This window comes from Aphidius gifuensis, linkage group LG5 (assembly GCF_014905175.1).
Source record: "Aphidius gifuensis isolate YNYX2018 linkage group LG5, ASM1490517v1, whole genome shotgun sequence".
Lineage (NCBI taxonomy): Eukaryota > Metazoa > Arthropoda > Insecta > Hymenoptera > Braconidae > Aphidius > Aphidius gifuensis.
Window position 1 is genome coordinate 7,278,877 of NC_057792.1, and position 144,179 is coordinate 7,423,055.

The window sequence follows — 144,179 nt, forward strand, 5'->3', positions numbered from 1 at the left end:
TTAAAGTTCATCAAAAGATGGCGACACATTTGCACAACTGAAATAAAATTTTAATAGTATATTTTAAAAGGTTTTAACATACTTTTTTTTTTTTAAATACAATAAAAGTTTTTTAAAATCTAATAAAGTTTTAATATGTAATGGTTTTTTTATCGTATTTACAACGTTATATCTTTTTTTTGTTATATTATAAAACAATAAATTAATAAAATGATGCAACAAAAAACGATCGAGAACGATAAGTGAACAAGCTATTAGAATTCTAATGTATTTAATTGAAATGAAAAATTTATATATTTTTTAAATATTCTTCTCATTGACCTGATTGAATAAAACATATTAAGTAATATGTAAAAATTTACTCTATACTTGTAAAAAAAAAAATATCGAATATTAAACGAACATAGCACAGTACACAGATTAAAAATCTTTTGAATAAATTTTTCTTCTAGCCTTTTTAGAATGTAAAAATATCGATAAAAAAAAAGTTTTTTAACTATAGTAAAATAGCTTGACTACAACCACACAAAAACAAAATTATATAATTATATAATATTATTACATATGTCTTTCGTATATATAAATTTGGGTGAGACAGAGTTTCCAGGTGTCTTTTATCTCGAGTATAATATTCTTTTTATAATATTTCTCAGAAGGGCCGAACATTCTAGAGAGTTACGATCAATAGAAAATAAACTCCTCTTATTCAAACTCCTGATACCCGTAAAAATGGCGTTGAACTCTGTTTGTTACGTAAAAATTCTATGTTTTAATATTTATATTAAAAATAAAAAAATCTGTAGCTGAGCAAACAATTATCTCTGTGAATAGTAAATACAAATTTCTCGGCAATTAGATAATGTTATGAATTTTTGTCATCAATATAATTACAGAATAAGAATTCTTTGTGATATCTAAATTGATCAATAATTGCGGAAAAAACTGGAATTCTATAAAGGACACATATAAAAAAAGTGCCAAGATTTCACAGTTTATAAATATAAATGTTCTCTTTGTTTGAAATCATAACGTTGAAAAAGTTTCCTATCAAAAAATAACTGAAACTAAATGAACGCCACGAAACCGACGCTCAAAAGAGGTATTTTTAACTCCTGATAATCATCAAGGAGGTCGTAGACGTCCCCGCCCTTGTGTCTCCTAATAATCGATCCCTTTATAAAAATACAGGGAATGAAAGAATTCCCCTTGAGCCGTGTCTGGCCAATCTTCCCCCAAGGCTTGAAAGGCGTCGTTGGGCAAAAATAAAACGACTCAACAAATGATGATGACATGGCAGTAAGAAGGTCTTTTACATTTCCTGATATTTTCGTTTATACAACGAATTTCTGTGAAATGCTTACCAATGTATTTAGCTTGAGAATTAAAAAAAATCAATTGTCATGAATTCCTTTGATTTAAAAAAATGATATAGGTAGTCTATCTTTTATATAGTTAAACAAAGGCTAATCTGATTCAATTGTTAGCTTTTATTGATAAATATTGAAAAAAGTCATTTAGTTTTAAGCGAATTTTGTAAAACATATTCGTATAAATGTATAAAAAAAGAAATTAAATCCTTAGGTTTTGTATTTTATTGATTATTGTCATTTCATTATTTTAAGTTGTTAAAAATATTTAAAATTTTAACGTTTCAATTTTTTTATTGCAAAATTGTACACACAAATATTAAACTCAAACTGCAACATAAATGCAGCTGTTAAATTACCATAATTAATATTTTTAAAAACTAAATAATCATTTAGTTATTATAATATCAGAGATTTATCGATAGAATAATTTACATTCTGAATTAGAAAACTGGATGAAAATAAATAATGATATGATAAAAGAGAGAACAGAAAAAGTTGTATCACAACAATTTTAATAGTTTGTATAAAAGTTCATAGAAATATAAGTCTTGAAAGAATACAACCTCTTTATAACTCATGCATCTCCTTGTGTTTTATAACAAGCGTACTTCTTTTTTTTTATCTCCTAATACTTTCCAATGGTACACATACTACTTGCTTTTGTAACCAGCCAAAAGCAACGCCACCTTTCCACAATTCATCTCCTGTTACCAACCGAAAAAAAAAACAATTCCACCCGTAACCTTCAGTCTGTCGAAGAAGTGGCACGTTTAAAATATCAGGATCGACATATATGTTTCTCTTGAAAAACAAGCTGAAATAAAAAAATTTCTCTTTACTAAATTGGAAGACCACCAGTTACACAAACCTATTCTATGAAGAGAAAAAAAAAATATGCGTTCCTGGTATTGAAGAGCTAGCCAACATAAACAAGCGCGTCTGCGTCGGTTTTCAGAATAAAATATTCCTGTCCATGCGCCATCTTGCACGTCTGCGTCTCGCCGCCCATACGATCAGGATATCATCATAAAATAAAGTGATAAATTCCAATTCAATTCTGAGACGTACTGAGAAAACGCGCAGGTGGTGGCGCAACTGGATATTCTTTTACAATGATAAATTTACACGCGGCTTTTGAGATCATCTTGCCGGATGTGAAATGCTTTTTTTTTTCCTTCCTACTTTTAGTATAAATATAAAATATATTTTATTTTTTTACCTAAATTATTTATAACATTTGTAAAATATTTATTTTAAAATATACTCATGATATTAATATATTAATATATAAATTATAAAATAAACTTAATTATTATTTATAAATATTATAAACAAAAATCGATTAAAAAAATTGTTGACTATAAACTAAAAACACGTACAACTGAAATTGCCATTTAAGGAAGAAACGAGGAGAAGATTTAATTCTCATCGAGACAACATAAAGAAGAGAAAGTAACCCAGATGAATCAACCATGTGATGTGGTTTGTAATTCAAGTCTTACCACAAAACTTATTTCAACTTTTTAAATAAAATAAATTTAAAAAAAATTAATGTTTTTTTTTCTTTAATTATGACAGAATATTATTTTTACAGTTTAATACAACTGATGTATCCACAAGATATCACTGATTAAATACAATTTTTTAATAAATATTTTAGCAAATATAAAAAAAATACAGTCTGAGGAATTTATATATTTATAAAATATTATTTATGTATTTTATTATAATAACAAAAAAGTTAAATATTGAATTGAATTGAATAACATTAAAAAAATATTATTATACAACGCAGTTGTATGAGTTTATTTATATTTTTTGTTCATATTCATGAATAACAAAATAACAGATATTGTAAATTTGTGTGTTGTAAATGTATATATATATATAAGAAATATACACAAGCGTTGTTTTGAAAGTAGGTATAGAGATAATCGTGAGAGTTCTTGTGTTCGCGGTCGACGAGGCACGCCGCGGGCTTCTTTCTCTAGCGGATGTCAGTGACCCCCTCTCTCTCTTGTCCTCCGTCCGCGCGCGCCTATTCTTTATATACTTTGGAGGAAAACGCGATGAGAGAAACGAGAGAGGGCCGACTTGCTGGCTGCGGACAGAGTATCGATTCGTCTATTCGGTATAGATATTTAATATAAAAAATAAAAAAACATATAAAATACAACAATATGTAACTCTGTTGAGTCTCGATATTTTTTACTGGTTATAATTTTTTTTTTTCAATTGGATTTGAGTTTATATTTATATATGATGATTTGATTATAATTTTAATTTTGATTATAAATAATTTTAGATATTGGAGATATATAACTGCACTATTATATATTTATTTACAATATATTTTTTAGGATATATCCGAAATATAAAAATTAAATAAATTATTTCCGTGGGGGATTATACAGTTATTATACAATATAATTGATGACGTTTCAGTCATTGCTCTATAAATTTTAGATGTATATATATACCGATAAATTTATGGATATTTTGAACGTAAAGTCGAGTTTTTAAAATATATAAAAATTTATAAAAATATTTCGCATAATCAAAAATAAACAATGATTTTTGCATGGAATCACGCCTAAAAGTTTTCAAACCTTTCTTTAAACGGAGAAATTTTTTTTTCAGTAATGGAAATTTTTTTTCTTTCAGTTTTTTAACATTGGAAATTTAAAGACCACGCAAGATCAAAGGTAACATTGTCCTAAATTGACATCAATTTTTTACCAACAATATTGATTATACTATAGTATAATATATATATTATTGTATATAGAAATAAACATTCAGAGTAATGTATATAAAAAAATATAAATTTGTATACAAATATATTGTAAATATATGAAATATAAAAATAGTATTGAAAATTCAATAATTTGTTTTCCTTGTTTTGTTATTTTTTTTAGATTTGCATTCACGACGTGAATTTGGACTGGTCGAAATATTGATTCGCAGGTGGCTACACTATATGTATAAATATATATACATCCCCGGGTTAAACTGCTTACAATACGATTTATTACACCGAACCACCTGCTCAAATCGAAAAATCTCAATCGACGCCGACTTTGTGTTTCAATTGATACCCATGGTTTTTTATATGCATACATGTACAGTATTAGCTTGGAGCAAAAAAATAAATAAATAAAACAAAACGTAGAACGTGAATAAATTCAAGTTTAACCGGACGAAGCTCTTCCTGTTTTCATTAACATCTAATTTTTGATATCTATATATATTTTATACTTGCAGTTTTTTATGCATGTAACAATATACTAAAATAAAAAATTTAGTCAAATTTTACATGAATCTAACGATACGGTCTACACTTAATTTTTGGTGTTAATTTATTTATTGAATCAACCCTATAAAGTGTGAAAATATGTATAGTTGAAAAACTATATACATTTATAGTAAAATTTACAAGAGGATTTTTTTTTAACAGCTACTCAATTGAATCAATAATCTAGTGATTGTTATTATGGTTTATATCAAAATCAATATCAAAGAGTTATTTCTTGGATTTATACGAAAGTGAGTCAGTCATAGTATCCCGAGTGGAAATTTAGTTAAGGTCCTGATCAGAACCGGATCAGGGAACCTGATTTCAAATCAGAACCGGATCAGGAATCCTGTTCAGGAACGGATCGGAATGTAACGCTCTTTTTCAGGATTCTGATCAGAACCGGATCAGGAAACCTGGCCAGATTGTAGGGTTAGAGCCAGGATACCTGAACAGGAATGGATCAGGATTCCTGACTAGAGTATAACCAGGAATCCTGTTCCGGAACGGATCAGAATGTAACGCTTTTTCTTAGGATTCTGATCAGAATCGGATCAGGAAACCTGACCAGGATACCTGATCAGGAATGGAACAGAATTCCTGATCTGAAACGGATCAAGTAATTCTAAAAAAAAATTAATTTTTATTATTTGATGTTGTGTAAATCGGCTAACTAATTTACTATAGCAATGTTAATGATGAAACAGGTTGAATAATAAGATTTTATATACCTAACATAACTGCGGGACGCGAACTCGGATCGTTCAGATTACAACTACGGGCCTTAACACGCGCGGCCATGTCGTCTATCGATGATCGGATGTGATTTTTTGCTTTCATAAATTACATCAGCTAAAAAAAACTTAAATTAGAATTTGCGACGTAAATTTGACGTAAAAATAAAATATAACAATTTGTTAAATTATCCCTTGTCATTTTGTTTTAGAATTCAAATTAAAATTAAATCCAAAAAATATTTTTCCTGATAATATTCTGGTCAGAATCTGTTCAGGAAACCTTATTCAGGATACGTTCAGGTTTCCTGTTCCTTTCCTGAACAGGAAAACTGAATAAAAAAAATTAATTTATTTGATAAATTTTTCCTAATAATATCCTGGTCAGAATCTGTTCAGGAAACCTTATTCAGGATACGTCAAGGTTTCCTGTTCTTTTCCTGAATAGGAAAACTGAATAAAAAAAATTGATTTATTTGATAAATTTTTCCTGATAGTATCCTGGTCAGAATCTGTTCAGAAAACCTTATTCAGGATACGTCAAGGTTTCCTGTTCTTTTCCTGAACAGGATTGGATGAGGTTATCTGACTTAAAGAAATCGTATAAGGTGTCCTGACCAGGTTCGGGTCAGGAATGAGTCAGGTTCCCTGAATAAGGAATCCTGATCCGTTTCTGATCAGGGTTTGGGGTCAAATAGGGCATCCTGAAAATTTTTCCTCACCCCCGTATTACGTAATTACTCTAAATCAGAATCTAATCAGAACTACTCTAAATTAATTTAGAGTAATTTTTTTCGAAAGTTCGTATGACAATTTTCTAAGACATATATCTTACTGAAGTCAATGAAAGTCATAGATTCCAAAACCAAGTCAGCAAAGTATATATACCCTGCGAATTAAAGTTTCTAGGTCACTTTCAGTTCTATAAACAGTAATTTTTAGTCATAAAAAGGTCGTGAACAGTCGCACGAAGTAATAGCAATAGCAACTTGAGTCATTTCAGATTATTTTTTTAAATGATTATTTGGCTTTTTTTGGATACAAGTCACCTCGGATAAAAATTTTAGGTACGAAAAAAGTCTTAAAAAATAAAACTCAGAGATTCAAAATAAGACCAATCCTGATGGTAGCCAAAATCACTACTTCTTCAGGACTGTTTTAAAGTCCTGAAAAAGTATGGAAAAATAAGACTTTTGGATATTATACTGGGAAAAAGTACGGAATTTCAAGACTTTTTCGGTACTTTTCAATGTTCACAACGTATCCAAGACAAAAGTCTTAAATTTTTTCCAGACCAAAGTTAAATGCCTTGAAAAAAAAATACCCTGTCCTGAATATCAGGATTTTTTCCAGATCGAAATTAAGAGCTTCAATCAAAATAATACTTTTGTCTCTGAATTCATAGGTTTTCAGGCCTTTTTCCATATACGCTATCAATACTTTTTCCATACTTTTATAGGTCTCAAGACTTTTTCTGTACTTAAAATTTTTATCCCGGGTATATATACAATGTATAATGTATGATGATACTCCCCGAGACAAAATGAATTCGGCGTTTGAAAAACTGTTTTTAGTCTTTCGGCTAATACTCGGCTGCCTAACGTCTGCTGGATGGCGGTCGAGACTTTTTCCGATAACGCGTATCGTATACGGAGCTGCCAAACAGATTTCAAACATCTGATTTAAAAGCCACTATGTTAAACTACTTTTTATAGTCCTTCAATCGGCGTTCATGACTTTTTTTTTTTTTCTATACGGTATACTGAATAACGTCTTTTTTATGACTTCTAAGTGTAGTTTATAAAAGACAAAAACTTAGAAAAATTTTACTTTTAACTTTATAGCACCCAATGGACTTAGTTTTTTTTTCATTTCTCAATTTAATTTTATAGTAATAAATTTTTATCATTGGCTAAATTACTTAATTTATCTATCTACTTTAAAGAAAAAAATTCTAGGGGTTATGTAAATGAATAAAAATAAATATAAGAAAAATTATTTTGATTATTTTGATAATTATTCGTATGTTGAATAGTTATCATTAGATTTAATTATTATTTAAATACAACACAATATTACACAAAATATTTAGTCATTCTCTAAACAATCAACTGGCCCAATAATGTATTGGCATTTTTCTGTCACACATGGCTTTATTTTTATATTAAAACATACAGTTATTAAATTTTCAATTCTAATAATATCATACTCTTCATCTAATGAAGTTAATTCATAAATATAAGAAAATTGATTTCCTGGAGCATTGAACCGACAATTAACATTACATTTTTGGATAACTGCAAAATATTGTGCTCTGCATTCTGGTAGACAGAAAAACGCGCACTCACAAGCTGATGTTTGTGTAAAGCAATACACTAAACCATATCTATTGTTTGATTACCAAGTTGATATTTTACCCAAGAAGAATTAGTTTTTGTGATTCTCTCATAGGTAGCAGATGTATAAATTATTTCTGATTTTAATAATCTGTGAAAAAGTTTAATATTGGGAACACCATTAAAAGTAGATCTTAGCTTGTTAGCGACAACTCTTGATATTACTACTCTTTTATTGATTGAACCAACAATATAAGTGTCTTTGGAAATTTTATGTGTTTCATATTTTTTCATTTTTGTCCTTTGTGTTATATGTTGACAAAAATTTAATATTATACTATCAGGACCAAGATTTTTCAAGAGGCCAGGTATAGACATAAAATATGATAAGCCTGTTGATATTTGTAAGCCTGAAAACCTTGTTCCTGAGACAAGAGCATTTAATTGACCATTGATATTTTCGAAACTAAAACAAGATGTAATATATGGTTGAGCAAAATCCCGTGTATTATCTGCCATATGCAGTAATAAATGTAAATTAGCTGACAAAGAATTTCTACTATATAAACCTTCAAAATCTTTTACAAACTTGTTAAGAAGTGTATCAGCAAAATTAATCGTTTCATCAGAGATACTCGGTTGATTCAGCATACATATGGCATTAACTAATAACTGATAGTGTGATAAATAATTATCTGGCATATTTATTTGTTTTAATATTGGAAGGGAGTAATAAAAAAACCATGTTTTATACTCATGAGCTTTCCACTGTGCTAACGATTGTGATATTGTTCTGGGTAGTCGAGGAGTAATTGCTGCCCCGGGATAAAAAATATCGAGTCGTTTTAAGGCGTTTTGAGTCGTTTTTTTTACGACTCAGTCGTTTTTTGATCCGTTCTCCGTGACAAAACTACGACTAAAAACGGATCGTTAAAAAAAATTTAGTCGTCAAAATAACGCCTCAAAACGACTCGATAGCAGATTGAGTCTTCCAAATAACGCCTCAAAACGACTCCACAGCAAATTCAGTCGTAAAAATAACGCCTCAAAACAACTACAGTGAAAATTATCACTGCAGTCGTTTTGAGGCGTTATTTTAACGACTCATTGATCAAATCAAAATTATTTAATAAAAAAACATTATTGATTAAAATTATAAATTTATTTCAAATATTAATAAACAAAAGCGCAGCCAATGTTTTATATTACATCCATTACAATGTCAAAGATTAAATTCTATAGTTTATCAGCTTATACTATTAAAAATATTGATTGATAAAAAAAAGTTTTAATATTATTATTGCAAAAAAATTATTGCAATTTGTAAATAACATTACAAATATTAATAAAAAAATACGAATAAAAATCAATAAAAAGAAATTAATTTTATTATGACGTCATAATATCACGATGACTGAAATCGGTGAAATAAAAAAAAATTTATTGCAATTTGTAAAAAAATTTACAAATATTAATAAAAAAAAAAAAAACTCACGTTTTATCATCACGTCAAACTATTTTAGCAATGACTAAAAAACAAGAAAAGAAAAAAAAAACTATTGCAATTTATAAAAAATATTACAAACAATAATAAAAAATCATAGATATTTTTAAAAAGAAAAAAATTAATATTACTCTGATCTCATAATCTAGGAATTAATAAAATGATTACTGGAATAAACATTTGTTATCGAAAATGTTATGACATATTAAATGGAAAATTATATTATTGATAATTAGCAATTACCCTTTTTATACAGTGTCTTCATTGTTTTAAATATTTGTGGATTGTAATTCATCAGTTTTAGAATCTGCAGGTGCAAGTGAGGAAACCATAGGTGTTTGTTGTTGTTTGGAATCATACTCGTGAATGTTATGTGTGTTATATGCTTGGTTAATATTGAGATAATGCCCAGGATAAAATAGTTGTGAGGATGATTGGGTCTGTGGGTATTGATGATAACGTGGATATAAATCGTTTTCATGAAAATAATTCCAAGCATTATAATTGTATAGCTCAGCAGATTGTTGTGCTTGAAAATTCGAATGATAAGGTAATTGAGCAGTTGCAGGTGCTGTTGTTGGTCTATTTCTTGGTGAATACAAATCATGATTTTGATAAGAATTATTTAGCTGAATAGGTCGTTCAGTGACAGGTGGTGTTGTTGATACATTTTCTAGTGATTGTTGATTTTGGTCAGGTGTTGAATTAGCTGCCAATGCTGCACTAATTGTTGCTTCTGTTGAATTGGTCAGCTCAGTTAGTTGTTGTGCTTGAAAACCTGAATGATGAGGTGATTGAGCAGTTGCAGGTGCTGTTGTTGGTCTATTTCTTGGTGAATACAAATCATGATTTTGATAAGAATTATTTAGCTGAGTAGGTCGTTCAGTAACAGGTGGTGTTGTTGATACATTTTCTAGTGATTGTTGATTTTGGTCAGGTGTTGAATTAGCTGCCAATGCTGCACTAATTGTTGCTTCTGTTGAATTGGTCAGCTCAGTTAGTTGTTGTGCTTGAAAACCTGAATGATGAGGTGATTGAGCAGTTGCAGGTGCTGTTGTTGGTTTATTTCTTGGTGAATACAAATCATGATTTTGATAAGAATTATTCAGCTGAGTAGGTCGTTCAGTAACAGGTGGTGTTGTTGATACATTTTCTAGTGATTGTTGATTTTGGTCAGGTGTTGAATTAGCTGCCAATGCTGCACTAATTGTTGCTTCTGTTGAATTGGTCAGCTCAGTTAGTTGTTGTGCTTGAAAACCTGAATGATGAGGTGATTGAGCAGTTGCAGGTGCTGTTGTTGGTTTATTTCTTGGTGAATACAAATCATGATTTTGATAAGAATTATTCAGCTGAGTAGGTCGTTCAGTAACAGGTGGTGTTGTTGATACATTTTCTAGTGATTGTTGATTTTGGTCAGGTGTTGAATTAGCTGCCAATGCTGCACTAATTGTTGCTTCTGTTGAATTGGTCAGCTCAGTTAGTTGTTGTGCTTGAAAACCTGAATGATGAGGTGATTGAGCAGTTGCAGGTGCTGTTGTTGGTTTATTTCTTGGTGAATACAAATCATGATTTTGATAAGAATTATTTAGCTGAGTAGGTCGTTCAGTAACAGGTGGTGTTGTTGATACATTTTCTAGTGATTGTTGATTTTGGTCAGGTGTTGAATTAGTTGTCAATGTTCCGTTATTTATTTTTCGTTTTTTTCTATTGATTGAAGAACTTCGTGCCTCTGTAGTATCATCATTGGGATTTATTTTTTTACTTGTCAGTGATATACCATTTGCTGAAGAACTTGGTACCATTTTATCATCATCATCATTATCATCATAATCATCAGCATCATAATCATCATCATCTAGAACCAGTTTTTCAGCTGTGGGTGATTTTACATTCTTTTCTTTTACCATTTGCTCTTCTTCAATATTTTTCAATGTTTTCCTTGCATTTGAACACAAATCATTCACTATACGATTGTAACAAAAGGGCCTCTTTGTAGTAGCCTTTCTCTCAATAAATATTTTATACTTTTCCTCTGATGCAATATACTCTAAAAAGTAAAATAAAAACGTATTAAATAAAGGATATAAAAATTGTTACATTGTTTAATTTCTTACTTTCAACTGCATTGTAAAGCACCCAATCAATACATGGTCTATCATCTGACTTTCCTTGTGCACATGATTCTGCTAGCTCTTGAATAGACAAAAAATGTTTCAACAGGAAAGAAATCATTTGACTCGCATTATCTTTGGCTTTTAATTGAAAATATTTCAATTCTGCTTTGTCGATATAAACTTTTTCTCCAGGGATGAGCTCTGTCTGCACGGAAAAAAATTTATAGTTTTTATTACTATACTTATAGTAAATTCGGACAGCGACAAAAGTATGGTTGAATTTACTATACCGTATAGTAATAAAAACTATAAATACAATTTTGGTTACTATACCAGTATAGTAAGTATTACTATACTGGTATAGTATATACATGAAAAAATGTTAAAAAGTACAGTTACTATTACTATACTGTATCGTAAATATTACCATACTGTATGGTAAATATTATTGTACTGTATTGTACAGTTCTTTATTTATATGAATAAATTTATTTAATAAAAAAGAAAATTTTTACCAAATAAATCATTTGAATAAGTTGCTTAAAGAAAACAAAAAATAAATTTAAGGCAAGACATTCAAAAATATTTAATAAAATTTAAATTTATTTATAATAAAAAATAAAAAAAAACTATAACGAATAATTACTCGAATTTGTAGTTTTTTTTTTTACTTTCTTTAATTTTCTTAGTTTTATTTATAATTTATCTCAATTTATTATTTGATTACGTAAAAAATTACAAGTGAATTTAGAATTCCGTGTCTCAAAAATTCAACAATATTATTTCATATAAAAACACTTTGTAAATAGGAGAAATTGTTCAAGTGGGCTGAATTAAATTGCAATAAAATATATTAGTCACATCGTAGTTTTGAAAGACATCGACTGAGTGATCATGACACTGATCAACATATTGAAAATATAAATAGCCACATATAAAATCTGTTTCAGTAAAAAATTCATCAATATAGATACTGATAAATTAGAAGAGGATAGCTCTGATGAAAGATGTGCTGAATCATTAAAAAATTTTCTATTTAGATTTAGATAAACAAGCAACCTTATTCGTTTCTAAATTATATAATCTTTATGAATTACCACGAGTCAAAATTACTGACATTATTATTGAAGTGAAAAAATTATTAAAACTGGAAGCTACTAATATTTGAAATCAGTTAACTAATGAAATATCAAAAACTAATTCTCTATGGAAAAAAAAATTTAAAATATATTCTTTGACGTATATCTGAATTACTCAATTACAAAAAATAAAATAAATCATTTCCGTGCTGGGGGCAATAACTTCTTAATTTATTAACAATATTCATGACAATTGGTTTATTCACCACTAGACAAATTTGAATCTAAACAACGTGCTTTTAAATTTCGTAAACAATATATATTTTCCTCGTAATGATTCCGTTTAAATTATTCCATCAGAAAAAGGACCATGTTTTTATTTGGTATACATTGTATATCATATTGAAAATTGAAAATAAAATTTGTATTGTAGTAAAAAAAATCAATTGATATTGAATGAGATGAAATTAAATGAGATTTTGTCAGGTAATGCAGTTATTACGTACGTAATAACTTTAAACAATCAGAAAAATTTTATACCTAAGCTGTAGTTATACATGTATAAAATGTATAGTTTTTTAATGAATATTTTTTATTTTAAAAAGTAAATAAAAAATATATATTTTTTATATTTGATTTAAAAATTTATCGAATCCCATATATTATTAACATTGTTTTTTCTGAATATTAATATTTATTGAATTTTATCTTCATTATTATTTAACTAATAGAAAACATTTCAAATATATTGAATATAAATTTTTTTTTTTTCAATAAACTATAATGTTTTACTTTGTTAAAATATTTTTTTATTTTTGAATTAATTTTTTTTTAAAAAAAGCATAAATTTACTATACTGTATGGCAAAAGATACTATAAGTACAGTTAAATTTACTATACCAGTATAGTAAATCTTTATAAAATTTTTTGTTTGTTTTACTATACCGGTATAGTTTTAATTACCATACCAGTATAGTAACCTTAACTGTACTTTCTAGTAAATCTAATTATACTTTTGCCGCTGTCCAACTTTACTATAAGTATAGTAAATTTAATCATAAAACATAGTAATAAAGACTATAAATTTTTTTCCGTGTGTACATACGAGTTAATGATTATTATTTTATTGTATTTACTTATGTTTTTTTTGTCATATGACAAATAAACAAATGTAATTTTATATGATTTAGAATATTTACCTTTTCCCAGCTAAATAGTTTCCATTTAGGTACGTTCATATTTATTTTCTACGATAAAAATTTCAAAAGATTAAGTGAAAATATCATTTTAAAACAAATATACATATTTTAGATGAATTATTAACATATTTACCGATTGATTTTTTTCTATTGTTGTCAATTTTGACTTCAAGTAACTTACAGTATGTTCTAACACATGTGAGATAATGGTAATACATTCTCGATTCACTGTCAATATAAAAAAAGAAAAAAAATTAATAAACAACAAATTTTGTGGACAAAAAAAATTTAGAATACCTGGTACGTTTTCACATATATCACATAAATTAATAATACAGTTTTTTGATGAATTTTCATAGTTTCGAGTGATTGGAGCATCACTGTCATATTCATTGCTACTACAAGCGTTCTCATTATCAGTATCTTGCTTTGATTTAGTTGGTGAAACTATGCTTGCAGTTCGTCGAGTCAACCTTTTTGGCTTGGTAACACTTGATTCCATTATGCCAGAGTCAGAATCTTCTGATTCAGTCATGTCGAACCATTGTTGAGATGCTTTTCTTTTTCTTCCTTGCAAAACAGTATCAACATTCTTTCTGTTTGATGGCTGGAAATCTTCAGATCGAGATTTACTCATCAATAATTGGCGATTCATTTTTGATTCAGTTTGTCCTCGTGCTTTGCCTTCTTCATATTTCTTTACTTTAGTTTTTGGTTTTTGTATTTTTGACCCTTGTATAATATCGATAGAGGGAGTTAAAATTTCACCATCCGTTGATGCATTTAAAAATGTAAGAGCAGATTTTTTTACTAAAATTTAAAAAATATTATTATTGTCAAAAACCCTACAAAATTATGTTATAAAAATTTTATCAAGTTTCTTTAAAAATTGGGCAAACTTGTTAAGCCCAATTTACTAAAATTTTAATTAAAATAAGAAAATAAAACAATTTTTTATGAATAAAATAAATTCGATAACAACCAACCGAGAAAAAATTCTATATCGTTCTCTCTCAAAAAAATAATTAAAAGCTTGTAGGTGTTCCAGCATCCCTCACTGCACTGCATTTGTCTCATGTATACTAGTAACTAACCGGTTTTTCTAAGGTTGTGCAAATACTCAACGCATTTAGCTTTACACTGAATACATACACACCCTATATGTATGAGAGACGCTAACTTTTTCCCGCCAAGTAATCTATGCAAAAAAATTCTTGTGACATGATAATTTATTTTAATATACCTATCATTCAGGCCTGGAAATTCATTATTATATATTGAAGATTTTTGTTACGCAAATGTAAAGTGACGTTAATTATTGTAATTGAACGAATTAATACATAATTAAATGACGTGCCACAAACTCAAATATTTGATTTAGTGTTTTTAATATAATAAATGACATTATTATTAAATTTTTTATTATAAAATAAAATAAATAGTGACAAAAAATTTAAGGTTACATAAGAAAACTTACTTGATTTTCGCTTGACAACAGCTTCATGAACACCGTCAGGATATATCACATGTACATTCGTATCAACTTCGGGATTTTTTTCAACAATCATTTTATCATTCACCACAGCGATTTGAGAAGTATTTTGGAAAAACACGCAGTAGAACATGATAATTAATCAAGATTTAATTCACTTTTAAAAGATGCACAGGCGTCTACAGCACCATCAACAAAGGACGAAAATAATAAGATTTAAGACAGGGGGTGCGCTACGTGCTTGAACGGCAACAAGTTTAGGAAAAAGCCGTTATTCGAGAAAGAAAATCGATAACCAATAGAGAAAACCAATAATCGATAGAGAAAACCGATAATCGATTATACTTATAAGTGACGTGGGATTTTTTAAAACATTTTATTTTTTAACTTTACGAATTTCAACTTAAAGTAATAAACGTTAAAATATTTTATAAAAAATTTAATAATGGCTAATAGACCGCGCGGTGCTGTTATTACACAAATCATTTCATCTACTTGGTTTAACTTTGAGTGTAATGACCATGCACTGTTTTGATGTTCTCTCAAAAACCAAAGGTGAACGAGTTGCTTAATCACTCCTAAATACAATGAATGCATTATGTCGATAGCAGTACATCTGATAAAATCAGGCACAAATCTTCCAATAGGGCATGGGCCTTTGACACCATATACGTCATCTACTCTGTTTACAAGTGCTTGCCTTCCATGTTCAATCGTGTCACGTGTACCACGAAGTTGTAACTCTTCTTTATATTCATAAATTGGTACATTATAGATGCATTATCTCGTAACACATGTATTAAACATTTTTGGCACCCATATGTTGCGTTCCACCGCTTCATGTTCATGAACAATGCCTTTGCTGGTAAGTCACAAGTTCCCCAAATCACATGACATTGCACACGAATTATTCGATTGATACTTGGTACTTGAAAGTCTACTCCAGTTGCTAGTAATTTTAATTCCCGAGAAATAGAATTTAAAAAATACAAAGGTATAGGTTTGTGATTACCAAACCATAATCCACCAAGAATTGAATTATCTTTTTTTATTTAGATCTAAATGGATATGTCATTATATATATATATATATACATATATATAATATTATAATTATGGTTTTTACCAAAAAAGTTTAGAAACAACTCTCTAAAACGATGTTGGAAAAATTAGCTGAGAAAGGTATATATACTATATTGACGTCCTAATAGAAAATTCCAACAATTGAGACTTGAAACTCCCCACAAAAAAAAAAATTATTTCAATTTTTTCTTTAATGAAAGGTCAGGTCAAATAATTTAATCAAAAAAGACTATCTCAAGTTGACAATTAGAAGAAGAGTATACATATATAACTCAAGAAAAAAATAATAATTTTTCTATATGTATATACAGCTCGATATTACAATACAAAATATGAGACTATACAGGGCCATCGTATGGAAAAATCTTGGAAAGTTACCAACATTTTCAACAGTGTAGATCTATCGCGAGTACTTATGTATACCTTACACTGCAGCTTGAATTTGGATTATGATGCAGATGTAAAAAAACATTGATGATTCATGAAACATTCAAACATTGGAGATTTTTAACAGAGGTCCATGCATACCTGAATTAACGTACACCTATATATATATATACGTATTACCTATAATGTAGTCTATAATCTATACGTCTGAGAAATGACATCATCGACGTTTTATCTTACTCAAAATTATCTCCATGTGTCTTATGTTATCCCGGTATAAAAATTTAGAAAAATTGTATAAAGTCGTTCGAAGGCGTTATTTCAACGACTGAGTCGTTCTAAAGTCGTTCTCTGCGGGACAAAATAACGCCTTAGAACTACTTTACAAAAAGGCTAAAAAGTCGTTTTGAAAACGACGTCAAACGACTTTAAGAAAACAGGATATATAAAAAAAAGAAAATTAGTAAATAAAAATATGAATTTATAATAAAGGTATAGGCCATGAAGAATACTTCTGTCAACTTTTTAGTGCAACCAACAATAGCATTATACTACTTGCAAAATGACAAGCCGCAATTATAATATAGCCAAACGTATTGGCCAATCGTGGCAACACAAGAATATAGACCAGTTGTTTGCCAAGTTTAACCGATGCTTGGCGATTCCTACACTAGCTGGGCTGAAAACCACATGACAATCTCTGACGCTTTCAAAAAGCAAAATAAAATTTTCCATATATGGTATAACCTTGAGACAACCTGGGATAAAATTTTTGAGCCTTTATGACTCTTTATGAGTCTTTATTCATCGATTTAGAATATTTTACAGTATTTCAGAGTCTTTTTTTAGGGCTCCATACTTTTAGTTTCAAAACTTATAATTTTTTCGGCTTCAACGAGGACTTAGATTATTTTCGAGTTTGGGGACTTAGAATAATTTTCAATTTGTCTGCAAACTTATAGGTGTTTTCTATCTGTGACTACTGAAAATCAATTAAATAATACGGAAGTTGAATAAATAAATTTATTATTTAACTACATAAATTTAAGTGGCACATATATGTAGAACGAGTCAAATAAAGACTCATCTTTATTTTAAATATTCATAAAGACTCTGAAATTTTATCCCGGGAAATGGCGGTGGAGCTATATATATCAAACAGTCCAACGATGAATTGAGTTGTACTGCTTAAATATATATATATATATATATATATATATATATATATATCTCTATATATGATTTTATGAGTTGTACTCTTTATATATATACAAGAGTATATCCAGACAAGAACAAAACCTTGAACAATAATTTTCCAATAATCATTTAAAAATGCATTGAATTGACTACTGTACATACATAACACGTGTTATGAATGAAGTCTGGTTGAATTTGTGACATACATTTTTGTGTACAAACATGTGAACCGTTTACTTCGAATATTAAAATCAGCAAATTCAGTCTCAACTGCTTTTTTTGCATGTTGTGCAGAATTTCTTCTGAATTTATTATGTTTAGATAACTATGATTTTGTTACATTCACTAGGGTACTGTTGTGACTGAATTTCTCTGTATGTTTTAATGAAAAAATCAATTTGTCTGTCCTATTTTACATATATATACATGTATACATTGAATTTCTCCACGTGATCCTAACTTTTGATGAAAGCTTTCATACGGTATACTCACATGTTTGTAAATAGGATTTAAGAGCTTACGGATTTACGAAGGGCTAATGCACCTCAACCGCGTATTATGTGAATTCTCTGTACATGATCACCACAAAATTCCTTCATAATTATTAGTATTATCATTATTTGTTTTATTTTTTCCATGTATAAAAACAAAATATATTAGTAATAATTCAGTTTTTTACAAAATATATATGCTATGTCATATGACTAAATAAATCTGGATAAATATAGTTGAAAAAATGATTAATATTTATATATAGAAACACGTCTGAGAAATGACATCATCGACGTTTTGTTCTACTCAAAATTTTCTCCATGTATATATAATCTGTTTTTCTAACACCAAATTTATGTTATCCGGGTAGAAAAATTTTGGAAAATTGTATAAAGTCGTTCGAAGGCGTTATTTCAACGACTGAGTCGTTCTAAAGTCGTTCTCTGTGGGACAAAATAACGCCTTAGAACGACTTTACAAAAAGACCAAAAAGTCGTTTTGAAAACGACGTCAAACGACTTTAGGAAAAAAGGATATAAATAAAAGAAAACTAATAAATAAAAATATGAATTTATTATAAATATTAGTACTCTTTAAATAAATAAATTTTATTATATTTTTTTAACTTATTTATATTAAAAATTTCTATTTTTTTTCCAAATTTGATTTAATATTTAAAAAAAGAAAAAATGGTTATTTATAATATAATCGATTTGTATATTATACTGAAAAAACCGCTCGGAAATGAGCAAAGGTAGATATTATTGATGTGGAAAGAATTAAAACCTGATAGCGTCCAGTGGCATAAAAGACAAAGTATAGATTAACTATATACATAAAATACAGTATACATATACAGTCCATAAACACACGGCAGGGCGTCCCTTTTTTTTTTTTTTTTTTCTTTTACATTTCACCAACACCAGGCGGCTAATGCAAGCTTACATATATATATATCTGATGGAATGAGTTCTTTTTCCACCCCTATGTGAGTTTACACAATGTACAGCCAACTTTATACATACACACCCTCATCATTTAACAAGACCACATATTACTTTTGTATATTTATATATATATTACTTTAAAAATAAAAAAAAATTGTATATATTTTTATAATGATTATTTTTCAAACTAAAAATAGATAGATAAATAAACAGACGTAGCAAGATGCTTGTGGTCATATAATTGACCTACAGAAAATGTGGAAAATTTAATTATCTAGTAAGGTACCATACTAAAGATCCGAAGATAAAATTTTTCGGGACATTTTCAGTCTAAAATATATACATCTTTAGTCATTGTACACTGAGAAAAAAAGTTGCTAAAATATAGAAAAATTTTGTGACATAGTCAGTGAGGTGTTAGCTATGTATCTATGTGTGGGTACGAGAACCCTCACTCGGTCTTGTTGCGTGAGACTCTGCTCTCTTCGCTTCTAGTCCGGCCACCAAGCCAAACGGTGGGTCGGAACTATACTTATAAATTTGTATTGGTGATGTGGCTATGCCACCTCACAACCAGTAATATATATATTGTGTCTCGTTAAATTATTATAGTCTAATTATTAAATAAATTGTTTCATTATTATTAGTATTAAATATAAATCTCGTGTCTATCTTTTAAATTACTGTTTGAAATTAAATTAAATTATAAAATAAATAAAGTGAGGAATCAACACCTCACAAGGCTTTGATTTAAAAAAAAAATGTATTAATTTGAACAAAATATTTTTTAATTAAAGCAATTTATTTGCTTTAATTTAAGACAGTTTTTTTTTTATTTAAGAGAAAAGAGAATTAATTTAAGAGAAACTTTGCTAAAAAGGAAGCAAAAATATCCTTTAAATCAAGCGAATAAGCGGTCTAGTTAAGACAAAAGTTGCTAAAATTAAATGACATTTGATTTTATTTAATGGGTAAATCGTTTAATTTAAGGATAATATTGATTGAATTAATAGAAAATTGTTTTTATACAAATGATAAATGAATTAATTTAAAAAAATTATGAATCAATTCAAGACAAAAAGCGATCTAATCAAGACGAAAGTTGCTAAAATTGAGCGACATTTCTTTTAATTTAATGGTTAAGTCGTTTAAGTTGAGGATAATATTGATTAAGTTAATAGAAAATTGTTTTTATACAAAAGAAAAATGAATTAATTTAAAAAAATTATGAATCAATTTAAAACAAAAAGCGATCTAGTTAAGACACAAGTTGCTAAAATTAAGCAACATTTGATTTAATTCAATGGCCAAGTCGTTTAACTAGAGGAAATTATCGATTAATTTAAAAAAATTCTGAATCAATTTAAAGCAGAAAAGCGATCTAATCAAGACAGAAGTTGCTAAAATTGAGCGACATTTCATTTAATTTAATGGTTAAGTCGTTTAAATAAATTGCTTTAATTAAAAAATATTTTGTTCATATTAATACATTTTTTTTTTAAATCAAAGCCTAAAACTTTCAAGCAAAATTTTGCTATATTTAAGCAATTTTTCTTTTAAATGCAGACATTTTTTTTCTCAGTGTAGGGTCGTAATTATTCTCAAGGAATAATGGCAAGTCATTTTAGGTTCTTTTTTTTTTGGATACGAGTCAATTAGAGTCATTTTTTTCAAGACTTAGAATGTCTTGAAAAATTTGAATCATTTTTTGAAGTCATTATGGGTATACTAACATTGTCATATGAGCAGGACTAAGTCATTTTGTTTAAGACGGTTCAGGACTATAGTCTTATAAGAAATTATAATATTCTGTATTAACTTGAAAGTCAATATAAAATTAACCACTGCTTATATTATAATAACTTCTTTTATGTTTACAGATATATAAATTTTTTAAATTTCAATTGTCGATTAATTATTGTTATAACCCAGGTAGAAATTAGAGTCAATTTGAGGTCACTTTTTGACTTTACATGTTAATTTGATATGAGAAGTCAAAAAATTGACTCTTATTTCTACCTGGGAATGTCGGGAATTATTTTTTTAATCTTTTTTAGTTTGAAAAAAAGTGTAATAGTGAAACGAAATAAAAGAAAATAGAGCATGCTGTGACTGTTTGTATAATGATTTGCATTAGCATTGACACAATCAACTTATACTTCCAGCTTTGTTCTTTGATTAAAAGAAAAAAAATAATAAATAAACACTATGGGTGTTAATCTGACTTTAATTGAAAACCCTCTCACTCATCTCGAACATTAATTGGAGCAAATGTAAATATTAATAATATTGCTTAAAATAACCAGTTATAATTTGAAAAATTCTACTAATATTTATGACACAAATATACGTCAGCATGTCAACTGACCCATAGCAAAAAAAAGCCAATTCAATATAATGTTCATTTGTAAACGTAAGACGCAATTATCAATTTAAGAATTTTTATGTGCGAGTCATATCAATTCGTAGGTCGTTGAAATTCCATTAAAGTCATGGAAAGTCATTAAAAGTCACAGTGTGAGTCAGCTTGTCACCAAATCGGTCAGTGCCTCGTATCCATTGCTAGAAAAAAAAATATAAACATATATTTGTTCATACACATAAGAAATGAGAACTCTGTACATGTTATACTTTCCGCAATAAAAAGAATAAAAATATATATAGTTTTGATACAATACAAACCTCTATAACCAGAAATCTTCAATAATATTGAATCAACCTCTACTCATACTATAATTTCCCGTACATCAAGCGCCAGGATTTATCAGAAACGCAGAAAATTGTAGAGCTATATTAAGGCAAGGACACACACGGCGTTTAATCTACCAAATGGTTATTTCTCGATGTATATACAACTATACATCGTGCATACAATCGTACAAACATAATCATAAATACATGCATACATAAAAACATATACTAATACCAAGAGATAAAAAAAAATAAAAGTTGGTAGACGGCAAGTTTCTATAGAACTGAGTTGCCGTTGAGGAAAAGAAAAAAAAAAAAGGTAATTCAAGGATCGAGACTGAGTTGAAATCGTTGAGACTGTGAAAAAGGGGTTGAGGTCAATGGGAGGGGAGAAATGAATTTCGAGGGCTTTGGGGAGATTAAAAAGGAGGTTGAATAAGGAGTAATATTTGCAGGACTAAAGGACGGTATCAATGGATCAACCGTGTAGGACAATGGAGTCCTCGGGCATGGAGCAGAGCAGCAGAAAAACGAGGGTAGTGTTTTTGCGATTGCGAATGTTCGTGATTATATATTTGCCTTTCTTGCTTCCCTTGCCCCTTCTTAACCCTCTTATGGCCCCTTCTCTTTATTCTACCTGGTCCCCCTAAGAAAGAATGTATGTGAATGTGTACTCACCGTACCTGGCTACGTGGGTGATTCAACACGCAACCGAAATCATGCATACATGTATATACATATATATGTACCACCAGAGGAAATTTTGCAAAGATCAAATATACGAATACAACTTTGAATAATATATATTTATATACATCATTAATTTTGATTTTTTTTTCTCTTAAATTTAATTGAATTTACTCAAATGACAGAAGAGATTGTTATATTACTGGAAAATATAAAGTTACCAATGTTTTTCTTTGTTATAATTTTGTTGAAACTATATATGAGGAAGCATATCTTTCATTATTTTAAGCACTTTTTTATGTTTGTTTTAATGATTTTTCATAATTTTAAAAGTTAGAAAGACATAAGTGTAACTTATAAATAACGTGAAAGAGTTGAATCTCCATGAACTTTGTCCTTTTTACATATTGTTCGATTTTGATAATCAAAAGCTTATTTTCAAGTATATTATCTTGCAAAGTGATCAATAAGTTATATACTCAGAAGTATATACTTGAAAAAATACAAAGATGAACCTCTTACTTCTGAAAAAAAAGATAGACTTTGGAGTCCTTTAGTAAGATGCTAAAAATTTTAGGCACAGTACAGGAAAAATTATTTCAACTACTGTACAGTAATTTTCTGCAAGCAAAATTACTTGAATATTACAGGAAAGTACACGATTTAAAATTACAGTACCAAAACTTGAAATTTAATGTTCAATACTGGAATTTTAGTGCATAACGTACTAGAAATGTGCATGAAATTTTTATGTTTTTTAAAAAAATGTACAGTAAAACTTATGAATATCGATATTAACAGATCTCAATTAACGTAACGTATCTACGTTTAAGAAATGACATCATCGACGTTTTATCTTACTCAAAATTTTCTCCATGTATATAGTCTGTTCTTCTAACACCACACTTATGTTATCCGGGTAGAAAAATTTTGAAAAATGGTATAAAGTCGTTCGAAGGCGTTATTTCAACGACTGAGTCGTTCTAAAGTCGTTCTCTGCGGGACAAAATGACACCTTAGAACGACTTTAAAAAAAGACCAAAAAGTCGTTTTGAAAACGACGTCAAACGACTTTAGGAAAAAAGGATATAAATAAAAGAAAATTAATAAATATATTTATAAAAATAAGAATTAATTATAAATATTAGTACTCTTTAAATAAAGAAATTTCATAGTACAAGAAAAATCATTTCAACTACTGTACTGTACGATTTTAAAATCAGTGGATAACGTACTAGAAACGTGCATGAAATTTCATGTTTTTTTTTAAATGTACAGTAAATTCAAATATAACGCATGATACTTTAAATTTCCAGTATGGTATATACCAAAAATAATATATTATACAAATAGTGTATCTACTACATAGTTGACTTTTAATGGAAATTTACGTTAAACTTCAAGATTTTGTACTGTAAATTTACAGGACAGTGCGTGAATATTAGTATACAGCACAAACAATAGAATTTTACATCGAAAAATTTGAAATTTAATGCATGATTTCATGGAATTTTAGTTAATGTTTAAAAGTGTAGTCAATAACATTCCTGATAGTGCAATTACTGCAGATTACTATAGAGTCAAATATTTCCAATCTAGCCCAGAAAAATACTATAGATAAAAATAATTTTCACTTATTATTAAAATTAAGGAATTAATTTTAGTCTTAAAGTAAATGATGGAGTCACTTTCAACCATTTTATCTAAAACTCAAAATGAGTAGCCGATAAGTTTTCTGTTTAATGCAATCATTCTTAAAGTGTAAACAATTTTACGAGGTATCACAAAGAGTACTAAATTTAACACAGAGCAAGACTCGTAAAATAACTGAGTCATTTATTGCTTAGGAGTCTTTTAAAAATGTATACTGTTCAGGACTAAAAAAGTTTTTCATAAATTATTCAACTGAAATAATTTTACCAGAGTCATACAATGAAATATATATATTGTGAAATGATTCGTCAAACTTATATATATTGTTGAGCTGAATAAAATATTATCATATACTGTGAAAATACAATACTCATGTTGATACAATTACTCAATACTGTCTCTTTAAATTTTAATTGTTTACATCGAAGTAAATAAGCACATTGTTAATTCAACAATATACATATATTGTCTTAAACATAAGTAGTCGATCAATAACATTAATATTCTATACAAGTAGATGCGGTTTTCTTGATGTCTGCGCGACACTATTGCATGTGGTAAATGATGTATATATGATAAATAATTAAATGAGGAATAATAAATGAATAAAAATACATTGACTGGAATATTTTTAGATTTGACAGAGTGTCGATTATTGATAGACAGCCATTAAATAATATAAAAAAAAACAACCCAATTCCCTAATTAGTTGTGAAATTTTTGTCGCAAAAAAACATCATTGGTTCACAATATTATTAAGTGCAATATATTTTTAAATCTTAATAAAGTCAATAACACTTTTTGACTTTACATGTTAATTTGATATAAGAAGTCAAAAAATTGACTTTCATTTCTACCTGGGATTGTCAAAATTTTTTATGATAATTTAACTTTTTAAATCACTAATAATGTAACATGCGCCAGCTTTATGACTTGACGTCGTTTTTTGATCCTTGAACTGGTATTAACAAAAACTCTCGTAAATACTAATTTCAATTTTCAAATGCAAAGACAGAGCTACAAGATTATATTTTTGCTTTTCTTAAAAATTAAGGTTTTTATCTAAATGATGCTTGAAAATTGGTGTATAATGTAACAATTCTTTTAAATTATACAAAAGATTTTTTTGAAATTTTACTTTGCATTATTTAAAAGTAAATCACTCTGATGAAAGTTGTGATAATTTTGACAAGAATACAGTCGGCATCTTTTTGAAAATAGCCTCATATAATACAGATGTTTATGTTATTTGCCAAATTTAAAAAAAAAAAAAATGTATACAGGTCATCCTCAACATGGTTACATATATTTTACAAAAGTTTGATCCCAAGAAATAATGCAGGATTCTATTGTCCTTGAATTTTCAGGTAAAAAGAAAAAGTGACCTTTTTTTTTTTTTCTTTAAAACTCGCAAATGATGAAAGACTAAAAAGAGTGTGTTGCAAACCTAACGGTTTTCAAGAATATAAAGAAAAAAAATAAATAAATAAGTGTGAAAGCAAGGTATCAAAGTACGTATGGTTAAAGAAAATGTGATGTTTTTTTTTTTTTCTTTATTTTATAGTTAATACCCGTTGAAGGTCATCGTCGTTGGCGGGCAACATGCCAAAATCACTCTAGGAAGACACCCGTTGTGTAGCACTATACGAGGTCGCACTTTATTTTGAGAACGTACTTCTAATTTTTATTCATATGTCGTGTTTAAACTACGTCAAATAAAATGCTATGATGAATAAAATTATTATAAATTCAAACAAACTTTCTATAAATTTGATATAATTATAAAATATTGATTTAAAAAATGGAAAAAACTAATATTACTTTACAATCAAATACGTACTTCTTTTTCGGTTATTATTTAAAATAAGCCAAGAAAAACCTCAAAGTTGTTTTTGATGTCAGAAAAATATCAAAAAAATAAAAATGTTCGAAAAAAATTGTAATAAGTTTGATATAAATCTGGTATTTTGATAATTAATTTTTGTGTTGTATTAAAATAATGTAAAGCGTATAACTATCAATTCAACACAACCATAAAGTGTCAAATTAATACCTCAAAATTCATCAACATAAACACAAAAATTTTACATTTCTTATTGTGTTTTATTTGAAACTCTTAATTGTTATAGACAAACAAACAGTAAAATAGTACAAAAATTAATTCTATTTGATTATTTATTAATTATTATTTACGTATTGATGATAAAAAGATTAAAAAAAAAAAATTTCTATAGTACAAAATAGCACGCTAGTCATTTAACCTATGTGACCTTCGTAGTTGGCTTATTAACGTTACTTTGAGGCTGCTGGCCTCCACATCGCGTCCACGAGGCAATATCAACAGCATATCTGTATTTGTTGACTATAAAATATATATAACGGGCGTTAATTCGATGCTAAAAAAAAGATAAGTAGTATACCATTTTTTTACATGTGTGTTTCATCATATATACACCTACTACGTTTCACATCTTTTATTACCACATTCAAATATTTTACTTGGAATTTATTTTCAATAATCACACTTATTTTAACGATAATAAAATTTTTTTTTCTATTTAATTTTGCTAATTATTTGATAAAATACAAGTCAATTATCCATATATTTTAATCAATAGGTTATTTTGTATTTTAAAAATATATTTCAAACAGCTTAAAGAATTCATCTATATATATATATAGATGAAAAATTTTGAGCTTCTTTATTTGTGGTAAGTAGTTGAGTCAACTCAATAAGATGTTAAAAATATGTGGGTATAAAATTGCTTGGTCGGTGCACTGAAAGCTATCTTAACTGATATACATATATCTTCGTAATAAAACTCAAGAAAAATAAATATGTCTGAGGTTCCGGTGGGGTAAAAAAAATTAAGTCTTTTTTGGATCTCATTAAGATCTCTCCTAAATCTCGTTTGTGAGACGAATAGAGATTTTTCAGAGACAAATTAAAAAAGAAGTGAAGAAAGATTATATACATATAGACGATAAAAAAAGTTCCCAGTGACAGAACAGATAAAAAAAAACGTATAGAGTTGGACTTAAGGTCGGAGTTAGAGCTGGTGCAAGTATAGATATTGTTAAATTTTAAAATTTGAGTGTTTACTTATTTAATTGTGTTATTATTGAATTAAAAGAATTTATTCACACATATTTAGGTTAAATTTAGAATCCATATTTCAAAAAAAAGGTAGAGTCGGATTAAAGGTCAGAGTCGGACTTATAAGGTCAGAGTTCTTGGCTCTAGCCAGTGCAAGTAGGTAAACTGTTGAATTTTAAATTTAGATGTTTATGCACTTAATTATGTTAACATTATTATTAAATTAAAAGAACTTATTGACACATATGTAGGTCAATCTCAGAATCCTTTTTTTAGAAAAAACGTAGAGTCGGATTTAAGGTTGCCGGTTGGAGTCGGACTTAAGGTTAGAGTTAAAGCTGGTGCAAGTAGATATTGTTGAATTTTAAAATTTGAATGTTTACTTATTTAATTGTGTTATTATTGAATTAAAAAAATTTATTTACACTTATTTATAAATATATAGGTCAATCGTAGGATCCATATTCAAATAAAAACGTAGAGTCGGAGTCAGTGCAAGTAGATATTTATTGAAAATAAAAAGTTCAAAAAGTTATTCGCTGTTAACTTGTTCAATTTGTCTCTAATTCGTCTCTAATTTTTTTTCAATTCTTCTTCAATTTGTCTCTGAAAATCTATCCGTCTCACAAATGAGATTTAGAAGAAAAGACTTAATTTTTTTACTCGGGGGATTTCTATTTGTTAGAATTTATTAATTCAGACCACACAATGATTGATCTACAGAATGTCACATGACAAAATAAAATTCAAATAAAGATCTTATGAGATCTATGTAAAATAAAATAGTTCAACGATAATAATTTAATATTAATTAATATTGAATTAATTCATAATATATTATATGTTCACTAGATTTATCCAATGAAACAACGTATTTACTCCCATTTCATTTTATTTTTTTTTATAGACATCATTATAGTAATGGTTTACCTTATCTATAAATTAATTACCTTGATCCTCACTGGACGATAGATTATCTGTATATATATTCAATGCTTTCTGCATCTTTAATTGCGGGTTATCCTCAATCATAATCATCAAATTCTTGTATAGATAATTCATTATATTTAATAGTACTATAATTTTTAAATTTATTTGTTAATCTTTTTTTTAATTTATTTATTTTTTGACATGTTTAGTGTTTAAACAAATGATGTATTGTTTCCTTAGAAACAGCAGTTAATGAATATTCGCTTATAAATAAAAGTCAGTCATTTATTTTCAATCAAACTTTTTTTTTGTTAAAAGACGTAGTTGATAGTTACAAAGATAAAGATACTGTACTTACTCGAAAATATATAAAAATATTTGTGAAAATAAATAAATTAATGAAGTAAAATGAAAGTGGAAGTGTAAATTATTATTTTTTTAAAATTGTGATGTTAGGAGTTCCAAATATACTTTTTTTATGTTTTTTTGGATATATCCAAAGGAAAAAAAATCATCAAGATCATCAAGATCGTTAGAAAGTCATAAGGGAAATAAGTGTAAAGTAATTGATATTTAAAAATTTAGTATATAGAAGCAACCGAAAAACATAAAAAAAATATTATAGAAAAAGAAAAATGAAGAAACGCCCATTTATTTTCGAAACGAGCTTTCTCAAAAATTACTTTACTTTTTTTTATAATTGAACAATATTTTAATTACTTACAAAGGTCTATACAAATGTTTTCAAACTATTAATAACAGATTTTAACATTTAACAACTGTAAAATCTGCTAGAGATTATCATCCAGAAACTAACAATATTAACAAATATTTTTACAGAAAATGTTTTTATAGAATAACCAAAGAAACGATATATTGTTGTTTATAAAATGAAACAAAGAAATTCTTTTTACTAAATCACAATAACGGATAAAAAATTATCACCATTTATGGTTGTAATTATTAATTAATGCAGCCTCTGTACCCTCTTTTTATTATCATAGACAAAACTAGTCTCCTAGAAATTGATGGGACCAATAAAAGAATCAGTCTAGCAGTATAACATAGCACATTTTAATTTGCTTAATTTTTAATTTATTTTTTTTTTTCACTTTTTTTGCAAAATAGCCTCGCTGGCTTGACGCCAATTTATATACGAGACTTCAATTCAATTTTCCGTGAACCTATGAGAGCAATAAAATGATCAATTTAGCAGTTATAATTAGCACTCAAAAAGAGCAAACTTGATATGCTCCACTAGGTCTACGGGGATATGTAAAAGTTACATCTTAAAATAAAAGTTACTGATGCACCCTGGTATAAAAAAGTATATAAATATCAAAAAAGTATATTGTAAAATGATATATATATATATATATATACTTTTTATATTGATCATATATATACCCCCACGGAAATCAGTGATAGTTATACAAATAACAAATAATTTATATATCTGAGCTATAAAAAATATCAATTAAATATCGTATTTTTGGCCAAATTTCCACCTTTTTTTTATATGAAAGATATATTTTCGATGTATTCCGAATATATACAGATGATAATTGTAACATTAAATTTTTTTTTCTACGAATATCCTGTCCTTAGTTTATATACAGAAGCTGCATCTAGGATATACTCTATAGTTACTTTTTCAATATATACATTTTATGAATAAAAACTATATATTGTATATATGTACTCAATTTCACAGGATAAAAATGAGTATTGCTAGTTGCCAAACCCCATTGTCTTTCAATACTTTGATAAGTATTTTATTCTCATTCTTCTTTAATAAAAACCGACGACAATGCTGTTAAACAACTATATATATATAACTAAAAGTAACATCAAAAAGATCAATCAATCAAGTGACTGATCATTATCAGTTTATTTATAAATGAACTAACAATATTATAATAATATATCGCGTGTTCGAAAATTGACTACTCGTCATTTATTTTGGTATCACATGATTCGTGTCAAATCATTATTTGTTTGTCATTATATATTATCTATATGGTGATTGACATACAAAAAAATGAACACAGGTGTGGTTAAATTATTACTTAATACAATGAAATTCAATACTGGTAAAAAGTATCAGGAAATTCGTAAAATTTTTTGCTTCTTCAGCCTCTTGGGATATTTGTATAGTAGGTTTAAAACATGATTTCCAGTTAAATCGAAATAGTAGTGATCGTTAGGAATAGAGGCAAAAGGGATTGTGACGGGGTTAAAGAGGGTATAAAGAGTGTAGAGTAAAAGCAGATAGCAAATATCAAAAGGGGGTTGATGAAGGGGAAAAATAGGGAGAAGGAGCTTGAAGCAATTCGTGATCTTGTTCATTAGCCAGGCGCTATGTGTTTCTGAGTTTCCCGGGTCGTTGTTAAATAAGAAATATAAGAGCCAATATGGCGATTGTATTGGAACTGCGCACGCAATGACGCTAACGTTTTTTTTTTTTTTCATCGTTTTTACCTCTCCGCCAACACTGGCGCATGATGAAATAGAGCCGGTTGCTTGTGTTGAGCCACAACGATCAGCTGCTTGATCCGTGGACTCTTTGTCTACTTCAAGAATTAGGTTTGCTGCTGCTGCCCTCTATCGTTTGTCTCTGTTTCATACAGGTATATCTCACTTTGGTTATTTTTATTTTATTTTTTTTCTTCTCTTTTCGATCAGGAATGTATTCCAACATTTCTTGTTTTTCATCAACAAAGCCGATTATCTCGAATACCAGATTGATGATGATGATGATTTTTTTTTTAACTTGAAAAATTAAAATTTCATAATATTTATAAAACAATATATTTGTTACTATTATTATTTGGAGAAGTTATTGATATTTAAGGCTTAAATAGTAGATAAATTTTAGTAAAACCTGAATAAGTTTTAAATTTTTTTTATTGGATTTTTTATTTAGGTATTTATTTATTTATTTTTTGCTGACAAATTGACATGCAATGCATCAAGTTATATAAATGTGTGAGTGTCGATTGAAACTAGAATTTTTATCTTTTTAATAATTACATGTACTCTGCAGAGTTAGAAATTTTTTTTTTACAATTCGATTCAAAACAGGTAAATTTCAATTACTATGTGTTTTTAAGTTTTTTTTTATTTGAATATACATTTGAATAGTCGTTTATAATAACATGTGTTTTTTACTATTAATCTTTGATTATATATTCATGTTTTTTTTTTACAACTCTTATGATAGATTCTGTATAATTTTTTTGTGATTTCTAATTAAACGATATTGACTACTGAATCACATTCTTTTCATCGTATCAAAAATATAATAATTCAACAGTTTTCGAATGCTAAAATAGTTTTAACATAAACACATTATAAATGCTAATTTTCTATTGAAGTTCAAACAACACACGGAGAAAATTATCCTGTAGATATTAATTTTTTTTTCTGTATAAATATATGTGTAAAAGTATATTTTTAGACACAAGAATAATGCTTTTCTGTTAGAAACTTTAAAATTTACATACTATATTATGTTTGAAGACCAATTTCTTAAAATAAAATTTGTTTTTACATAAAAAAATTATAAATATGCACAGCCGAAAACCTATAAATTAACTTAATATAATTTAAAAATTATATATTGTTACAGTTATAATGTTTATTTTTTCTATTTTTTTACTGTAAAAGTGATGAGTTTTTTTACGAACTGTTTACATTTTCGTCATGAAAATTGCCTATATACTTTTTCTGTATATTATTCTCCTTGAATCGTTTTTCTAACATTTTTTTTTAATCATAGTGTCATGGCAAAATTAATTTAAATATCTCAGTTTCACATTTAGAACAGTAACGTTAATTTAAAATTCGAGTAGAATCGAGTCACAATATTTTCTTTCGTGAGAAAACTAGTTCCATCGGTATTTTTTCGTCAGTAGCATTTTTTTTTTTAATTTTTTTTTACAGGATAATATAGAGGGTTGTATAGGATTCAGGTCGCGTATGTGAGTGACGTGTGTCAGATGTCTCATGAGATTCACCACGAGGGTTTGAAAAAAAAAAAGGAAACAAAACTGTAACGAAGGGTCGAAAGGAAATGGACATATTGTCCTGGAATTTGAAATTTGCAACAGCTAATAAAAAATGAATAAAATAAAATCAAAAAGAATGAGGATAAGGATTTTAAAGTAAAAGACCACTTTGTCATAAATAATATTATATGAATCTAAAATCTTACTCAAATAGTTTGAACAATTTATTTGCATTTATGAAAAAAATTACGACACTTTTTTATTGTTACAAATAAAAGAAAAAACTATAAAGTTAAATGTTTCATAAAAAGAAAAGTATTATAACCTTTACGTTGAGTTTTCAAAGGGGCAAAATACTTTGTTCCGGGGCGTCCATAAATCTTGCATAATAGCTTCTTCAAGTATAAACACTTCTTCGATAAACACTTGAGAAGGGCAAAAAGACATACGACTAAAGTCTTTAATGATATACAAGTCTAATTAATACATCAAAATTATTTATCATTAGACGCTGTATAAGATCTAATAATATAAATGTAACAGATAACAGAGAAATTTAAAGCAACTATACATGGAATAGAGACATGATACCATTAATATTAAAATCAATAATTTAAGCAAATTATAGAGGGATAATATTCTTATTTTAAGTTTTAAAGTTGTTTTATTTATTTAACTTTAGAACTAAAATATGTTACTGAGAAGAAGAAGATAACTAACATTCAAAATTTATCAGTTAAAATTGTTAAAAAATGTTGAATCAGGTTTTTTTTTAAAATAATATTAATAATAAATTTAACATTTTTTCATAGCTGTATTAAAAAAAAAAATCTGTTTTTATATACCGAAACCAATGGTGATTTTATACGTCTATCTATATGTTGTGATATTTCATTGAATCTATACATATATGGATTAAAAACAAGTTGGACTTGCCTCTTGTCCCCCTATTTTTTCGCCTGTCGTACGCAATTACGAATTCCCACAGTGCTTCTCACATTTTATATATTTCTCTTTCTAATTTTATATATATTTTATTATTTCTTTCTCTCTCCAGCTAACTTTCTAAAAGAAAAAAAAATTCTAGTAGCAAGGGTGGGAGTGCACAGTACTCGATGAAGCACTGAAACGAATGAAATTTTTAACAGTGTATATAAGGGAGAAACTAACGTACTTGTACATATATAAACATTATATATATATATATATATTTGTATATGTAATGAAAGAGCAGCCCTTTTTTTTAGTTGACGAACCGAACAATCCGAAACTTGGGACCTGCTGATATGGTGCAACAGCTCTAGGGACAATGTCACGTTCCTGTTCCTGTCAATAAAACTGTTTTAATGCTATGGTTTATATACACGAGCCAAGCAGGTGTCAACCATCAACTAATTAAAATACAATTAAACTTCAACATTTTTTTTTTCTCTGACTTTAAAATATACCAACAAATAAAATTTGATTAGTTGTTTACAAATTATTTTACGATAAATTACATCGATACTCAAAAAAAAAAAAAAAATTCTAATTTTGAAATAATAAAAAATTTAATTCCACTATTATTTTTTTTACGTTAAAGATTATTTAAATTAGATAGGTATATATTTTTACGTGTGAGAAATTGGGATGAAAACATGTTGAATATATATGGCTTTTTTGTTTAATTAATTTTGTCCATTTTATTATAGTTTTTACAAACTTAAAACTAAGTAAAAAGTTGAATTAATATTCGGAAAATAAGTTGTAATTTTTTTACAAGAAAAAAAAAAGATGGATAAGAGTGGGGATGGGGACCCCTACGGAGGTTCGACTTATATTTTTATCCTTTCTGTATAATGTTCCAGGTAAAAAGGACTTTAAAGGGGTGGGAACTCTCAGCAATCCGGATTCCCAACCCTGATTGCGACCTTCATTCTCGTACATCTCACTTCTTACTATTATTAGTATTATTGGCATTATGTTTTATTTTTATAATAAACGTAAGACAAATGTACTCTGTATACTGTTAAAACAAAAATGTAAAATCTGCTGTTAAACATGGTTTACACTCAATTTTTATGGTAATATGAAAACTGTGAGCCATGTCTTAAATTGGCAGGAGAAAAAGGTAAAGAAAGAAAATGTTGGAAAAGTTATTAACAAAAATTATGTAGTATACAATACTGTAAAATATTGAAATATATGTTAGAGACATGTATTTTTTTATCAACTCAAAATTAAATTGTAAAAAAACTGATTGCAGTTTTTTCTCAATGGAAATTTAAAAAATTGAGTAACTTTAATACAATTACTAAAATTAAATTAAATTTCGTGTTCAATTATCAATTTAAAATATTTTATAGCTAAAAAGTGTTAAATTAACATCTTATACATTTTTTATATTTTTAACTATAAAATTCAAGGCTGTGTATATAAATTATGAAAATTTGAACTACCCCAAGTGAAAAAAATATATTTATTGGAAATATAAAATAAATTTAATTTATATTTAAAATATATATGAATTAAATTTGATTAATGTTTTAAAAAATATAAATTAAATTTATTTTATATTTCCAATAAATATATTTTTTTCACTTGGGACATATTTTTATAATGTTGTAAAAACTATTATTAAAATTATTATTTTTACTGTATTTTAATTGAATATAAAAAACTACATCAAAAATATTATTGACGTAAACTTCATTCAATTTTTTCGTTGTGTCATTTAGTTTAAAAAGATATACTCAAGGTATGTGATGTGAAACAAACATTTTATTGGTTATTGAACCACAAGCTATTTTATCGGTTTTCAACTCAACACGACAGCACTGTTATCTAGGTCATGCACACATTATATTCATATACATATTTACTTGTGTGTATATTACCCTTGATGGACAAGATAGACAAGATTTATAATATACATATGTACCTCTTAAATATAAAAGGTTCAATAAATAAAAACATTATTTGAAATTAACAATTTTTTTTTCGAATTAAAAAATATTTATGATTAAAAAAAAAGCAGATAAAAAATTTACAGATATAAATGAATTTAAATCGTGCACATTATTAGAAGGAAAAATATTAAATATTATTGTAAAAATAAGGATCTTGAGCAATAAGTCTTTTCTGATTAATAAATTAATTAATTATACCAAATTTTATTTTTACAGAAGTAATTATTTTTTGTCAAGGAATGAGAAGACTTGTTATCTAGAGTTTGAACAGAGCTTGACCCGGTTGTTGACACCAAGCTTTGCCTAAATCTGTATTCCATGGAATACGAGATTGTATTAAGGCTAGGGGTACTGTAAGCATGATACACTTTAACTTATCTTGAATATATAATCGAAATTCTGTAAGAGCCTGTATCAATACTGTCAATTCTTTAAACACTTTACTTTTCTAAATTTTTCATTTCATTTTCTTTTTCTGTCATTCTTTATAAAAAAAACTTTACAATTTTTTTTTTTGTAAATTTATTTTTCTTTTTGTATTTCATCAAAGGATTTGAGCAATTGGCAATAATAAGTATTCATCTTTGAAAAACATTCAGTATTTGGAAGATAAACAAAGTTTTTATGTAGAATTATGTTTTTATTATTGATACAACTAAATATAATTATTCAAAAAATTTTATACATTATCTTCGAGTACTTTTATTTTTTTTTTTTCAATTTTATATTTTTCCGAAATTCTGTATTTTTTTCCAGAAGTCATTGTTTTAAAAAAATATTTCTAAGCATAATTGTCGTGAAATTATCATTTGAATATTTAAACAACAGCTAAATATAACTATCCTAAAAATTTTATAAATTTTCTTCGAGCACTTCTATTTTGTTTTTAAATTTATGTTTTTTATGACTTGCAGACAAAATTCAGTAATTTTCGCTCCAAATCATATTCGTTGAAAAAAATTTTTCTAAACAAAACTTTCATAAAACTATACTTTTATTATTTGAACAAAACTCCAATATAATTATCCTGAAAATTTTTAAATTTTCTTCGAAAACTTTTTTTTTTTTTTTCATTTTATATTTTTTGTGGCCTGCACACTAAACTCAGCTTTTTTGACTGCAGGTCATATCCGTTAAAAAATAATATTTCTAAGCATAACTTTCGTGAAATTATCATTGTAATATTTAAACAACACTTTAATATTAATATAATTATTCTGAAGTTTTTATAAATTATCTTCGAGTACTTTTTTTTTTGTTCAATTTTATATTTTACTTAAATCCATACTTATTGTCAAAAATCATCCAAAAAAATAATTCTTCTCTTTTATTTTTTAACAAAAATTATAATGTTTACGATAAGCAAATAATGAAATAACAATGGGTAAACATAACAATGGGTAAGCAACATAAATAAATAAATAAAGAAAAATAACAACGGGTACACATAACATAACATAATTTATAAGCTAATTTTCCATATCAACGATATGACATCAATTTTTCCATAATATTAATAACAAATATTATTAAAAAATATCAATTGAAATTATAAAACGAAATAAATTCAAAAAATTAAGTTAACATAAACAGAAATTCTGTTCATTTAAATCATTTTGTTGATACCAAGAGATCTTGACTGTACGACTATTCAATAACTTAACATATATATAGAACGAGAGACTAAAGAGACGGAGATCTATAAGATGCATTAGACATTTATTAGTTATGACAACTTGCAAGTGGTGGTATGTGGTAGCTGTATCTTTATGACGATACGATCCGAGACGATAGCTCTTGAAAATTACGATACGATTAACTCTCATATCGCATCGTATCGTATTGTGACATCACTACCGATATCGGGTTGGAAAATAGCGTTTTATAACAACCCATACGCTATGAAGTAGAATTTACTTGGAAGTTTTTCCCGTGTATATATACAAATGATAGATATTTAAAAAATTATTTAGTTGTTTTACGAAGTGGTTTTTCGTGGAAAAATTGAATACCACAGTGACCTTGTGGGTCTCTTTATACATAAAACTGATGAAAAATAAATGCTCATAACGATAAAGACCATGCATAGTCCGTAGACATAAACTCATTTTCCGTTGAAAAAAAAATGGATAAATGAACTTTCTGAGCTCACAGAAAAATGTATATTCAGGATATATGTATATCTGAGCCAAACATATCTCGAGAAATGCAGTAAGAAAAGAATAGCACTTCTTGGGAAATTAATTTTGGAAAGTCTTAAAAAATAATACTTGAATATTTAAGAAATAAGCCAAGCACTGGCCAAAATCACTAATTATTCATCGGTTGATTTGAAAGCATGACATAATGACAATATTTATTGGAAATATATAGTATTTTTATTTCAACAACATAAAAAATATACAATACATAGAACTATATATATAAATACTAATATACTATAGGGAAGCTGTGCAATAATAAACATTTTTTATATATTTTAATATCAGAGACATAAGCTCTTCGTTCGATTTCTTTTTTTTTTTTTTTTTTTTGAAAAAACACTGGATTTATTTGAAGCATCGAAAAATTAGAAAAAAAATAAATAAGGTCCTTCTTCAGACTAAATGCAAATTTTTTGTCTAAGTCTTTTTGTTATAGCTACATAGCTAATGTATTGCATACAAATATATAATTATACATATATTAAGACTTATTTTACATCCAAAAATTTTATTTTAATTTACTAGCAGTTACATTTTATCAATTACGAAAAATACAAAAATAGATTTTATCTTTTGACAGTACAACAAATAAATGATAAAATTAACAGCAAACGTAAACTCCTATAGTTCTCTATTATTTTTCTAACTGTACAGTTAGTTAATTGTCTGCATTGTTTAATAACTCAATTTGTATAGTACAGAATATTTGCGAGAATCAAATATCTCTTTAAAGAGATATTTGATTTTCGCAAATTTGAAAACATTTTTCAATTGAAAACATTGGAAAATCGGATGAAAATCAAAGTAAGAGTAAGTGATGAAAGTTATAGGGCGGATCGCTGTAAGAACGGACGTCACTCCCACCCTCTTTTGGCACGCTTCGACGCTCAGCTAATTCAATTACACCGATGCCTATATATAGGAATGAATTAACAAGGGGGAAACTTTGAAATCCGCATTTATTCAACGTCATGTATAAAGCCCGCGAAATTGCTCTTTTTTTCCAAAATAAAAAAGATAAAACCGCAAAAAAAAAAAGTGTAAGTATACTCATATGCAAAAATTTTCGTGTTAAAGTTGCTAAATTTTAAGAATTTATTTAGTTTAAAAATTTGACAGCTGTAAATCTACATAATTATAATATTGAATTCACATTATTTGCAGATTCAATTTTAATAATGTCTTTTGAATATATTTTAACATTTTATAATGTCGATTGAACCTACAATTTTTAACATTTACTTTTGTATATTAATACACATTAATCTAAAATTAAATTAACGAAAAAAATTCTGTATAAATCATCTAACAAATTTAGTTTAATAAATTTGTTTTTTTTTGTAATTTTATAAATAACTTTTTTCTTTTATTACATAAGATTAAAAAACATGCGAGTATACACTATTGTAAAAAAATATATAAATATGTATAAATGTGTATTGTATTGTAAAAAAAAAAATATTTATATACACATTCAAACACGCTCGTTTGCGTCAGCGTATATATAGCAGATCCGTAATTGGCAGCAAGTGGCCTTTTTTCTTATCCGTAAATGAAGTTTAATTCCATTTGCTCAATCAATGGACCATGGAGGTCAATGCTTGATGCATCGATAAACGATCCTTTATGAACGTTGTACCACAAATAGGGTCGATTTCATCAAATTCAAGAGGACACTGAAAAAAAGAAATAAAAGAAATAAATATATATACCACATATAAAATCAAAATTCAACAAACAAAAATTCCAAATATATTTTTATGATTATTATTATTTTGTTTGAACATGTACAAAGCGAAATGTGCATGATTATTGTTGTTTTTAAAAATCACGATAATATATATTTATAAATTTAAAAAAACAATTTAATATTTATATACAATTCAATTTTGATATTAAAATTTGGATAACATCGATGATGGATAATATCAAACATAAAATATATTGAGAAACGTGGGCGGGGGCAGTCGACCTTCAAGGTGAATTTGAATGGTGGGAAAAGCGTTGGTTGGTGATTGTGTATGGATACGATCAAAGAGAGTAAAGAAGACAAGATGAAAAAAAAAGCAATGAGAAAAAAAAGAAAAAAAAATGTGAGCCTACAAGGGAAGAAAATAAAGATGCAAAAAAAAAAATCTAAAAAGAAATACTTGAAAAGAAGTAAAAAAAAAAAAAAAAAAGTGGAAACGATCAGCGGCGCGGAGGTAAAATTATACTTTCATGAGGCAAACCGCCCTACGGCCTGAATCGCAATTAAACTGATGTGCCTTGTGACTCTTTATTTTTCATTCAATGCTGAAACTTGTACAGTGAAAAATATAATCAATTGTCAAATAACTTATACAAGAAAACAGATTTACAGATGCAAGGAGAATAAATATAAATAAAAAAACGAAAAATAAGATAATTAAATAATATTTTATTTCGTTTATTACAATTGCAACTACCGATTGAATGATTTAGCAAGGTTTCAAGACTGTTTCATTGTAATTTTTTTTAAAAAGATGACCAAACTTGATCATTTAGAGGAAGTAAAAGTCGTAACAACTTTTAATAGTCTATCATTGAACTTTTTGCTTCGATAATCAAGTCCGAAGATATTATCTACGCTAGAAATAAAGAAAAAACTAATATACAATATTTCAGCTTGGATAATTTTCTATGAATACGTAAAATTTTTGTATCATTTTAATGATAACAGCCTTTAAAATAATGATGAATATTTAAAACAAGTTTTAAAAATATAATTCTACAAATAAAATAATTTGTTTTTTTTTTCAAATTAAAAAAATAATAATAAAATACATTTATTTGTTTTATTTTTGTGAGAAAATTGACGACTGTTTGTGGCATGTTTCCGTGGCATTGAGAGAGAGGTTCTGTTTGGTGCGGTTGGCGTACGTGCTAACCACGGTGATCCTATGAACCGATAAGAGGCCCCTTCTCAAATGCGAATCACCCCCCACTTTGATGACTGGTTAGAAAACGAGCACAAACGAGCCACACAGAAAGACCAATATATATATATATATATATAAAATGAAACGATGGATAAAATACTTGAGAGGCAAAGTATATATAAATAAAATTCTAGTGAGTTGAAAATACCTATTGCAATAAGAGTGAAAGAGAAAAAAAGGAAGTGATAAAAAGAAAAAAAATATATATATATATATATATATATATATATATTATACTCGGCTTTCGTACAAGTTCGCGTCTTTTCGCCGACGGCGACTCTCACATATAATATAATATTATGTTACTCAGCTACACTGCATTTATACAGTCAAAAACATACATAAGCATATATAGCATCAACACAAGCACACATCTATATACACATATACATATTTATACGTCAACGACACTTGCGCTCTTTCAGTCCGGTTCCCTCTTTGCGGTCCACCAAGAGAAGAACACAGCTCTTATTGCCTTTTTGTTTTCTCTGTTTCTCTTATTATATTTTCTTCGTTTTATTTTATTTTTTTTTTATTTTTCTTTTCTTTTTATCTTACGTTACACAGACCCTTCGTTTTTTTTTTTTATTCGATTTTTTTTTTTTTTTTTCTTATTATTTTGTGCATCGTAGTCTTTATCTTTCCCCCGCGCGAATATGGAGGCAAGAAGGAAGGCCGACCGACCACAAATGCCAGAAGAAAAATCACACGCTACCCTATGTTTTATGTTATTTGCGTGATGTTTGATATGTACGATTTGTCGAGTGTACATAGTTATTTAAATATAATTTTATATTTAAAAAAAATTCATTTCTCAATTTTGAATATAATTATTGTTTTTTTTTTTTTTTTTACTTTGAAATATTATAATAGAAAAAAAAAATAATTTTACACTTCAATGAATCCATAAAATTTATAAAATAAAAATGAGTATTACTAGAAATAATTATTATTTAATAATAAAGTTGTTTTTTTTTAGAATTCCAGTAGTTTACCTGCATGGAAAAAATATAACTGGGAAATATATCTATTTGGACTTTAAAATATATCTTGTGAGAATATATCCAGAAACTATATAATATGGATACATTTTTTTATTTACAAATACCTTTTGATTATATCCTATACTAATATATATTAATTAAATAATAAATTATATGATAGATAAGGTATAAACAATACATTTTAATAATTAATAATTTATAAATTGTAGTATATATTATCCATAAGGTGATTAGTTTTATAAAGTAGTTATTAAGAAATTAATCCTGTATAATTAGTCATTCTGTACTGTTGGGTTAATATAAAAATAAATAAATAAATAAATATTGAATATAATAGATATAGATTCTATAAATATATCCTGAATATATTTTAAATATTTTTGAAACTCAATATAAACACAAAATATAAAACTGCGCAGCTACATCTAAAAAATATATTATGAGATATTTTTGAAAATATATTATCTGGATATAATTTACAGATATAAATTTAGGCCATAAATAACTATAACTTTTATATATTCGGATATAATTTCAATATATTTTTGGATATATTTAGTGGATATATATTTTTCCATGGATATTTTTTTAGAGAGATATACATGGTGTTTTATACTGTAATTGTTTTATCCGGTGTTTTTTATGTCATGAAACTTGAGATACGGTAATTCAAATAATAAAACGAAGTAATTTTTTTTATAAATGATTTTTTGAGTTACAGTAATTTTAATGCAGAAAGTTAAGATACCATATAACTTAACCCTCAACACTGAGGTGTTCTTGTGAGGGAACGGTAATATATTTTGTTAAATCGTTTTTTTTCTTTTTTTGTTTCGACAATTCGATTTTTAATTTCACGCTAAGAATTTATTAATCAAAATTTTTTATCTTTATGATTATACTCTAATAACATAGTTAATTATTATTTTGGATAATAGATTATTAAAACTGTTTGATAATTTTATACATGATTGAATTTTCCTTCAATTTCAATAACATAATATATATATTTTTAATTCTTGCACCAAGTTAGAAATTCATAATGATCATAAGTCATGAAGTCAAGGTAACCGTTATTCATTTCAGTAAAAAAAATAGACAAAGGTTAGTTGTACTGAGAAAAAAAATAAATATATATATTCCGCAAAATAAAAAAAAAATGGAAAAAAATTATATATGGTATACAAAAGTTGAATTCTACTAAAAGAAAGTGTATAAAATTTACAAAAGAAAAAAAAAATTATAGAAGAGAAAAAAAAAATAATGAATAAAAAAAATTCAACAATGGCGAAAAGAAGATATAGGTTTTTGAGGCGCCTCTCTTATTTGTTCCTAGAGCCCGTAACGATCCTTTACCGGATCTTGTTCGTGTGTTTTTGTGCTTAACTGAATTTACAATGAGATGAGGGCCCCAAGAGTCAACCCCCGGGTGGTAGTCTCGGTCCTCAAGACCGGAATGACGAGACAAGCAGAGCAATGAGACCGATATGTATTGAATCCACATGCCATAACTAAATAAAATATGTTCTTACAAATAATATAGCTTACCTTGGCAATAGTATATTCTTGCCTTGGCATATTTTTATGGGAATAAAAAAAATAAAAACAAACACAGTTAACATATGAGTGATAATTGTCCTTAATATTAAATTTGTTTAAACATTGCTATTTTTTTTCTTTTAGTTAATGCAATCAGTTTAAACTGTTTTGTAAAAAACAATATTGATGTTAAACTGTTAAATTTTAATATTTACAAATTTTTTTTTTTATAACAAGACTTATTAAATGGTCATAGTAATATCTTTTTATTAACCCAGCTGGTTAAAATAACCAATTATTGAGTCTGCCATGAAAATAATAATTACAACGATTTGTTTAATTTACATTATTTAACACTTGTTTAGACAAATTATTTATTTTTATTTATAACAAAAAAATTTATTGAACATGACAATGTCGCTGAGTGTGTTAATGCAAAGCAATTAATCATTTCACCATAATTTTCAACCATTTTATTAATTGAATATTTCTTAAAGTAATACGTTGTCTTCGCTCTTAACTTTTGTGTCAAGTTAACAATTGAGGCAAGTTGTGAAATTAACACAAAGATAATGTGTTAAAACTTTTTAAAAATATATTCGAGAAATATTTTTATATCAACTCAAAATTAAATTTAAAAAATTGATAACTTAAAGTTGAATGTAAGTCCCATCGTCGAATAACTTTTTTGTGCCAAAGGGGCTCGCCCCAGCCCATGCTTTTTTAAAATAAATTGGTGCCCTCTATGCCTAAAATCTGTGTCCGTTACTATCACATCTGTAGTAGTATGAGTGTACCCGGCCTACACGAACACACACAACTACGACTGCAGCAGTAAAGTGAAGTAAATTTTGGAGTTTATTAATCGTTTGCGATCTTCTAAAAAACACGGTCGAAATTGATGATTTTTTTTTTTTAATTTTCGTAATTAAAAAAACTACAATCTAAATCAAATTTAGTAATTTCGAGTAGAGGGGTTTTTAGATACAGATCAAAACGTGGGTTTTTCCGTTTACGGCCGTCTTAAATCGGTCAAGTTTATTTGACGGTCGAAAAATTTGAAAAAATTCTATAAAATAGAGAAATGTTCTAGCTAGCGATTAAAAAAAAAATTAGCAAAATCGAGTAGAGGGAATTCGTATTTACATTCAACCTTAAGCGTATTTTAACATCAAAATTGTATAAGATGTACCTGTTAAATTATAAATTTAATAAAACATTAAAGTGTTAAACAAATATATCAGAGTTTAGAAACTTTAACTCGAAAAATTTTTAAACGCAGACTATTTTATTTTTAATACTAAATTTTTAACTGTGTAATCAAAACTCTATATATATACAAATACATCAAGTCAAATACATCCCACATTATATGCAAGGTCATCTGAAAAATTTAAATCGTATACTATCTCGTAATTATTATTCCATAGATATATATATATATATGAATATGTATAAAACTTCAACTGAGATATAATTTTAAACTATACTCAGCAAACTCCATATAAACTTTTATCTTTCAACACTCAACCTTCAACTCTCAACTTCAATATCCATTGTTTGCACGACTTATAAATCTAAGTCTCAACAACTATTTTCAGCTGTTTGAAAAAAAGAATTCCCAAATATCCAAATCATATGGTTAGTAATTACCTATACAATTTTTTTGTAAATTGATTTAAATAATTTATTTAAAAAAAAAGAAAGTAATGATAATATATCCCTGGTAGAAATTTCCCTTCGCTTTGCGAGATTAACTATCGCAGCAAGATAGAAGCAAGTCAGAGAATGCAAGAATTGCGGTCCCATTTAGCTGCAAGGCAGCTGCGAGACTGTAAATATTTTTTGATTCATGCGCGCGCATTATTTAGATTTAGACATAATAAATTTAACCTGTATTTTATAAACAAAAACTTGAGATAACTTGTTTACTTTTTTTTTGTTTATTTGCGTAAATTAAAAATTCAAAAGTTTTTAATTTGCGTGCTAAAAATATAAAATATGGATTCTGAAGTGATAAGAATAAGAAATTTATTGAAAATGAGGAAGCATAGAGCTATTCTCAAACACAGACTCGAAAACACCATATCTACTATTAATATTAATAATTTAATTAATAATCGTGCAGCTATGAATGATCATGAAGTGAGATTTAATAATGAAAACGTAGGATATCATCATATGCACCAACATAATCAAGATGATCAAGAAAATGACGGGCATCAATATAATCAAGATGACCTTAATAATCAAGAAAATGATCCCAATCAGCATAATCAAGATGATCAAGATAGTCATGATGGTGATACTGATCATGATGACCACAGTGATGAAGAATATGAAAATGAACACATTGATCAGGGTAGTAGTAGTGAAACTGATAATGAAGATTTGAATGTAAATAATCCTGATCAAAACAGAGAACAGGCACCAGAAGTTGAGCTACTTAGAAAATGGGCTGTTCAATGTAAAATTCCACATGTACACCTTACTTCACTTCTTATTATTATGCGACAGAGGTTGCTCCCAGAGCTACCACACTCATCAAAAACATTTTTAGGAACAACAAGAGCAACATATCATATTGTAGATATGCAAGATGCTGATAGAAAAACTATTGGGAAATTCACGTACTTAGGGGTCGAACAAGGGTTAAAGAAGTGCATCAACACTGCTGCTCATGAAACTGGTACAGTCGAACTTCAATTTAACTGCGATGGCTTACCATTGTCACACTCAAGCTGTAAAACTGCATGGCCAATTTTATGCAAAGTACACAATCATTTAGCTTTCTATGAACCATTTGTTGTTGCTATTTATGTAGGAAGGTCCAAGCCTTTTGACTTGCAAAGTTACTTACGGCAATTTATTGAAGAAATGAATAAATTACTAGACAATGGCTTTATTTTAACAGAGAATCATTACGAAATTAAAATTCATAGTTTTATTTGTGACACACCAGCTCGTGCTTTGTTGAAAGGAATTGCTGGGCACACTGGATTCTATTCTTGTGAAAGATGTGATACGTCTGGAACAAGAGTTGACAACACAACAGTGTTCCCTGATATTGGAAATCCAAGAACCAATGAGTTATTTAGAAAATATGATGATGTTAATCATCATATCAGGCCTTCACCATTACTGATGATTCGACCCACGATTGACATGGTCCAGTTATTTGTACTTGACTTTATGCATTCGGGATTTTTAGGAGTCATGTCTAAGTTGCTAGAGTACTGGTTTTCAGATCAAAGCAGTAGAGCATTTAGAACAAGTCAAAGATGTAAAGAAGAAGTGTCTCGAAGACTCCAGTTAATTCAAAAACAAATACCTTTTGAGTTCTCAAGAAAAATACGTACACTGTTAGAGTTTTCGAGGTATAAAGCAACAGAATTAAAATTTTTTGTTTTTTATGTTGGGCCTATAATATTGAAAAATATGATATCAGATGATCAATACAAACATTTTTTATTATTTCACTTTGCTTCAAAGCTATTATGGTGTAGAAAAACAGCTCTTGTACGTGCAAACATAAATAAAGCCAGTAATTTATTACAAACATTTTTTAACAATTGTAAAGAGTGTTATACTGACAAATCTACTGTCATGAATATGCATAATATGTATCATGTTGCTGAAGATGTTATTAATTTGCGTTGCAGCTTAAGTGAAATGACTGCTTTTCCATTTGAAAATGCATTGGGGAAAATCAAAAGGATGCTTCGATCGCCAACACACACGGTTGCTCAGTTATGTCGTCGGATTCATGAACATGGTATGTTGAACGATCAAGCTAAATTAATACACGAGATAGAAATTATCAAAGAAAATAATTATGAAATAAAAAAATTGAAATATAGAGGATCTTTGCTTACTTCAAAAGCACCTGATAATATGGCACTACTTGAGAACACTCATATTTTTGAAATAAAAAAAATTTACCATCAAGATGGTAATATTCTCATAGAAGGACTCCGATGGTCTATTAAAAATCACGTATATGAATATCCTGAAATGAAATCAGGACAATTAAATTTGTGGGAGATACAAAAGCCAACCCTGAACAATATGATTACAATTTCGTTGCAAGATATAAAAATTAAAATGATCATGTTGACTTTAAATTTTGATGTTCATATTCAGAATAGATTTTTCGCGATGCCAATGCTCCATGGTTAATAGCTTGATTCCAGTGTGTTAGACTTTCAGCAAATATAAATAATAAAAACAGTTTATTCATATCCATTTAGCCATTTTATTTGTACTTGTTTTATTGCATACATTTTTAATAAAAAATCTATTTGATTTTTATTTTATATTGCCATAAATATTGCTTGCTGATTTATTTATTCTGACTCTTCTCCAGAATTGTATGGAGAATCTTCAGTCATCATGACTGGAGATTCCACTGGATTGTCTATTTTTTTTTTTTTTATTGAAACAGTTTCACTTTCTGACAGAATAGTTTGTAATTTTTTTTTTGAAATTCTCAATGGCCTGCCACCACACCAGTCTTTAGACTGAGTGAAACTATTTCCAATAGCTCTGATGACTGATGACAGTTCTGCACCTCCACATTGGAGAATGGCATCTGCAATAGATAAATATCAAGGTCAATATATTTAAAAAAAGAAAATAAAAAAAAAATAAAAAATCCAAACTCAGTTTTAGTATAAGGTCAATTATCTATTTAGTTTTGTACCTTTGAAGCATCTATATAAAAGTGGAAAACAAAGACTGAATATTTTTTTTCCTTCAGACAATTTAACTGCTGTATAGCCCATTACCAACGTTTTTGTTAAAAAATTACTAATTATATTTTTAGCACTTGAATTTACGCTGTTTGTGCTATTCAATTTTACCATGTAGTTGACCTGTGAATTAGAAATTTAATTTTTAAAATATTCGTTTAAAACTTGTTCATGAGTAAAAATATAATTATCATTCATACGTACAATATCATTGTTAAACTCAGAATTATTTAGAAGTTTTTCAAATTCATCTAATTCTGCTTCAGAATTCATTGGCAGAGATATTTTGTATTGGTTTTTTAAAAATGAAAGTGTCAACCCTGCTGTACCAGGTGAATGACTGGACATGTCTTTTCTCAAGTTTGTTATTTCATCGACGAGAGTTTTCACAGTTGTTTCAAGTGCTACATGTTTCTCAGTCAAATCATTGATTGATTGTATGAGTAAATTATTTTTATCCACGACTGATAGGATGATTTCCTGGAGTTGATGTAAGTTGTTGATCTTGACAGCTTGAATAAAAAAGTAGCTTTTTAAGTGAAAAGTTTTGATATTTATTTACAAAAAAAATGATACTTACAATCTTCACCAATACCACTAGTATCAACATTATCAATCGAATTCTCTGTTACTATTTCTATGTTAATTAAATCTTCATTATTTAGGCTTTCAAGATTGATGGGATGGTCTTCATAATGCTCTTCTTGATTTTCGTTTTTATAATCTGCTAAAAAATTAAATTTTATATAGCTCATGTACACAATTTTTTTTCTAGATCATACTTTACAATTTTAAAAAATTATCATATACCTTTGTCAGCAAGATCCAAAACGTTCTTGAAGCTGCATGTTTGTTTTTTACTTTTTATTGAGTTTTTTTTTTTGGTTGATGTCAATAATGTAGTGGGTGCTTTATTTTCCATTTTTTTTTGGTCTTTTACAAATACAAATTTCTTCATAGAATCGTTCAAACGCTGAAATTTACCCTCAATATCTGATTCCTCGTCAGTGAAAGCATGTTTTTTTGTTTCTAACTCTTTTGCTTTCTGTTCAGCTGATGAGTAAGTATCTAATAAAAATACAAAAAAAATTAATGGTTAAAAATACAATGAATAAATAAAAATAAATAATTGAATATCTCAACTATTTAATTTCTTTTAAGCAAACATTAAAATAAAGAATAGAAAATAAAGTTAGACATTAAGCCAAAATTGTACTTACTTGCTTCAGCAATAATGTTTATATTGTATGTTTTCCAACTGTGGTCTGGTATTTGTTTTTGTTTTACCATCATTTGAAAATTGGCTTTTTCTTCATTAGTTTTCAATATTGGATAATAACATTTTAGTTTTCTACTACCATCTTTTTCTTTTCCATCTAATAAAAACCACTCTCGGGGAATAATGTCTATGCTGTCTTTGAGAGACGAGCCTTGAGTTCGGAATCGAACAATTTGATAACGTTTGATTTGTAAACTTGACATATTCGATTAAATATATATTTGTTTTGAATATTTTAATTAGTAAGAAAACGTGTTATTTAATTAACAAGGCACTGTATTAGTAATGAAGGTTATGTTTACCAATGTTTACTATAAGCGGCATGTGAAATTTAAGGCTGCTTTGCTGCCAGAGCGGAATCCATGCAAATCAGCCTCAATTTATTGCAAACAAGATGCACAGGATTCAACCGGAAATGGCTGACGTTTTTGCTGCAAGTGCATAGTAAAAAAAAAACGTGTCTGACTTTTCTTACAAAATAAATTTAATAATATAATAAAAAAAAATAACAAAATAATAATTAATTATTCTATTTGAAGAAGTAAGTAATATTTTAATTTTTATATTGTAGAATTGAGATAACTTTAGAAAATTAGTATTAAATGTATAAGTTTAAGGTTATGGTGACAACATTAATTATACTTGGATTTTAATAATTAATTTTTTTGTATCATGGACAATAGGAAAAAATGGACTCGATGAATAACATTGTCAATGCAAAGTTAAATTTTCTACACTCTGCTTTGCAAGTGAAAAAAAAATTGAATGATTCTAAAAAAGAATGCCAACTAATATGGCAGAGCTTCGAAAACATGAAACAATTGCAGAAAGACATTATGGATTCTGTTGAAGGTAAATATAATTATTAACTATTTTATTTTAAATGACATAAACTAATCAATTTTGTAATATTAATTTAATCTGTTTTATTTAGGTTTAGAAGAAACGTGTTTACTGCTTTTATTGAATAATGAAGTGACAAGTTCTCTAAAAAAAATAAACAATGACAGTGATAATAATGAAGAGGTCGATAATGAAGTAGTGCCACCGAGCCCAATAAAAAAGAAAACGAACTTTATTAAGTCACCAATTATCAGAAATAAAACAAAAAATGATGATGGGGAAGAAAATCAACAAGTTGCTAAGAGTCAGTGTTTACGAGATTACCCTGAAAGACCTGATGATGAGGATAATACATATTGTACTTGGGCTGAAGAAAAAGAGAATAAAGTTCCTGGCAAAATTGTCATGGGTCCATGTAAAAAGCAAGTAACAACTTGATTCATGTAACAACTCTATCGACTTGTAAAAAAATTAATTATGTATTTATTTTTTAGTGCTCCAGAGATGAACAGAAAAAAAGTAACAGAAGATGTTCCTGCATCAGACTATGATTAGTAAGTAAAAAACTTCACTAATAATTTTTTAGAATTATTTTTTATTTGTTCATATGTTTATATTCGTATTATATTTTTTTACATTTATTTTTTAGTGCTCCAGAGATGAACAAAAAAAAAGTAACAGAAGATGTTCCTGCATCAGACTATGATTGGTAAGTAAAAAACTTCACTAATAATTTTTTAGAATTATTTTTTTTTGTGCATATGTTTATATTCGTATTACATTTTTTTCCATTTATTTTTTAGTGCTCCAGAGATGAACAGAAAAAAAGTAACAGAAGATGTTCCTGCATCAGACTATGATTAGTAAGTAAAAAACTTCACTAATAATTTTTTAGAATTATTTTTTATTTGTTCATATGTTTATATTCGTATTATATTTTTTTACATTTATTTTTTAGTGCTCCAGAGATAAACAGAAAAAAAGTAACAGAAGATGTTCCTGCATCAGACTATGATTAGTAAGTAAAAAACTTCACTAATAATTTTTTAGAATTATATTTTATTTGTTCATATGTTTATATTCGTATTATATTTTTTAGTATTCCAAAAAATAAAAAAAATAAAATTGAATATGCCTACAAAGGTCGAGTAGTGCGTAAAAAAGCTGAACGTAGAAAGTTAACTGGTTGGGATTGTAAGGACTGTGAGAAATGGTACCAAAATCTGAATTTATCTGCTGAAGAAGTGCAAAAACGTAAGAATGCATGCTCTCGGCACCGCTCCAAGTATAACGAACGTTATGACACTCCTCCTGGATTTTGGAATCCAGTATTTTCTGATTCATTATCATCATCTGACGACAATTGAAATAAGTTTAAAACAAAATTCCTTATCTATAACAGTGGAAAAAATGTGTAAATTCTATTCACTATTTCTTCGGTATTTATTGAATATATTTATAAAAATATTCATGAAAATATTTTATTAGATATGAATTATTTTCAAAATATATACAAACTTTATATTTAAATGTTGGCTTTGCCTTTTGAATATTTGTTTGTGGCTTGAATATAATTTTATTTAATTTGAACATGATTTTTGTATACTTTTCATTTTTTTTAGTAAGAATTTTTATCTATGCCTGTTCTTGATACAGTCCATGTATAGATGTCCCAAGTGGAAAAAATATATTTATTTGAAATATGAAATAAATTTATTTTATATTTAGAAAAAATTTAGAAAAAATATGAATTAAATTTAAAATATATACAGTTTTGGACATACTAAAATTAAATTCAGAAAAAATTTAGAAAAGATTTAGAAAAAATATAAACTAAATTTAAAATATATACAGTTTTGAACATACGAAAATTAATTGTAAAAAAAATTTACAAAAAATAAAAAGAAAATTAAGAAAAAATTTAGAAAAAGTTTAATTTTAGTATGTCCAAACTTAAACATATTCTAAATTTATTTATATTTGTTCAAAATCTTTTCTAAATTTTTTATAAATTTACTTTTAGTATGTCCAAAACTGTATATCCATTAAATTTAATTTATATTTCTATTAAATATAAATTAAATATATTTTTTCCACTTGTGGTGAAGTAGAATCAAAATTTATTTTTTTTTCCACTGTGTAGGTATATTAATTTGTTATGAATTAAAAAAAAATCGACTAACATTATTATATTAAGTGATTTTACAATAAAAAAAAATATATATAAAAAATAAAAGCAAACTATTATTATTATTATTATTTTTATTATTATTATTATTATTATTATTATTATTATTACCCCCTCTTTTAAAATTTACCTAACCCAACCTCAGATTTGTTGGTTGCACAAACTCGCAGTGCATTGTAGCTGCAAGTCAACTGCGCGTAACATATATGCTCGTAGTTAGAACGCTGCACGCTTAATTCCTATCTTGCTGCAAGTTTGTGATGCCTCGCAATTGGCTCGCACTAAGGGCAAATTTCTACCAGGGATATATAATAATTATTGAGTATCAATAATTAATACATATATACTCTATTTCGCTTAAGTCATTGTCTGTTTTTTAATTCAAATAAATATATTCGAATAAAAATTCAACGTTTAGAAAAATCTAACTCTGGTCTTGGTCTCGTCAAGTTAGCTTTTCAGCTGAGAGCTACTTGAGAGGCTAACACTCGGATGGACTCTCACTTTGGAATTGTCTTGGAGTTGGTTCATCAGCTTTTCAGCTGAGAGCTGTTAACTGTGGTTACAAGTTTTTAATTGTTTTTCTTGATTTTGTAAAGTACCCTAGCGAAAGAGTCGTTAATGAAATGGGTGCTTACTCAATAGCAGATTATTAGCAGGTTAAGGCGTTACCAGTGCTGGTAGAAAATATACAACTATTGTTGAAATTTTTGCTGTAACTTCTTGAGATAACAATACACTATCTTGAATTTTTTGTTAATTTTGTCCTATTTTGTTATTTTTTAATTAATTGGTAAAGCCGACTACTTTTTTAGAAGTTAAACATAGGGTCTTATGAAGAACCAAGTTTAGTTTTCCATTACCTGGTTAGCCATTTCAAGAAAAATATACACAGGTTTACCAAAAACTAGAGATTTATAGAAGAAAAAAAAAAGGAAATTTTTGATATAAAAATTAATAGGGCTTCGAGCTATTTTTTTAGGTTATGTTTAAGCTGTCATTCATTGTAATCTCAGTTTTGGTAATTTATGAAAAGTTACCGGGAGAATAATATAAAATAAAACATCTACTCAATAGCAAGTCAACAACAAATCAATATCAAATTCTCAGCAACTCAATAGCTAGTCAAAAGTTTGTTAATAGCAAAAAAATAGTTTGAAATACATTATTTAACATTGTTATTGTTTATTGTTGTTGTTTAATTGTTTATTATATTGTTTTTTAAAGGGTTTTTGCGAATATTACATAGATTTTAAAATATTCCTCTCAGTGTAGAACCCTATACGTGCTTTGACAGTAAAATGTTGTTTTGGTTGTATGAAAAAAATGCATTCAAACTTTTTGAAATTCCAGGTTCAACATTGTATAGGTCGTAAAAAAATTTATTTCAAAATTATAATTGTGTGAAACGTATAGGTTTGTGTGTTGAGTTATCAATTTAACACAAACAAAAAGTGTTATACTTTATTATCTCGGAATGAAGCAACTTGGTCTCTTACATTCAATCGTTAATTCAGCACTTTTTTTTTTATTATAGTTTATACTAAAAAAATGTCTATTTCGTTTTTATATTTATGTCATGATATATTCCATAATAAGAGAGTTAAAATCTGCTCTATAATTTGACAATTTAAGGCTTTTATATTCTTAGGTTTTAAATTGTCCTTCTTGAGGGACTATTTTCTTGCCTATAAATATATTTATATGTTTATTTCTTTTCATATGCTCAGGACACAATGGTTACAGCTTGCCAGCTGCTATGATGTGCCACGTGTCGTCGACTTTCTTGAACTCCATGTAAACTCATATATATATATATATTATATAATAATATAATCGTTATACATATATATCGTTATGGGTTTATTTATATATTCATAAACATATATATATTTATATAAAGTGTAGTCTCAAAGTTTTTTACGAAAACTATGTATACAACAAACATCATTTTAATTCGTGGGTTTTTATTTTTTGCAGTATTCAAACGATTACGAGTTTTACATTTTACATATGGTAGAGGTGATTATAATTTTATAGTAGCAATATAAAATATGCCACCCATTTGTAGTATACTTAACAACGGTCTCAATCGTAAAATCTTAGGCAAAATGGCGCAACTAACCAATTAGCATGCGTGTACTACTCTTAAAAAACAATAAAAAAAAATTTCAATTTCTTTTACTTATGCGTGTATTACTTGTATTTAATTGACTTCTTTGGCTTATAAGCTGTAGCTATTATAAACAACGACGAATCAATTATAATATACAAAAAAAAGACCAGAAATAAATTTTGATACTTTCATTGTAAATTTTACATAAAAAGTTGTAAAAACAAATAAACAATCCTGAGATAAAAAGATGAAGTACAGAAAAAGTCTTGAGCTCCAAAAAAGTATAGAAAAAGTGTATTGAGAGTATGGAAAAAGTCCATTTTTCAAGACTTTTTCATCTCGGGAAAGAAAATAAAAAATTCGTGATTACTATATCGTCGCATTGAAGGATAAAGGGCGTAAGTGCCAAAAACGTCAATTTTAAAGGAAGAAGGGCGTAAGTGCAAATTTATTAATTTTTGGGTTTTTCATCTAATTTTAAGGCTTTAAAAAAAAAAAGGAAAAAGGGCGTAACAACCTTTTATAAAGGATGAAAGGCGTATGTCCAGGGACTTACGCCTTTTTTCCATTATCAAAATCATTTTTGATAGAAGATGAAGGGTAAATCCAAGGATTTACGCCTTTTTTCCGTTTTCAAAATAATTTATTCAATTTATTCAAAGGTAGTGTTTTTAAATTATTGATTATTTATTTATAATTATCAATAAATAAATGATCAGTCTAAGTACACTGCCTTTGAATAAATTGAAAATAAAATTGGAAATACGCCCTTCATCTTTTATCAAAAATTATTTTGATAACGGAAAAAAGACATAAATCCTTGGACATACGCCTTTCATCTTTTATCGAAATGATTTTGATAATGGAAAAAAGGCGTAAGTCCCTGGACATACGCCTTTTATCCTTTATCAAAGGTTGTTACGCCCTTTTTCCTTTTTTTTTTTTTAAGCTTTGAAATTACATGAAAAACCCAAAAATAAATAAATTTGTATTTACGCCCTTTTTCCTTTAATAAAAAAAAAATTTTCAAAAATGGCACTTACGCTCTTCATCCTTTGATGCGACGATATGACATTGAAATGAATTGTTTTGCTGAATGAAAAGGTTATCAAAAATTTTTTTTCATCTTGCAAAACTATTTATTAAATATGTCATACATCTAGGTTATGTTATACGTTGAGTGTGAAGTGATTGGATATTCATATGTGTAGATAAACAGGGCTGCCAACGTTGTGAGCGTTGTCTGTCCAAACCGATTTTACATGCAACTGTAACTGTTCAAATAAATTTCGAGAGTTATTGAATTTTATTTTTGACTTTTTGATCCAAAATTCGGTAAGCACCAGATAGCAGGTCGATTGACACAACATGGCCGACAGTACCCGAGTGGAAATTGAATCCGGCTCGGCCGGATCCGGATCCTAATCGGATCCAGTATGGCTAAGGTAATCCGGATCCGAGTTTCCCGACCCTTTTCGGATCCGTTATGGCTAAGGCTAACCGGATCCGGCTGTCTTTACTCTTTGTTGATCTGAATCGGATCCAGATTGCCAGACTTTAATCGGACTTTATTTTTTTTTTCAAAGTTATCTCCGGGTTCAGTCAGGTTTGGCTAAGGCTGACCGGATCCGGTTTCCCTGATTTAAAACAGATCCAACTTAGAAGTTTTTGAAAAAAAAAAAAAAAAAAATTGATATCAGAATGTCATTTTATTTTTTGATAATATTAAATACATTGTTCCATATATATAGTATTAATCATATCAAACAAAAAATCCGTTTACATAAAAAGGTGTATCATTTCAATTATCTAGTCTATAAAATTCTTCAAATCGATATTATTTTGAATTTTTCTTGGTTGTACCTTAACTTTTGATTTGCATGCTTAATAAATGATTAAATATTGGTACTGTGTAGTCATCTAGCAACAGAATAGCGGTTATTTATTTCAAAATTTGAAAAATAAAATAAAATAAAATAAAAAGGTTACATTTGCCTTTCTCGAGATAAAATTTTTCAGTCATTTTCAATATAAAATGAGTCATTCTCCACGCCAAATTTATGTCTACTTATATGACTGTCACAAAAATCATCCAGGATCGAGGTAGAAATAAGAGTCAATTTTTCGACTTCTCATATCAAATTAACATGTAAAGTCAAAAAAGTGACCTCAAATCGACTCTAATTTCTACCTGGGTTGAGCATTATTTTCAAGAGAATCTATAATTTTTATTAAAACATGTTCCTCAACATATTTGTCAAAAATAGCTATTTTTGATGAATATTATATTCAAGAAAAAGACATAAAAAGTATATTTTATGAAATGTGAAGCCATCAACACAACCCAACAAATTAATAAACAAGACTATGCAATAAAATTCTCTAACATAATTAAAAACAAAGCACATGCCATTGACCAAGAAATATTAAACTTAAAAAATAACAACTCAACATATACAACCTTCAGCATCAACAATCCAGCATCAAACCCAAAAGAAGCAAACAACACAAACAGATATTTAACAAACATCAACAAAATCAACACTATATTTTGCAAGTTACCAAATAAAACATCATCAGGCACTGACAACATTCCATCCATAGTTCTAAAACATCTATCAGATAAAATTATAACAGCATACACAGTTATTTTTAACAATGCTCTGAACCATTACTACTTTCCAACCTCTTGGAAAACAGCACAAGTAATTCCACTGCCAAAAAAAGGTAAAGAACCTGATGATCCAGCTGGTACAAGACCAATAAGTCTTACCCCATCAATAAGCAAGGTATTTGAAGCAGCAATAAATAATAGCATAAGCCATTTCTGCAACAACAATAAAACGACACCTGAAGTGCAATTTGGATTTAAACATAAGCATAGCACAATTCATGCTGTTCACAAATTGTTCTCAGACACTAACAAGTACCTTTGTGATAATAAAATGGTGGGTGCTATTTTAATCGACCTTGAAAAGGCATTCGATACAGTGTGGCACGATGGATTAATTTATCAATTGGAAAATAAGAATTTTCCAAAATGTCTTATTTATATAATAAAAAACATGATTAACAACAAAAAATTCATAACAACAGATGGCAAATACACTTCTTCCATCACATTCAACATAGAAGCTGGCCTTCAACAAGGCACAATCAACTCTCCAATTCTTTTCAACATTTATACTGCCAACATATTAAATTCTTTTGGTTTAAATCAACACACTCAATTGGTTTTGCTGATGATCTTATCATATACACAGCTGACAAATCACCAGAAACAATTCAAGCCACACTAAATAAACTAATAAATAATATCAACACTTTTTATACTACTTGGAGACTAAAACTAAACCCAGAAAAATGTAACTCAATCTTACTTAGAAGATCATACAGAACTCTAAGTAAAATAAGCAAGAAAAATGACCACACAATACAAATAACAACTTTCAAACCAACAACAGGGGAACAAATTGTAATACCACACTGTAAAAACGTGAAATACCTTGGCATACATATTGATGAAATGTTAAGACTTGATGAACACTTAACAACACAATTAAAAAAAGCAAATAAAGCTTTCATGGCAAATGCAAATTTATTTTATAATAAAAATTTATCAACCAGAGCCAAAATTATATGTTACGAACTAATGATTCGTCTAATATTAATTTATGCTTGTCCTCTGTGGTGGAATGTTGGGGCCACACAGATGGAAGAATTAAGGCTATTTGAAAGAAAATGTATCAGGCAATGCCTACAATTATACAGATCAAGAAAGGGATACTATACAAAATATATAAACAACAAAATAATCTATGACAGAGCTAACATCTCTAGGATAGATTGTTTTATATTAAAAATTGCAAGAGACTACTTCAAAACTCTACCTGATCATGAAAATACTATAATACAAACTCTGAGTACAACAGATGGTTCCAACTTTACAAAACGAAAAACCCTTGGCTACCCAACACCACAAGACTTTACCATATGTGACAAACAAGGTCTTCTCCAAGATGACAACAACATACCACTGTTGTACCATTGGAGAAGACACAGAAGAAATAAAAAATTAACAATAAACCTGGATGAATACACCAATAAAAATAAAAATACATTTGGCTACTCAACATCAATACCTACCAGAGACTACCTGGATGCACACAGGTTAAACACAAAAAAATACTGGTGGATTGACATCAACGACAAATGGATAAAAAAATTAAACTCAAGATTGAAAAAATAAAATAATAAAAGAAATAAAAATAAAAATTCAAGATACTCATCTTCACAGATTCAAGAAACAAAAAGATAATCAGCATCTTACAAAAAATAAGCCCCTGTAAATAATCCCCCAAATCATATCAGCATATTCATTAAAATTCTTTCTCTACCTCTTTATTTTCCCAACTTCACCCTCATACAAAAAAACTTTTGTACAAGGATATCGACATTGTGTGTCTCTCTTATCCAGAGCGCATGCTCTGTAAGAGAAAGAATAAGAAGACTCAAGCGTTGAAAAGAACTCGGTAACTATACTTACACATTTGAACTTTATCGACAACTTAATGTAGAAAAATATAAATGTTTTGTAGTTTCCGAGTTTTTTTTTCATGTGTGTGAACATACAAAATAAATCAGCGATATCTCTTCCCCCATTGAAAAAATAAGATACCCTGGATATACCAATACCTATCATTTTTCAAGAGCTTTTCCCAATTTTTTTTAAATACATATAGTGAATATTCCCGGCCTCACCAAGGCTTGACACAAGTCTGAAAGCGGGGTGAGCAGGCTTGTCTTAGTCCTGTAACCATCGTCAATTCTTACCTGGGATATAAACGCAAGGAGAACTCATATTTATGTATGAATGTTGCCGTTACTACATCATTGTCGTGCGTGCAATGATTTCTAAATAAAATTAAAACATTTAAAAAATCAGATTGATTCAGACTGAAAAACTATAAAAGAGAGATATCAGCTCTTTTCGATCATCGGAGAAAGCCAAAGTTGTAATAGCACACTGCAGATATATGAATGTACGCTTACGGATGCTTTTTCTATTTTCGAGTGGATTCATTTCAAAATTTCTTTCCTTAATATATCAACTGGTGGAGGAAGCCTTCTTCATTTTCTTATCAGAAACTCTCGATACATGGAAAAAATTTATAGCCTTTATTACTATGTTTTATAGTTGGATCTACTAAACTTATGGTAAAGTTGGACAGTGGCAAAAGTATAGTGAGATATACTAGAAAGTACAGTTAAGGTTACTATATACTAGTATATGGTAATTGAAACAATACCAGTTTAGTAAAACAAAAAAAAAAATTTATACAGATTTACTATACTGGTGTAGTAAATTTAACTGTACTTCTAGTAATTTTTACCATACAGTATAGTAATAATCTCTTCTAAATCTCGTTTGTCAGACGGATAAAGATTTTTCAATTTTCAGAAACAAATTAAAAAAGAATTGAAGAAAAATTAGAGACGAATTAGAAATAAATTGGACAAAGTAACAATGAATAACTTTTTTTTAAATATATATCTCCTTGCACCGACTTCGACCCTAACTCCGACTCTACGTTTTTTTTGAAAAATGAATTCCAAATTTGACCTAAATATCTATAAATGAACTGTTTCGATTAATAACAACACAATTGAATGAGTAAACACTCATATTTTGAAATTTAACAATATCTGCTTGCACCAGCTTGAACAGCTAGCTCTGACCTTAAGTCCAACTCTGACCTTAAATTTGACTTTACGTTTTTTTTGAAATATGAATTCCAAGTTCGACCTAAATATGTGTAAATGAACTCTTTGAATTAATAATAACACAGTTAAATAAGTAAACACTCAAATTTTAAGACTCAACAGTATCCACTTCCACTGGCTCTAACTCTGACTTTAACTCCGACTACGACCTTAAATCCGACTCTACGTTTTTTTAAAAAATATAGATTTTAAGATTGACTTAAATATGTGTGAATAAATTTTTTTAATTCAATAATAACAATTAAATAAGTAAACACTCAAATTTTGAAATTCAACAATATCTACTTGCACCAGCTCTAACTCCGACCTTAAGTCCGACTCTGACCTTAAATCCGACTCTACGTTTTTTTAAAAAAAAGAATTCTGAGATTGGCCTAAATATGTGTAAATAAATTTTTTTAATTCAATTATAACACAATCAAATAGATAAACACCTAAATTTCAAAATTCAACAGTATTTACTTGTACTAGCTCTAATTCTGACCTTATAAGTCCGACTCCGACCATAAATCCGACTCTACGTTTTTTTTAAAAAAGACTTCTAAGATTGACCTATACATATGTGTATATAAATAAATTTTTTTAATTCAATAGCAACACAATTAAATAGATAAACACTCAAATTTTAAAAATTCAACAGTTTCTACTTGCACCAGCTCTAACTCCGATCTTAAGTCCGATTTCAACTCCGACTCCGACCTTAAATCCGACTCTACGTTTTTATTTGAATATGGATTCTAAAATTGGCCTAAATATGTGTAAATAAATTGTTTTAATTCAATAATGAGTAAAGATTCAAATTTTGAAATTTAACAGTATCTACTTGTACTAGCTCTAATTTCGGCCTTAAGTCTGACTCCGACCATAAATCTGACTCTATACGTTTTTTTAAAAAAAAAAATTCTGAGATTGGCCTAAATATGTGTAAATAAATTTGTTTAATTTAATCATAACACAATCAAATCGATAAACACTTAAATTCTAAAATTCAACAGTATCTATACTTGCACCAGCTCTAACTCTGACCTTAAGTCCGACTTTGATTCTGACTCCGACCTTAAATCCGATTCTACGTTTTTATTTGAATATGGATTCTAAAATTGGCCTAAATATGTGTAAATAAATTGTTTTAATTCAATAATAACACAATTGAATTAGTAAACATACAAATTTTAAAATTCAACAATATCTACTTGCACCAGCTCTAACTTTGACCCTAAGTCTGAATCCGACTCAATGGTTTTTTTCAAATAAGAATTCTAAGATTGACCTAATTATGTGTAAATAAATTTTTTTAATTTAATAATAACACAATTAAATAAATAAACACTTAAATTTTGAAATTCAACAATATATCTACTTCTTTTCTAAGGAAAATACATTACATTCACCGGAGAAATTAGTGCAATTGTCAAAGGTAACGAGAACTGCAGGCCTTATTGGCCATGACCAATTCTTTTTTTTACATTTCTGTTATTTTTGTTTCTCTACAGTATGAAAATATGGAATAAAGTGTAACAAAGGGTTGCTAATAAATGTAAGACACAAGACACCAATCTTGAAGAGGTCGTATTGTCGTGATTAAACTTCTCTTATCTAGACTTGAAAAGACTTAATGGACAGTGCCGTAACAAAGAATTTTTGCGCCCTGGGCAAAATTATATTTTGCGCCCTATTTTTATCGATATAATATATGAAAAAAAAATCATTTGTTAGGTGTACCCTGGTAGAAATAATCTCTCCTGATTTTCTCCGGATTTTCTACGTAATTGAGACTTCCGGAGATATTTACGGATATCAAGAACTTCATCGTGAATCCACCATCATTCGCGATTTGAGTGAACGATCCCGGTTTCATGATAAATCCAGGAAGAATTTAATAAAAATAATAAAAATTTTTAAACACCATCGAAAATAACATTTTATTTACGGAGTAACCTCCAGACTATTTCTATAATATCTCCGGATTTTTTCCGGAATTTTGACTTAAAAAAACAAACACAAAAAAATGGAAAAATTAATAAGAAAAAGTAGAAATAAGAGTTTGCATACGAAAAATAAAAAAGAAATTTTTTCTGAAAAAATCCGGAGAAAACCCGAAAAAACTCCGGAATAATACCGGAAGTCTCAATTGCGTAGAAAATCTGGAGAAATCCGGAGATAATCTGGAGAAAATCCGGAGAGATTATTTCTACCAGGGGTGATATAGATGAAGAATGAATCATTACGAAATCAAAACAATTTTTGTCTTCTAGCATTGTCACTGGAAAATTTATCTATGGTGCCTCCTGTGAGGTGTTTCAATTGTTTTGTGTTTCATTTGTATTCATCTATCATGATGTCATCGAAGTCTATTGAAGATACAATCAATTTGGCACAATGATTCTATTTTATTATAGAAAAAATTGCAGAGAAATTAATCTAGATTATGAAATAATTTATTTGGTTACATCTAATCCTTAGCAAAAGTTGCCAATAGCTCTTTTTGATTAATTAATTATGGCAAATGTATCTAGGGAAAGAATGTAACCAAATATATTAATTCCTAGTCTAAATTGATTTTTAAGCAATATCTCCTATCATAAATTGAAATTTTAAAGTAAAAAAAGTGATTGAATAATACCATGTATATCAAATTCGTGTAAAATAAAAACAATTAATATTGTATTACCTAATTTTTTTAAAATTATAAAATATAAAATAATGCAATAAATATTGAATTATTTTAATTAATAAATTGATTATTAATTTTAATATTAATAAAATTGATTAATCATACAAAATTATGACAGGTTATTTTTATATACGACGTTTCTGTTAAGGGATTTGGACGATTTTTTTCGGAATATGAGAAAGAAATGAAATTTATACAGTAGATTTTTGAAATACTAATACATTTTATGTGATTTTTTGGTAATTGTTTGGAAGCTCGTTTTTTTTTATTAATTTTTAAAGTTGACAACTTTTAACATTGGCTCTTATTAGGGCTTCATGCGGTACGAGACGAGACGAGATTCGACGAGTCTCGGTATCGGTCTCGCTCGTTCGCACCAGGTCTCGGTCTCGGTCTCGGTCTCGCAATTTTAAGATTTTAGGTCTCGGTCTCGTCTCGCAAGTATCGCCGGGTCTCGCTTTTATACTAATATTTATTCGTCCAAGTAAAGTAAAAAAAGTGATTGAATAATACCATGTATATCAAATTCGTGTAAAATAAAAACAATTAATATTGTATTACCTAATTTTTTTAAAATTATAAAATATAAAATAATGCAATAAATATTGAATTATTTTAATTAATAAATTGATTATTAATTTTAATATTAATAAAATTGATTAATCATACAAAATTATGACGAGAATTTTATATACGACGTTTGTTTTTTATCGAGTATCCTATTTTTTCCATCTCATTTTCTAGTTCTTCAACAAATGTCATATTTGAAGAGGCGTTATCAGTTGTAATACCTTGAACTTCCGATTCTAAACCAAAGTTTTTTAAATTAGTCTGAGAAAAGTCTTTAGAAATGCCATAAACAAATAGTATATTTTCTTGTTTTTTTTTCTTTTACTTCATCGATATGTATTTTTTTTCCAAGAAGTAAATCATTGCTTTTGAAACATCAAATACAAAAAATATCAGTTGAGGAAAATATAATTGGCGTAACTTAAGTCTTTACAATTTTCATTGATACATAAGGCTTGTAAATATCTTGTGACTCTGGCGTCAGTGCCCTACTGTGCAGTGTCTTACTGTGCAGGAATATAACAGTTCTTTTTCTTCAATATGATTCGATACGGTAAGAGGGAAAAAAAAAAATATTATTTAAAATTTTCAGAGTCTCGCGAGACTAGCGAGACTAGTCTCGGTACCGCATGAAGCCCTAGCTCTTATGGAGAATGCGATTTTTGTCAAAAAAAAATACATTAAAATACCAATATCTCCAATCGACAATATGACATCATGAAAAAAAATAAAAGAGGTTTGGAGCTTAGTTTTTTTACAATTAATAATTGAAGTATAAAAAAATTTATTTTTATGAGGAATTATTGAAAAATTACTAGAGACCTCTTGCGGATGACTTCTAGAAACACAATATTTCTATGAGTGCGAAAAAGACAAAAAACAGAGAAAAAATGTTGTCTCACTCTTCGTTTTAAAAAAATCGTCCAAATCCCTTAAAATACGATGTTAGTGATAGGTAGAATTAGGTAGAATTTTAAAGTATAGAGGATCGTGTCTTGGCCGTTGTCAGAAGAAACAAAAAAAAAATTTCAATCGAAATTATTAAGTATTTTTTATTTTACGTCGTATTTTACATTTTTAATATTGTTTTTGGACGATTGTCTCTAAACGAACAATGGCAATAATAAGGACGATTACCTTCAAATTTAGAAAGACAATCATGTTTATGTAATACCCGAATGATCATAAATGACAGTAGTCAATTTATTTCCTGAAAATAAATTTTTTTTTCAATTGTTTTAAAAAGAATATTTTTTTTCTTGTCACGCGCTTCTAAGTGCGCCCCTCTTTACACTGCGCCCTGGGCAGTTGCCCCTCTTGCCCACCCCTTGTTACGGCACTGTTAATGGATAGCTCGCAGCAAGAAGGCAAATGAAGGATAGACAATCTGGCAGCACCAGAGATCACATATTTACCTTGAATACTTGCATTGGCAACAATTGTTAAAATAATAACAAAAAGAGGTAAACTGTAAGGCGTAAGCAGATTTTGTAAACTTCGAAGCAGCATTTGAAACAGTTATAGCAGAAACATTTATACAAAAACTGAATGCTAAAATATGATTGTTAAAAAAGTTACGAGAACAACCTATCTGAGTGATTAATTCCTTAGGTGGTTTAAGGGATTTCGTCGATTTTTTAAAACGAAGAGTGAGACAACATTTTTCCTCTGTTTTTTGTCTTTTTTGCACTCATGGAAATATTGTGTTTCTCAAAGTCATCCGCAAGAGGTCTCTAGTGATTTTTCAATAATTCCTCATAAAAATGAATTTTTTCATACTTTAATTATTAATTGTAAAAAAACTAAGCTCCAAACCCTTTTTATTTTTTTTCTATACATTTTGTTTTGTCTCATTTTATAACCCGATAGTTTTTTTTTCACGATGTCATATTATCGATTAGAGATATTGGTATTTTAATGGACTTTTTTTTGACAGAAATCGCATTCTCCATAAAAGCCCATGTTAAAAGTTGTCAACTTTGAAAATTAATAAAAAAATAACGAGCTTCCAAACAATTACCAAAAAATTACATAAAATGTATTAGTATTTCAAGAATCTACTGTATGAATTTCAAAGCATTCTCATATTCGGAAAAAAATCGACGAAATACCTTAAAAAACAAATCATTCACGGCATTTTGAAGTCTGACTCTACAGTGATTTTTTTATATCATTTATAAAATAATAATCTACCATTATACGATAAAAATACTGGTACTCTGCTCAAAATATATGCTGGTAGTCATTCTAAAAGTACAACGGCAATCTATACCAATAGTCTACCAGTATAATCTATAAACTATAACGGTAGTGTAATTCCTTCAGAAATATTAATGTTATATCAATTATCAAACTACACTACTGGTAGTTTACATGTATGGTCAGCCTTGTCAGCAGGACTACCGGTATTTTTCTTGTAGCTGGTTATCTGCGTAGTTTCAAAACGAAACTTTGACGGAAAAAAATAATTGAAAACTACAAATTAACAGGAAAATTTTGTTTATTGATGAAATTTTCTTGTTAACTGCAAGTAAGGTTATTTTCTTTCTTTTCTTTTTGCCGTTCGTTAATATATATATATAATCAAATGTACTTTGTTAGATTTAAATTTTTATATATATGATGATGATTATAGTCCTGACTGATTTTCAACTTGTTAGTTTTTACTTCTGTTCGAACTTAAATTTAACTTTTTACCAACATGTTTTTTATTTTAATTAATACCGAAAAATTACGAGAATTTTATGAACATAAAAACGTTAATTTATTTATGGTTCTTTTAAAATAATTTTAAAAAAAATCGTCACTGCAGTTTTGTACAGAAAATATCTTGAAAGATATATAATTTTTTATTTATTTTCTAATGATAAATTACATGGTACACATGACGAATTACATGTATAAACTTTTGAGCAGCCAGCAGGTTTGAAATGGTTTTTAAGAGGATAAGTGGCGAGAAGAAAGTAAAAAAAATTAAAAATAAAAGAAATAAACAACCTGAGAGGCAGTTGTAACGAGGTAAGCCCCAAGGACATTTCAGCATTTAGCTAAGCACGCGACTAGTTTTTTGCGACACAAGTCTCAGAAAGGAAGAGATTAAAAGGTACAAGTCATGTGTGCCAAGTACCATCCTATACCCTTTGACGACGCAATTTTAATCGAAGAATGTCTTGCCAAAATAACAAGAAATTTATATATGGAATTAAAAAATATATAAACATATATCCATGTACCTAAAGAAAAATTTTTTTATTGTTGTTTTATTCAACATTTAAAATATTAATTTATATTTTATTCTAATAATATTTATTAATTTCTTAAAAATTGAAAATATAAACCATATTATAAATGAAGAATTTTTACTGACTTTATGCGGAAACCTCTCTTTGAAATAAAATAAATTTTAATGAACAGGTATAATAAAAATTTTTTTAAGCTCAAATTAACATTTTTATTTCATTAATTTTCTGTGTTAATTTAACACGTGCATGAGCCTATATTCTTTATAAAAAATTATCACCAGACTTGAGTGTAAACCATCAGATATTACATTTTTTTTTCTATCGTTTGTATCAATAATTTTTTTAAACTTTTTATTATTTTTTTTTTTTAACTGCAGATGCATAAGCGGAGTCTTTTGATTAACACAAAAATTAATTGTGGATAATTTTTAACATCGAATTTATGTTGAATTTCACATTTCTATTTTTTACACCGAAAAAAAAAATGTTTCAGGGTAATATAATTACAGGTTATCTACAATAAATTCCAACTATATTTTTAAAAATATTTACTGGATTCAAAAAAACATAATAAATGTGAATTTTTAAAGTCTTTTTATATAAAGTTAGTTAAATATGTCGATGTCGTATGACCACGTGAGAATCACGTGATACTTGTGTAATCAAGCACTTGTCCTCGAAATACGAAAAAATAAAAAATACGTATATAAATATATTCAGATATACATGTATCTATATGAGGAAAAAAATAGTTTGTTTATGCCACAAAGAAATACCCAATGATAATCTGAATAAAATTTTATCGCATTAGTGATTCAGATTTCGATTTAGGGTCTAGTAAAATGTTTCAGGCACGTGCCATGGATTTCACTGTCTCAAATTGTATTTTATACATATATACCTACAATATACATACAGTGTTGTTTTGTGTCAAGTATCGCAGTTAGCCCCTCTTTGAACGCCGTTAATACCACCACCAACGCACGACCTGGAGTGTAATACACTTGAGCAAGGTCGGTCGCGTTTTGACGAGACTATATACACTGATTACAATCGACCAGCTAAACTGCCTCCAACTCCACATACAGATACAATTATATATTTTACTATTTTATACATATATATTTATTTCAGTAATTTTAAATCTCAATAATCACCTAGATTCAAATTTTATTATTTTAATTTTTTATTCATCAAAATAATCCATATAAAATATTAATTTGTTAACAAATATTTTTTTTTTTTTAAATAAACTTTCTTATATATTTTAGAAAAAAAAAAACAGAATTTTGATATTTTAAAAGTAAATAATGTCTTGACTATTATTAGAAATTTATATGAAAATTTGTCATCAATTTATTAAAGTCTTATCATGGAGGTGATCTGTTTACTTTTTTATAAATTTTTTAATAACAATAAACAAGCCTCCAATGACAATTTAAATAATACATAAAATATATTGTATATTACGTATATTAAATATAAAAATAGTTTTATCATTTGTAGACGAATATTTTGTCGTATCGCGGTAGTCGTGCAAAACAGTGTCAGAAGCCGAGAGCCCGACGTCCTTGATTTGCTTGCGATAAGCCCAGCTCAAAGTGTATAAACACGCACACATATGCATATTAACATATAGCATATTTGGATTTTATATATATATATATATATATATATTGACTCGATCGAATGAATAAATGAAAAATATATATAGACATATATTTTTAAAAGTATATATACATAAAAATCAGAAAGAATGAGAAAAAAAAAATCATTTGAGCTTGTTATCAAGGTGGAATATATATATATTATATACGCGTCAACTTTGATATTAAAACCTGTCATTTTGATAACTCGTTGCCTTTCAAAATGGTTGCGACGTTAATATTCATATATTTTTATTTTTTTTTATTATTGTTTCATTTATCAATTCATGGTACTCCTCTGTGACGATATATATATACGCATAGATTTTATCTGTATCGAAAAATTACTGACATTTATGTTAAATAAATATACTTATATACAAGCAAGTTTAAGTATAAGTTTGTTTATTTTTTCTGCTTTTATTACCTGGGATAAAAATTTTAAGTACGGAAAAAGTCTTGAGGCCTAAAAAAGTATAGAAAAAGTATTGAAAGTATGGAAAAAGGCCTTAAAACGTACAAATTTGACGATAATTGTATTATTTTGATTGAAGCTTTTAATTTCGGTCTAGAAAAAGTCCTGATATTCAGGACAGGCTATTTTTTTTCTCAAGATATTCAAATTTGGTCTGAAAAAAGTATTTAATTTCAAGACTTTTGTCTGGATACGTTGTGAACATTAAAAAAGTCCTCGAATTCAAGACCAAAGTACTATTTAACAAAAAAACTTGAAAACTTTTTTTTATCGGCTAAAAAAAACTAAGTTCTTTTTTTTTATGGACTTAAAAAATTTAAATTTTGGTTAAATAAAACTAAGTCCTTTATTTTATATACTTAAAAAAATTTTTCGTGGAGTAAAAAAAAAAACTAATTTATAAAATAATTGCTTTTTTTATATACAGAGCTTTTTTTAAATGTATAGAGTCGATTTTATTCTAGAAAATTACAACTAATTAATTAATTAATACGTTTGTGTAATGTAATATTGAATTGAGTATATGATCTCATAAATTATTTCATTAGGTTAATAAAAAATAAATAAACGAATATAAATTATATTATAAATAAATTTTATAATAAATTAATATAAAACAAATAATTTATAATAAATTTTTTAATTATTCTCAGCATAATTATGATTATTTAATCAGGACCACAGAAAAAAGTACTGGAAATTTAAACTTTAAACTTAAACTTTAAAGTCTTGATTTCCAATACTTTTATAGTATGGAAAAGATCTTGAAATTCCGTACCTTTTAGAAGTAACTTCCAAAAGTCTTATTTTTCCATACTTTTTCAGGATTTCTGAACAGTCCTGAAAAAGTAGTGACTTTGGCAACCATCAGGATTGGTTTTATTTCAAAACTCTGAGTCTTATTTTTCAAGACTTTTAAAAGTCTTTCCGTACCTAAAATTTTTATCCCGGGTACTATCATAACAAGTGTACAATGTACATACTTTTGACTCTTGGGTTTCGAATTTTGAATTTACCATTAAACTTAGTACTCAGTCATTATTTTGACAACTCTAAATTTATTATTTTATTACAAAAACTGACGAAAAAAAAAACCAATTTTTGAATGATAATATAGGTATTTTTATGTTCAATTGTTCAGTATACTTCTTTTTTATTTTGAATTGATTTGTTAAAAAACATTTTGTTTTGTAAACTACTTTCGAAAATTTTAAACAAGATGATGATGTTTTGTGAATCTACAGTAAATTGTGCCACAAACTATACCAAGTTTTCGTGACCTTTATCGGAATAATTTACAGAAAACATTGGTCAATTTTACCGTTAAGTATAAAGAATATATTATGAACGATTGAGATTTTACCGAAGTAAAAAAATCCAACTGTTAAATATATAGTTAAAATTATTAGCATATAGAAATCGGTCCAAGAAATGACATCAACAATACGCTCTTACTATAACTTCGGTTCAGACTTCCCGGGATAAAAATTTCAGGTACGGAAAAAGTCTTGAAAAGTAAGACTCATAGTTTCGAAATAAGATCAATCCTGATGTTAAAAAGTCCTGAAAAAGTATGGAAAATAAGACTTTTGGATATTACTTGGAAAAGGTACGGCATTTCAAGACTTTTTCGATACTTTTCAATGTTCACAACGTATTCAGACAAAAGTCTTAAATTAAAATACTTTTTCCGGACCAAATCTAAATGCCTATTGTCAAAAAAAAAATACTGTGTTCTGAATATCAGGACTTTTTCCAGACCGAAATTAAGAGCTTCAACCAAAATAATACTTTAGTCTTTAAATTCGTATATATACGTTATCAATACTACTTTACTTTTACTATTACTTTTTCCATACTTTTTTAGGCATCAAGACTTTCCGTACTTAAAATTTTTATCCCGGGTGATTATTAATCATAGGGCTACGATATTTGCTTTATTTAATAAAAAGTGCTGAAATTTTTATTTTAAAAAATGCTGAAGTTTTTTATTATTTAAAATACACATGTGTACCAAAAGTGCTTGAATTTTCTAGCATTCTTGGAAGGTCTTGATTTTAGGAATTCATAGTGTGGTGCTTGATTTAAATTTGCATGTTAAACTTAGTTATATACAAACTTGTACTATTCATATACCAACCAATTCATAAATTCAAATATAGGAAAATAAAATTTTAGTGCAAGATGAACTTGAAATCTTTGTTTTATATTTTATTCATGTAAAACTTCAAAAATATCACAGCTTGTGTAAAATCGTACATACAAAATTAATTTTTTTTTGGCAAACTAATATATATTAATTCAAAAAAAAATTATTAAATTATAGAAAAGCAAATTAATTTGTCAATTGGACAAGAACTTTAAACTAATTTGTATGTATTTTCCCTAGTAAAAAAAACCAAGAGTATAATTTTATATATATTCCATCTAAATATATGTATATAATATATTAGGCCATTGAAAAAATGATTTTAATCCTAAGACGAGTTTTTGCCTGTTTCTTTTGGAGTTTGAAGGGTCTTGGATAGTACGAAAGGCGTAGGTATAGAATGATCGGACACCATGAGCAGCTGCTTCTTTTAAAAAAGGGCCCGTGCTAACACACGTATACACCAGACCAGATGGCTCTTCAAATTTAAAAAAACAAGAATAATAAAAAGAAGTAGAAGAAGAAGAAAAAAAGTAAGCCAAGTGTATAAAAATATAGGGTTTGCCGTTGTATGGCAATGTTGCCATCTAAACTAAACGTTGCGCGACGATAACCGCACGACCGAAACGAAAGGTATACATAAGAATATATATATAAAATGAACTCATTCGAACAGAACGCGAAAATTGAACAGTACAGAAAAGAAACAAATGAGATATACCACAATGGCCTTAATAAAGGCTTATAAAAATAAAAAAAAAAGAAAAACTACTGAAAGGAAATAAAGGAAATTGAAATGAAAAAAAAACAAAACACAAAAAATAAAGATAAACTATTACTGAAAATAAAAAAATTAAATTAGAAACAAATTTTCCAAGGAGTTTTTATTTTATTTTTATTTATTTATTTTTTTTTTCTGGTAAATAGGGGTCGGTGATGACTTGGCATCTGTACTATAAAGGTGCTTGTCCCTAATCTGAGTCAACCATATAGAGTTTTACCATCAGTCAACGAATAAAATAGAAAGATCCACTTTCCAAAACCAAATATATATAATTTACAACAAAACACCCTTGTCTATTTATCGATTGAATTGAAAGAATAATCATTATACATTTTTATTTGAACATAAATATTTAATTTTATACTTGACAAAATTAGTTAATCATAAATATCATTATTAGAATAATTTAATGGTTGCATTAATCAATTTTCTTTGAATATTTTAAAAACTATATTAATTATTAATGAATTTTAAGATCAAAAATACATATATTTGTGAATTCATTTTTTTTTATTATCAATCTTTCTTTTGTAAATAATAAATTATATTAAAGTTGCGAATTTTTGGAGATTAAACAGTGGCGTTTATGAAGGTTCGATTTTTATTTTAGTTCAATGTAAATTTGAGGAGAGAAGCTCAAAAATTAACAGAATGTATTATAGTTAAAACAAAAAAAAAAGTTTTTAGTTTAAAAATTATTGAACGGTGGAATGCTCAAGTTTTAATACAAGAAAAAAAAAACCACCGGGTATTTTTTTCGTAGGTTATGTAGCTGGTTAAGGCGCGTTAATTCAAACACACTTGCTTGGCACTCACTCCCCTTGTTACTTCCGTTGTGCGCAGGATAAGCTCTCCCTGCTTATTCAATATTCAGGAATATATACAGCCTGATAAATATTCTGCTGCTGACTGCTGTCGAGACTTACAGATTTTAAGTTTCGAAAAATAACAAATTAAGAACAAAAATATGGTTACTATTATGTACTTTTTGTAATTATTTTAAAAGTTTACTAATTGAAAATGAATTTCTACTAATTTTTGGAAATGATACATATTTAAGCATTTGTATTTAGTTTTTTAAAGCTCAATGAGCTGTATACACTGAGAAAAAAAAACCACAAAAATTGTTGTGAGAGCACAACAAACTAGAGGCGGAATCCTATCCTGTCACTTTTTGTTGTGCTGCAACAAAAATTGTTCTATTGTTAAACAAAATTTGTTGTGCTACAACAAATTTTATTGTATCGTTGAACAAATTTTATTTAGCTGCACAACAATTTTTACCATTCAATATTATTTGTTGTGTTGCTCAATAATATTTGTTCGGCTGCTCAATAAATATTGTCCAGTTTCAAGGCAAATATAGCCGTGTTGCACAACAATTTGATTTTCGGGTGTTATCGGTAAGACTCGGTCTTGTTCGTGTGCTTCGGAGTTCGGTATATCTACATGGCATTGTGTGGAATTTTCTAAGTTAGCCTAATAAGTTGAGATCAGCTTCTGTGTGACTGATGTTTTGAAAATAAATTAATTAATCCCAAGATGTCACATGTCAGGTTGCAATAACATTTTAATAATTGAATTATAGACTAAAAATTTTGTGAGCAACTAGATAAATAACATTATTGTTTCAAATCACATCAATAACAATAAAGTATAAATTTATGAAAATGACAAACATAACCTGCATCTGTCATTTTAATGCATTTTTTTTTTAATAATTATAAATATGAAAAATAAATCTTTGTCATTTGTTAATTTTGTTGATCCTCAATTACTTTCCTTCTTATTTTTCCAATTATCATAATAGAAGTTACATTTAGTAAATTTTTGGAATATAGTTTTAACATTTTTTGTTATGTGGAATAATAAAATAACCTGAATACAAAAAATTTCAGGATTTTGGTTACGTTTAATAAGTGTATTTGTATGTCTAATATTGAAAAGCATTTTTTGTTTGGAGCAGCAAACCATTTAAAACAGCATAGCAATTATTACTTTGCCAGATAGACAAAACTTCATACTATAAAACAAGAACAAATATTATAGAAGTTCGGCTGGCCTCCTACTTTATGTGTGGCATTGTTTTGGTTACATCGTTATCTATTGCAGATGGACATAGGTTGAGTGAATTTATTACCAGTTCAATTCTAAACAATTTAAAAAATTACTTGATTAATCTCTTAGATAACGAGTTATGAGTTAATTAAAATAAAGACATACATGTTTTGTGAAAACAATAAAAATTATTATATGGTTGAATTAAAAATACTGCAGAATTTAATAAATAGTCTTATATATATAATAAAAATTATCATGTAGACATATAAAAGTTAGCATAGACTTAAATATTTTTTACTATATAGCTTTGTAAAAATTCTGTTTGTGGGACGAAATAACACAAAAATGGCCGACCGATTGAACAAATGATTGAACTGTCATGTAATTTCAAGCATTTCTACAGCCTTATCTGTTGAAGCTAGGTATGGGGTTAAGCGAGGTTTATTGTTGGTTATTTATTTCTAAACAATTTATCAAGAATAACTTTTTTCTATTTAACAATTAGTTTTCGAGTTTTGAGCGTGTAAACAGAAAAGAAAAAATGTTGCCGGGAATTGATTGCTATTCTCCGTGAATCTAGCACAAACTGCCCAACTTAACACAAAAAATGTCCAACTTTTAAATAAAATTTGTAATAAAATTTAGTGAATTCTAAAACCGGTAGTGGGTAAATTCTCAGTCTGCTAGATTTTACTTGTGAGTGTCGTGAATTTAGTCATTTTTTTAAACAGAAATTACAATAAAATTGTGTAAATTTTATGGCTTAGTAGTGTATATAGTCAATGGCCAGATTTTTTACATAATTTTATTGTAAAAATTATCTATCAATATACGAATAATTCTTATAAATGACGGGGGAACGCAGTTTTTACTATTTATTTCGTAATTTTTTCTTTTACGTTTGTAATTCTTAGTTAATATTTCTCTCAGTGTATGGTTATAACCGCATATAATGTTTAGTTCAGAAAAAGATTTTTAAATTTGATAGTTTGAAAATTACCAAAGGAAAGGGTTCTTTTTCCATGAATATCAAATATTATTCCATAAATATTATAGCTGGTTTCAAAGATGATGAATTTTATGGTTGAAGGATAAAATCTATATCGATAACGACGATAACGCTATTCGCATTGAATACGGGAGAATTTACAGGGACATTTATCTAGGTTACGGTAAAACTTACGGTAAACATAGCCACAATTGAGTGTATAGGACTGATTACGAATTGTGTGTGAAACCCGTAAATGTCCCCGTATTTTTCGTAAATTTCCCCGTATCAGTGCCAATAACCCCGGGATAAAACTTTCAAGTACAGAAAAAGTCTTGAGGCCTAAAAAAGTATGGAAATTAGAAAAGTATTCCGAGTATGGAAAAAGGCCTGAAAACGTATGAATTTAAAGACAAACGTATTATTTTATTTAAAACTCTTAATTTCGGTATGGAAAAAGTCCTGACATTCAGGAAATGGTATTTTTTTTGTCAAGGCATTCAAATTTGGTCTGGAAAAAGTATTTGAATTTAAGACTTTTGTCTGGATACATTGTGAACATTGAAAAGTACCGAAAAAGGCTTGAAATTCCGTACCTTTTCCAAATAATATCCAAAAGTCTTATTTTCCATACTTTTTCAGGACTTTTTAAAAGTCCTGAAAAAATTGTGTTTTTGGCAACGATCAGGATTGGTCTTATTTCGAAACTCTGAGTCTTATTTTTCAAGACTTTTTCCATACCTAAAATTTTTATCCCGGGACGATTTCGAAAATCTATATATATATATATATATAGATAGAGAAGATTTTGTAAGCTACACGGAGAGAAATCCGCAGCAAATATTACTGTAGTGGTATCGTAAAAATCATAGCTGACGTCATTAAAGCGACTAATTCCCACTTATTATAATGATTATTATTATATTTCATCTAAATTTTTTACTGTAGTCTACCGGAATTTTTGGAAGTCTCGAGTTAATGGTATACTTTATGCCAGAAATTACTGTAGTGTACAGCAGGTTTTCCCACCAGATGACACGAATATTTATTGGAAATCAAGTGTGTTCCTAACCTCTTCTAAAAAAGTTTATTGTTTTTATTTTATTCATGAATTTCAATAAAAATACGGTGAAACACATGAAAATTATAAAATGGTTTATTTTTTTAAAATTAATAAACACGTTACATTTTTATTCTGATGTTTAAATAATAAGGTTTTATTTAATTTTTTGTGACGTTTTTTTGTTTTGTTTTGATTAAAATTACTGTAGTGTAGTCGGAACTTCTAGTCGATCCTGGTGGCCTCCCCACGCAACTTCTCAATTTCCAGTAGATTACAGTAAAATTTGTTTGATACTCTACAGCATTATTTGCTGCGGATTTCTCTCCGTGTATAAAAAAACTTCCCACGCATAACTTTTAAAGATATATACTTTTTTTACACAGTGAATATTGAACCGTATATAGGAATTAAGCTTAAGTGTCTAAAGATGAAAGTTTATATGAAGTTTACTAAGTAGTTTAAAATTATATCTCAGTTGAAGATTTATAATTATTATATTTATACATGTATGGATAGTTTTATGTGAAATTTAAATTCAAAAAATGGTTCATCCAAAGACCAAAATATTTTTTTTATTATTCTCAAGCAAAAAATTTTGACTTGACATGAAATAATATAAAATTCACGAATATATTTTAACACAATTATTTGAGCATTGAACTTTGTCTTAATTTAACAACTTAACAACTCATGTCAAAAAATAAATTAAGTTAATACAAAAATTAATAACGCAGTTGACATCGACTTTATGTTAAATTTTACAGTTTTACATTTGTTTTTCTAACTGTTCAAATATTTGTAATATACGCTCATTAAATATTTTTAATTGCATGTATCCCTGACTCAGGCTGCAGTATATATAACTTATCAATACCCTTTTTAAAAAAGCTGTCAAAAAAAAATAATCTGATTAAAAATATTTCAAGCTCCTGCGCGTATAGACACATATTACTCACACCGATATTATCATGCTTTTACGGGGTTTCGAATTAAAAAAAAATATATATACGGAGGGGGTCACTTGTATGACCACGCCCTTCCCTTTTTACACACTCTTGACACATTCATTCAAGACCCCTCTTCATATAAGCAAAATAAAAAATAAAAATATATAAATAAAATTTAAAGATGTAAAAAATAAACTGACCCCCTCGACTAAATAAACCCCTTGTCATCCAAACAGCCACAAATATAAACTTAATTAGTTCAATCGTGACTATGCTCCAAAGGGTTCTTATATATGCTGATCATAATTGTCAATTTTTTAGTCAAAAAGATGATGTTTTTGCAAGAATAAAAATAAAAAAATTCACACAAAAAAAGTCTGATAAATAATTATTTTAAATGAGTAATATTAATGAGTAATATAAATTGAATTATTTCAAGTAAATTTTTTATTTGAAAAGAAAATTTTAATATCATATTTATTATTATAAATTACAACTAAAAACAACAACAAAATTCTTTAAATCTTTATTATTACAGAAATTTTTTTTATAAAAAGTGATATATTTATATCCGTTTGCAATAAAACCAATTCGAAATAATAAAATATATTTTCAGTCAATTATTTTTTCTTATTTTCTTGGTAATGATTGGGTGTACAGTGGATTATTAATTGGCCACCAAGTATAAAATGTGTGGGATAAAGATATATGTGTATATATATAGTCGGCGATAAAAGCCCTCTCTACCGACAAGTTATGCTAATTAGGGAATTCACCTTTTGCTTTTAAGGACACTGAAATAAACACCCATGAATATATTTGCAGAGAACATATATACATGTTGCGTCATATATATATTGAAAATAAAAATTAAATGGATGAAGAAAATTTCATATACAGTGTGTCCAAAACTAAAAGTTATACATATAAACTTATTCAAGACTTGAATAGAAAGCTTATTGAAAAATATTTTCTACTAATACATAGCTTCGTAGAAAATATTATAATTTTTATTGGAATTATCGTTGATTCGTTGAACAACTTAAATAATTATATTGCCGTGAAAAAAAATTGGTTCATCTGGGTGAATAATGAATCATAACTCCATGAAATTGAATTTTTTAGATTTATTGTCATAAGAGTTTTTGTTTAAAATAATTGAGTATAATCATTTAATCAATTGATGAGTCGATTGACGATTTGAATATTTTGAAACTTCCTTAGAACAAAAAAGCTGCACTTCAAAGTTCTCGTTAATACACTTAAATATACCTCAAAAAAAAAAATGTAAAAATTATTTTTCCTACAACAAAACGAGTAAGTAATTGAAATTCCAGTTTTAAAAAATATCTTAGTAAAAACAATGGGATATTGACATTGTAGTCGACAGAAGTATTCTATACAGCATATCGATAATAATTAGACAGTATAGCCAGCTGAGATGAAATTTTTGTCTCTGAAAACCTTGTAGCCTCTGAAACTGTCTCTATTGTTGCCAAATTAAAGTCAGTTGAGAGTCTGCTGAAAACCTCCCGATCAGAGACAATGGTCTCTGACAAACTCTGAAAAATTATCTGCATGCTTTTGAGTTAGAGATGATTGTCTTTGTAATAAGGACACTCTATTACAGAGTAAATCGTCTATATGAGAGCTCTTTTCAAGGGTTAGGATCCGAACATGATCAGGGTACCTATAACCACATTGTGAGACTAGAAAATAGATACCTGGTCAAGGTTGAGTCAGGATGCTTGATTCAAAACTGATCACGAAAAATTAGTATAAATTTAAAAATAATTTTTTTTTAAAATTATTCGTTTACTGACCATTTTATTTATTCAATAATATGATGATGAGAGATTAATACAATGGATGGAAAAAATACCGTACAGCTAAACACGACCTAAATTAATTACCCCTAGTCAGACGCGAACTCGTGACTTTTAGATTACTACAGATCGGCCATTCAGATTATAGGTGACAGGTTTGATTACAATTACATTTAGCTCACGACAGCTCATTTTTATTTCTATAAGTTGATTCTCCCTCAACAGAGTTATTTCTCTCTGAGAGGCTCGGTAATATATTTTCAAAGTCAAAAGTCTTATAAAGAACAAACAAAATGAGAGTAAATTTTTCTTAAAAAAAAAAAAATTTAATGATTATAATATCGTAATATGTGTCAAGTTATCATAATTTAATATGAAATTATCTGCATGAATTATAAATATTGCGTGCAATAAATTTATTTTTTGAATTGTTTTTGAATAAAAGATAATTATACATATCATATAAATACATCGAAAAAATATTTATGAATGTATCTGGGTCAGCATCAGAGAGTTTATCCTTTAACTGCTTGCAAACAATTTTGTGTTCAATCTGTATATATAACAAGCAAAAAAAAAAACACCTCTCATCAATGAAAAAATAATTACCGTGAAAAAAAATGATATCACACTCTATACTTGTAAATTTATACTGTACATATTTCAGTGATTTTAATTGAAACGTTTAGATAAGCTAAAATTATAAAATCACTGCATCAAATATAACTCACTCAACATAAATTATTTAAAAATACAAATGTAAAAAAAAAGAATATGAATGATTATTTTTAAATTACTGAGACAAATATTATTTGAAAAAATAACTTTTTTTTTTAGACTAATTAAATTTACATATTGTTAAAAATTATCAAATTAAAGAGTACGCCATTTTTGCGCTTTTATATTGTTATTATTTTTATATTTTATTTTATTTTCCATTTACACGTTAAATATTATAATGACTAATAAAAAATACAGTGTGTGCGGCATTGATTTTAAGAATATCCACTTTATTATTCCGGGAAACATCACCACGGTGGCCAAATTTAGTTGCCTATATACCGAAATATTTTCACTAGTATATAATAGAACAGAAGAAAAAAAAAAAAAGGTCTGACAAATAAAAACACCTGGAACCGGTTCAAGAGTATATATATACACTGTTATATTAACGTGAATCGATTCATAATTCTCAAGTAAAACTTTTTATTTATAATTCTCATTATCAAATAGTGCTTATTTTGTTGAAAAAAAATGATTTTTTTTATCGATAAAGTTCTGGGTATTGAGGCCCAGTACAGATTATTATTTCAAGGTGAATATTTAGAAGCAAAGTCAGTCACGGGAACGGAAGTTAGGGAACGTGGGGCGGTGATGGGCCGCTTCCGGTAGTCCCCTGCTTACACTCATAAACAATATAAAATATATATGTATACAAATTTATTTAATAAAAGTTTGCTTTTGTGTATGACTGATGCAGACACAACATCACGTCTGTTTCATTGTATACTCATCGCATCATTAAATCAACCATCAATTTGTAATAATATTCTTTAATATTTATATTAACGAGGGAGAAAAAAAGAAAGAAATGAAAAAAAAAAGAATCGAAACTGTTAAGCCAATGAAATGACGTTATGAAGTATTTAACTGTTTAAAAAAAAACACTGTAAAATAATTTAACATTAAAACGATTTTAAAAATGATATTATATATTATATATACACACTCAATTTTTGTGTATATTATTGACAACATCCCAAGTGGAAGAAATATAAATAAAAAATTCATTGATTTATTTGATTTATGTATACATTATAAATGTTTTCATTATTTTTTTAAACAATGAGTCATTACCATGTAATTAAAGAAGCCAATTTTCAATATTTAATAGCAATGACTCACTGCTTACTCAAGAAAATTTTGATTGAAAAAAGAAAAAAAATAATGAAAATATATGGTATGTAGATCACTTTTTGACTCTGTTTGCAAAATCGACGTCAATTTGAAGTCAATCTGTGTTATAACTCAATTTGACTCAAAATTGTGTTACCACTAGATGGCGTGTCGATTGACAGTGATTCTCAAAATTGTTTAGACTAACAAAAATTATGAAAAAACTATTAGTAAGTATTAGTATAACCAAAAAACAATTAATAAAAATAAAACTGATTTAGTTGAAATTTACAGCCTAGATTGCACATAAAATGCACAAAATTATGGCTCCTATTTCATGTAATTGTTTCTGTTATTAACAAAGTTGTGCTATCTGACGTTTAAGGTAGCACAACCATTAATAAAAAAAATATATACATGAACAAAAATTTTTAATTCCGCACATAATTAGCACCAAATTCTTGCCAAGGTCCTGAGTGGTTGTGCTAGCTTAATGGACCTGGAGAATTTTAGCAGAAGAATATTTGATACTAACATTTGACACAAAAAATATAATAAAAAATTAGACTTGCCTTTGACATAAGTAGCTGCTAAATCAAAATAATTATATGCTCAAAAATTGCAACACGTCTGATCAAATCTATTCTGGATAGTTTATATAGAACGAAGATATGTCAAAACAGAAAATAACCTTATTAAAAAATTATCCTAAGAATATTCATATTAACTAGACAATCAATTAATGACAATGAATACTATTATCTAGGTTTTGTAATATATCATATAATACTGTTTCCCAAAGTCAATTTTTGGATTTTTACGTCAAATCGAGAGTCAAAAATTGAGTTCTAATTGACTAACGACTTGTATCTGTGCCTAAAAATGATAAATTGTCATCTTATTTCAAAAAATCTCTATATATTGTATTATTTTTTAATGTTATTTAAATTGTTAATAATCACTGTAGTGACCTTATATGACCAAAATATAAAAATGAATGAATTTAAAAATTAGAATAAATATATAAAAAAAGAAAAACAGGAAAAATTATTAGTGTAATAAATAAGTTTAATAACAATATAAAAAATATATTTATATACATATAGAAAAATTATATGCAATTGAGTTTCACAAAAATCAGAATTATATATATTTAATTTGCTAATTATGAAAAAAAAAAAACTCCATTATTTTTTTAATTTGCAATATTTACCATTTATACAATATTTATACAGCTATATATGTATATTTACAACCATTTTGATATATACCGTTATGCTTCCTACAACTTCCAAAGAAATATAATCATGCCACTCTCTCACCATCTGGATTTTTCCATCATGCACGCGGATATATAGAGAAATGAAAAAACGTAATGTGTATTCTCCGTTCAAGCAGACATTTAAACACATACAATAATATATATATATATACACCTTAATACAAGTTTGCACCATCCTGAACTCAATTTTATTCTGCAACTTTTCTATCATCAGTTTGGACTTTAATAATGCATTTATGAAAAATTTATATAAAATAAAATAGTTGTGAACTTTTAAGGGGGAGTCAAGTGGATATATAATATTTTAAACAATATGAAGAATTACTTTAAAAAGTAATTTTACTAAATTGATAACAAATAAAATATTGGCTAAAAATAATAATATCGATTTAAATTTCATCTGTTTATTTTATTTTTTCTTTAATTTTATATTTTACATTCTATTTTTAATTAGATAATTGTTTATCAAATGAATAGACACGCTTAAACCAAAAATTAGAAAGAAAATGTAATTTTATTTTATCAAAAAATAAATATCCAAATACAAATACGAATTGAAAAAATCATTAATTTAGATTTTTTATTTATTTCTACAAGATTAATAAAATAAAAAGTATTTAAACTTTAATTGAAAATTAAGATTCAAAATTTATTGTTCAGACATGTGGAAACAATTAAATGCTGAGTTAACATTTTTTATCTAATCTTGAATCAATATTTTATTTAAATATTCAATTCATCAATTGACATCTATGATTCAATTGACTATATAATTTGAATCATATTTTTGAGGTTTGAAATTTTAACATTGGAGCCAAAGGTTAAATTAACATCTGAAAAATTGGACATCTATTTTGACATTCAAAAAATGTCAAATTCTACATTACCAATTTACAAGTTCAAGTAATTATAACCAATTTGATAATATGTCAATTTAAAAAAAAAATAAAGTATATCAAAACAAACTAATTCAAATAATCATGTCAAACAATAATACAAATTATAAATTTCAAATAATAATAATAAATAAATAATATCAAAGAACCAAGAGGAAAAAAACCCAGTAAAATTTTACATTTAAAAAATAACAAAACAATAATAATTATTACTTGAGATTGTGAAAAATAATAGCTGCAGAATTGTGTGGTGTTTGGTAGCAGGATATTAGAGTTGGCAGAGTGGCCGCATAGTCTGATCATACAGTGCCGCATAGTGATGGGTGAAAGCGAGAAAAAGGTATATATATATATATGTACCGTATCGTGATATAAGAGAGACAAAAATATTATTGAATAAGAAGAAGAGAAACACAGAGTCAATTGAAGGATAGACCGAGAGTATGAGAAAGAAAAAATACAAAAAAATAAAGAGAAACGAAAAGAACGTGACGCGCGTCGTTATAGTGCTGAAGGCCTCACCCGGCTGGTATCTTCTCTCAACTTCAACATACAAGAACATTTATATATAAAACTTGCCATGAGTATATTCTCAGTCAAACGTGATACATGTATTCCTACTAATATATAAAATACCCTTCATATAATATATAATATCAACAATATTAGTATTCAATGATTATAAACAAACATTTTTCAACAACATAAATTATATCCTAACAATTTGATAAAAACTATATTATTTATAATTTTTTTAACTATCAAAAATGATATCAACGTCTTTTTCTATACTATACCAACATTTGCAATGTTATAAAATTTAACAAAAAATCAGCAATTTCAAAAAAAAAAAAAAAAGTATACTAAGTACAACAATTGATTTAAAATAAAAATACATTTTTTCGATAAAATGTATTTAACTAATATTATCAAGCTTTAGTAAATAATAAAATAAAATTTGAAAACGATAAAATTAACTCACAATATTTTAGAGATGATTTAAATATTTGATTGAAATGATTAAAAGAGATAAAAAATTAATATAATGAAATATTTTTTATACATTAAAAAATATTGATAAAATTTTTAAAATACATAACAGAGAATGTGGATGAATATTAAAAGGCGGGGGGGAATTTCGGGTGGTTGCAAGGAGAAAAAAGCTTTATATATATATCAAGGGGGGTTTTGAGGACGTCGGATGAATTTGTTGTCAGTGCCAGTGAGATAGAGAGTATATAGAATATTACGTGTTGGTATATGTCGAGCTACGTTGGATCGATAACGTCCATGGTTGAAGCTGGGGTTGTTGCGGGGGTGGCACGCGCAAGGGGGGATGCCTCAGGGGGGTGTAACCATGACAACGAGAATTATCGTCGACGCCAAAAGAGGAGAAAACAAGAGAGGGGTATTGCAAGTTTTCTTAGTGTGGTTCTTCTGACCTTATTTTTTTGTTCTCTCTTACTCTTGAATTCATTTTTTATTTTTTTCTTTTATTTACTTACTTTTTTTTTTTTTTACCCAACACTATTATACAAACAGTGGGTATAAGGTCTATATATATGTAGATAAATATTGAAGCTCTGGTAACGAGTTAGTCAGTATTGGATGGAGAACATGTTTTAATGATTATACATACACTCATATTGAATAGAACTCGGACAAGTTGGATTCACATATGCAACTTTATCCGAGAATTATAAGCCAAAAGAAGTTATTTTTGGTCTAGTTATAATATTTACATATATATGTATACTACAATTATATATACAAATTATTAAATTAAGACTCAAAATATGTATGAATAGGATGTTAAAGTATATATAAATATTTCCACAGATATTTTTGATTGGTCAGAATTAATTAATGTTGTCCCTTCTTCGTTGGAGAATTTTTGTAGAATTTCTTTTTTTTTTATGAGTTGTATTCTTTAATTTGATTACAACACATTATATATTTTATTTGTATATATACCCAGGATAAAACTTTTCAGTCATTTTGAAGCATTATGAGGTGTTCTCAGTCATAAATTAATCTATCGAGCATTACTGAGCATTGAAATTTAATATACTCAGTCATATTTTTATTCAAACTTATAACATATTTTGCCTCCAAAATGTATAATAAATATATTTTTATAATTAAAAAAAATACTGCCATTTATTGATGAATTTATTTAAACTCTCTAATCCTTTTAGTGCAACTATCTATATGTATCATTTTTAATCAAGTAATGGATTTTAGTCCACAATTTAAATGATATTTGAAAAATAAACACCCTTTTGTGTTGTTCAAAATGTAATGAATATTCTTTAATGAAAGAATCAAATTGATTTAATTACTCTATATTATTATGTTAAACTAATTGAGCTTCATACTGTAATGAACCCAGTAAAGATAATGATTATTTTACATTCTGAAACTTCATCTTTTTATCATGAGTGTTGGTACCACCAATATAATGATAAATACGTGATAAATTCATCAATTTGTTGCGAAGAAAAATACATGATTTGATTATAATATTAAAGCAAAAATACAGTATAATAATTTTTGTTAATGAGACAGTTTTGTGTCAAGAGCTCGAAAGAATTTGACTGTACAAATGATAGTTGTGAATCAGCTATATTAATATATACTATCATGCATAGCAACATAAAAATAACAATAGATTCATCAAAAAAACAAGAGAGGGAATATTGTTTTTCTAAACGATATATTTTAAATTATATAGGTATATTTTTGAACGTATATAATTGTATTGGTGGTTTTTGGTAAAAATTTAACGACAATTGTCTAAACTAATGTTGTTTGGAAGACATAAAGAGCTTGGATATAAACTGAAATAATAGGTTAATAACTGAATAAAATACAAGACTATTGTGAGGTAGATAATTAATGATTATGTAAAATTCATGAAAATTGAAGTTTCAACGTGACCGTATTGATTGTTTTGCTGACGTGTTTTATATACGAAACAGGCAACGGAAAGTTCCACTACGAAAATCATGCGATAGGCGGTCGAGCTGCGCAGTTTAGTAGCATAAATTTGTTATAACTTGCGCAGACAAAAATTCATCAATTAATATATCAAAAAGTTATTGATGGATTTTTGATTTTTTTCGGTTATATAAATCCTTACAATTTCGCAGTCTAGATGTAAAATTTTCAAAAAATTTCTACCGTTGTAATTTTTTTTATCATCGATTTTTCTCTGTGAATTTTTTCAATTTTTATTAAACTTAAAAGTTAATTTATAAAAAAACTAATTGAGATACAATTAATTCATTTATGAAATTTTACATGATCTTTATTGAGAATCTTATATATCAAAAAAAATTTATGTTATTTATTGTTAAAAACGGAAATTTGATAATGCACTTGTTACTAAGACCACGCCCTTTTTTTGGACCATAGAATTTCAAAAAATTTTGTCATAAAATAATGTTTAACATGTTGAAATTTGATATATTCAAAAATTTGAATTATACATTTATTATTAATATGGTTTTTGTAATATTTTTCCAATGTGGAATGTACAATCGCGCTGTCTTATTTGAATTAGTACATGTTCGTTCGACAAAAATATAAAGTTTTAAAAGACGAATAACAACGTTATCAATTAAATAAAAAAATATCAAAATTCACATAAATTATAAATGATGATTACTGATCAAAATGATCTTAATTAGGAAAATAAATCTCAAAAACTTGATGTCTATTTTAATGTTTATATTCTCAAACAGAAACACAATTTGAAGTATCAAACTGCAAACACAATTGTCTTTCATCAAAACACCTCGATTTTTTCATCTCAGGTCGAAGCCAACTCACGGATCCGTGGATATACATTTACGAAAGTTGTAAATATTCAACCACTCGACCTCGATAAACTATCAGAATTATTATATGAATAAACATACAAGTGATTCAGCTATTTTTGCAGGTTAATATTTCGAGAGAATTTTTTTGTACTCGTTATAAACTGCTTCGACCTTGCATGCAAATTTACAAGATATACATTATATATATATACGTGCTTATATGGAAGGTTTCGTTTCAAGTCAAGGTGTTGTTTCAACCTTATATATATTGTTCTTTTGAAAAATACAGAAAAATAAAGAGACAGCTCTTAAATAAGAAGAGCGTTAAAGTTTACTCTGGCAGGTTATATCTAAAGTTATATGGTGGCGAAATTAAGTATGCTACATTATTACTGATACACTTATTTACATTGATTTGAGCATATAAACGAGATCATAGATTTATAAAAATGCCAGAAGTCCTTCAACAGAAGAGTGAAAAACTTATATACCCCAGTAATAAATAGCACATATTATAATTTTCGAGTTTAGTTTTTTTTTTAAGCAAATTTTTAATTAATGCTCCGCTATAGCTTCACGTCGACTTGGCAGACTTTTTAAAAAGTGATTGTCTTTGAGTCTCCCTGGTAGAAATACTATATGAATATCGACTTAACGGCATTGATTGAGCATTTAATTCTACGTCAATTCGAACGTTTTTACGACGTAACCTCGACTCAGGCAAAAATAAAAAAGCATCGACCGAGACTTGGCAACATTTCACCAGACTTGGGCCATTGCTCGGCCATGCTACATGTATCCCAGGATAAAATTCTAGGTACAGAAAAAGTTTTGAAAAATAATACTCGAATTTTTGCAATACGACCAATCCTGATGGTTGCCAAAATCACTAAACTTTTTCAGGACTTTTTAAAAATCTTGAAAAAATCTGGAAAACTATAAGACTCAATGTTCACAACGTATCCAGACAAAAGTCTTAAATTCAAATACTTTTACGAAACCGAAATTAAGAGCTTCAATCAAAATATTACTTTTTCAGGCTTTTATCCATACCCTCAATACTTTTTCCGTACTTCTTCAGGCATCAAGACGTTTTCCGTACTTAAATTTTTCACACGTGGATATAGGGCTACACTTCACACTTTTATTTTTAGCAAGTTCGTTTCCGACTAAAAAACCTTTCGATTACTATTAAATTGAAGGACCTGAAAAGATGAATACGCATATAACATTTGAATTTTTTCTACTGCGGATTTCAAATGATAATTAATTTTGTATTATAAAAGTTTTTCGTTCCCGCGATGGAGAAGCGATGCACACAGACGTGAACATACACAAGCATACATTGCAGTAGCGTAGTATACTTTCTTACTTGAACAGTGTTATATGTTTTTACAAACACGGGACTCAACTTTTATGGCAGTAGCGTAACAAAATTTTTGGGGAAAGGCCTCAAATAAAACACAGCGATGTAGGGCCCCCTCAAGCCTTAACTATATTTATACGAGTATGCCACTTGGAATTTACCTTAATCATCAATGGACATAATCCTGCTCTATACCGAGAAAAATTTTAAAATATAATACAAAAGAAAACAACTCATAGTTGAAAACTGCAGATAAACTGAAGTTTAAAAATACGAAAAATAAAAAAAATAAACAAATAATTCACAATATTCTTTTTTTTTTCTTCTCTCTTTTTTTTACAAGAAAAAAAAAATACTATATTTATATCAAATTATTAAGATAGGCAGTCTCAAATAGAATTGAATGAACAAAGTCATCGCATAGAAAGATACAAGACTCTTTTAATTTTTTCGTGGCATTTAATACTGCTACACCCCGGGGCCATTGTTTTTGTGGCATTTAATACATTCGAGTAAGTCGAGTGTTATCTGGTCACCACAGTTGATACATAATGAAAAATAAAATTAATCTACAATTTTTCAATGGTTTTACGTAACTTACAAGCCTTCAAAAAGGTATTTACAGTTTTGGTATCAGTTAATAGCTCTCCTATAAGTTGGTCTCTGTCCTGTTCTTGGTCCCGCAAAATTCCTCGGCCCAATTCTCGAATGAATGTGAGTCGACTCTCTCACACGGATCGAGGTCCGTGAACGGATCTACTTGAGCGATGAACTGAGATCCGTTCACGGAGGACAGTTCGTATATATGAGAGTAGCCAGTCCGTCCACGAATATATAAATATCCGTCTCTCATACAATTTGAATTGAGCGCGAGACGATTGCTTGTATTTTTTATGTTGGTTTATTGTTGCTTGTTTATTTCAATTGTTGTATTTTTATTTATTTTATTCTATCATCATTTAAAAAACAATTCAATAAACAATAAAAACCAACATAAAAAATACAAGTAATTGTCTCACGCTCAACTCAAATTGTATGAGAGACGGATATTCGTGGACGAACTGGCTACTCTCATACGAACTGTCTTCCGTGAACGGATCTCAGCTCGTCACTAAAGTAGATCCGTTCACGGACCTCGATCCGTGTGAGTGAGTCAACTCACATTCATTCGAGAATAGCCTCCCAAAACGAGAATAGTCTCACTTCTACATGATGCCCACTTAAACTAATTGAACATAATTACCGGGTAAAAAGATTAAGTTTTTTTGAGATCTCAGAGATCTCTTCTAAATCTCGTTTGTGAGACAGATACAGATTTTTCAGAGACAAATTGGAGAAGAATTGAAGAAAAATAAAAGACGAATTAGAGATAAATTGAACAAGTTAACAACGAATAACTTTTTGAACTCCGACTCAACACTGAAAAAACGGTGCCGGTGGCACAGCGGACTAAAGTACCGGCATCAGTGCCCAGTGGTCCCCTAGCGCAACGGAATATTTCTTTGCTGCAACCGACTATAGGTCCGCTATTCCAGCAGACCTAAAAATCTGCGTTCGCACGTACTAGAGTCACATGATGATAAATAAATAATAATAAAAATTAATATCTTGTATGTTTGTCACACGTTTTTTATCATTTATCGATTTAAATAAAGACTGTTGATTGATAGATAAGTTTTTATCAAATAAATTAAAAGAATACAGTTTAGAATTTTAACAACAAATTTTTGAATAGTTATTTAAATTATACGATATAACATAAGTATACAACATTATTTAGAACATTATTATTATTATTATTTACAAGAGGGGATATTTAAATAATGCAAAATAATATATAAAAAACGTATATTTGAATAATGAAAAATAATAAAAAAACAATGTATATGCCGGGTCAGTCAATTCAGCGATACCATAAACCGTGAATCAGGCTGAACTGACAAGAAGGACTCGAGGTCCGCTGCTGCAGCGGACCTCGTAAGTTGTCGCAACGTACCTTACACTCAGAGAAGGATATGTTAACAGTTAACATATCCTGTTTAATGTTAACATATGCCATGTTTAAATGGGTGGTGGCTGATAAGTTTACATCAAAGATATATATATTAACATTAAACATACGTATCTTAATAGTTAATATGCGTATGTTAACTATTAAGATATCTGTAATTGACACAATTTGAAGGTTAGGCTGATAGTTGAAGACATTTACGTATGTAAATATGAAAATTTAATGTAAAATTAAGAATGAATTTACAAAAAAACTAAATTTAAATAAATTTATGACAACACGAGTACATATTATATTATATTACAATTAGAATAGTATCACAATATATAATGTCAAAAAAAAAAGATTACAAGAAGTAGACTGGCGCATCAAAATATTTGGCCGCGTAAAGATACGTATGTTAACTATATAAACATACGTATGTTAACAGTTAAGATATCTATAGATATATCTATAGATATATGTTTATTGTTAATATATATATCTTAACATTAAACTTTTGTATGTTTAATGTAAACATACTGGTATGTTAACTGTTAACATATCCTTCTCTGAGTGTAGGTTCTTCTACACTAGTTCAGTTGCGACAACGGAGCTGGCTAGCAACGGACGTTAATACGTCTCAATATTCTCCCTCAATACTTTTTCTATACTTTTTTAGGCCTCAACCTTGGTAGAAATGCTCTGTCAAATCGACGTCGGACCCGACTTCTTATCGAGATAACATGTATAAGCATAAGAAAAAAATTTTAGGTTAAACACGTTATCTCAATATTAAGTCAATTTTACCGGTAAATGTCTACCGGAGAAGACTTTCCCGGGATAAAATTTTTGAGCCTTTATGACTCTTTATGAGTCTTTATTTATCGATTTAGAGTATTTCACAGCCTTTCAGAGTCTTTCAGAGCCTTTATGAGTCTTTTTTTTAAATACTTGTCATATATTGAATCGTGGACGCGAGTATTTCAGAGCCTTTTTTTTTGGGACTCACTTTTAGTTTCAACACTTAGAATTTTTTCGGCTTCAACGAGGACTTAGATTATTTTCGAGTTTAGGAACTTAGAATAATTTCCAATTTGTCTGCAAACTTAGATGTTTTCTAGCTAATTAATAAACCAATTAATTACTACGGAAGTTTAATAAATAAATTTATTATTTAAATACGTAATTTTTTTTTTGTTTAATTTTCCATATTTAGGATAGAATCAAGTATCTTTACCACATTTCAAATAATAATAGGACAACCTGGTCAAACCTCGACCAAAATTTTTTAAGTCTCATCAAATTTCCCAATGTCCATAACTATATTTCTTTTATTTCAAAATGTATCCAGTCTGTTATGACTTCAACATTAACAAATAAATACAAAAAAACTATTTCGTATTTTATTAATTATAAATATTAATTAATATATACATTAATTAATAAATATGCATATGATTATTGAGTGTAATATAATATTGCAAAATAATTTTTTTTTGATGTTAATAATTTCGTTTGTGTCTCTCGTGATTGAACGTAAAATATTAAAGTAGAAAAATTATTCTTTGCATCGATGGTCCAGTGGTCGAGCGGGCTAAAGCGTTTATTTATACATTTAGACATTGTGTTCATCTTTTCAAATCCTGGTAGTTACGCGCACGTTTTTCATTCACCCATTTAATATAAAATAAAAAAACAAATGTTCCTTAGTATTTCAGAGCCTTTATTTTAAATACTCTAAAAGATGCGAAGTCAGACCCTTTATGAGTATTTAAAAAAAAGGCTCATATTTTTTTTTTCGCATGCAGAGTATTTCAGAGCCTTTTTTTTAAAGACTCAACCACTGTGGGTCAGAGTATTTATGAGTCCCGCTAGTGGCACATAGAAAGAGTCAAATAAAGGCTCATCTTTATTTTAAAGACTCATAAAGGCTCTAAAAATTTTATCCCGGGTTTCTCTTACTTAAAATTTTTATCCCGGGATATCCAGGATATATATTTTTTCGTGGGGGCTGCCAATTGACATGCATGTAAAAATATATTACATCATATAATGACGTCACAAAAAATTTATAAAAATGACCACATTTGTTTCTGAAATTGACGTCATGTTAAATGAAGTCATTGCGACTTCATTATGAGGTAAAATATTTTTCCACCATCGTGTCACCCAAAACCACGATGAATAGCCCCTCGAGCAGAGCCCATGGCTGCGAAACACATGTGCGCGGGGCTTCGCATAGGGTTTCGCTTCCAATACATTTTAAAAAATACTCTGAAATCGTAAAAATTAAGCCTCTTTTCTTCATTTATGCTGCAACAGTTTTTTACAACGATCATCGGATAGTTTTCATATATATATGTATAGGATTAATCAAAGCTTGGACATTTGACATCAGTGTTTTATTTCACAAACAAGCTTACATTGTGCATGATACTTGTAAACGCACTGATGCGTCATTCGTGGAATATAATATTCATGCATGTTTTATGTATACAATGAAACATTGAGGAATCAGAGTAACTTATTTTCGTTATATGTAAACAATATATAACCTGTCTTTAAATGTTAATTACAAATGAGAACTTTTCAATATGTATACAGTTAAAAATTTTTGTGCTCAAGTTGTTATACTCTCTTCAAGCTTCACGGACTTTTACAGAATTTAAATTTCAAAATTCATTTTTTGGATACCTATAAAATGTTAATTTAAATTTACATTTTTAAAAAATTAATTATGAATTAAAAAATGAAAAATGAAAATAATGTCTTTCTGATATATTTTTATAAATATTTTTTTTCACACACAATATTATTTTTGTGTTGATTCAATAAATATGCAGGTTATTCGTTAACGAATAGACACAAAAAGTGTAGACCGTTTTTAATGTTGAATATATTATATATGTTAGAGTTTATATATATATATATATTTTTTTTTAACAATGTAGCATAATGTAACAAACATCTAGAAAAAAAATATATACAAAAGTAATAAAATTAAAATCATCACAAAAAAGTATTCAAACATAATACGAAGTGATAGTTTAAATATCTTGATTCAATTTAAAGAATAACATGAGGGTGAAAAAGCTCACGACCTTTCGGATTGGCGGAAATAAAAAGTAGGGTGCTATACGATTGGAATGAAATCAGTCGATACTCTCCAACACATACACATTCATGCACATATACATTCATGTATATAAACTAGACTTTTTGGTGTATAAACAAACTTTTTAGGAAAACACATACATAGTTATGCCCTAGACGGTAATTCGAAAAAATACTTCAAAATAACTCCGAAAATCAGACAACAAGAGAGTTTCGATATCACATATTCAAATGAACTGTAGTATGCTCAGGAAAACACTGAAACTAAATGAACTATACTAAACTGTATAAATATGTGATGATCGTTTTTATAAAGACTTCATTTTTTCTCAATTCATCACACAAGAATAGAAAAATATAGAAAAATTCCAGGCAACGTTAAGAGACTCATTATCGAATCTGTTAACAAAATAACAGTGTATATAATTCAAATAAATCCTCTAAAAAACAAAAGAAAGTGCGAGAAATGGATTTGAAAAAAAAGTTATTTGTTAGAATACTTTACTGATATTTAAATCAATTTGAATATCAACGTGCGATAGAAAATCACTCTATACTGCAGATATAAAAAAAAAAAATATATAATGCTTATATAATATAACTAAAGATGACGAAGAATAGTTTTCACAACAGTCCAAAACAAAAGACAAAATCTTCATTGAATATACCAAAACAAGAAAATATACAAAAGATAAAAAAATATACTCAGGTGGAAATTAAGCTCACTTTCTGGCTTGCTGAAGTCAAATCGACTATACAGATGCCGCAAGACAAGATGATGAAAGAGAGAGGTATATCTCTTGTCGTGTCTCGAGCCTATATCGATCGTCTCAATTGTCCTCTTGTATCTATAGAACTATAGCTACACTGTAAAAAATACTCTTTATATTTATACATCTTGTATACATATGTATAAATTTCAAAACATATTAGAAATGATTTTTAGTTTCTTACTATCGACAAAACAGAGTATAATTAACTTTTATCTGCATGCATGCCCCGGGATAAAATTTTTGGAGCCTTTATGAGTCTTTAAAATAAAGATGAGTCTTTATTTGACCCTTTCTATGTGCCACTAGCGGGGGCAATATCCAAATTCAGTCCCGTGGCACTCCCACGGTGAGGGACGTGACTTATCATCCATTCTGGTTTCCATAACCATCCGTAGTCATTTTTATTTTTTGACTAGATTCGTCTAGTTTTGCCAAGTTCAAAATAATGGACTCAGAAAAAAAAATTAAATTTTACAAAAAAACTTAAGTCCCTTAAAAACAAAAAAACTTAGATATCTACATTATTTTACTCAGCTGTAATTGGAGCCACACAATCAATATCTACATTATTTTACCAGCAAAATTTTTTACTTAGCTATAGATTTTCTACTTAGCTGTAACTGTAGCCAAACGATTAATATCTACATTATTTTACTCAGCTAGATTTTGTACTTAGCTGTAATTGTAGCCACACACCAATATCTGCATTATTTTACTTAGCTAAATTTTCTACTTAGCTTTAATTATAGCCAAACAATCAATATCTACATAATTTTACTAGCTTAATTTTTCCCTTAGCTGGATTTTTTACTTAGTTTCAATTATAGCCAAATACTCAATATCTGCATAATTTTACCAGCTTAATTTTTTCATTAGCTACATCTTTCCTTTAGCTAGATTTTGGACTTAGCTAGATATTTTACTTAGCTTCAATTATAGCCAAAAACAATATCTACATAATTTTACCAACATAATTTTTCCCTTAGCTATATTTTTTACTTAGCTGTAATTGTAGTCAAACAATCAATATTTACATTGTTTCACTCATAAATACTCTGACCCACAGTGGTTGAGTCTTTAAAAAAAAGGCTCTGAAATATTAAGGAAATTTTATTTTTTTATTTTATATTAAAACGCGCGCGTAACTCTACCAGGATTCGAAAGGATGAACACAATGTCTAAATATATAAATAAAGGCTTTAGCCGGCCGTTCGACCACAGGACCATCGTTGCAAAGATTAATTTTTTTACTTTAATATTTTACGTTCAGTCACGAGAGACACAAATGAAATTATTAACATCAAAAAAAAATTATTTTGCAATATTGTATTACACTCAATAATCATATGGATATTTATTAATTAATATATATAATTAATAAAATACGAAATAGTTTCTTTGTATTGATTTGTTAAAGTTAAAGTAATAACAGACTGGATACATTTTAAAATAAAAGAAATATATAGTAATACAAAAAAAAACTTATGTATTACGTATAGGTGGGACGCTTCGTATTGGATTTGTCTACCGAAAATTAAAAAACGCTCTCATTTCTTAAGTAATTGTCAGAGACCTTTCGTATTAGAACCAAAAGAAGCGTATTTTCAATCTCTTTAATTTGTATATTTTCGATTTTTTCTCAAATAATTATTAAAGTTGCCAGAGCCAAAAATGTTAAAAACCTTTTTTTCTTTTTTTTTTTAAATATTAAATAACTTTTTATCTGTGAGCGTGATCGATTCGCACCGACTAATTAAAAGTTTCCTTTTATTTTGATCTTTAAATCACCGCTATTTTGAAAATGATATCTTTAAAACTCATGGAGTTATTAGAATTTTAATAGAAAAATTTGATGTGGCTGTTTTTTTCCCGATTTACATTAGGGCTTCATGCGGTACCGAGACTAGTCTCGGTCTCGCATGCGTTGTCTCGCGAGACGCGAGACCGAGACCGAGAGTATCGTCTGAAAGTCTCGCTAGTCTCGCGAGACTCTGAAAATTTTAAATAATATTTTTTTTTTTTTTCCTTCCGAATCATATTGAAAAAAAAGAACTGTTATATTCCTGCACAATAAGACACTGCACAGTAGGGCACTGACGCCAGAGTCACAAGATATTTACAAGCCTTATGTATCAATGAAAATTGTAAAGACTTAAGTTACGCCAATTATATTTTCCTCAACTGATATTTTTTGTATTTGATGTTTCAAAAGCAATGATTTACTTCTTGGAAAAAAAATACATATCGATGAAGTAAAAGAAAAAAAAAAAAGAAAATATACTATTTGTTTATGGCATTTCTAAAGACTTTTCTCAGACTAATTTAACGATTTTTAAATTTTCAAGATTCACTTTAAACATTCGTTTGTCTTTCATTTTTATTTTTTTTCTAGAAACAGAAAGATTATGTCTACTGTATTTGTTAACACACTTAGGACGTTCTGATGCTTCATCCTTGAAGTTGTTCAGTTCCTCTGTGGTCACGTTGAAGAAAACATCAAATTTTTTTTTATGAATTTAATAAATGAAAATAAAAAACAAACGTCGTATATAAAAATAATTCTCGTCATAATTTTGTATGATTAATCAATTTTATTAATATTAAAATTAATAATCAATTTATTAATTAATATAATTCAATATTTATTGCATTATTTTATATTTTATAATTTTAAAGTAGGTAATACAATATTAATTGTTTTTATTTTACACGAATTTGATATACATGGTATTATTCAATCACTTTTTTATTTTACTTGGACGAAGAGTATAAAAGCGAGACCAGAGGAGAGGAGACCGAGACCGAGATGAGAGACAGTGAACGAGATGACTCGTCGAATCTCGTCTCGTCTCGTACCGCATGAAGCCCTAATTTACATTGGAACCCAACAAAATCATGTTTTGTGGAGATTCGACGCGCAGTGTTGGCAGCCCTGCTCACTCGCACAGATGAACATATGTTTATGATAAAATTTCGTAGTGTTGTGACTAAACAATATGACATTTTTAGGGCTTCATGCGGTACGAGACGAGACGAGATTCGACGAGTCTCGGTATCGGTCTCGCTCGTTCGCACCAGGTCTCGGTCTCGGTCTCGGTCTCGCAATTTTAAGATTTTAGGTCTCGGTCTCGGTCTCGGTCTCGTCTCGCAAGTCTCGCCGGGTCTCGCTTTTATACTAATATTTATTCGTCCAAGTAAAGTAAAAAAAGTGATTGACTCATACCATGTATATCAAATTCGTGTAAAATAAAAACAATTAATATTGTAACACAATTTAAAATATAAAAATGCAATAATGCTAAATATATTAATTAATAAATTGATTATTAATTTTAATATTAATAAAATTGATTAATCATATGACGTAGCGACATTATATACGACGTTTGTTTTTATTTTCATTTATTAAATTCATAAAAAAAATGTTTTCTTCAACGTGACCACAGAGGAACTGAACAACTGGATGAACGAAGCTCATCTATTAAAACAAATACAGTAGACATACCGAAAAATAAAATGAAAGACAAACGAATGTTCAAAGAAAATTTAAAATAAAACCGTTAAATTAGTCTGAGAAAAGTCTTTAAAATGCCATAACAAATAGTATATTTTCTTTTTTTTTTTCTTTTACTTCATCGATATATATTTTTTTTCCAAGAAGTAAATCATTGCTTTTGAAACATCAAATACAAAAAATATCAGTTGAGGAAAATATAATTGGCGTAACTTAAGTCTTTACAATTTTCATTGATACATAAGGCTTGTAAATATCTTGTGACTCTGGCGTCAGTGCCCTACTGTGCAGTGTCTTACTGTGCAGGAATATAACAGTTCTTTTTTTTCAATATGATTCGATACGGTAAGAGGAAAAAAAAAAAAAAAAAAAAAATATTATTTAAAATTTTCAGAGTCTCGCGAGACTAGCGAGACTTTCAGACGATACTCTCGGTCTCGGTCTCGGTATCGTTTTATTGATTCAAGGCGGTCTCGGTCTCGGTCTCGGTCTCGCGTCTCGCGAGACGACGCATGCGAGACCGAGACTAGTCTCGGTACCGCATGAAGCCCTAGACATTTTATTTGAAAAAAAAAAAATTACACTAACTAATAATTGCACATAACCCACCGGAGTATTGAAAATTTTAATTTTCGTTATATATGATTTTTTATTTAAATAATAAATTTATTTATTAAACTTCCGTAGTAATTAATTGGTTTATTAATTAGGTAGAAAACACCTAAGTTTGCAGACAAATTGGAAATTATTCTAAGTTCCTAAACTCGAAAATAATCTAAGTCCTCGATCGTTGAAGCCGAAAAAATTCTAAGTGTTGAAACTAAAAGTGAGTCCCAAAAAAAAAGGCTCTGAAATAGTCGCGTCCTGCGTCCACGATTCAATATGACTAGTATTTAAAAAAAAGACTCATAAAGGCTCTGAAACACTCTGAAAGGCTGTGAAATACTCTAAATCGATAAATAAAGACTCATAAAGGGTCAAAAAGACTCAAAATTTTATCTTGATATATACATGCAAGAATAATAAAATTAAAGTAGACGGAAGTTCTCAAAGCAAAAATCTTATGAGTTCTCATCTCTAAAATTGTTTTTAAGTTCAAAAAATAAACGACTCTATTTAAGATATTATATACGACTCTCTGTCAAAAATAATATTATTCGATATATATTGTAAAACTCATAACTCCTATATTTTCAACTCAAAGAATTTTAGCATAAATCCGATGTTAAAAACAGTTTACATTTAATTTTTGTGATAATTTAACAATCTGCAGTCCAGTTCAATTATCAATTTAACATAACTAAAAATTGTTAAAATAATTACATCTCGAAGTTTACTCTCAAACTATCACATCTCAAAGCTGAGCAACTTCGACACGAAAAGTTTTACATTTACACTTTTTTAATCTTTTATATACAGACTGTCCCATTTTAATCTGACAATAGATTTTTCTTGAAAAAATATGCCTTTAATTAAAAAATAAATAAATAATTCAATTAAAAGTTGTAGTAAGTATTCGGAGAGAAAAAAAAAAAAAAAAAAAATCGAAAAATTCAAAATGGGACTGTATATATTAATATGAGAGTTAAATACAAGTTGAGTTTGTTTATTTTTTCGAGCTATTTAAATAACCAATCATTCAGTAAAATGACACTTAATTAAATAAAATAGGGGCTCTTAAATCTAATCATAATTTTACGAGCCAATAAAAGCTGCGTCTTCAAAATAAAGACACAAAAAACAAGTTCTTAGATCTTTGGCAAACGTAAATATAGAATATATTTTTTATTTTTTATGCTATTTATATTCATAGTATTAAGAAACCAAAGCATATACACATAACTGACATAAGACTTCAATATTCCAACCAAAAATTCAGCTACAGGATAAATTTTTTTGGTTTTTTTGTTATTTAAACTAGCGAATCACGTTGAGAAATTAACTTATAGGAGCTATATATATTTATATATATATATATGTACACTTTGGTCTTTGTACTTTGTGTAACTTGCTTGAAAAACGGCCTCCTCTTGCAGCACATATGCATATATATATACATACACGATGCGCTGCATAAATACATTGACTGCATGCTAATACCCACGCGCGGTCGTGCCTCGAGATCAGAGGATAGGAAAAATATCTTGAATCTGCCGTTGGGTATATATCGACTCTATATACATGTGAAACTCGATGTGCCGCACAAACGTTTGGACTTTGCTCAGACACATAGTGTAACCGAAGGCGTGATGATTTATCAAAAGGAATTTTCATTGTTTTTGTTTTTTTTTTTCATTTATTTATTTAATGCTACTGTCTGAATTGTTCAATGTCATCTCTTCTATATATCAAATATTATAAACATATGCTGTTTAATAATATTTAAACTATATATAAAAAAAAAAATATTTATATATGGCTTAAGCCAATTGAACTTGTCGTTGCATATAGTTATTAAATTAACACACAAAAATTAAATGTTCATAATTTTTAATATCTGCTGCCTACCGTAAATTTTATATTTTTCTTTTTACAATATATTAATTATGTCAATTTAAACAATTAATTGGAAACAAAAATAATATTATACAAGATAAAATAAATTTTGGTATTTATATATTTCATAATTTATAATAAGCATGAAATAAACATGTAATTGGAAACTCATCTGTTTTCTTTATCAAAAGTTTATAGATGATTAAATGAATGAATATAAAAAATTAACTTATTGGACAGCTATAGATCTTATTTCGTATATACAAACTTGGTTATCACTGATAACTTATCGCCATGCTCACTGATTAGAATTTGCATTAAAATATTGCCACCTTTCAATCGTCAGAATCTTAAGTTATACGCTTATTTATATACCTCACAAGGTCTATAAACTTTACATAAAAAATATTACTATTACTTTTATATTTATTTAGAAATAATTTATATCTCAAATATGAGTAGGTTTTTTTTTTTATTTTATGTTTTATTTGTCATTTGATCGCGTGCAATACATAAAGAATTATAAAAAAAATCACAAAATTTATACGAGTGTGTTTGAAACTTGTTATAGCTTCGTCAAATACTTACCTGTCGTATTATTAAAGGTAGAATGTATAGCCTTACTCACGTTCTCGCAGTGCCTTGAATTACTCGTTCACATCTCACCATCACTGTGAGTTCAAATTTTTGTGCGTGTGTGTCTTTGCTACAGTCCACATAATAAATCCGTCTACCCAGAAAATTGTAAAAAAAACAAGTTATATATGGCATAATAATAAAATACTATTTTTTAAATAATAAACATCGAACACGTATTGTACAATTGTAATTTCCCGAGATGAAAAAATCAGAGTATTTTAGCCAGAGACAATTTGTATTCGATATTTCATATTATCTCTCAAAAAATACAAAAACAAATGATAAAATAATAACAGTATATTTGACTCTATGAAGATATCATTATTTAAAATTATTGTCAAAATTTTAAAAACAAAATTTCAACGATATAAATATAAATATTCGAATGATAAAAAATTCAAAAATCGTAACTTTGTTTTATTGATATTTTCGTAATAAAAAAAGCTAATATTTTTTAATTTATACACTTGAGCATGACAAATTGTCTAGAATAGTATAAAAAAAAAATTAACTCAATACGTTGATTAGTTTAGGAGATATGAGATGCTCATTTTTTGTGAGAAATATTAAATTCGTATGAAGAACTGTGGCGCGCGCAACGCTTGAGAACATTCGAGTAAAAATAAAATAATTCGAATTTTAAAAAAGATTATGGTTAGAAATAATCATTAAAATCTTTGTTAAATGTATGATTATATATGTAGCTCATCACGAAATTTAATTTATGATAGTCCTTCGTAATTTTTTTAACCATAATTTTTTTGTCTTTCAGCAAAGATCTTGTGGACAAGTAAGTTTTGTCGGTTTCTTTTATAGGAAGTGTTACAAATTGATAACTGACCCTGGTTTTAAAACAGACAAATGCTTTTTAAAAATTCTTTGAATATTGTAATTTAAGGATTACTAAAATACTTTTAACAACAAGTTTTTTTTGTTTATTTTTTCTATTTGAAGGCCTTTCTTTTTAAATTGTGGAACGCCACGCCCTGACATATTCGCCGTGCCCGCGTATGATGGAAGTTTGTTTCCACGCGCTACGAGTTTTGAACAATAAACCGGATGTACACTTTCGGTAAACATAGTCACTCAACGACAACATCTTCAATTTGCAGAAAAAACCGCAAATAAAAACATGCAACGATAATCAAACTACTGAATAATCGCTTGTTAAAAAAAAAAAAATAACACAAAAATTTTGCAAAAAAAGTTACAGAATTTATATACTAGAAATTTAATCGATTGACACTTAAGAAATTCATTAAATTGAAAGTTCTATGAATTCGAATTCTCGGTATTACATCAATATTTCAATAAACTATATAAGCTCACGATTAAGAAAATTCAAAAAAAAAAAAAAAAAAGACATTCAATTTTCAATCACATTAATCCTCTCATAAACATCAAAATATTTTAAAATACAAATAAAATAAAATTATCCATCATAAATTATCTTACATCTTATATTTCTCATTAAAACCATAATAAAATAAGAGAAGATATAGAAAATAAATTATTCAACCGAGAATATATTGGTCACCAAAATGGCCCTAAAAATCATAAACCAAGGCTAACATGAGTTGTATGTATACACACATGTGTGTGTTCAAAGGGTCTTGTCAGATCCCTTATACCATAAATCTATTGAAAGTCAAAGAGAAGGCCGATGGGTGCTGAAGGCCCACAAAATACCAAGCAGACCAGCACTGTGCTTGTGTCAACGAACAAAAAATAAAAAAAAAGAAGAAGGAGAATAATAATAAAAAAACGTAAAAGGAGGGCCCCACAGCGGGACCAAATATTTTTAAGACAGATCACAGAAAGGAAAAGAAAGACAGGGAAAGAGAAGAGAGAGAGAAAATAAAATTACATGCGAAGATAGTCGAGTTTTTTTATACATAAAAACGTTGAGAGAAGCCTTTCATACGATTTCGTAGCGTTGGTAAAAGACCTCGATGTGCACATTACAGGGGGAGGGAGTACGGTGAAGGGTATGGAAGTAGCGGGCAGGGGGAGAGACAAGAGGGGAAAAGTTGAAGTGCGGCAGTGAAGTAACGAAGCTGCGGGGGACAAAGAATTGCTTTCTGTACAAAGAGGAAAAGAGCGGTACGGCGGCGGCAACAACAGCGGTGGTGAAGAAGAGTAAAAAAGAGAAGAAAAATGAATAAAGAGAGCTGAAAGAGAAAGAGAGATAGTATTGCGTAGCGTGGTAAAGAAGCGGCATCGTCGCAGTCAGGATATTACTACTCATAAAGTGGGGATAAAGAGGGGTAACAAAAAGGAAGTTAGTATTTTCCCCTTATTTTTGTGATTACTAAAAATATCTTTTATCTTTTTTTATAATATTTATCTTTGTTTAACACATGTGAAAAATATGACCCTCAGGCTGTCGCCAATACGTGGTAATACTCGTTGCGCCAAGAAATGTTACGAAAGGGGGAGAGTCAAACATTGTAGAAGGAATTGAGTTTTCAGCGTCAGATTGTATAGGTTAACACGCCTATTTAATTTAATACAGAGGGGCAAACAGCTGGTAGGCAGGACATGTATTCTCATTGGTTTGTATTCTAGTAGTGGGGTTAGATTGTTGCGCACCCCACCTTATTTTGACCAATGAAAACTTAAATTGTTGAACCTCGACCTCACTACCTTGATTTTTTTATTTTTTTTTTTTTCTGTCCCCGTCGCGTCAACTATTTATGCCAGCCGTACAGGAATAGCGGGAGAACTGTTTCTTGCTTTGTCTTTCTTTTGCATAATACGTATTTTCTTACTCTCTTTTTGTATTTCCCTTGTTGATTCCCCGCGTTTGCCTGTAAAACAGGCACTCTTTGCTCGGGATCCAACGAGGTTGCACGCGTTTTCAATTTTAATCGTGGAAACCGTGTTTAATTTTATTTATTTTTTTTTATTTTTTTTTTTTTCTAAAAAAAAAAAATTTTTAATAAAATTTACTTTGAAAAACGGAGTTAATGCAATTTTTTGATATTTGTGAAAAAAACAAAATTGGATTACGTGTATTACGAGGACTCGGTACCGTTTCAAAAACAGTTGAAAAAAAAAAAAATAAATAAATAAAAATATATTTATTTATTATTTACATTTTGGAGTAACATTATTTGGATTAGCAGTACTCTGGAGTTATGCTAGGTAAGTCAAAATTTATAACTGCAATTCATAATAAAAGTAAGAAAATAATAATAGTAAAAATAAAAAATACCGTCAGTTTTTTTTTTTTTTTTGTCTTTCTTTCTCTGATAAAACCCGAGTGTACTCAATCGAGTGTGCGAGTGTATGTGACAGCCGTCGCAGACTCACAGTTGTATAGACTCGAGTATATCCCTACAACCGGTGTTGCCAGTATTACCACCACTTTGAGAATTAAAATTCACAAATTATTATAAACCATAAACAATTAAACATAAAATTCTAAAAAACAAAAACAATTAAATACATAAAAATAAATTAATAATAATAATATAAAATAATAATAAATTTAATAGAATTTATATTTTAAATATAGTGGATATTATAGTTAGTAAACGTGACAACATTGCATGAAACTTGCCAACAACAGCAAGCAGAAGCCAGCAGCAGTGGCGCGCGGTAACTCACACACACACACACATACAAACAAGGGGGACAGTTAGGGTGGCCTATACACTAAATTATTTTATCTCACTCTAACCAACGGTTGAATTTCCATCTTTGCAATATACACGCACACACACATACACTGGTATACACAATTATTCAACTCTCTCGCTCTATTTCTACTTTATTATATAGCGCCAGTTCGCTTCCCCCCTGTGACGGCTTTTCATCTGTCTCCCTTTTCACCCTATTCCACACGTAGCATATAACCAACTTGGGTTTTTTTTAATTTTTTTCTATTCTCCCTACTACGGTTTTTAGCCACCTCCCCACCCTCAATCTCGACCACTGCCACGCAATACATATACCTAGCTTTCCTCCTACCACATATCACGAGACTATCCCTTCTTCTAAAATTCAAACTTCGGTTCATGTACGAGACCACCCGAACTTACAAACAGGGGGAGAACGACAGTTTGCGAACAACCGAATATCAGTCTGCCGTAATCCGGTGAATAAATTTCATCTAATATCTGTGACAAACTTTTTAAGAACTTTTTTTTTTTTAACAAAAAAAAAAAAAAAAAAAGAGTACCAAAATTTTCAACATTAAAAATTATTATGTAAATAAAATTACATAACTTTATAACGTGGGTTTATAAAATAAAAAATAATTTTGATTTGTTTATAGTGTAAATATAAATATTTATAATTTGTATTGTTAAATTGACAGTTGGATTATATTTTGAATTTAAATTTTTTTTAACAAGTGTATTTAACAGTTATTATTGTATTTAAAATACGTGTTAATTTATTTAATTTTATTAATAAATAATTTTCATTTATTTATATATTATTATTAAAAAACATTACTGTGCGCAAAATCAAACCGCCATTTTTGGTGTTTACTCCTAACGAGGGTATATGTCGCGGCAGATGCTGACGTCACGATGTAAATTTAATGCATAAATATCCGCAAGGGTGCAGCACAAACAAGTATGATGATAATAAAATTTGGGAGTAAATAGTTAAAAAAAACATAATAATAATAGAGATAAATAATTTATTTATATTTTTTTCAATATATAAAATTGATTATAGACGATTAAAAAACAAAATAGTGTCAAATAAAATTGAATTGTTGTTTTAAGACTTTTTTGTTTCGACGAAGGGGTGGTGAAAGTTGATACTTGTCATTTTTTATCAATAATATATATTAAAATAAATATTAAATATATTTTTTAAATAATAATGTATAATAATTTTTACTACGAACCTTCAATAATTTCTTATATTGATGTATTTTAATTTAAAACTATTATTATTATTTTTTTCACAAATAAGAGAACGTGCGTGTCTATACTCTATATGTAGTTGATCGTGCTTGCCGGTTGTACTGGTTTGCCAACTCATTCTAAAAACATTGATCCAAAAAAATAATGATCAAAAAATATATTGACATGTCAAAAAACATTTTTGATTGTTGAATATAACGTATTTTTTTTTTTTATATAAATAAACTATTATTGTTATAATTATATAAATAGATAGTTAAAGAAAATAAATAATCATTAATAACCATAAAAAAAATATCACAAATTTCATTATTTTTATTTATAATGAGTAATAATTTTTTATTTTTTATTTCAGATGTTGAATGAGTTTTTGATAATTACAACAAAACACGGATACATTGATGGATTAATTGTGTCAATAAAAGGATTAAGTGTGTGATAATGTTAACGTTTTTTTGTATTACTCAATAATATACAAACATTAACATATATTAAGTGAACTTGTGCCGATAATTGTACCCAAGGATTACGCGAGTTAATAAATGTGAAAACTATAATTAATACAATTTACATATGGTGGAATATTATTTAAAATATATATATTTTTTTTATATTAAATAAATGTGAAAACTATGTGTAAATAATTAACAGTGATATTCATAAATGAATAAAAAAAAAAATCAAGTTTCATTAAAAGTGGTTGGTTTTTTTTAATAAAATATTGAAATTGGATTTTTACTAATAATAAAAAGTAAAAAAAAAAAAAATGGAATTGGGAGACAGAGTTTATGCCGCTGAACGGATTATGAAGAAGAGGGAAAGGCGGGTAAGTGTAATTATAATTCATAATATTGCCATATGTGACGCCACTTTCAAGAAGAAGAAAAATAATATTTTTTTTATTGTTTTATTTTTACATTGTTAGTTGAATGTGATATTTTCATGTTTTATACTACCTCCTCCTGAAGCCCTGACCGCCCATTCTCCCCACTGATTTATTCGAACAATCAGGAGAACAGAGAATTTAATCATACCTCCTGATAAATTTTTTATTATTTTATTAGTGACTTGAAAAGATTTTTAAAATTAAAAATAATTAATATTTTATATTTTTATCGATTGGAGTAATTTATTATTTTGTAAATTTAAAAATTAATGAAATAGATATTTTTTTTTTTTGTCCCAACATTTACCATATTTTTCTGGGTATAATTCATATTTTTTTTTCTTCCCTCAGGGAAAAGTTGAATACTTTGTCAAATGGAAAGGATGGAGTAAAAAATACAACACATGGGAGCCAGAAGAAAATATTTTGGATGGAAGATTAATTGAGTTGTATGAAGAAAGCCTGAGAGGAAGTGATGTTGTAACAAGAAGACCAAGAAGACGAGATACAAGATACAATGTAAGTAACTTTATAAAACTTAAATATGTTAGACATATATTGATGAATATTTGTAAACATAATACTTATGATTAGGAACAGGTATTGGCAAATTTGGTAGTTGAAGAAGAACCAGGTGGTGATGAACGTGTTGGTGAAGATAGTCAAGATGAAACAGGTAGTACATCAGCAGCAAGATTAACATCAGTTGTTGATGATGATACATTACAAAGTTCATTGGATGAAAATGAATCACCAACACCACAAGAATTATCAGCATCAGCATTAAGTATTGATTCTGATTCATCAAATAGTAGTGTTGATATACCATTAATACCAAGACGTGAACCAGCTGGTACTAAAAGAAAAGCTGAAGTATTAAGTAAGTCTGGTAAAATTGGTGTTACAATAACAACAAGTCCAAGTAGCGGTGGTGGTAGTCCACCACCAAGTAAATTACCAAGATTATTACCAATCAAAAGAAATTCAACATCACCATCTTATCATGTAAGTAAATTATTATAATTTATTATTATACTTATTTATCATATAATTATAAAACAGTGTTAAAATTATTAAATTTTATTATTAGAATCACAAAGTCAATGGTAGAAGACCATCAACGTCATCATCATCATCATCAACAGTTAAATCAACACCAGATGAACCATCACCAGTTGTACCAACAACTCCAGCACCAACAATACAAGATAAAAAACGTCAAGAGGCTGATGTACCACATGGTCCACCGCCATCATTACCAAGACCACCATCAACACCACCATCACAATTAGATACATCAATTGTTCATACGAATAATAATAATAAAAAACAACATGATAAATTGGATAATAATAAAACAACAACAATTTCAGCCACAACAACTACAACTACATCTACAACAACAGCAACAACAACAACAAATGGTAATGTTACTAATACAAATGGACACAAATCACCAAATCCAACAGATACATACACAAATAATAATAGGTTAACGCCAATTATAAATGGTCATAATAATAATAACAATATTAATGATAGAAAAAATAACAATAGTCCATCAATTATAAAACAACCAGAATTGATAAAAGTTGATGCTTTTAGTCCTTTAAGTAGTCCTGGTACTGATTATTGGCATGCAAGAAATCCAGTTGCTGATCAAGTTTTCATTACTGATGTTACTGTTAATCTTAAAACAGTAACAATCAGAGAATGTAAGACTGAAAAAGGATTTTTTCGTGAAAGAGAATCTAAAATTGCTGGTATATATTAAATAGATAAATAAAAATATATTAATATATCATAATATTAATACTAATTAATTAATAACAATGGCGTTTTTGTCACTATTTAAAATATTTAAAAACCAAAATTGCTAGTATACAATGAAATTGGACAATTATTTTTTTTTGTTTGTAACAGCGACTGAAATAGTGACAGATTTTGACTGTGAAATATCTTAATTGTAAATATAAATTATTTTCACACACTGATCAAAATTAACTTCAATTTTTGACAACAAATTTTTAATTATTTGCATGAATATGTTGTCATTTTAAACTGTTGTCAGATATATTATAAAAATTTTTATTTTTCATATTTTTTTCGTTTTTCTCAAAATAACATACACAAGTATTGTTTAATCCGTTTGTTAATATGAAAAGTATCTTGATAATATCCAGGTATATAAATTGTTGATGATTTATTTATTTATTTCTTATTTTTAATACTAAATCAATTGTATTATATTTTATAAATATAATTTTATTTTATTTTCTCAATTGAAAAGTAAAAATAAGCAAAAATTGTATATGAATTTTACAATCACAGCTTTGATAAATTATTAAAATAAAATTATAATAATTTTTATTTTTATACCTGGATAATATTGACAATATTATTTCATTGTTAATATAACTTTTAATTGATTATTTTGAAAAGAATTATTATTTTAAGTTCATAATGAATTTAAAAATCAAATTGCACATTTAAAAATCTCATAAAAAATGTTTTTATTTTTTAAAAAGTCAAAAAATTATTATTCAATTAGTTGTAATTTTCAAATTAGAAAAAAAGTTGTTTATTAAATTATATATATATTTTTTTCTTTTTAAATATATTTAAGTGATGAGTTATATATATTTTTTCAGTCGATTATTTTAATTAATTGTTAAAGTTTTATGATGCGACTGCTGCGTGTCTCAAATTTGGTTTCCAAATACAAAAAAAAAAAAAAAAAACTGTTATCCGAAGCACGCCAATAATTTTTTTTTTTCGTTATGTTTAACGAGTTGTAATAATTTTTTTACTCCAATTTTAATTACATTCTTCTAATTATCATTTATATTAACAATATAGGTTTTTTTTTCTATTTTTAACATTGTTAATTGAGTATTAATTAGTCCGATAAATATTGAGTCAAACAGTGCATATCTTGAATGAATAAAAATGGTAAAAATACAACGACCAAATTGTTAAGAAATACCAAGTACTAATTGTCAACTCTATTTATATATTAAAAAAAAAAAAACGTAAAAATTTTCAATATAAATACTTTTTTTTCTTTTGATACATAAATTAGACAAAAAAAAAAAAAAAAACCCTAGTTAAAATGATATAAAAACAAAAAAGAAACAAAAATTTACACTCAGTGTAAGACACGGTGTACATTCAGAACCAGTAAATCCGTGATATAGTTGAATATAAACGTAGTGTAAAAAAAAAGTTAATAACTAAATAAATTAACAAAGGGATGAGATAAAATAATATGATCAAAAATTAAAAACAAGAATATATGCATCTTATTTATTATTATTATAATAAATATTGTACACTTTTTAGGTTTTTTTTGTATAATATGGATAGTATTAATGTTTATTATTCCGAGTAAATGTTATTAATTTTAAAAATGAAAAAAAAAATCATATAAAACCAGTAAACTAAAAAATGGTAGAAAACAAAATAAGGGTACATTAAAAAAAAACTTTGATTTATTCTTTTTAAGAATCAATGTTTTATTTTAAGGTTCGTAATGCAAATTAATAACATTAACAAAAAATAAAATAAGTCTATTCGAACGAACCAAAGATCATATTTTTGAATATCGCTGTTTAGTTATAAACAATTTAGATTCAAATCTTTATGTTTATCTGAAAAATGAATAAAACAAAACATCAATTTTTAACTATAAAAAATATGGAATTTAATTTTCAATTAATAGTTATTTTATTTATTGAAAATTATTTTTTCAAATAAACAAAATAATAAGACAAAATTATTTTTGTTGTAAATTTTAAATCTAAATAAAAACAAAGTAAAATATAATCAATTTTTAAATATAAAAAAAAATAATAATTTAATCTGCCCTTGAAAAATTCAGATTTATAAATTAAATAACGATTTTTCGTTGTAATGTATAATTGTACATTGAAAATAATTCCCATTGTAAAAAATGTAAATACTACTAAAATAAATTTTCCTAAGTCTTTTGACAAAAAAAAAAAAAAAAAAACAAAAAAATTGAAAGAAAAATACTAAATATACTGTACTGGGTCGATGAATTTGTTTACTATTATAATTTTTTAATTGTTATGCTTTTTTTTTTTTTTTTTATTGATAAAAAACAACAATTGTAAATATAGTTTTTAATTTAAAAAACAAAACAAGAATTATTTCTCATTTAAAATGTGAAAAAATTGAAGAAAAACAAAAAATTAAAAATAATAATACGTGTAGGTAATTCGTTAGATATAATTACAACAATTTTGTTTTTTTTTTTTCTTCATTTCGAGAATAGACTGTACGCGTACCTTCAATTATTGTTTGTTTTTCTGTACTTATATATTATGTTTCATTGTCATAGTTGAATAAAAAAAAAATGACCATGAAAAACAAACAAGTGTGACAATTGAAATTAATGCAATGACTAAAAAGTTGCATTGATAAATCGACATATATATAAAAGTTATGTAAAGAATTCCGGTAGTACCAAAATCCAACAGTAATTTTAGTTCTGTCTGGCACAGATTTCTTCAATAAAATCATAATCTTAAAATATAATTTTTTTTATTTAGTGTTTTATTTAATTTAATTTAATTATATATTTATTTTTAATTATAAGTATTTTTTTATTTAATTCATAAAGTGTGAACGCTAACGCGTTTTGTAATTGATATGAATATAAAATATTTACATCTTTAAAATTTATAGTAAATTATGTTTTTTTTTTTTTTTTTTTTTTTTTAATAAATATGATAAACAATATAAGATAAATATTCATTAACAAGGTATGTTATTATTTTATTATTATTTATATTTTGGAGTAAATATTTCGTCTACATTGAAGTTGAAAAAAATCATATGACAATGAATTGTATTCTTTTTTATTGAATACATTTAAAAACAGTACTAGTATATTTTTGAGATGTTATTTTTAAGATTTATCTTGAATATTTTATTTTTTAAACATGAAAAATCATAAATTTAAAAAAATATCCAAGTAACATTTAAGAAAAAGTTGATTCATCATTTAAAAAACTTTTTACTCAACATTTACATTTTAGATTTTTTTTTTTTCAACTGCGTAATACCACCACTTGTGTGCTGATTCAGGTATCAACATTCTAAAAATAATGAAAAAGGTGTCTCACATATATCTTATGAAAATAAAGTCATTGAAAAATGTCACAACGAAAATACTTAAAAGCAACTGAAACTTGAATGACGGCAGCTCGAATAAAATCACTCGTGCCTGATAAAATCTCTAAATGACAACATATACTTTTCACAAATGCAAGTCATCATACACAACGTGTTTTAACGTTGTGTTTTGCACAAATTATTATTTAAATAATTTTTAATTAAATCAGTTATTTGATATTTATCAAGTATTAATATTATTTATAATCTCAAGTGACATTTTTTCTGTTGATTCGTAATTATAGTTTTTCATTCAAATATGGAGCTCTACTCGCACAACGTTTTACTTCACTTTATCCAGACCTTCAATTATTTGACATTTTTTTTATATGTTACGCATTAAATCTAGTGATTTTAATCAAACAAAGTGGGGTATATTTGCTTAAGTTTTGATGAAACGTGATGGTAGAATTTCTATCACGTGTTTTTTAAAAATGATCAAAGTCCATCGGCTCAAAATCACATTTGACTTTAATTATCTTCATAAATAATATTTCTATTGATATATAATAAAAATAGATTTATCGAAATTTTAATTTGTCTAGGTTTCGACGAAATGTAATCGGATAAGTTTTATATCACCTGTTTCTTAATTAACCAATACAAATGACTATATTTCGTTGTTATTTTCATAATGTTAAAATTTCAGTTCATTGTCTCAAAATAATATTCGACTTTCATTAACTTTTAAAAGAAAAATGATGAAATAAAAATAGATTTATCATAATATTTATTTGTATTTTTTTTTCATTTTTATTAATATGTATATATGTTTATAATAAAAAAGTTTAAACATTTTGAAATTCAAGATAAAGCAAGAGAAGAGATTAATAATATTATATATAAATAGTCATGATGGTGAATTAACATATGAGGCATTAAATGACATGATTGATTTATAATTTTTTTAGAATTAAATTTATATAACAATGATAAAAATATTTTCTAATAATCCTTTAATGATAATCAGTCATCTTCTTTTCCCGAGATAAATAATTGTTCACTCAACACTCAATGTGAAAATTATAGAAATTAAAGTTATACAAGTGTTTTACAGTGACGTTATTGTTCAATAAAATTATATTTATGATGATGCAATTCATGGCTTTTTTTTTTAAACAATCAACAAAAGCTTATAATACTACAGAAAATATTTTAGTTGGTATTATTTCTTATGCTAATGTCTACAATGGAGCGATTAAATATTTCACTATGCCAAAATAATATTTTAAAAGTTTACAAAAAACTCATTACAAAATAATAAAACCATTTAGATCTGAAAATTAAGATGCAAAAAAATATTATGATCGCAAGTACAAAGAAATAATAAGGTATGTAACTTTTCTATTTTATTTTTTTCCACAATGATTGGTTATATTTATTTAGATTTCAGTTATTTGTATATGGCTAGTGATGAGGTGAAAATCCAGGTAAATAAATTCGTTATTATATAATTTTAAATATATTATTTATTGCAAAATCTACAGCATATTTTTCATTGTAATTTGAGAATCTTTCGCATGTTATCAATGATGTAAACTGGACGTTTTTTAATTTTGATGAGAACAAGCAAATTGTTTATTTTTAAATTTGGAAAACTCTTTGAACTTTCTAGAAAACTATACTGACAAATCAAATTCAATTTATAACGTGTTACATCAATCGCAAAGATAGAGAAAGTTTTATTGTTTCATGTGATTACTCAATTTTTTTTATATTTGCAGTCATGTGTATTCAACTCATCTAAATTATAATTTAAATTACTTATGTATATTATATTTTCAATAAAAATTTGTTTGAGGTAATAAGATCTGAACAAATATAGAAAAAAGCGTTGATCATTTATATTTGTTAATATTTAATATTTATTTCATGAAAAAATAAATAATAAATGATTATTATATCATCATGAAAAAAAAATCATAGGAAGCTTCATAATACACTCTATTAATACTTGTACGCATATACATATATTCCCCTAAATTTAAAATAATTTTTAATCGTTAAACAATATTGTACACAAAGAAAAAAAAAAAACTTTAATGACAGAATCAAATATTGATGATTTGGTGATACCTGTTGCTTCAATGTTTTGCTTTTATATTAAAGGTTGATTGAAAAAGTCTCAAAGAAATCAATGTTTTTTCTTTTCTTTTATTTTTAGTAAATTCTCTATTTTTAAAAGAAAAAAATGTTTACTATATGTTTTATGAAGAGCAAAAATATAAAAGAATTTACCCATTCTGAGCATATATTATCTAATTTAAAAAATATATAAATAAACGTATACAAATTCATATTTATGCGTAAAATAGAAAAATTAATTAAAGTGAAAAATTCAATTTTTATTATCTCTCTTGAACTCAGTAGAAAATGCTTTTTTTTTTTTTTTTTTTGAGGATATAAAAAGTTCAAGAACAATTTATCAATATTTATAAACACAAAAAAAAAAAATATATATATATACATTTCCAACATTATAATGCTTTATGAAATTAATTGAATTAACATAAATTAATTAATTTTTTTATCGAAAAAATCTAAACGTTCCAGTAATGGTGGATATCCAAATTGATAATTTGAAGAATAGTATTTATTACCAGGAAATACTAAATTGTATTTATGAATTTTTATTATAGCTGTTTTTAAATAATTTCCAAATTTATTGTTATGACAAAATTCATCAGCCTGGACTTCACATTGTTTTGAAAATTTATTCATAATGTGCATAAACATCTGGCAAAAACAAAAATAAAATATAAATGTAAAATAAATAAATTCAAAGTATTTAAAATGTTTAATTGAAAATTAATTTTACCTTGTTTATGGGTCTCATTATATAAACAAACGTGATGACAAGTAAAACAATATATGGCTTGTTTTCAGATGATTCAATTTGGAATTCATCAAATATTGGCTGATAATCACGGAGCAAAGAAACAACACCAAGATTTAAACCAATGATTAACTGCAAACAAAAATAAACAAAAAAAGATTGGTCAATATTATATTTAAACAATGATTATTTTAAAATTAACAATTTGATTTTTTCAATATTAAATATAGTTACCATTGCATAAAATAATCCATGATGATGATGTTTGTATTTATAATGAGCCATTTCATGTATTTGAAGAGCAATTATTTCTTCTTTTGTTAAATTAACATTTTCAGTAGTCATCCCACTTAGACCACACTGTGCACCAACAAGTATATCAAAAATTATATTTCTTCTTTGTTTATAAAAACAATACATATAAAAATTAGCATGAGCCATATTATAAGGTTCATCAAATACACATAATTTGTCATTGTCATATAAAGCCAAATCATTTAATTTATTTTTTACATCAGCTGGAAGTTTGGTAAATTTATAAACAATGAAACGTATTATTTTTTGATGAATATATGAAATGAAAATAACAATTATTATTGTAAATAACCAAGTAGTTAAAAAACAATAATAAAATGGTTCACAAATCCAAATTAAACTCATCAAAACAATACCACTGATAAATTGAAAAATTATGAATTTCATTAATTGTTTTTTAAACCAATAAATAATACTTGGTATTGCCAAATGATGATCATATTTCAAAACAAATATTTTTGAAATAAATAGTGGTAATGATGCTGACCAAAAAATACAACTATAATAAAACCAAAATAATAAACTTTGTAATAATTTATTATTACTATTTTCAATATCAAATGTTCTCATCAAATTATCACTTTGTTTCCATGCTGAACTTATAATGTGAGTTAATAAAAAACAAGTGTCTGTGAATGCTGATAGTAACAAGAAAGAAATTTTATGAGAATTTTTTTTTAATTCATACAATCTTGATTTTTCATAAATATTTTCAGAAATTATACTTTTTAATTGTTTTTTGAATTTTGATTTTTTTATGGAAAATTGCTGTGAAAAAAAAAAACAATTAATTAAAGTTATTATTGTTATTTAAAATAAGCATTATATTATTTGAAAATAAAAAAAATATATTACCTGTTTTTTCAAGCAGAATATTTCCCAAATACTCATAAGCCATATTATAGCCAACAATAAATAAATAAAATTATTTTTAATGGATAATGAAAAATTTAAATTCAATATGTTTTCAAGTGATGATAAAAATTTCCTTTCACTTTTATCAAAAAACATGGTTGCATATAAATTAATAATTTAATTTACAAGAAAAAATAAAAAATTTATAATATTTTGTGCTGTCTACACTGATGATTAATAACTGACAACAAATTTTATATTTCTTTACGTTGTGTTCATGCGACATTAATGTCTTGACTGGAAATTTTTTGAAACTGTTGATTGATTCTTGCTTTTTCTTATCAAATAGACATTAGGCTTCGTATTTGTCGTTGTTGTTTTTAATATTTATGTATATGTTAGCTTTGTCATTAAAAACTTGTAGAAAATTATTTTTGATAACAAATTATATGTTAATATTTATCTCTCTCAATCATGTTAAATGAATAGAAAAAGAAGAAACTATTTATATATATTCGAGTGACTAATTTTGAATACAATGGACTTGACAACAACGTTTATTTTTAATTTTAATTTTACTATCTAAATTTATTTTTAATCTGAGAAACTTCGGTGGCAACAAAATATTTATTTTTCGTAAAAACAAGATAGGAAAAATGATGAAAATTAAATAAATTTCCATGTAGGTATAATGTACACATTAATGTAAACATGTGTATACACATACACAAAGATAAAAATACTTTATGTGTACAATTTAGAGGCCGAGTGTTTTCGGGAAAATGTTTTAAATATAAAATGACGAATTAAATAATTCATATCGTTGATAAAAAATCAGTAATTTTTTGCAAGATATATGTCTAAGTCAATTTTACAGTGTAGAATTTGATAATTTCAAGTTTTTGATAGCCCATGTCGATGCATAATTATGTCTAAATTATAATTTTTTCTTTTTATCGTTAAATCGAATTCACGTTTTATTTTTTTTATTTTTGATGTATCATTTTTTCAATATTTAATATTTATCAATGTTCAATATTCGACGTACTCGAATAATTTCACTCATCACATTTTTTAAATGGAAATTTATTTATTTATTTATTTATTTTTAATTTTTCAAAACTGCTATTTAATTTAAATGAAGAAAATTAATTGCCATTTTAATATTTTACATCGAATGTTTAAGATATTTTAACTCAATTCTATTTGTTTTATTTTTTTTTTTTTTGTGATACTTGAATCACTACTTATGATTAGATGTTTTGACTTTTTACCACATATATATATTGCTTTTACTGCAAAAAAAAATTTCTTTTTCTATTTTCACTTTTATCGATTTTATACAATTATAAATTTAAATTAATAACCTAAACAATTATAAAATAATATTCTAAACACATTTATATTTTTTACAATCATTGATCAGATTTATCAAAATAATTTTTAATTATATTTAAAATATTAAAAAAATAAATTTATACATATATCTAATATATTCTTTTACAGATAATATTCTCGTTTTAAATCATCAAAATATGTGAACAAAGTATACTCTAGTATATATTTTTGATAATAAAATTATAATTCTGAATCTAATATGATGGAAAAAATAAAATAAACAATGGATAGATATAAATTCAAGTCATATATTTAAGATGTGATAACCAGCTCAATCTTTTTTTGTGTTTGTAGACCATGTTTAAGTTTCTTATTACCACTTCTTAACGAATCCTTGAAACTTTATTGTGATGAATAAATTTTTCTGATTTTATTTTTTGTTTGTTTTCTTATGTTAACATTAATTAAGCAAGAATTAATTCTTAAATATTTGAAGTTCTTAAAAATATTCAGTAGGAACTGATGATAATAAACTTACAAGTGGTATATAACAAGGAAAAAAAGATTAAGCTGGTTATCATATTTTAAATATGAGTCACCTATTTATTATCTGATTTATTTTTTTCATCACATTTCATTTAGAATTATAATATTATTATCAAATGTATCACATATTTTCAATGATTTCAAACGAGAAATTTATGGATGATAAAACATATATCTATATTAATGAATTTATTTGATATATCAATTCCAAGCCTCCACTGCGCAAAAAGTCACCATATCACAGAAGGATCGACTGCACTTAGAGATAAAGCTTGCGTCTCGATGTGTACTCTGAGCAAACCGTTGAGCTGACAACTCAATGGTCAAGCTTAGGGGTGGTATTGGGCTAAAAGATAAATGAAAATATAAGTTATATCATCGCAGAAAAGTAGCGATATTATCCCAAGTAAAACAGCATGCATATAATCAAAGACTAAGTTTTTTATAATATCAAAATTATAAAGATCAGCCAGCGTACATTCCGCGGTATTATGGAAAGCACCTGATCGGTTGCGAGACTCTTCATTTGTTTCATTTTCATTATATTCATTGTTCTTAGTACTCTTGGCTTAATTGTATATTCCCAGTCTTGGTCACCCAATAATTAACCAAGACTTGGCCGATGAATGGTTGATCAATGGCTGGCCAGCCCTTAATGAGCCAAGCCTTGGCTTAATCATATGTTTCCAGTCTTGGCCATCCAATAATTTACCAAGACTCGGCCAATGAATTGCTTGATAAGAGCTACCCAGCCAGTTCTTCAACGAATGGTCGGCTAAGCATACGAGTCTGGGTAAACAAATAACCAGACATGAGTCAGCCGAGCTTTGGCCCATGGATGGCGCACGATTGGCTGCCAAGCATTGGATGCCATTATTGGGACAAGGCATGGCCATGTTGTGAGTATTGGCAATTCCTACACGGGACTTGACGTTTCTAAAATCGAATGTAATATGTAAAGTTAAAGTTACCCGTATAACAGCTACTCATTTTTTTTTTTTACATAACAAAAATTTCAAGAAAAAAATTTTTTTTTATAAAATTATTAAATTTTTGGAAGTCCTGGCCCAGTATTGGTAGCCAAGCTTAAACTGGTGTCAATTCCCAAGCCTGGTGCAAGCATTTACCAAGACTGGCAGCCAAGACTTGGCAACATTTTGCCAGGCTTGGCCCATTGCTTGGCTATGTTGTTCAACAACTTGTCGAACTTGATTCCGATGATAGTGAAAAAATCGATTTATCACAATTTGTCCTCGATTCAAAAGCATCAGTTAATAATGCAATTGATGCAAAACTAGAACGATAACTGAGACAATGGAAAAGGCTGTATATTCATTTCAATAAACATTAACAAACCCAGTATGTTTTTCAAGTATTCGATCAAGTAATTATGATCAAATGCCAGTGTTGATGAACCAGAATAAACACTATTGAACTAAGAGATTTTTTGCGACAGCACGACTCACCCAAACACCATCTCTTACATTTAAATACGACAACCTCAGCCTGATAAGCAGTCATGGGAATCGTGTTCACCAATGCGGAATTGAAGCTTTGTGAGACATTTTTGAAAAGTGTCATACCACTTGATGAGTTGACGAACATTCATCTTATAAGTTGTTTGGAAAAGTGGGATAGGTATACCCACCCTGGTGAAAATGATTTCTCCGATTTTCTCCGATTTTAAAAAATCGCAGTAATTCGGAAATAATAGGAAAAAATGCGGATGAAAATCGAAAAAAATCAAAACAAGTCGGAGATAATCGGAAAAATGATTTTTGTTTTACTCCGATTTTTCTTCGAAATTTTTAGTAAACAATATGAGGAGAAAATCAGAGTAATGCGGAGAAAATCGGAAAAATATAGGAGAAAAACGGGAAAAAATTGGAGCGAATCGGAAGAATATCGGAGAGAAATCGAAGAAAATGGGAGAAATCATTTTCACCAGGGCATGCCCGATGCATCTACTATCCAAAAAAGTTACCTGAAAATTACAAATTTTGATATTTTAACACGACATTTACTAGATAATAATTCGAAAAAGAAGTCACAGCTAATGGTCAGCACACTGCAAATTTTGTGGAACGTGAGCTACAGCAGTTGTGACCGGAAGCCACACGCAAGAATCAAATATTGGAAATTCCAAGTGATGGTGCTCACTACATGATGACTGCATACTAGAGATCAAGATTATCTATGTGAAAGGCTTTGTCCATCGTCTACACCGCATTGCGGAAGCGGTTTATTACCAGCATGGTAATTAATTTGCAATCATGAGTGACCAGGTGTTTGTTTGTTTATCTTCTCGACCAGTCACTACTTGATGGAAAATTTGGCTCAATACCGTTTTCTAGTATAATGAATTTGTTAATGAAGTAATGTGAATTGTAAGTTTAATATGTAGCGTGCAACTTATTCAACCTATATTCAAATAATGCATATAGGTATAGTGGTGGCTATCCGTGACACCAGTATATCAATAGTTAGTAAGGTATGTGTGTGTATGTGTAAGAATGTAATGGCGACGGAGAGTGCGTCTGAAGAGACGGCGCTATTTTTTTCCTTTCTACGGTCACTTCGGTATCTACTAGCGTGCCGGAAAGAAGCAACCAACAAATAATTGGATATAATTTAATTTGCAAATTACAAATAAAACCAGAGTATACAAAACGTGGTAAAGTAATAAATTGAATATCTATTGTCTGGACAAGTTGTAAAATAACCTGAGGGTTATTGTGTTCACCAATATTTTTACAACATAACAACAACAACAACAACAACTGTATTTCAAAAACATCCAAGTGTAAATCAATTGGACAATATACTTGACATTCTGAACGGCTTTCACCCGGTGGAAATTCACCGTCAATATATTGCCCACATCAACAACATCAATACAATTACTTGGAAACAATTTGGTATTCTTGGATAACCGGTTTCAAGGGACAATCATCAACATATTCTGTCATCAGCGGGCCTGATCAACCCGGACATCATCATCATCATCATCGTCCTCATCTAGACGAGCAAACCACAAGGTTGTAAAATAATATTGTATGAAGTATGTGTGTGAGTGTGGTTATCAAATTGATTGAATAAATTTCATCAACGTTTGCTTAATATAGATTTATAAATTGTTGTGCAATTTTCATTTACACCACCTAGCCATTTCAGGTTGTGTTTAATAAATCATTTGTCTTATTGTTTAAATAAATTCTCGTAACCTCAAATCAAATTTAAATTTTAAAGAACAATTTAGAATATTAAAAATACCAATATACAAATTGTTTACAACAAATAAAATATTTGCAGTAATATATTTATCAACGATCAACCATGGCTGAAAATAATGAATTCATTACTCCACCGAGAATTCTGACTTTAACTTTGGTTGAATTTTTACAATAAGATTATTTACTTGAGCAATTGAATAATCCAATGGACATAGAAAATAAAGTAACTGTAATTGAAGCGCCATCAGATTGGATTTATTGATATTCCGATGATACAACTCTCCCAAATTTGATATCGAGCATTTAAATTGGACACGTAGTAAAGCAATCATTCAATAAAATAGCTGAAAATCATGCTTATTTATATACAACTGATGAATTTGTTGATGAAAAAAATTAAAAACAAACAGATGATTATTATACAGTAAATGAGTATAAAAATTACGGTTTAAAAAACAATCCGGGAACTATTATAAAAAAAAATTTACCAATTTTTACAAAATCTTATTTGTATACGACTCATGAATTTGCCGATGAAAAAAGTAAAAGAAAAACAAATAACTACGGTCAAAGAATATGAAGAGTTATGTAAAAGGTACGATTTGAAAAACGATCCAGGCCATATGATAGAAAAAACATTCACCGATTTCTTAGAAAGTCCAAATCCAACCTCATTACCCTGGTGGAAATTTTTCTCCGCCTTTTGTCCACTTTTTCCACCTTTTTCGAAAATGACCCATGGTTTAAGAAACGGCGGACAAATTTTTCTAACCTTTCTCCACCTTTCCGCCAACCTTCCTCTAATATTTTTCCACCTAAAATTTATTCCACCTTTTCTCTAACTTTTCTTCACTATTTCTCCAACCTTTCTCCACCTTTTTCTCATCTTTTCTCCGTAAATTCTTTAAGCTGTGAAGTCGAGTATTTTTTTCATTCAACACACTTCTGGCTAATTTTGAATTTTCTAATTGTTTTTTTTATTTTTTCAATAACCTCGAGATTATCAGGATTTCCACAGACTGCATCTTTTTTATTATAACCTGGGTAATATTTATTGATGACTTTAGTTGCATCCGAATGAACCAGATTAGTACAACCACATTTTTCAGCATAACATTCAGCAAAATTGACCGCTTCATTAACATTAAATCCACAATTTAACCCAAAATTCCATGCAAATGGATGTGTCACCACTATGGTCTCCGGTTTTTGAATGATTTTTGTGTAGTATATTTTGTTCTGAATGAGAAATTGTTCAATTAACTTATGGCCCATCAAGTTTTTACAAGGTAAATCTGGGTACAACTTTTTTAAAATATTGTTTGCCAAGCTATGGAAAGTAATGCCATCTTTTTTATTGTTAACAAACCAAATTTTATCATCCCCCAAAAACTGAATATTTATTGACAATAAATTCCCATCTTCCACGTGACATGGAAATGCTGATCCAGCACTACTAATGTACACGTAAAAACCAGATACTTTTTGGTCGTTTTTATCGGGAATTTTGAAGATATGACCGTGAAATTTCATCAACTTCCAATTCTTATCACTTTTATGAGACCTTAACATGGAAAAATTAATGTCCGGCACGTATACCCTGGTGGAAATATTTCTCCGTCGTTTGTCCGCCTTTTCTCCACTTTTTTCCACCTTTCTCCGAAAATGACCCATCACGGAATAAAAATTTTAAGTACGGAAAAAGTCTTGAGGCTTAAAAAAGTATAGAAAAAGTATTGAAAGTATGGAAATAGGCCTGAAAACGTACGAATTTGACGACAAAAGTATTATTTTGATTGAAGCCTTTAATTTCGGTCTGGAAAAAGTCCTGATATTCAGGACAGGCTATTTTTTTTCCCAAGATATTCAAATTTGGTCTGGAAAAAGTATTTAATTTTAAGACTTTTGTCTGGATACGTTGTGAACATTAAAAAAATCCTCGAATCCAAGACCAAAGTACTATTTAACAAAAAACTTAAAAATTTTTTTTATCGGCTAAAAAAAACTAAGTTCTTTTGTTTTATGGACTTAGAAAATTTTGATTTTGGTTAAATAAAACTAATAAGTCTTTCATTTTATACACTTAAAAAATTTTTATGTGGAGTCAAAAAAAACTAATTTATAAATAAAGGATTTATAAAATAATTGATTTTTTTAAATACAGAGCTATTTATAAATGTAGAGTCGATTTTATTTTAGACAATTACAACTAATTAATTAATTAATACGTTTGTGTAATATAATATTGATTTGAGTATGATCTGATAAATTATTTCATTAAGTTAATAAAAAATAAATAAACGAATAAAAATTATATTATAAATAAATTTTATAACAAATTAATATTAAATAAACAATTTATAATAAATTTTTTAATTATTCTCAGCATAATTATGATTGTTTAATCAGGACTACAGAAAAAAGGACTGGAAAAGTCTTGATTTCCAATACTTTTATAGTATGAAAAAGATCTTGAAATTCCGTACGCCTTTTAGAAGTAACTTCCAAAAGTCTTATTTTTCCATACTTTTTCAGGATTTTTGATCAGTCCTGAAAAAGTAGTGATTTTGGCAACCGTCAGGATTGGTCTTATATTAAAACTCTGAGTCTTATTTTTCAAGACTTCTTCTGTACCTAAAATTTTTATCCCGGGATATCAAATTGACCTCATTATCAGACTTTTTTGAAATTGACTATGAACTATGAAACTATGAACTTCGAGAACAGGAAATTAAATATTAAAGAGATCTTCTGTATATTTATCCAAAAAATGCCAGAAATATTTTTAAAAAAATGAACGTAAACTACTAAAAACGATCGAAAAAAGAGAAAACCAACCTCTATCAAGGTTTCAACTAGAGAGCTAAGAGAGTCGACTGCGTTTCAATGTTAAGTATTCGATGGAATACTGCATCGAATACCAATAAATTCTGAAAGACTATCAAGAGTATTGTGAATCCAAATTTGCATTGGCCAGAGTTCTTTGCTTATATTGAGTTTGGCTCCATCGGTACTAAAAGGTATAACAAGAACTTCTGGTATAAAATAGATTGACTTGTTGTCAGAAATCTGAGAGACGTGATAAACGGAATCAATGAAAATCAATACAAGTCTATTTTAAAAACAAAATATAGCATGTATTACTATTATTAATAATGATGATAAATAATTAACGTATTATATTACCCAGGTAGAAATTGAGCATCCGTTCGACGTCGATTCGGAGTCGAATTTCGAGCTTATTGGAGTTCGATCCAATGTATATTATATTATATTATATAGCCTAGTGGTCAAGGCAGTTACTTACGAATGCAAATGACATTGGTTCGAGTATTGTCGAGCATACTTTTTTTCATCTTCTTATTTTAAATTGCAATGGTGAGTACCATCTTGATATTTGATTTAAACAAATCAAACACCTCTAAATATAGTAACTCTACACTATTATTTTTCATATACAGGTTGCTTCGTAAATACCGCACGTGGTATCTCGTGGTATATACCACGTGCGGTACTTATGGGGCACCCTCTATGATTTATACAAAATTTACTTATAAAGTTATTGCATACAATCAGTTGTAATTTACCTTTTGTTTATTATGTTGATGCACTATCGTTGAAAGACTACCACTATAATTCCATAAACTATATATATTTGATGTCACATAAAAAAAAGATAATTAAAAAACAAAATGAAAATTTTGAAACGCCAATCAGATTCAAAATTACCTAAAAACCATTGGATTTTAAAATTCATAGTGATCAATCAAACCATTGCTTGATTCGACTTGGAATATCCCACATATAAAGTGCTTTCAATATAATATAAAATATAAAAAACGTAGAAGACCTAATAAATATGATCAGCTCAAATTTCCAATATCCTGCTTCGCATCAGTGTTCCCAAGAATACTCGTCCAACTCATACATTATCAGATACATTAAAACGAGTTTTCGTCAATTGTAAAATGATCGCCCACATTTCTCTTTATTCATATATTATAAAGCAATATAAATTAAAATTTTACTGTATTCTTTGTTTTTATAATTGAAATTAAATAGTTTTTTTTCGATTAAAACAACAATTGCTAAAAAAAATTTAATCTTTTTTTGTGAAATATCGATTGTTTTTCGCATACAAATAAAAATAATGATTTACATACCATACAACGTCATATAAAAGTGGGGTGCATGTCTGGAACTGAAGGGGCTGAGATAGAGTTACACTTAGTAATATCATCGAAACTTTCATGTCAGTAGTTATTTCTTACTCGACAACTTTACACCTGTGTATCGTTATAATATTTAATAATAATTTTACATAATAAATTGATAAAAATCATGTCAATTTCGGAAAGAACGGCTTTAAAAAAATCAAACACAAACATATCTTACGTTGAAGATACAAGTGTACCGTTAAATCGTAAAAAAAAAATACATAAATTTCAGTGGTGTGCATATGCTATTGCTCTGTGAGTTCATCCACAAAGTTTTTTTTTTTCTTTAAATATTATTTTTTATATAAAATAAATTCTATATTTTAGATGCTTCAATCTTAATTTAATTTTTTTATTTGTAATTTACGTCTAGATCAATATTGATAATGGCACTTATGCTAACTATTGGAAATTTATTTATGAGCACTCCCAGCATTATTGAAACACCGTCTAACTTTTCAAACATTACGAGTTTAATGGAACTGGAGATTCCTTCACAGTTTCAGAGCAATGATGATAATCAAATTGTCGGAGCTAAGAAATTATTTCTTGATAAAGACGAGTTGTCTGAAGCTGTCAAAGTCGGACATGAAGCAATTAAAAAAAGAGTAGTAGCTGATGCTTCAGCAAAATCATTTTCATTTGGTGAAATATCACCGGATATCCGACACCGACGTGCTGTTAGTACAACTCCACTTGCTGGTCGAATCGCCATTGCTGGAATCGGCGAGTTAGCAGCGAGTAATTATATTGAGACAGCAAGAAAATCAAAAGGTATGGATTCAGCAGTTGGTGCATTTTTTGATGGAATGTGGAATCTAACAGGAATTTCGTCGTGCAGTGAGACAGAAAATGCTCAATTAATTTCATGTGAATCGAAAAGTAAGTATAGAAATATAAACGGTAGCTGTAATCGTCCACAAAATCAAGGAGCAGCATTTACAAGATTTCAAAGACTTCTTCCATCGGTCTATGCTAATGGTATTGATACTCCAAGACACGCTAAATCTGGTAAACCTTTACCATCAGCAAGAAAAATTAGTTTACAAGTACATGGTCCATCACCAAGTTCAAATCCTTCATTTACTGTTATGACTGCGGTATTTGGTCAATTTTTAGATCATGATATTACTGCAACAGCAATAAGCCAAATTAATAATACTTCATTGGCATGTTGTCCACCAAATCCAAGTCATCCTGAATGCTTTCCTGTCGATGTTGGACCAGGTGATCCATTTTATGATAAAACAGGTTCAACATGTATGGAATTTGTTCGATCAGCGCCAGCTCAACAATGTAGAATTGGTCCACGTGAGCAGCTCAATCAAGTCAGTACATTTATTGTATTATAGCTTTTCTTACCATCCCAATCCAATATCGCTTGGTTGAAATTTATACAAATTTTATTTTTAGGTGACTGCATTTATTGATGGATCTGTTATATATGGTTCCGATGAAAATACTTCAAATTCATTGAGGGAATTTAAATTTGGAAGACTTAAGATGTTTAAAACACCAGATGGAAGGAGTCTATTACCATTAAGTACTGATCCATATGATGGCTGCAACAGAGACAAAGAAAGACAACGTGGACGGTATTGTTTTATATCTGGTGATGCAAGAGCTAATGAAAATCTTCATTTAACAACAATGCATTTGCTGTGGGCTAGATATCACAATAAAATTGCCAATAGACTTGCAGAAATAAATCCAATGTGGTCAGACGAAAGACTTTATCAAGAGACACGACGAATAATAGGTGCACAATTGCAACATATAACTTATAATGAATTTATTCCAATTATACTTGGTGAAACTGAAAGTAATCGGCTCCGGCTAAGACCTCTCAATGATAATCAGTTCCGATATAATCTTGATGAAAATACTAATCCATCAATAGCTAATAGTTTTGCTTCAGCAGCCTACCGTTTTGCACATACTTTACTCCCAGGTCTTATGGAAATTACAGATGCATATAATGGTACTGAAGAGTACGTACAACTTCACAGAATGTTATTCAATCCATACAGCTTACATGCAGAACTTGGAATTGATCACTCAATTAAAGCAGCAACTTCTAATTTCATACAAAAAACATCGACTCATGTTACACCAGAATTAACAATGCATTTATTTGAGGATCCACTTATAAATAAAAAATTAAAAAATAAAATAACACCATGTGGTCTTGATTTGGTGTCTCTAAATATACAACGTGGTAGAGATCATGGGCTTTCTGGGTACACTGCATGGCGTGAATATTGTAATTTAAGTAGACCTGTTACGTTTAATGATCTTCGTTCTATAATGGATACTGACGCATTAACAGAAATAAAAAAATTATATGAAAGTGTTGATGATATTGATCTTTATACTGGTGCACTTGCTGAGATAAATAAATCAGATGGCATTGTTGGACCAACTTTTACGTGTTTAATTGGTGGGCAATTTCAACGACTACAGCAAGGTGATACATATTGGTATGAATCAGCAAGTCAACCGTACCCTTTCACAAAAGGTAAGCTTTCTTATTTCTTTCTTTCTTGCTTTTTTTCATATCAAATAAAAATACATTTCCCTACTTGGTACAGATACAATTTTCATGAATCTTTATTCTTTTTCCAGGTCAACTCAAAGAATTACGAAAAACAAGCCTAGCTAGACTAATTTGTGATTGTTCTGATGGTATCACCATAACCCAACCTTTAGTTATGAGGTCTGCTAGCAAGACCAATCCAACAACTTCATGCACAAACATCGCGAATGTTGATTTAATGATGTGGAAAGAATAACTACCATTCAGAGTTAAAATTTCATTGACTGAATGAATATGAATTTTTCATATTTTAATACAATTACTATTATTATTATTAATATCAAAAGATTGAATAAGCAACAACTATGTTTCTTTACCCTTATGTTATTTTTTTCATTAATTTTATGTAATCCTTTTTGTATATCACTGTCTATAATTTGACGATGGTAAATAACTCGCTTGGATTGCGAAAAATAATCTAAAACGAGAGTCTATTACATCAATGGCTTTTTCAGTTTACAATATTGTTATCATTTAATATAACATAAAATTCAGTTGTCTCATCAATTGGTTTTCCACCAACTGCAACAGTAAAATAAAAATTAAATTTATTTTGTATCTTGATTATATCTGTATCTCTAATTTTTGAACTTCATAGTTGGAATTCCAAAAATAAAATATATAATATTCAATTGAAATATATTGACAAATACTTAGTTATATATGTACAGCTAAAAAGATATATTTTTAGATGAATTATAAAAATAAATGTCAAAATCCGTGTCTCATAAAAAAAATCTCACGACTTGATATGATTAGGATACCTACAAATTATTCAGAAAAAATAAATATTATTAAAACATAATATAATTAAAAAGTAATATAGATGCAGCTGAAACGTTTAACTGACTAATGTTTATAAAAAAAAAAAAATTTCATTGTCTATTTACAAAAAAAAGTAAATTGTAAATAAATTTCAGTTATACCTGTTAGAATTTGTATACAATGTCATTTTTAGATTTTTCAAGGTAAAAAGGATGTGTTTTATAGTTTAATTGAAACAAAAAAACAAAATGTTATGTTTAATTTATTATTTAAAAAAATTTACAAAAAAAAAAAACGAAAAGTAAATTTCAAAAAAATTTTGATTATGTCTGTCCAAATAGGTATATATTTTAAATTTACTTGAGATTTTTTCCAAATATAAAATAAATTGATTTTGTATTTTCATTGAATATATAGTTTTTTCACTTATAAATGACATCTCCTAATTCATTAATATTCAAAACTGCCTCATGGTAACAGTTACCGACCGCTGGATAACCTATTATACTATACATAATCTATGTGGTGCGCTTATTATATGGAGTCAGGCTAACGGATATGACTAGATATGACGCTCTTTTTTTGGTTTTTTCATTTCACTCCAACTGTCACCCACGCCTAAAGATGTTTACACATCAAAAAGTTTCATTACCTGTTGCAATCCAAGAAAAATTATTTTTATGTATATAACTATAGTTTCAAAAAGTGTCTGTTATTACCGAGGTCTTGACTGGACTCACTCATCACTTTTACGATAAAGAAATCTACCACCGTCTCGTAAATAACTGGCTAAATTTTTTTGGGTTTATTCATTACTGGGGTAAGTGATAAATCATCCAATATTTCTAATTTCAAATTACATCAATAGTATATTCGTAAATTAAAATATAAAATTAAAGCGTGTGTATAAAGTCAATCACAATGTCATAACCAAAAAAATGTGGCATATCATTATGACATATGTTTCTCGTGGCATTGATGACTCTCACGTAATTACCTTTTTTTAGTTTTTAATAAGTCGATACTCCCGAACTTTAGTTAACTTATATCGTCGATAAATATAAAAAGTTATCGATAAATATTAAAAATAAAATCTTAAAATATATGTGTCATTAAAAAAAAAAATATTAATGACTAAATATTCATAATGTATTTTACATTCTCGTGGATCGATAAATATATAAATTGATTTTTTATTATTTATTTTATAATATTTATTAATAATACAGCTGTCATAAACTTATTTTAGACAACGTAATAAATGTATTTGTTATCAGCTTACAAAAATAATAATGATGATTCATTTTTTATTTATTTTTCAAGTTTTCAAATATCGTCATATTGTCTAATCGACGCATCATCTCAATCAACAAGTACCCAACAGACGTTGAGGAGTGTATTTACTATCAGAGCTGAACATTAACATCTATATTGATATATCGGAAAAATTTCCAGTGAGTAAATTTATTTATTATTTATTTAAAATAACATTGAAATCACGGATGGACACTGACATCATACGTATAACTTTAACAATCAGCACCTTCTTATTCAGTATAATTTTCTGGTATTAAAATTCAAATATATATAAAATTTTCAATTATTTATTTATATTTTAGTTATGGATACAAATATTTCAACTTCAACTATTAAAAGTCATAATAAATACTTTTGTAACCGAGAGTCACCTTATTATAATCAAATAGTTTGTGAGTTGCTGTGTAATGATGCTGAAAAACATGGAATAGCCATTAGTATTAAAGCATTAACTATTCTTCCAAGAGATTTATTCCATGGTCTCGAGGATCTTCAACTTGAGGAATTAAATATAAGTGGTAGCAAGCTGACGACACTACCAAAAGATATTTTCAAACCTCTGGATGATCTTCGTACGTTGATAATAGAGTCCAACAGACTGGAATATCTAGAGCCAAGTATTTTTTATGATTTATTACAACTCAAAGAACTTGATCTCAGCAAAAACAAACTGATAGCCTTATCAAAAGATATATTTAATGGTCTACAAGATCTATGTGTTCTACGTTTGAATTCAAACCAACTGAGTTGCCTTGAGCAAGGTATTTTTGATGATTTATTGAGCCTGAATTATCTTGATATCAGTAGTAACAATCTTACAACTTCATCGAAAGATATATTTAAGAATTTAAAAGAGCTTCGTCATCTTAATTTACATTCAAACGAATTGAACAATCTTGAGTCAGGATGTTTCAACGATTTAACAGTACTTGGTGAGCTTAATATCGGCAATAACAGTCTGGCAACATTATCCGAAGGTGTATTCAATGGTCTTAAAAATCTTCAGAGGCTCTATTTGGATTCGAATAAACTAGACAATCTTGAGTCAGGTTGTTTCGATGGTTTATCACATCTTGAATGGCTCAGTGTCAAAAATAACAGTCTGACAACATTATCCGAAGATGTATTTTGTGGTCTTGAAAATCTTAAAATACTAGATTTAGGATCAAACAAACTGCAAAATCTTGAGGCAGGTTGTTTCGTTGGTTTATCACAACTTGAATGGCTCAGTATCAAAAATAATAGTCTGGCAACATTATCCAAAGGTGTATTTGATGGTCTTGAAAATATTGAGAAAATGGATTTGGAATCAATCAAACTACAAAATCTCGAGCCAGGGTGTTTCGATGGTTTATCAAAACTCAAACAGCTTGGTATCGGAAACAACAATCTCACAACATTATCCAAAGATGTGTTTTTTGGTCTTGAAAATCTTAAGATACTAGATTTAGGATCAAACAAACTACAAAATCTCGAGTTAGGTTGTTTCGATGGTCTAACAAAACTTGAGCTGCTTAGTATCAAAAACAACAATCTGACAACATTACTCAAAGGTGTATTTGATGGTCTTGAAAATCTTGAAAAAATGGATTTGGAATCAAACAAACTACAAAATCTCGAGCCAGGGTGTTTCGATGGTTTATCAAAACTCAAACAGCTTGGTATCAGAAACAACAATCTCACAACATTATCCAAAGATGTGTTTTGTGGTCTTGAAAATCTTAAGATACTAGATTTAGGATCAAACAAACTACAAAATCTCGAGTCAGGTTGTTTCGATGGTCTAACAAAACTAGAGCTGCTTAGTATCAAAAACAACAATCTGACAACATTACTCAAAGGTGTATTTGATGGTCTTGAAAATCTTGAGAAAATGGATTTGGAATCAAACAAACTACAAAATCTCGAGTCAGGGTGTTTCAATGGTTTATTAAAAATTAAACAGCTTAGTATCGGAAACAACAATCTGACAACATTATTTAAAGGTGTATTTATTTGTCTTGGAAATCTTAAGATACTAGATTTGGGATCAAACAAACTACAAAACCTCGAGTTAGGTTGTTTCAAGGGTCTAACAAAACTTGAGCTGCTTAGTATCAAAAACAATAATCTGACAACATTACCCAAAGGTGTATTTGATGGTCTTGAAAATCTTGAGAAAATAGGTTTGGAATCAAACAAACTACAAAACCTCGAGTCAGGTTGTTTCGATGGTTTATCACATCTTGAATGTCTCAGTGTCAGAAATAATAGTCTGACAACATTATCCAAAGGTGTATTTAATGGTCTTGAAAATCTTAAGATACTAGATTTGATATCAAATAAACTAGACAATCTTGAGGCAGGTTGTTTCGTTGGTTTATCACAACTTCAGGAATTTCATCTTAGCAGCAACAAACTGAAAACTTTATCAAAAGATATTTTCAATGGTTTACATAGTCTCCGTATTCTAAATTTAAATTCGAATGGACTACAAAACCTTGAGTTTGGTATTTTTAATGGTTTATCACAGCTTGAGACACTTTATATCAGTGAGAATGAATTGACCAATTTATCAAAGGATATATTTAATGGTCTCTCAGATTCTTTATCATCTCGATTAAGATCTGAATTAACTTCAATTTTATCCAATGATATATATCTATAATATAACTGCAATTTATGAACATTAAATTAATATTTGTCATTGAATAACTATTGGTGTTTCATTGTTATCTTATTTTGATTATTTACACATATCTACATATATATATGCAAATCGTTTCGTTCTATTTAATTTTTAATCGTTTATCATTACAATAGACAGTCAATTATATAATAATGGCTTGATAAATAAAAGTTTTGAAGTATCAAGTTAAATAGTTATTTTATAATTCTCTGGGTTTTAAATTTATATTAAACTTTGCTTAGAAGACTTTAATGTAAAATAATGTATAAGAAAATTGACCTAAAAGGATAAATTAAAAAAAATATAAATTTTAATGAATTACGTAATAAATATAAGGTTATTTTTAAAGCATAAATTTTATTTGAATAATTTTTAAATGACAAAGATGAACATAATTTTTAATTAAGGCGATAATACCTTTGAAAAAAGCGTTTCACAAGAATCGCCCAAACTCTTTTAATATTGAACTTAGAGGCATGAAATTTTGAAGGTCAATATAAAATTGCATGGCCGATGGGCTGATTGTCTCAAAAATTGTTAATAACAAAAAAAAATTATTAATAAATTACAGTTTTCTATAAAAACGCGATTGATCCGTTTTCATTCAAAAATGCATTCTCAGTTTCCAAAATTTGCAGGAGAACTTAGAATAATATGGCCGATGGGCTGATTATCTTAAAAATTGTAAATTATAAAAAAAATTTTTATTGTTTTTTTTAATAATTATGACCTTTTTTATCATCAATCACCACGTCATTCTTCAAAATTTGTAAAAACTAGATGGCACTGAGAACGCTTCTGCAACTTGGGGGATGAAATTTAGGTTGGGGGCCTAATGCCCATGATGTGAATTGTGAGTGCTTGTAGAGATTATAATTATAAAAATCAATTACAGTAAAGAATCGATTATTATTAAGAAAAAAGTTTTAAAAAATGATCATACAGTTGCTGAAGCAACTGTGTCTTCCCTGCGGGGGGAATTTTAATTTCTTCTTTAATATATATTAAAATTCGTGACTACAAATTTATTTCATTCTCTATTGTTACAATGATTATTGTTACAGCTAAAATTTATTTAATTTTCATTCATTTTGCTTGTTCCTTCTAATGGGTCATCTCCATGTCCAGAATCGCTTTCTTCTAACCTTTTAAACTTTCTGTTTTTATTCATTTTGTTGTATTATGATTTTAGCCTGTCAATGTTAAATATTTATTACAAAATTGTCGAGTTCGATTGTATTTATTCTATATACTTTTTTCTCTTGGTTGAATCAGGATCTAACGTTTTAGTTGTTGCTGAAGTCGTCATTATATTCTTAATTTTTTTATATTCATTTATTTTCAATTCCTTTAATACTATCACATCACCCTTTTTTCCCTAGAAATTTTCTGCCTTTTCATTCCATATAGTTAGTTCAATCTAAAATATATTTTCTTTGGTAAATTTATTATCTTTATTTAGTTTAATCAAACTTTTTTTCATTTAAATTTTATTTTACTTCATAATCACTGTCGTCTGCTAATGTTATTGTTCTTTATTTTAATAACCGTCCTGACATTGCATATATAAATTCCACTTTATTTATTGCTATTATGATTGCGATGATATCTAAATAATGTCATTATTACTATTGAATAGTTTTCTTTTTTTTTTTTTTTGCTAAAATTATTTTGCCTGCAAATGAATTAATTGGTAGATGTACAATTTCTTGTATTTTTTTAAACTCGAAATTAATGTTTGGTATATTTTCATTTTCCTCATTGTCATCGAATTTTATATTAGCTTCTACTGGTATCATTATTTCTTTATTATTTATTGATGAGTATTGTTCATTAATTTTTTCAATAATCCTCCAGTGATCGTATATATTTTGTTTAAATTGAATATTTAATAATTTATTATGTTAATAATTTTTTTTAAAATCTTTTTGTTGAAAAATCTTGTTGAAAAATATGATTTTTCCATGATATTTTTTCTTTTTTTTGTTTACTGATATTTTCCTAATATTTTCCTATAATTATCGTATTTTTCTTTATATTCAGTGATTTTTCTATATTTTTGTTTATTCGTTTATATATTCTTTATTTTCCCATATTTTTCTTCATTTTCCATATTCATCGTGTTCAGATTAATCAAGGGACTTAGAAAATTTTCAGGGGGGGGAGGGCATAATTGATATGTTCCCTTATTTATCGTTTTTTTCTTTATATTCAGTCACTTTTCTATATTTTCCTTTATATTCACTGATATTTTCCCATATTTATCGTTCTTTTTCTTTATATTCAGTGATTTTTTTATATTTTTCTTCATATTTAATGATGTTACCCATATTTATCGTATTTAGATTAAGGGACTTAAAAAATTTTCAGGGCGGGGGGGGGGGGGTCTACCATGGTTGGGGGGGGGGGGGGGCCAGATGAAAAGCGAAAACAATAGGAAATTAAAATTCCCTAAAAACAATTTTAAGAGTCTGTGTTGTGCCAAACAGTATACTGAGAAAAATATCCTGCGATTTTTACACAGATTATTGTAAAATTTGGGACCGTGGCCGACATCTGCGAAATACACCATAATTTTGTGTAATTTTTGCATAAATAAAAAATGATACTACGTTATCTGATAAATCCCATAAAATTTTCATTGACTATATTGTAAGATTTATTATTTTTAAATAAAAACTTATTTCATATAAAAAAATGTAAAGTTTGCATTAAAAGAAAGATAAATTTTGTAATATTTTATTGTTAATTTTACATTTTTTTAAGAGAAATACCGATTATTCCGAGAAAATGAAACACCAGAATAATTTAATAGAATTCATCTTATTTATTGTAAAATTTACCGAAAAAACATGAAAAAAAATATTTATTCAGTGATCTTTTTGATTTACGTCGTTGGAACGTAAAAGTTACACTTTTTCCGTAGAAATATTGTGACGTACACATTGCTCCCACTCTTGCTTTTTTGTCGAAATGTTTTTTTGCCAAATAAATTAATACGTAGCTTGAATTACTTTTACAGCCATACGACACAATAATTATATTTTAAAATAAATAAAAATGATGTAAAATTAAACTAGACTACAAATTAATTTATTTAGCAATATCGATTCCTTAGCTATTTTTCTCATAATTAATTGATAACAAAGCTATAGGCAAATGTTTCTAAGAAAAGAATGTTGCCAAATAAATTGAGTCGTAATTACGACTAGATTAATTTTACAGCCATTACGTAGTAGATAAAAGACATGTAATTTTATTTTTGAAAAACAAAAATGTCCAAGGAAAAGCAGTACGTAAGAAGAAGATGTAGCTAAGGAATTAAGGTTGCCAAAAAATTATGTTTAAAGAAAATAATGTTGCTTGAAATATAATTCTTTGGCAACCTCAATTCCTTAGCTACATATATATATATCTTTTCCTTGGACATTTTTTATTCATTTTATAAATTAAATACATGTAAATTTATTTTTTAAAAATACAAAGGTCCAAGGAAAAGCAGTAGCTAAGGAATTAATGTGACTAAGGAATTATTTCCTTGAATCATAATTCTTTGGCAACCTCAATTCCTTAGCTACATCTTCTTCTTAGCTACTGCTTTTCCTTAGACATTTTTTATTCATTTTATATATAAAATACATGTAAATTTATTTTTTAAAAATACAAAGGTCCAAGGAAAAGCAGTAGCTAAGGAATTAATGTAGCTAAGGAATTGAGGTTGCCAAAGAATTATGTTTCAAGGAAATAATTCCTTAGTCACATTAATTCCTTAGCTACATCTTTTCCTTAGCTACTGTTTTTCCTTGGAAATGAGGTGTAAATAAATTTTTTGTTTTTCTTTTAGATAAAACTACGGGGTATTTTGTAATTATACCTTTGTTGACGTTATATGTTTTTTATAAGTACGGGGTGCCCCGTAAAAAAAAATTCTCTATTTTTAAAAGCCTTTAAAATTTGTTTGTTGTCATAAAAAAATAAAAGAAGCCGTAAAAGTACGGGGTCCCCTGTAAATGTAAATCGGTAACTTAAAAATTCGTCAATGTTTTGCTAACTTTTTTAGAGTTTTTTTCCGTATTTATAAATTTCTTGGTAAACGTTCTATATCTACGGTGTCATACCGGAATATTTGATAATACATTCACAAATAATCTATATACCCTACATAGAATATAAAATAACTCGTGAATACACCGTAAAATATTCAATGCGCAATGAAATAATTCCGTGATAATTATATATTTTTTACATCATATTCCCGTAATTATAAATTCCTGAATTTTTACGGTATTCTTTCGTAAATAGTAGTAACCACATGCAGAAAACTTAGTGTAAATAAATAGTTAAATACGGAAATGTCAACTTGGCCCACTTCGTAGTGGTTGCCCCGTAACGAAAAAATTCTCTCAGTGAATTATAGTCTCAGTGAACTATTACTCAGTGAACTAATTATCTCAGTGAACTATAGTCTATATTTCTATCACAGTTAATTCTAGTTTATTTATTTGTTTTTAATTTTTATACTCCATTCATGTTTTAATTTTTTCTATATATGTTTATTTCTTTATTAATTTAATTTATCAATTAAAAATGTATTATTTTTTATTTGTCGAATGTCATCTTTGATATGGACGAAAATTTTCCGTTTTTTAAGTTTACGCGCGATGGCTTAGGGGATAACGCACTGGCTTTAGGATTATAGGTTTATATAGGTTTAGGTAGATGTAGGTTCAAATCCCGGTCGGGACAAGCAAAAACAAAAATAAAACAAACAAAACCCGTTAATATTCTGAATAAAAAAAAAATCATTTTTTTTTTTTTTTTTTGTCAATTTAAAATCGTTATATATTATTCAAAAACAAAAAAAATGTAAATTTTACATGATTCGTCGGTAAAACACCATTTCTACAAAATAAAGGTAATTTCTACAGTTTAACTTTATAAAACAACATTTCTACAAAAAAAATGTAATTCTCGCAGTTTAACTTTGTAAAACAACACTTCTACAAGAAGAATGTAAACTATACACAAAAATACGTGAAACACTCGATTACTAAAAAAAAAATGAATTCTTACAATATTTCAATACGGTCCCAAATTTTACATTATTTTCTGTGTAAAAATCGCAGGATATTTTTCTCGCAGGATATTTTTTATAAAAAATCGGATTTTGGTTTTGTATGTAATATTGTATGTAAGTAGTTTGAAGAAAATACTAGTTTGTTTACATTTTGTAACATCAAGTTGTCAAAAAAAAAAATAACAACAATTACATATTTGTTATGAATTTTGCATGGTGTTTTATGTTTAGCATGGTTTTTTATATTCTAGTAGTTTATAATAGATTTGCTTGCAAGTATTCTTAAACATTGCTGTAATTATAATAATGACAATATTATAATAATATCAGCAATGCCAGAACCGTATTATCAAAAACAGATGAATTTTGCATGGTTTTTTATATTTAGCATGAATCTCAAATCTTAAAGAAAAGATTATAAATAATGTAAAATTCTGGTGACCAGTTATTTCATGATTGATATATGATTTAATATATATGTCAAATCAAAGTGCATGGTACTGAATAATTATTATAAATTATAATAATGACACGTAATAAGTCTCAATATTTTTCAAGTTTTAGACGTTACCAGAATTCATTATTGTATGCACGTATAATCTATTTTGTTTTTAAAATAGAACTACGCTTTATTGCATGATTGAAAAAATAATGTTTTGATTGGATTCAAAATAAATATGTAAAGTACATTTCATAATATTAAGATCATTATTTTTTTTTGCATGCCGTTTTGTCAATATTAGTAATATATTTTTGTATTTATGTATTGAGAAAATTATGAATACTTATTTCAATATACATAAAAGGTAATTATAATATATTAATAATTATTTTAGGACAAGGTTTTAATATGACAATATTATATTGTTTAACAAGTTAAAGTATACGAAACCTCATTTGTTGTAAAGCATGGTTATATAGATTTAGGGTAAAAAGTATCCCGGCTATGCCGAAGTATGGGCCCAATGTACTTTGGGACTCATAGATGGGGCGGGAATTCGCTCTATCGATAAATATAGGTTAGGGTTCACTTGAAACCAAAGGTATTGCTTCGCCTTAAGGTACAAAAATATTCAGAGAAAGTAATTGAATTGTTAATAATTATAATAATTAGCATACAAAAGGCACGGTTTATTTTTAATAATATCATATGAAATAGATTCATCGTAATTTGTCAGTTTCATATTTTTTAAAATTAATTTTTTATCATCGTCTGTTAGACTAAATTTATTATCTTCAATATTTTTTCTTTTCATTCATTGTATTATAATTGTATTAAATTACTAATTATATCAAGTAGCATTTTTTGGCAATTGAACGAGTGTATTATAGCGATCAATTTTTCAAAATTGAACATGACACCTGATTCTGTTTTTTTTTATCTTTAAATGTCTTTTGTATCAAAAATGCTTTTTGTTTTGTATGTCAATACAATTGTTTTCTTTTTTTTCTTTTGTCTAAACTCTATTTACCTTATTATACCTTATGGATCCTTTGCTTACATACGTATTATACTTATTGACCTTTTTTTCGATAGTACCCTGTTAATATCATTTTTGTCAAGTATCTAATAATTATGTTTTAACAATGTTAAATTTTAAGTAACTAATTCTAATTTTTTTTTATGTCAATCAGTCTAACTTTAAAATGCTAAATGTCTTTTGTAAGTTGATACAATTTTTTTCCTCTGTTCTAACACAATCCAAATATTTTTATGAATTGTATCTTGTCGATATTACTGTAGCCCATTTTTAAAAAGTCATATTTTTAGAATAGTAAATTTTAAATAGCTAGGTCAATGAAAATTCAATCTTTTTTCTTAACATGAAGAACTTTTTCCTAATATATATATCTGACTTCTAAACAGCACCGTTTCTTTGGATTTAGATCCATTGACTTGTCAATTAATCAGTCGAAGTACGTGACAAGTTTATTTTAAATGCAGTGGATTTTCTTTATCCTTTTTAATCTCAACGATGCGAGTTCTCAATGACTGGTTTACTTTTCCTTTCCCTTGAGTGGTCCAGCCACTGCCCCGAGTGGAAATTTAGTTAAGGTTCTGATCAGAACCGGATCAGGGAACCTGATTTCAAATCAGAACCGGATCAGGAATCCTGTTCAGGAATGGATCAGAATGTAACGCTTTTTTTAGGATTCTGATCAGAATCGGATCAGGATAACTGATCAGGAATGGAACAGGATTCCTGATCTGAAACGGATCAAGTAATTTAAAAAAAAAAATTGTTTTTTATTATTTGATGTTTTGTAAATCGGTTAACTAATTTACTATATAGCAATGTTAATGATGAAACAGATTGAACGATAAGATTGTATATACCTAACATAACTTAAATTACCTAACCACTACCGGACGCGAACTCGGAACTTTCAGATTACAACTACGGTCCTTAACACGCATGGCCATGCCGTCTATCGATAATCCGATGTGATTTTTTGCTTTCATAAATTACATCAGCTAAAAAAAACTTAAATTCGAATTTGCGACGTAAATTTAACGTAAAAATAAAATATAACAGTTTGTTAAATTGTCCGTTGTCATTTTGTTTTAGAATTAAAATTAAAATTAAATCCAAAAAATATTTATCCTGATAGTATTCTTGTCAGAATCTCATCAGGATTCCCTTATTCAGAATACGTTAAGGTTTCCTGTTCCTTTTCTGAACAGGAAAACTGAACAGTGTTGCCGCAGACAAATTTGTGAATGTACCTCAAAAAATAGAAAAACGTACCTCCTGGCAAAAAAATGTACTTTTTTAAAAAAATGGCCGACAAGAGCTAGTCTATAGGAAATTTTATTGAAGCAAAAACAATAAAAACATCATTCATTTTTTTTTTAACGTTATTAGAAAAATTTTTAATATTTTTTTCAAAGTCTACAATAACAATGGTAATACTTGAGTATCGAATTATTTTTGAAAGAATAAGTCATTATATTTCTTGTGCTAAAAATAAACAAAAATAACAAAAAACATATACGGTAGCATTAATTAAGACTCTTATACAGTGTTTATATACATTTTACAGGGTTTACCTCCGTTTACATTGAGCGCGCGCGTGCGCATACTATACAATTTGATTAGCTCAAGAAATTTTTAAGAAAAAACGAAAACGTACTTCCAAAAAAAAAGGCGTACTTTTGTACTGGCGTTTCAAAAACGTACCTCGAAAAGTACAACTGTACCTCCTGCGGCAACACTGAAACTGAATGGAAAATAATAGATTTTTTTTATTCATTCACCCTTATAGTATTCTAGTCAGAATCTGATCAGGGAACCTTATTAAGAATACGTTAAGGTTTCCTGTTCTTTTTCTGAACAGGATTGAATAAGGTCACCTGACTTCAGGAAATCTTCAGGTATTCTGACCAGATTTGAGCCAGAAATGAGTCAGGTTTCCTGAATAAGGAATCCTGATCCGTTTCCTATCAGGTTCTCAGGTCAAATAGGGCATCCTGAAAATTTTTCCACTCGAGGCCCTTGTACTTGAGTGCCCAAGAGCGAGCAAATTCTTATAATTAAAGAAAAATTATTATTAGTATCATAGATTATTGGTCGAAAAAAAGCAGATATTTATATTACGTTTAATTGCAGCAACTGCTCCAGGATGTAATATGGTAACTGATTTTCTTTGTCGTTCTGGCCCTTGAGCACGTGCAGATCTTCCCGAAAGTGTAGATTTAGCTATGACCTCTGGTTTGATAACTCCATCTAATAATCGGCGAGCCAGAATGGTTTCTTTCTTCTCACCGTTGCTTATGGCAGAATAATGAATAGCTTCTACGCAACTATATAGCCAGTATCGCCTAAATCTATCATTTTTCCTTTGTGAGTCGATGCAATAAGTGATGAATCCAGGCTGTTATCCAGCGAACTTTCTTGCTCACGAGATTTACCCTTCAAATAAGTATAGAAATTTAAATATTAGAATAATATGAATTGAAGGACTCAATATATTCTATAGAATCATCATTAATTTCATTCGTATTTAATTTTAACAACACATACCTCGTCTGAATCACTTTCGTTCTTATCCTCTAAAATACACGGAGAAAAAAAAACGACAAATATTGTTGAGAAAACAGGACAAAAATTGTCGTGCCGCACAACAAAGTAGAGGCGAAGTTGAAACTCTATAATATTTGTTCTGCCGGTAGTACAGTTTTTGTTCATCTGGCACAATCTGGCAGAGTAATAATTACCGTACTGTTTAACAAAATTTGTCATGCTCCAAACAAAAATTAATAGACATACAACAAAATTTGTTATGCTCTAAACAAAAACTGTTGAACATACAACAATTTTTGTATTTAGTTTAATAATTTTTATTATTCCACATAACAAAAAATCTAAAACCATATTAAATTTTTTTTTTTTCAAAATTACGAAATAAATTTTCATTATGATAATTAAAAAGAAGAAGGAAAACAATTAAGGAAGGATTTATTTTTCATATTTATAATTATTAAAAATTAAAATAAAAAATCTCTGCATTAAAATGACAGATGCAGGTTATGTTTGTCATTTTCATATAATTTCATACTTTATTGTTGATGTGATTTGTTAAATATCAAGTTTGGTTATTTATCTAGTTGCTCACAAAAATTTTAGTCTATAATTCGATGATTAAAATGTTATTAAAACTTGACATCTTGGGATTAATTAATTTATTTTTAAAACGTCAGTCACACAAAAGCTGATCTTAACTTAGACTGACTTAGAAAATTCCACACAATGCCATGTAGATATCCCGAGGCACACGAACAAGACCGAGTCTTACCGATAACACCCGAAAATCAAATTGTTGTGCAGCACGGTAATATTTGCCTTGAAACTGGACAATATTTATTGAGCAGCCGAACAAATATTATTAAGCAACACAACAAATATTATTGGATGGTAAAAATTGTTGTGCAGCTAAATAAAATTTGTTCAACGATACAATAAAATTTGTTGTATCACAACAAATTTTGTTTAACGATAGAACAATTTTTGTTGCAGCACAACAAAAAGCGACAGGATAGGATTTCGCCTCTAGGTTGTTGTGCTTTCACAACAATTTTTGAGGTTTTTTTTTCTCAGTGTAGAGTATGCTTCAGTTTCATGTGGTTGATCAGGAAGTATTGAGTTGGCATCTTCAAGAAAATCCAAGTCGTCATCAGATCCATCTGTCATGACCTAGAATAAAACAATATAAAAGATGACTATAGTTGTAAACAATAGTTAAATAAAAAAGGCAGATTTGAATGATTGGAAGTTCAAGACAACTATACTAAATAATTCAATCTAATTAAATGATTAACTGACATTAGTGACATTTTGTTTTCCGATAACTGAAATTCGAGTGCGAACTGGTGGTTTTTCTTGCATGGAATTTTGTTGAGTAAGTTTCATTATATTGTCATGAAATCGAAGCTGCTCACGAGCCTAAATAAAAAAAAAGAATTAAAATACTTGACGTTGATTTTGATTCATTTTATTTAAATTTAATTTCTTCAAAAAAATACCAATTTTCCCTTATTTCCAGAATTGATTCCAAGACCAGCAACTGTAACAGACTCATCATCAGATTCATCTGTGATGACCTTGTTCTTGCACAATATAAAAGATGGCTATAGTTGTAAACAATAGTAAAATGAAAAATTGTCAGTTTTTTGTTTTGCAAATGTAAAACTGTTAAAAATTTTAATTCATTAAATACTTCATGTTTAAGAGATGCTAAGTTATTATTTTTAATGTTCAAATGTTTCAGATTGCATAAGATAATCACAACAGCCAATTCATGAGCGTTATTGTTTTTTTAGTGTTAACAATTACGAAGCTTGACAGTGAATGTGGCATACAAAAATAAAATGTCAAACAAAAATCGAGAGAAGATAATTGTTAATCACGGGTATTTCCCAGTTTTAAATTTACATAATAACCAAAAACATTTCATACAGAAGGGGATATAATTTTTTTTTTATTGTGATAAAATTTTCAAATACTCAAAATGTTATTATATTTATATTCTTCTAGCTTTTCAATTGAAAAAAAAAATATAGTCAAGTGCTCCAAATTGCACCCTAATTGTTCCGTAGGATTTTTTAAAATTTTTTTTTCTTGCCGTTAGATTAATTTTTTTTTTATATTTTATAAATATGCGTCATTATTAAATTTTAGTTATTATTTTAAATCTATGGGATTTATTAGATTTAGTTTTATTAATTTATCGCAGAGCCCAATTGAAGATAATGGAACCGGTTACATCAATTCGATACAACATATCGTTGAATAGAAAAAAAAACCGAAAGACCGAAAAATTAAAAAAAAATATCGTAGAGTCTACTGATGAAGTGTCGTCGATTGAGATGTTGCCGGAATTGATCAGTCGATATTTGAAATTGAGCCCTGTGGAAAAATGGGAATATTGAATCTTATAAGGCCCAAAAAGTAAAAAAAAAATCATGATTGTTTTTGGAAAAGAAAAAAAACCTAAATTTGTTTTAACATCGACTGATTCGGTTCAGCGGTTCAAAAAATATCGCGAAAAAACAAAACGTGACACTACATATCGTTGAATAAAAAAAAAAATAAACGACCGAAAAATTTGAAAAAAAATATCGTAGAGTCTGCAGATAAAGCGTCGTCGATTGAAACATTGCCGGAATCGATTGGTCAATGCTTGAAATTGAGCCCTGTTAAAAAATGGGAATAATAAATCTAATAAGGCCCCAAAATTGAAAATAAATAAAACGAATGCTTTTGGGCAAACAAATTGAACAAAATGAGCATCTTCAAAGCCAATTCGATTCAGAACTTCACATTTTATCTCGAAATAACAAAAAGTCACAGAAAAGCGAAAACATAAGTATTCTACGGAACACTAAAAATGTTTTATGTTCGGGTCCATATTACTAACATAATGAAGATTTAATAAACAAGGACTTTCTGGAATGAAATATTATAATTTATAAGAATATATTCTTATTATAATTGTAATAAAATATTACATCAATTTTATTAATAAAATAAATAGTAATATACAAACAATAATAAATAATTTTTAAATTTTTTATTGTTTTCTCATTGTTATTTTATTTTTAAAGATATATATTTTATTATTTTTTATTATAATAATTCAAACTCATGTTCATGTTTATTTATTTATTCATTAGAACATATATACATGTATTTTACTACTGAATTAAGTTTATAGAATATTAATAATATTATTATTGGTCAATTTAATTTTAAAGTTTCAATTGAATATAAAAATTTTCTAAGTTCCAATTTTTAACATGAATAAAATTTAGTAA

At 27.7% G+C, this 144,179-nt stretch overlaps 3 protein-coding genes and 3 long non-coding RNA genes across 8 annotated transcripts; 4 read left to right on the forward strand and 2 right to left on the reverse strand.

Annotated features, from left to right (window-relative positions):
* Window positions 1-38,844: 38,844 nt before the first annotated feature.
* Window positions 38,845-105,142, reverse strand: LOC122857433. Its single transcript, XR_006374194.1, has 3 exons — window positions 104,998-105,142; window positions 100,080-100,221; window positions 38,845-39,124 (listed from the first exon to the last, which is right to left on the reverse strand). It is a non-coding gene; the product is annotated as an uncharacterized LOC122857433 (long non-coding RNA).
* LOC122857432 (polycomb group protein Pc-like) lies at window positions 102,948-110,386 on the forward strand. Of its 3 annotated transcripts, none has more exons than XM_044159607.1 (5): window positions 102,948-103,277; window positions 105,372-105,842; window positions 106,254-106,421; window positions 106,503-106,907; window positions 106,993-110,386. In XM_044159607.1, exons 2-5 carry the CDS (start codon window positions 105,783-105,785, stop codon window positions 107,674-107,676), a joined length of 1,317 nt encoding a protein of 438 aa, XP_044015542.1. In that variant the 5' UTR covers window positions 102,948-103,277; window positions 105,372-105,782; the 3' UTR covers window positions 107,677-110,386. The 3 variants fall into 3 exon arrangements, with proteins under 3 accessions (XP_044015542.1, XP_044015540.1, XP_044015539.1); XM_044159605.1 differs by having other exon boundaries at window positions 102,954-103,277; window positions 106,497-106,907; XM_044159604.1 differs by lacking the exon at window positions 102,948-103,277 and adding an exon at window positions 104,282-104,717 and having other exon boundaries at window positions 106,497-106,907.
* Window positions 110,387-124,327: 13,941 nt separating this feature from the next.
* On the forward strand, window positions 124,328-128,006 carry LOC122857434 (chorion peroxidase-like). Its single transcript, XM_044159608.1, has 4 exons — window positions 124,328-124,696; window positions 124,815-125,769; window positions 125,855-126,959; window positions 127,067-128,006. The coding sequence occupies exons 1-4, from the start codon at window positions 124,566-124,568 to the stop codon at window positions 127,231-127,233; spliced, it is 2,358 nt and encodes a 785-aa protein (XP_044015543.1). The 5' UTR covers window positions 124,328-124,565; the 3' UTR covers window positions 127,234-128,006.
* Window positions 128,007-129,423: 1,417 nt separating this feature from the next.
* On the forward strand, window positions 129,424-131,766 carry LOC122856321 (insulin-like growth factor-binding protein complex acid labile subunit). The gene has a single exon (XM_044158012.1). It carries the CDS (start codon window positions 129,424-129,426, stop codon window positions 131,764-131,766), a length of 2,343 nt encoding a protein of 780 aa, XP_044013947.1.
* Window positions 131,767-139,730: 7,964 nt separating this feature from the next.
* LOC122857435 lies at window positions 139,731-140,001 on the forward strand. The gene is made up of 2 exons (XR_006374195.1): window positions 139,731-139,772; window positions 139,910-140,001. It is a non-coding gene; the product is annotated as an uncharacterized LOC122857435 (long non-coding RNA).
* Window positions 140,002-140,219: 218 nt separating this feature from the next.
* Window positions 140,220-142,059, reverse strand: LOC122857436. The gene is made up of 3 exons (XR_006374196.1): window positions 140,890-142,059; window positions 140,464-140,778; window positions 140,220-140,392 (listed from the first exon to the last, which is right to left on the reverse strand). It is a non-coding gene; the product is annotated as an uncharacterized LOC122857436 (long non-coding RNA).
* Window positions 142,060-144,179: the final 2,120 nt, after the last annotated feature.

What these genes read in the sequence shown, in the direction of transcription:
- LOC122857432 (XM_044159605.1), top strand. Translation starts at nt 105,783, where the DNA reads ATGGAATTGGGAGACAGAGTTTATGCCGCTGAACGGATTATGAAGAAG. An exon ending in TGAAGAAGAGGGAAAGGCGG is followed by an intron (nt 105,843 to 106,253) that starts GTAAGTGTAATT and finishes TTCTTCCCTCAG; the next exon opens with GGAAAAGTTGAATACTTTGT. An exon ending in CAACATCACCATCTTATCAT is followed by an intron (nt 106,908 to 106,992) that starts GTAAGTAAATTA and finishes TTTTATTATTAG; the next exon opens with AATCACAAAGTCAATGGTAG.
- LOC122857434 (XM_044159608.1), top strand. Translation starts at nt 124,566, where the DNA reads ATGTCAATTTCGGAAAGAACGGCTTTAAAAAAATCAAACACAAACATA. An exon ending in CACGTGAGCAGCTCAATCAA is followed by an intron (nt 125,770 to 125,854) that starts GTCAGTACATTT and finishes TTTTATTTTTAG; the next exon opens with GTGACTGCATTTATTGATGG. An exon ending in ACCGTACCCTTTCACAAAAG is followed by an intron (nt 126,960 to 127,066) that starts GTAAGCTTTCTT and finishes TTCTTTTTCCAG; the next exon opens with GTCAACTCAAAGAATTACGA.
- LOC122856321 (XM_044158012.1), top strand. Translation starts at nt 129,424, where the DNA reads ATGGATACAAATATTTCAACTTCAACTATTAAAAGTCATAATAAATAC.